The sequence below is a fragment of the Hirundo rustica genome, chromosome 3, assembly GCF_015227805.2.
Source record: "Hirundo rustica isolate bHirRus1 chromosome 3, bHirRus1.pri.v3, whole genome shotgun sequence".
NCBI classification, from domain to species: Eukaryota; Metazoa; Chordata; class Aves; order Passeriformes; family Hirundinidae; genus Hirundo; species Hirundo rustica.
In genome coordinates this window covers 100,302,162-100,446,340 of record NC_053452.1, presented here as the reverse complement: position 1 = coordinate 100,446,340, position 144,179 = coordinate 100,302,162, and the positions used below count along the sequence as shown (strand labels likewise).

The window sequence follows — 144,179 nt, the reverse complement described above, 5'->3', positions numbered from 1 at the left end:
AACAACAATGACTTATGTGAAAAGTGCATATTATACGGCTCCATGCAAGATATTTACTATATGTGTTGTGTTGTGTTAACTGTTGGTGTTGTATTGATATTTTGATAGTATAGTAAATGAAGTTTTGTAGTTAAAATGTAGTTTTTATGTACCAACCACAGGAAAACGTAAATCTTTCAGAGAAAAAAAGAATTTCCTACTTCCTTATCAGAAGAAACCAGCTCCTCTTGCCTCTCTCAGCCTTGAGAATGCCACAGAGATTAAAGGAAAAAAGTGATACTAACCAGAGACGGTTCTTTGTTTAAATAGAGTTTATGCATCATGTATGAAATATATGAATATTCAACAGGCTATTGCTTTTAAGAGATGGTCCTTTGTCAGCAGAGGTCCTTCTCCAGAGCTTGTGGCTCGGGAGAGGCACCCAGACATCTGTAACTTTGTTTTTATTGTCTCGTATTGTCCTAACTCTAAAATTGTTCAAGTTTTTTACTCTAATTCTATTTTTGTAACCATCTTATTTACTATTAAACTTTTAAAATTTTAAAACAAGTGATAGGCGTTTTTCACAACTTATGTCAGACTCAGTTGCAGCTTTCCTTTAGATCCCTTTTCATGTCCCCTGGCAGAAGTTATTGACCTTTTTTTGTTTAGTTTGTGTCATAAAAGGTGCCAACATAGGAGAGTTTTGGTGCTTCCCTCGAGACACTGGAGGGTGGAATGCTGCTGAGCTCAGTAGAGAAGTCAGTTCCAGAAATAAACTGGGCCCTGGTCAACCCATTGTACGTATCACAGAAATTTAGTCCAGCCTGTTGGTCTGGTTGTATCTTGTGGCTCAGAGACAGCAGCTGTGAAGGTTAGCTACCACAGAGAAATGTTGAGTAGTAAATGTGACTAAAAACCTCTTCAGAACATCAGCTGACAGGGGGCCACATTTCGATTCAAATTTCAGTTTCATCTTTGACGTATTAAATCAGGGACTTAATTAGAAGACCCTTTCCCATAGAAAGGTTGGGATCACTTAAATAGCAACACATGGCAGCAAGAGAGAACTTCATAAGGAAATTGGAATAAACCAAGGGTTTACAGAGTGTGGAAAAGAAGGTAATAAGGCCAAGTGATTTCTCCCTGCTAGAGCTGTCTCAGCAGCCAGCTCTTCCTCCACCTGCCCTCAGGGGAACTATGACCTGACAAGGATCTCGACTGTAGATGTTTTTATCTGGGTCACTGTAGCAGTGTGCTTTTGAGATGGTGGAGCTGCTACCTATATCCCCATAAGCACCTCCAGTGGAAAAGCCATTTGTGAGGAATCCAGGCAAAGCAGTCAAGCTCACACATCACACACATCACGGCTAAGCTCAGCAAAGAGAGGCAAGAAGGGACTTTGTATGAAATCAGTTCCAGCGAGGTTTATTCCAGACACCAAAGGGAGGTCAGGAACAAAGACCAGGCCATGTGCTGTGTCCCATTTTAAGTATGGGATCAGCAGCCAATGGTCTGAGGGCAGGGGGGCAGTAAAAGGGGCAGGGCAAGGTCAGTGACCTATAGGGAAAACGGGGCTGGCCACCCGGGGTGCCACCACCAACAGGGAAACAGGGAAAGGTGAAACAGTACAGTTAGAAACACATGGGGAAAGCAAACTGGGGCGGATTGCAGTGTTGCAAGGCACCACGGGGGTGGGTCCTTTCTTTCAGCCCAGATGGGTAAACTCTGTGGTGTTTCTTTCCAGGGGAGGACCCTGGGGATTGCCCCGAGGCGTTCCAGGGACTCTACAGGTTGAAGTCTGGATTTTCAGGGAATGTGGTTTATAGCAGAATCCAGAGAGCCAGGAAGTGCAATTTCCTAGAAATCAAATGGTAGAATTAAAGAAAGAGAGGGTGGGCTGAGAAGTACAAGGGAGTGCAAAAACTTCATAGTTGTACTAGATATGGAGACTCTAAGAACAAAGAAGCTGAAGTCTGCAGAAGCCCCAGCAAAAGAAAAGGAACACATTTCTCCACAGGGAAAAAGTTGGCGGTGACCTACTATTGCTGGCAGATGGAGCTTCAGCCTCAGCTGGCAACCTATTAAGCTTTTAAAAAAGTAGCAAACTGTCTTGGCAATGAGAGGCAAACCAACTGCATTGCTGAAGGAAGAAAAACCGCATGCTCTGACAGCTTAGTGGTTTGTGACCCCGGCTCACAAAAGAAACTGAACGGTGGCAGTGGTTGGTGACTCAGTTCTCTGCGTAACAGAGGCATCCATTTGTTGGTATGACCTAATGCTTATGGAGAGACTTTGCCCAAACCAGAGTTATTGCACAAGTTTGCCAAGGCTCATTCAGCCCTCTGACACATCTTCAACTTGGCTCAGCCACTTGAGAGCTAATGCAACTGCTCTAGGAACAAGCAAGAGAATACCATTAAAAACAGCAGGGATCCTGAAGCCATGGTGAGAGAATTGGAGCCTCAGCTGGTGTTCTTATCAATCCCATCAGAAAGGGTAAAAGCCCAGGCAAGGACAGACACATGCTGGAGATAAATGTATGGCTGTACAGATGGTGAGGCTTAGAATACTTGGGTTTCCTGAAGGGGGAGGCTGTATTCATAATAGGGTCATAAGAGGGATGAGAAGGAAATGACTGAATCGGTTGTAGATATGTGTAAAGTACTTTGCCTTATATGATGCAGGATGCACATGTTCTCTCTGGGATCTGGAAACTGGAGGGAGACAGACCTGTTGAAATTCTCCAGGGTAATAACAGAAGGAGGAAAGGACATCTTTGGAAAAGAAATAAAACAGGATACAGAGAATGCAACCCGGGGTGTGTTTAAATTTATTTTAGTATTTTCATAGTTAGGTATCAAATTTAAACTTGTCATGTAGGCTAATATTGCAATCACACCCTTTCACCTGCCATATACTATTTTATGATGGGAAGAACTGCCTCTGAAGGAATTTGTTACTCTACAAGGACTCTGAAGAAAACCTAGATAATTGAATCCCTAACATAGATTAAAAAACAGAATAAAATATGATGTCTTTTACAGATCTGAGTGGAAGTCAAATCCCTTCTTAACTTGAATCTGATCAAAAAGGAAAACATGATGGAAAATAAGGAGCAGCAGGTAAATTAAGGGAAAATGAGTGGTGAAGTGGTAGAATTAATACATCTTGTAAATGGAGGAGGAGAGAACACTAGAAAAACAGGACAGTAGGCTTCAAAAAAAGAGACTATTGTAACTCAGTGAACTGAACAATAAGATACATTAGGAAACACAACTATAGAAGAAGGGAGTTGCAGCTGGCAGTTTCTTCAATAAGACACAAAAAAGATGAGTGGCAAAGTAAGTATAAGGAAGAGTGGCCACTGTAGATCTTGATTAAACTTTCTTTCAGCAGTATTGGAAACAGAACAGAAGCAAAATCTTTCACTACCTCACAAGTTCCTTTCTCCCTTGACTCTTAAGTTCCCTTAGCTGTAATGAAAAATATTCCTTGTAAGTTCCATCTCAGTTTCTCCTTGAAAGAAAATGAATGAACATAATAGTGAGATGTTTTAGCTACCTCTTCAGTATTTCACTCTCAAGAAAGAAATAATATAAAATACAAAGTGACCAAATTCTTAATGACAAGTATGACAAATGACATAAATGTGAAGAGACAATGGCAGAAAGAACAAAAAGCATAAAAAATTCAGTAATTTCAGTACACTTGTAAAAAAAAAAAAAAAAAAAAAAAGAAAAAAGAAAAGAAAAGAAAAGAAAAGAAAAGAAAAGAAAAGAAAAGAAAAGAAAAGAAAAGAAAAGAAAAGAAAAGAAAAGAAAAGAAAAGAAAAGAAAAGAAAAGAAAAAGAGCAACATTAAAGCATTCCACAATTTTTTAAGTAGTAAGATCTACTCTTCTGCTCAGTGGAAAGGGAAGGCTATTGACAGATGTTGCCAGTGGATCTGAAGAGTTTCATGGGCTTTGGCTTTAGTCTTCACCAACTCTGTTTAGATAGCTAACACAATTAGCATCAATGTCAAAGGAATATGAAGTCCACTGGCATAAAAAAGGAGCATCTTGGAGGCTATCTAAGTAAGTTACCTGATTTCAAATAATTTGATACTCTCTTTAAATTCTCCTCAGAGAAATTAGGGTACTGTCTAGGGCAACGCCAGAAAATGTAGTCATGGAGGATAGCTGGGCTCCAGAAGACGGAAGAGATAAAACTCAGTGTAATGTATATAAAAAGGAGAAAAGGAGTCCTCAGTCATTTACATACCAGTGGAGCATCACTTCTGCTGTATAATGAGCCTGGAATAAATAAATATAAATAAAAAGGCTAAAAGTATTTGAAACATAGATTAATAAAGAAGAAACACTGTTGAATCCATTGAAAGACCTTTGATGGCAGAAGAAAGGGATATGTGGATAGGAAAGAGGACATAACCAAGTGTGACAATTGTGTTTCTTTAAGGTTTGACTGTTCTATCCCAATTCTATAAGCAGGCTGGGAAAGTATGGTTAAAAAACATAAATGCAACATCAAGATGGGAAGATGAATAAAGATGGAATCTACAAGGTTCTGTGGATGGTCTGGTAGTCTCTAGACTAATATTTAAATTATTTAAACATTAAATAATTTGGACAGGAGAATAGAAATACATTTTTGAAATCTGAGGCTGTACAATCCTGTAATTGTAAATACTGTAGACAGCAAGATTAAAACTCAGAATGACTTTGATAAATTGATTGTATTCTTGATGTCAAGAATGACATTGATATATTGAATAAATGACGTGCAATAAATGGGACATAATTCAATAAGGCTGTGTGCAAAACATGGCACTGTGAGAGATAAACAAAAGTGAAGTACAAATACATCACTAAATCAGCCGACTCCAGGTATAGCTCTTGAGGCTACAGTGAATAACACAGCACATAAACTGATGGTTCTAATAAAATGTGACTTCAGCCAGATTTCCATTCTAAATGTATTTCTGAAATATAGACCACTTTTTGAGAGGGTCCGGAGGTCACTGACAACTCTGATCAGAAATCTGAAGACCTAGAAGACCTAGCAAGGAGACAAACTCATTTTGTTGGGATTTTTTTGGGGGGGTTTTCAAAGTGCAAAGAGGGAGTGACTTAAAAGCCGTTTTCAACTACATCAAAGTTTACTGAAAAGAGGGAAGAAAATTTTGGCATTAGTTTTGAATTTTATTTTTATGCACGCTGGAGACAGAACAAGTATTATTTAAATTGCAACAGTAGAAACTTTCACAAAGTTTTCTCACTGTAAGGAGAAGGAAATTCCAGATTGTTTTGTCAAAGATGATTACAGTGTCACCAAAGTTTCTTGACCAAGTTAAGCAAACAGATATTATACACAGTGGCAAGGTGCACAGAGAAGGAGGAATTTTGCATTAGATTTAGGCATTTTGGATTACTTCTTTTAGGCTTTTTCCTACATACTTTCTTTGAATCCATAGTCTTGGAGAATAAAAATTATTCAGAGCAATATTAACCTCTTTTTGGTGCTTCAATCCTGTTGCCAGTTGCTGGAAATGGTACCCATTTTGAGAAAGATAAATGTGGAGAAGAGAATGTAATAGTCATGACATTGGGATTACAAACTGCTCCGGAAAGGTGGATGGTCTGTGATGGGCATCACTGCTACTCCTTTGGGAAACTTCATCTCACTTGCAGATGAGATTCACTGTACAGCATAAAGTTATTCCAGAGGAACTGAGCCATCCCTGGCCCTAGATTTAGTGAATTATTTTTAGATACCCTGTGTTTAGACTACAAAGAATCTCAAAGGCTTGTGCTGCTGACAGATGCATATTCTGGGGTATGGCTCAAAATTAGTCCATCTGAGGGGTGAAAAAGACACAAACCATTCCTTACTACTCAGGTAGAGCATTATTGTTTATCTTTATGTTGTGTGCTAGAAACAAAAAGAATTTGTGTTCTTTCTTGATTTAATAAAGGCTGATATCTTGTTCTGTGTGAGAAGTAAATAAACACAGGTGTCTCCTTTATGATGAAAAACATACTTGAATTTCCATTCTAATTATCCTGGAACTGTCTTATATCTCTCTGGTCTTCAATGGATATCTTAGTCTTACAGTTTAAACCTTACTAAGGCAAATTTTAATTTTTCTTATGTATGTATGGGAAGAATTAGTATTTTGTGGATACGTACTCCAAGAAAATGATATTAAAAAAAAAGGTAGCAGGAAAAAACAACAACAACAACAAACAAACAAACCACCAGGGAGACATTTTATTTTTATAGAGAATCTATCATTTCATAAAAGTCTTTCTAACACCTAGCTGACCTCATCCATTTGTATTTGTTTACTAGCTGAGGAGGAAAACTGAAATAAAAATAAGCCTTCAGCACCTCTGTTAGGCAGTGGATCTTTTTCTGATTTCACATAAAACATAGGAGTTCTAAGCCTTATAGGCTGACTTGGTCAATGCTTGTTATCAATTCTACCTAAAGCAAAATTTAACATTCAGGGACTAATGAAAAAGAAAATCTGATCAATTAAAGTCTGAGGAATTTTTTAACATATAGATTTCATTTTATATTGGAAGTTTAAAGAAACTGATTTTAGAAATTTTAGAAAACTTTTCAGGGGGAAAAGATCCTCATATATTTTTCTTATGAAAACACATATGGCTTAGTCTAGGGGAAGCTGGGAAATTATTGTGTTCATCCAGCTGTCATAAGAATGTCATAAGAAAAAATGGTCCACACCATTGTTGTTCATTGCAGCTGAGAATGTCTTGTTTTTTGCGAGTGGTATGTAAGGAACACTGGTTCACTTAAATGTTGTTTCTTCCTCTGGAGAGCTGAAAAAACAGACCTCAGCTACTCTTCTCCCTGGTAAGGGTTTTGAGTGTGAAGTCAATGCCAGTAAAACCAAGGTAACAGAACTAGTTAAGCTGAAAATTGATTTTGAAATTTTCTTACTCATAGGACCAGCATAATGGATTAGTGTGACTGAGTAAACTGTGTGCAGTTTGCTGTGGATGGTCTGGGAGTCTCTAGACCAATATTTAAGTTATTTAAACATTAAACAATTTGGACAGGAGAATAGAAATACACAAAGGGACTGAAACTGAAAGGAAAACATGAGGATGATACAATCTTTATAATATATCTATTGAATAAAGTTCTCTGTACAAAAAACAAACAAACAAACAAAACAACAACAACAACAACAACAACAACCTCTCTCTCGGGCACTTGAGAGAGTATGTGGAATAACAAGAATGTCCATCCATGCATTGATGTCTCTCAGGCACTCAATGAGTAGTGTCAGTGTTTCTAGAAGTTCAATGCACTTAGGGTAGGTTTCCTCCAGGTTTCTTGTGCATCTGGCCCAAAATTAAGGCCAAATGGTGAGTAAATAAGAAATTCTGGGCAACTCCATCCACAGAATCACAATCCCACAGAATCACAAAACCTCTGGAGTTTGTCTAGTACAACTCCCTGCTGAAAGGGTCAGCTAAGAGCAGGTTTCCCAGGACGGTGTCCTCTCAGGTGTTAGATATCACCAAGACTAGAGATGCCACAACCTCCCAGGGCAATCTATTATGGTGTCAAACCAGTTTCACATTAAACAAAAGCTTTTCCCTGATGTTTAAATACAATAATCAGTGTTTCAACTTGTGACATCACCTCTTGTATTCTCACTAGATACCACTGAGAAGAGTCTGTCTGAATCTTCTGATCAGGTATTTGTACATAGTGACAGATTTCCCCTAAGCTTTCTCTTCTCCAGGATGAATCAACCTTTACTCATATGTCAGATGCTTCACTTCCTTCATCATCTTTGTGGTCCTTCCCTGGATCTGTTCCAGTATGGACATGTCTGTCTTGCTCTGGGTCCAGAGTGTACTTGTGATCTAGAACTGAACCAAGCACTCCAGATACTCAAAGCTGAATAGAGGGGAAGGGTCACTTCCCCCAAACTGCTGGTAATGCAGCCCCTGATTTAGGCCAGGACATTATTGATTTTTACTGTGAGGGCTCATTGCTGGCTTAAGGTCAGCTTGCTGTACAAGGGTACCCCCAGGGCTGCCTCTGCAGAGCTGCTTTCCTGCTGGCTGGCCCCTAGTGTGTCCTGATGCACAGGGTCATGCCTCCCCACTTGCAGGACTTAGCATTTCACTGTATTGAACTTTATAAGATTCTTGCTGGACCATTTCTCGAGCTAGCTGAGGTCCCTCACTGCAGGGCAAGTGCCTGATGTGCTCATGTGTTAACCCTAACCCTAACCCTTCTCCTCACAGTTTGCAATGACATGGATACAAGCTGACACAATGAATTTATGCACAGCATTGATGGTTCTTATTTACAGAGATATACATACAAATATACATAGGGTGCACTGGAGTATATAAACAAGTGTGCAGGCATCGGACCAGATGAACATTGCAGCTTTTATTACTGTTTTATATATATAAATGTGTGTATGTAAGGATATGTGTGTGTGTGTATATATATATATACACACACACACACACGCATACACACACACTGATAGGTATACATCAGGTATAGTAGAAAAATTTGTGAGGTGTGACTAGATTTTAGGTAGATGACTGTTATTTAGAGCACATTCTGGAATGTATCACTCCCATAAGTCACAGACAATAGAGAAGTGTGATGGTGGACAGTGAGCCACCCCAAATCTGATCACCAGAATGTGCCAAGCACAGCACAGGGATGGCACATACCAACACTCTCCTGGATCTGTCAGTTCTTCAGAAGTGTGGAGATTGTTGTACCTACATAATGTCAGGGTTCACTGAAGTAAACATGTACTGTCTGTCATCCAGCTGAACAAAATATGCCTACCTTGGCAGCAAATCATGGAAAAGATGGCATTAAAATGCCTCTTTGTCTCTTTCCAGTGCTATATGGAGGCAAAACTCCTTTTAAATATTCTTTGTGCTGCAAGAACTGTGCTAACTGTTATATTCAAAATTCAGAAATTAGTTGCATTTTGATGAACATTTTAAACAACTTAATTAAATGGTGCCTAAAGGAGAGCTGAAACTCTTGAATGTCCTTTAATAGGACATTCCAACCAATGCCAAATCTAGAAAACAAGCTGTATTTAATGTCTTTAACAAGAGGCTTTGGATCTCATAGCCACAGCAGGAAGTAAAACCTGGATTTAGTGAGAAGCAAGCCGATGTTTAGATTGAAATAGATTTAGAATGAGATTTAGTCAGAGTGGACGGAAAAAGATGTAGATGGGTAGACACAGTGCAGAGATGGAGAGATGAAGAGATAGATACAGCAGATAGATTCTCATGAAAGTCTTTCCGTGTTTGGTGTGCAGCTGCATAGCACCTGCCTGACATTTACAGCAGATAGCTTTTATTCATTTCATGGGATATTCATCAAAATGTGGTTGAGAGATGGAGAAAATTCCAAGTATGTGTCATCACTTTACTGGTTTGTGCAGCTGTTTCCTAAAGCACACAATGATGTTGTGTTGTTAAGGAAATACACTGTCACCCTGCTGAACAAATAAAGCATTTAGTTTATTGAGTAACATTACAATAATGATGGGAGATAATAGTCTAAAAATACTGTTTATTCAGAAAGAACGGACAAAAACTTTACTGTCCATGAAAGAATCACTTCATGTACAGAAAATAAAAATTGTGTTATTTATTTAAGCTACCTTTTTAACAGTACTGATGCAAAATACTTCCTGACATAAGCTTTGATCAAGGATAAGAACAAGCAAACATCCTTAGTGGCAGAACTCATCAGACTAGAGCTCAAACTACTGGAACCAGACAGGGGACTGTATCTATCACATGTAACAGCAAATAGTTATGCTGGCAAATAATGCATAAGCCTAAGATAGATGAGGGGTGGGGAGTGGGGTGGGTGCTGTGCTGTTGTTGAGATACTGAGTTGATAAATTTCTGATCATAACAAAGGCTCATGTTACCCTTTCCTGGGAGTAAGCTTGTCTTGATTTTACAATTCTTTTCATACAATGCTAAATATTTCTCAAAACCTGATGCTTTCAGAAATATTTATTCAAGATATTTCTTATGAGGATGGTATGTCAGCCAAATCATCTGATCTGTTAATTGTATGAGGCTCTTTTACACAGGCAAATCTAGCCCAAAATCATAGCAATTTCTTCTGTCCTGTCTTGTTTCTTTTTTTTTTTTTTTTTTTTCTTCCAACTGTTGCAGGGGTAAAAACAAGAAAAATAAAAAGAAAAAGAAAAAAAAAAATAAAAGAAGAAATAGTGTCATAATATTTCCTTTAGAGAGGTGGGTGGGACCCATTCTCTTGTCACAGTTTCATTTGTAAGATAGTTTTTGTGTGTTTCTTATATTTGAGCTTATGTTTTGGGGTTCTTACTTGATTTAAGCAAACGTTCACAAACGAGTTTAGGGACAAGATACAAGTATTTTGTGTTTTGCATGAAAGGCTGTGTGTTGAGAGGGAGAGAGAGAATACCTTACCCCTCACTGCACCACAGCAGCTCAGCAGTGCTACTGCAGAGCGCAAGGACCAACCCCACCCCCAGGCTGGGGAAAGCTCTCCCGTGAGGGCAGTCCTGGGGTACACACGACCAAACCCATGGCTGTGGGACAAATGCAAAAGCAACGTTTTATGGGCCCAGGATTATCCTGCAAACCAGTATGAACTCCTCTCACACGGCCAAAGGAGATGTGCAAAGACAGGAAGGATACCAACACTGTGCTCTGCTAGACCTGTCTGCTGGAGCAAAGGAATAGTGCTAGGAGCTAGGAGAGGTAAAAGAGAAAAGCTTCTACAAATAGAGTGCAGGAAATAGTGTTCAATAGATTTATGGATATTTTTACTAACTTATTGGAAATCTAAAAAAAACCAAACAAACAACTGTGAACAAGTTGCTGCAGAGGGCCGGATGCTGAACTACTGACGTAAGCCCTCAGGACAATCCCTGCGATCACAGCTATGGTGACACACAGTTACTGAGCTGGTCCAGGCCATCTGTGGTGGCAGCTGAAGCAGAGAGCTGAGATGCACGGTTGTAATTTATGGAGAAAGCTTCAGAGCTCCCTGAGACCCCTCCCTGTTCTAGTGGCAACCCCAACCCCTGCAACCACAAGCTTTTCTGACTTGAGCACTCAGTAGCATCCTCTCAACTAAAAGGAAAGTCAATTCAATTCATAATGCAAACTGTCTACTGAAGCCTCCTGGAATCAAGTAAGGAACTCACAAGTGCTGGAACATTTTAGGCTTTGTCCTTTGGAACAAAGTTGTTAAACTATGACCTCATGGTGACTCTATCTTGGCTTAGATCCAAAGGCAATTGAAGTTAACTCTATTGACTTCAGCAGGCTTTGGAACAAGCCCTCTTCCACTTCAGCACAAGGCTATTTTTAATTAATCAAGATAGACTCATTGGAATCCGTTTTGGCCTTTAAAAATCGAGTGTACTGTTACCCTGGAACTGAAAGACTCATCATGATGCTTGGCTATGATATCAGGATGGAAGGAGAGATAAAAGCCCTTTTCTTGCATCAAGCTGCTCCTGCTGGAGCTGCTCTTTTCTTGTTTCTTGTTGCTAAAATAGCAGTGCTATTGTTTGCTTTATTGGTCTCATCTTTTGGGATTTGCAAATCCCTTCTAGGGCAGGCAGCCTTCACGCACACATGCTCACATGCCCCCGACCCCCCTACCCACACAGACGTACACCAGTCATGTGTGCTCATTGCTGCCTATACTTCTGTAGGTATTTTAATTCATTGTCTACAACTCACTGGTTATCTATTCCTAAGATTTTTTTTTACTTATGTATAATCCAGGAGAGATTTCCCAGAAGAATCCGCCATCCTATTGCTATACACAAGCACTCTTTCCATTTCTTAAGCATGTAGCAGAACAACTTATGTACTATTTTTGTGCTCAAGGGTGATTTTTGACTTTATTTCCTTTTTTTTTTAAATCGTTTCTTGTCCTGCCTTAAATAATCAAACAATTTTGTAGCAACATAAACAGGAGATACTGATTTAGAAAAAGGAAAAAATTAGGGAAAAATTGAGAGATTTTATTTGTTGCTATGCTACTAGAGAGCAGTCATCTCCACAATCTAAAAACCAAAACTAAATCAAAATGGGTTTTTCAACCATATTTCTATGACATTATTATGTGTTACAGGCACTGATAATTTATATTTCAGACTGTAATTAATTATAGAGGTTGACTGTCTATGTATAAGAGAAGAAAATCTATTTTCATAAGTAAAACAAAAAACTGAAGAATGACCTCTGACTTGATATTTCAAAATGTGAATAACTTCTTAGGTTATTATATTTTATAATATTTGTGTCATAAGAAATCAAAGAATTATAGAATATGCTGAGCTGGAAGGGACTCACAAGGATGATCAAGTCCAGCTCCAGTCTCTGCACAGCGCCATCCCCAAGAGTCACACCCTGTGCCTGAGAGCGTTATCCAAACACTCCCTGAGCTCTGTCAGGTTGCTGCTGTGACCACTGCCCTGGGGAGCCTGTTCAGTGCCCAAACACCCTCTGGGAGAAGAAACCTTTCCCTGATATCCAACCTAAACCTCCCTGACACAACTTCACAACATTATACTTTTCTAAATCAGAATAAGAACAATCTTCAACATGTTACAATTTTGTATCAAAATTAATTACAATTTTGAGCTCCCTCTGAACTGTGAGAAGGTCAGAAGATCTGTGTTTCAAGCCAAAAGGTTTTTATCTTGCTTGATATTAATAGAACTCATAAAAGGAAATATTCCAAGCTTTCACTGAGCTTTGTGGATGTAAGTCACCACAGAAATGGAAAGTGTTATTAAAAACTCTGATTTCAGGTTCTGAGCCAAAATGAGCCAGGATATGGAAAGAGCCACATCCAAAGCCCTCAGGAGTTATTCAAAGTCTTTCCATTGCTTTCTGTGGAAATTAATTCAAATTGTGAATTTCTCATGGTGACATCTGTGTGTCCTTCATTGATTGATGTGGTGAAACAGTGCTGGAGACGATCACAGATAGATGCCATTGCTGCTAAATGACAATTTCCTGGCTTTGTGTAGCATTTCTTCAGTTTTTCATGCCATTCTTTGGGTGTCATCATTCATCTGTTTCCCATGGCTCTTTTCTGTTTCCTACTTTGATTTAATTCTCTCTCTCTGTCTTTCTCCGCCCCCCCCCCTTTTTTTTTTTTTTTTTTTTTTTTTTTGTTTTGTTTTGTTTTGTTTTGTTTTGTTTTGTTTTGTTTCACAAGGTAGAGTAATAACATATACAATGGGATGTAAAACTGTAAAACATCATTCTGGAATATGGCAAGTCACACTCCATACTTTCTGTTTTTCTTGATAGTATTTGTTTCCTTCTTTTTTTTCTTCCATAAATACAATACAATACAGGTAAGAGTGGAAATGAAGTACAGTATTGCATTTGTGATTGCCCAAGGAAGAACACCATCACTCCTTTCCCATGTGAGATGAAATTACAACACGTTTTCATGCCACTTCTCCATATGTAAGTTCTGATGTCATCTTAAATTAGAAATATGCAGGAAAAATGAAAGTGCAGTTGTTTCCTTGCTTTCCATTTCATAGGAAAACACACTGATATGATTTTGTTCCATTGCTTTGGGAGCAGGGTAGAGTTTAGGTCTCCTAAATGTGTGCAAAGTGTGAGTTCAGCTTGTGTAAGGCTTGCATGGGTACTGCTGAGCTGGACTACTTCTCCTCAGTGCACGCATTGCTCTGCAATACAATTGTCCAGCTCATAGCTAGCCCAAAGGGACTAAGTGTACATGACACATCTGGAAAACAGTATATTGTCAATATGTGGGGATGTCATCTCCACTTTGATCTACATAAACTGAGAGCAAAAGCTACTTGGGTTTGTGCATTGGGGATGTGTAGATCTAGAAAGGGTCTCTAGGTCCCAGAAACACTGTGATATGGCAGGCTGTTAAAGATGATTTCACTTCAGTAAAACAGTAAGAAAAAAAGAGAGTAGAGATTTAGCCTATTGACTTCCCAAATAAGTCTGACGTGGCAAACATCACTGCCTGCTATTTCTTTCCCTTCATAAAAAGCTTGCTTTAAGCACTGCAGCTGATACCTGCAAAAAAAGCAAGTCTTGTCTCCAACCAAAGTGGTATTTAATTCTATTTTAAATCTAGTCAACCTGGCAGAGCTGGTGTGCCAAACCGTCACACCGTGTGGTTATAAAAAAGAAAATAAGGTTATTGAATGGGTCTGTATCACATCTTACCTTCTGAACAAGCAAACTTCATTTGACATAGGCCTTTGAAACAAGGCTTTCCTTTATCATTGTACTTTCCGAAATACCCTTTTCTCTGTCTTTTGGTTCTTGGGCTCTCTTCACCCCCAAACTTATGTTGAAACTATTTCAAAGTCAGATATTTTTCCATCTTACTACCTTTTCTCAAAGCCTCTATAAAACTGAGGCCATTGGGTAGGGCGGTCTGTCCTTTCATTTTAGGCTGCTGGAAGGCAAAGCAAAAGCCTCTTGCTTTTGTTAAGCAAGACTTCTCCTTTGTTGACAAACAGCCACTAAATGGTGAAATGGATACTTACATACTGGTAATCATGTGAAGCAGCAGCTGGGACAAACTCAAGCTGCCTTCTCCATGTGCTGTCTTGAGTATTTGTTTCCAGGGAGTGAGATTTTAGTAGCATTCCTATGTTATAAAATACCTTAGCAGCCATAGTGACTTGCCCAAGTGTCTGAGCACAGGTCTGAACTTTCCTGAAGATTTGGAGTAGGTACTCCTTGAATTGTTACAGATAACACAAGGTCTTATAGTAGATTTAAAAACGTTGAACAGCAGAGTTTGAGTGTTTCGTGAGGTCCCAATCCATCACGTTAACAACCTTCTTCCTATGAAATATTTCTTTGATCTCTTACTAAAACTTCTATCAAAGAGAAATCTGAAAATCTTTAGCCTGTTCTTGGGCTTCATTGACTCTTCAATTAGTAAACCTTGTGTATTGCATTATGTAACCTAAAAAATGTATACTCTATTTCATCTGTTGAAAGCTGTTTTTTCCTTCTCTTACCCTTCCAAGGGGGAAGGGGGGCGGATGCCTTCTGATAATGGCCCAGCCATTAAAACCAGGTGGGGCAGTATTTCTTATCTCTTTCACCACCCCTCCATCCGCCAGGGGGACATCTTCTGATAATGGGCCATTAGGGCCCACCAATGACATGACACACTCCACCCAGTGGGGGAGGAGCCAGCTGTTCCCAGCTAGATAAAAACTGGGACTGAAGGACACAAGGGATCCAGTTTTTCCACTGAGGAAAACTGGACCCACCTCGTCACCACTGGACCATCTCTACAGGTTCTACAGGACCATCTCTACTCCACAGAACCACATCTGTTACTCCAGGAGGACTTATTTAGACTGCTTCCAACACCAGGGTGCCAGGTCTTATCCCTGACTCTGTCAAGGTTTTTCCAGGATTTTTGTTTGTTTCCTTGTTTGTTTTTTGTATTATTACTTTTTTTTTTTTCTTTTTTCTTTTTTTTTTTCCCCTCTAATATTCCTGGTAAAGAACTGTTACTCTTATTCCTGTATCTTTGCCGGAAAGCCCCTAATTGCAAAATTATAATAATTTGGAGGGAAGGGGGTTTACATTCTCCATTTCAAGGGAGGCTCTAGCTTTCCTTGGCAGACAACTGCCTTTCAAAACTGAAAAGCCAGTATTTACCTATCCACTACAGACAGAACATGCTTCAACCATTCAGCAACTTGCTCTGAGGAAAGCAAAGCAGCTCAGATATTGCAGAATAGCCTGACATAGTGGAAAAAGTTGATAGAAAATTATAACAAACCCCTGGAAGAAGAATTTCAAGACAATCTTTGATTTAGCTTTGTAAGATATCTATTTTAAAATTACTCTACAACTATTGGTTCATAGCTTGGAAAAGTTATAGGTGACTTCCTGTACATGAAGAGGGCCTAGGAGAGAGCTGGAGAGGCACTTTTTACAAGGGCATGTAGTGCCAGGACAAGGAGTAGTGGCTTCAAACCAAGAGTAGGTTTAGATTAGGTGTTAGAAGAAATTCTTTACTGTAAGAGTGGTGAGGCACTGGAACAGGCTGCCCAGAGAAGCTGTGGATGCCCCATCTCTGAAAGTCTTCCAGGCCAGGGTGGGTGGGGTTCTGAGCAACCTGGTCTAGTGCAAGGTGTCCGTGGCAGAGGGGTTGGAACTGGATGATCTTTAAGGTCCTTTCCAACCCAAACCACTCTATGACTCTGTGATTCTGTAAGATTTCTGTTTAGGTTTTCAGCATCTGCGTACCTGCAAAAGAAAATAATTGGCTGAGGGGTGACCAGTCTTCATGTGGAAACTCAACATCTATCTAGATTTTAAATGAAATGTCCAAACAGAAGAGAGCTGAAGAAATCCCTTCCATTTTTCATACAGGCACATATCTTTCCTTTGCAGCCAGGAGCTGGGGGGTATTCTCCAGACAGCTCATTTTCCCAACTCAGATTCTGGTGGGGGATGTTGCAGAACCTCTCTCAAATGCCACATATACTTCAGAAGCCTTGTAGGTCACTAATTGTAGAATTCCCAGACCAAGTGACTAAAATATGCACTATTTTATTTTTCATGCTGATCCCCAGAACCCTGTCACTTTGAGTAAGGAAGGGATATAGAGCACAAAATAGAAAATGAAGAGGGGAAAAAAACCAAACAAACAACCCCCAAACCCTTCCCCCACCCCCCCCCCCAAAAAAAAAAAAATTGATGCTTCATCCAAGTTTTTATTACTCCAGAAATAATATCCATTGATCATGGCCTTCAGATTTAGGAGACTATGCTTTCAAACAAAAGTGAATATAAGACACAAGAAAGACTCCATTTCAGCCAAAAAAACATTAAGAGGTAAGACTTGCCAAAAATATGATAATGGCAACAGTAAGGGAATTTAGTTTGACCTGCATTTTTTGAACTTCATTTTCATTATATAACATTATTTTGGAATATCAAACTACCCAGAAACACATAAATATTTGTGTTAAGCAAGTCTTATAGAGTCACACCATACAAAGAATTATTATTTGGCATTTTTCAATAAGAAAACATCAAAGCATTCATCCTTCATTGGGATTTTTGAATATAACCCAACAACCTATTTTTAAACTGATGAATTACTCTAAAAACAAAGATCAGTCAGAAACAATAAACCAGTGGGGACTATAGACTACATATAAATATTCAAAGTGAAGACATATGGATTCTGGCACCAGTGTTCTGCAGTTATGCTGGAAGAGAGGAGAGAATGGAAAGAAGCAATACTACCCCAAATTATATTGACTTAAAATGTGAACGTCCTGATATATGTCCGTATATATGGGCTACATCTGGATATATGAAACTGTGAACTGCTCTCGGGAAAAGGCACAATTGCAAACCTGGTGGATATGAACAACTATAAAGAGAAGAGTCATCAATATGGCCCCATGTGTTTTAGGTGAGTTTAGACAAGTGTTTCTCAAAGATAACTCAGATGACTGCTTCTAATCACAGTTCAGAAAAGCCACAAAAGCTTACCTATTTGTCATTTTTAATCTTAATCAAATTCACTTTGAGTTTCCCTTGTATGTCTGTATCAAGTTCACTATTTTAATTTCTCCACTATCAGGTACTTCCCTCAGGAATTCAATTGCTGAAATACATAGTGTGTGCAACACACTGTTTGCATTTCCCCAAAAGATTTCTAGACTTTTTTCCCCCACAGAAATAACACTTGAAAACAGCAAGTCTATCCTGTCAGCTCAGAAACTAAAATGAGAACCAACCTCTGCAGCAGGCAGTCAGGAACATAACCCTCTAAACAGTTCCACAAAAACAAATATACAGAACTCCTCAGAAATAAATTTATCTCAGGAAATTTAAGCATCTAAAACTTATTCATCTCAGACTGCAATTTTACAGTGACCACAGTGATACTTCCAAGGGGCTGCTAAATATACATATGGAAAAGTATCCCACAAACACCAGTGTTGGTTCTTGGGAAGAGAAAAACCTGTCCGGCTTCCCTGGACTATGGGAAACCAACCCTATGGTTCTTCAACATCAGTGGAAAGAGGGAATGTTTAAACTCATTTCACTCTTCTTAGATACCAAGCTAGAGACGAGCATAAAACTTGCATAACTTGTGAGATAAGTCTCCTCTGGAGGGAACTGTTTCTTTCTGTTGGATGCAATGGGAGGCTTTGCTGTGTAGCTCCAATTCGTAGACATCCAGTTTGGGTGAGATAAAAAATGTGAGAATCAGTGTGAGAAGCTCAGTTTTGGGCTCCTCATTACAGCTCTGTGAAAGGAATGAATGAATGAATGAATAATTTTGCAGATTATAGTAATTAAGCTCACCAAATGTAAATGGTAGAAATTTGCATGTATGCATCTAAAAGGAAGAGAGTAAAAGATTTTGAAGAAATAAGGCTGTCTTGAAAATCTCTATTTCTTTTGGACACATTTTCACTGTAGCTATTTATATCCTAGTCCCCAGACTAAAGTGGGATGGAAACTTGCTGTGTTACTGCAAGACTTTGTTGCATGTTTTACCACTGCTAGAGCCATCACTGCTGTTTGATGCAGATTCCTTCACTGTTTTGAAAAATCAGAAGTTTCTCCAAGATACCAAATGATTTAGCTGTTTGATAGAAAAGAAAAAGGAAGAGAAGATGCTGAATAATATAAACTAAATTAGTTCTGTGTTTACCTTTTGGGTTGATTTCTCAACTGGTTGCAGCATTTGCTTACAACTCTGAATATAACAAAATGTTCTTAGAAAGAAAGGATGGGAAAATCAGGATCAGAATCTTTGCAAAGGTGGAAGAATACAAGTGCATTTCCTTAGAAAGATATTGGGTTCTATCAGCAAGGCCAGCAAAGGCTACCACTGTAATGGTTTTAATTTAATAAAACTGGGCAGAAACACCAGTTAATGTAAGAGTTTTAGTGTTAATATTTTTGTGGGAGGGAGAGATTAAGAGAAAAACAAACAAAGCAGGCTTAAGCTTAAAAATGAACAAAAATAGTTTTATTAACATATATTAAAATATTGAGAAAAAAAAAGTTGAGAAACAAGAAAAACTTAAACTAAAACAGAATGATACCTTAAAACATGCTTCTTTCCTCTTACAAACTATTAACTTTCTTATAGAACAACATAGAAAGACACAACTTATGATTTTCAGTCAGTTTCACCACTTAGACATAGCTACTCATTACTCGAGGAGAAGAGTCCTTCAAAGATCTTTCTATGAAGATGTTTACTACAAGACGAAATAGTCCAGGGCTCTCAATGTTACACATCTGCTGCCGCCTGGAGTTTTCACAGACTGTGATGTTCTATCCGCAGAACTTCTCAGTGTATCTGGGGTACTATTTACGAATACTTCTGATCTAAAATTATCTTTATCTCAAAGGCTGAGACCTCCTTTTGACCCAGGAGCGTGGGTTTCAACGTTCCCAAATAAATCTCTATTACATCAATCCTTAATTTTGATTAGAATAGCATTCTACCCAGATAATACTAAGATGCTGCAAAGAACAGTTCATCTCTTCATAATTTACCTTAGAAAAGTCCGGTTAAAAATGTCCACTTCTTCATCCTACCCCAATATTATCAGTTCTTTGACTTCTCATCTAACTGACTTCATGCAGTGTCTGTTCCATGTACCCTTATGTTTTCTTTCTTCTTTCTCTCAAGGAAGAATTGTGCTTTAAAAATTCATGTTGCTAGTAAAGGGTTAGATCCGCCCGGGCTTGCAAAGGCCACGTGCACGCGTTGGGCTGCAGAGCTGAAGAAAAAATGCAAGGCCGTGCTGATGGAGGAAGCTGGTAGATGTCCTTTTTTCCACCCCTCAGTCTCATCCAGCGTGGCTCAGCTCAGAGCTGTTATGGAGTTGCAGGCTTGCTCTCTCCGCTGCCAGCGGTGATTAAGCTGGGCCATGTTTTGGCCCCTTCTGCCGTGGTCTGAGCACATGGCCCCGCACTGCCGAGCTGCAGCTGCCCCTCTCCCCTGCCAGCAGCAAGGGAAAGGGGCTCAGCCGGCCCAGGCTCTCCCTGTGCGGGCAGCGGCCCTCAGACACCCGGCTGAGCCCGGCCCGGCCGCCCAAAAGGGCAGCAAAGCCCGACCTGAGGCCTCCCACCACCAACGATGTTACCTCATGGCTGATCCTAAAGCGAGAGAGCCGGCGCTCAGCAGCAGATCAGTTTTAAATGTTCCTTCCAAAGTCACACTGACAGTTCTCATTGGTCAACTTAGCTGCCAATATCCCAGCCTGCTTTTTTGATAGGTCCTTGTCCTCCCTCCCAACCCACGCTATGGTCAGGGCAGGGAAAAACATTTTACATTTCTCTATATCTAGAAAACAAAATTGTGCCGACCTATGATAACCACCTAAACATCTAGTCTACAAAAGGCAGCAGTTTCCAGCCCCGTCTCCTGAGGGGTTTCAACCTTTCATCAGTGGCACATTGTTTGGTTGAAAGTGGTGTCTCTGGCTCCCATCAGCTTCCTACCAGGACGCTTAACCTTTAACTTGGGCAGGAAAAATACTGACTGGAAAAATACCCTTGAAATGGTGCCAGTCCCTAATTTGAGTCCACCTTCTGCCAAGGTGAAATTCCTCTCAATTTTCAAACTCTTTTCACTTAGTTTTATTCCCTGTGGTTGAGACGAATTTCCCATGGACACCTTTGGAACTGTTTCATCATTCTTGATACTGATCTAACTCTCATTAAATGTTAAGCTATAAGATGCTAAAATTACAGTTCAAGGTTTGGCCCTTGAACTTTCCCGGTATGAAGATGAAAAGTGACTCTCTTCAGTGACCCTGGTTGGAGTGCTGAATGAGAGCAAGTCAGTTTGTGCTCAGCCAAACTCACAGGTGGGAATGCTCCTGCCATCAAGGGAAGTGTCCTGCCAGCAGTCCTGGTTTGAGCAGATTTGCATGGCAGAAATAAACTAACCTTGATATGCACTTTTCTACACAGACAGCTTATTAAACACTGTAGAAATGGCTGTAGAAATGGCTTTTTACACAGGTATTCTGTGAAATAAAGTATGTATGTTTTTTCACATAAATGTTTTACACTTGCTTGATTTGCATATGGTGATTTTTTCTCATTCTCTGTGCATGATGGGTTCATGTGGTGGTTTGCTTTTATTTTTAATTACACTGTTGTGTGGTTGTTTTGTTGGTTTTTTTTGTTTGTTTGTGGGGTTTTTTTTGGTTTTTTTTTTTTTTTTTTTGTTGTTGGGTTTTTTTTTTTTTTTTTTTTGTTTGTTTGTTTTTTTTTTTTTTTTAAATACAGCATCCTCTTTCACTCTACTGGACATTTTCACCCCTCACTCTTTAAGCTTTTGTCCTTGCTCCCACATGAATCTGCTTTGCCAAGTTTTTAGCTGACATAACATTGTTCATATCCAGGAAGTTACTGAGCTCCTACTGCTTTCCTGCTTCTGTTTAACTATGGATTAAGCAGACAGCCTCTCTTCAGTTGCCTGCAAGGTCTCACTGTTTTGCTAGCTGGGACCACATTTTTCAGAAGTACAGTTTTGGGAGTATTTTTGGAGAAAGGGTTTACTGGTACACATCAGGACTCTTGATTGCTGCCTGCTTGCCAGTCTATATGGAACAAAACCTGGGTCTCATTATCACCATGCATAAAAGAAACAGAGTAACTTAAAACAATATCCAAAATTGCAATAGTAATTTGTGGAACTATCTGAAAACATGCTAGAGCAATTCAGACGCTAGAAATCCTCTAGTATAATCTATAACCCATGCTGGCAATACAGATTCAAACACTGAAAGAGAGACACAGTAAGAAAACCACAAGGAAGGCACTACTCCTCTGAATAACTGTGGACTAGTAAATCTGGTTATTTCCTTGTCTTTACTTTCTTTAGCCTCACAAATTTCTCCAGAAAGCTGATTCTAAAGTAATATCACATACCAGAGTATCTTCATCCTGCATCTTGGGGAAGTATCTACACCCCCAAATATTTCTGTTGAACTGAGTAACTTTCCATTTTCAAAAAATATGGCTAGCAGAGTTCACCTCTTTGATGCTCCATATGTGGACCTGAGGAATCAGGAAAGGTGCCTGGACTTGTCTCTTACATCTGGTAAGTGGATCAATTCCTCAACACTCTGCATGGAGGACACGTCAAGATGCTGTTCCATTCCTGCTGCCAGTTTTCCCACATGTTCCTTCTCAGTTGTTGCAATGAGTTAGCTGCTGTTCTGACAGAAAATAGTCTCAATATTTAGAGGTTATTTATGCAATACCACTGACCCCTGATGCCAAACTATAGGAGGGCATTAGCTTCCAGAATTTCCAGTCATCGGCACATATTTTGCAATAGCTCTAGAAATTGTATTGAGGCCCCAGAGGTAGATAAGTGTGGAGAAACTTAGGGTCAAAGTGCCCTCCAAGTAGCTCTCACTGCATACAAAGGCTTGAACAACAGCGATGTTCACAAGCTGCAGGACTGCCTAGTGCCTAACTTCTGGGGGATTATCAGCCTAGTTAAAGATCTCTTTCACTCTTCACTAAGTCAAGAATTAAATGCATTGTGATATCTAAGTATATGTTGTTGGGTTTTTTTGCCCTCCAGTTAGATATAGTTTTTCATGTCAATAAAAAAGCATTTCTCTTTCTCATTTGAAAAACACAACAAAACCAGAATATTCTGTTTAGTCAATGGTAGGTTATTTCTGCGTACCTTATACTTGGAACATATAACTCAGACTGACTTGGCATAAAGGAACTAAGCTGCATACAAAATATTTTGATCAAAACAAAGAATAAAATGCAACACCTTGTTGTATCTATTATCTATTCAAAAATCCTACTTTTGGAGCTTGTGCTGTATCTCAGATTTGATTTGTTTTGGGTTTTTTTTAAACATAGTAGTTCTGCTGATCATAATGAATGACAGCTCCCAGACATGGACGTTTATGATTCAAAAGCCAAAAAAGATGGAGATAGAAAATCTAGAACCTTCTTTTTCTGTATGATTAATGCCTTTATAACTCCCATGGTTTCCCAGAAGCTGCCTCATAGATGTGTCACTCACACATCACAAGGGGACTATCTCTGCATTATGCAGAGCAGAAGCTGAAGGAATCTGCTGCTGGGTCTCCCACTCTGCACTTGGTCCTTCACAGGATGCACAGTATGCCTGCAGGTGGAAGTGCAAAATAGTCTTGTTGGCACAGATTTGCAAGGTTTGCCAGAGCTGGCAAACCAGAGTTGGCTTTCCAGGAGTAAGAATTCTGTCTAGTGGTTAAAAACTGAATTTGGTCCTCTTTACATAAAAACTATGCAATATATGACTCTAGCAATGCAGAGTAGAAGAGAAAAAAATAATTTAGTACTTTGACTTTAAATGAGGAAATAAAACACCTGTTAGGCTGGAAAGTCTAACTGAATTTTTATTGAGTTTCCTTTGTGTATCCATCAAGGTATCTTTCAGGCTAAGGCATCACCATATCAAAACAGATACTGAGCATTTCTCAGAGGAAACACATTCTCGTGTCTGATTAATAAGCCATAAATCAAATCTTTTTAGGGAAATTGTTAACAGTAATAGATGTTGAGCTGTTCCTCTTAAAAAGAGCATCCTTTGTTTTACTCATAGAGTTTACTAAAGTTTAACAAGATCTGTTTCACTTAATCACTTACTACCTCTTCCTGCTTTTCCCTTTGAATTTCTTTTTGTCTCATATATCTGTATTAATTGAATTTTCATTGGCAGCTTGCTACATATTCAAATTATTGACCACAAGATCTTTACCAGGCAAAGAAAAATGTTTAGTAGCAAAGAGCACCTCTGATATTGCTTTGTCAAAAATAAATCAGGAGGCTGGGTTAAATCAAACATAATTTAAGTAGAGCCCATCTTGTCTGGATTATATATTAAATTTGAATTCCTCCTGTTGCCATGACACCATGCATGAAAAGAAATAGGCATTGTGCAGTACTCAAGAGCTTGTTGAAATTTTGGGGTTTCTTCTTATGCTTAAAATAGGAAGAAAATAGTGAAACAAAAGCCAGCAGTGACACAAGAGATGTTTTCTTCTCTGTGAGGTGGAAGAGGGGTACATGCCAGATATCTTTTGAAATTTTACTTGTTGAAGGAAATAATAATGAATTGGATATATTTGCTTAAATTTCCTGATTCTACTCCTGACATATCAAGTGATTATCACATTTTCTAATCTTTGTGGACTACCTTAATTTAATATTCCTCTGTGACCACCCCCTCCCAGCTGCTTCAGGGGCAGCAATTAGCCTGAGCACTGCACACAGCCCACACACTCTTCACACAAGCCTTATGTTGAGCCTTCAGTAGCTCTTCAGAGAAGCCGGGAGAGAATGTGTTCAGGTGGAAAAACCTATTGTACACAAAAGACATACAGGATACTCTAGAGAGGAATGAAATTTTTTCTGACATTCATGTTCTAACTACTTCTATGTCTTTTAAAGAGATTATGATACTTTCTTGTTAACAGAAAAAGGTTTTCTTCTCCCAATCGACATGTTGAGTGCTCCTTGTATCCAGGAGCTTTGTTTGTAAGTGCTTCACATGTGGTTGTTGAACACTCAGATACATAAAGCTCTATAAAACCCTTCCATTAGTTGTTTTATTGGCAAATCCCACCTGACACAGCCTCCTGAACAAGACCAGTAACTGCTGCTTGAAGAAACACCAGAATTGTTTCTGTGGGGTTGCTTCCCATGCCTATTTGGAGATGGCCATCTCTGAGCAGAGGCAATCATGACCATTGCTAGAGAGTGCTCCATGGTGCTGTGAACTGCATGAAAAGGGCAGGCAGGCAGCGCTCAGCTGCTTTGCTGGCACTGGATAGCAGCTAGAGCTCCTCTGCAAGCTTCATATTTGAGTTGGAGTAAGGAAAGTCATACTCTCTCCAGCTGAGAGCAGCATTACTTACTGAGATGTGCAGACAGGCTGCACATGTGAGGCTGCCATCAAAGACTTAAAGACTTTAAGTACTGAGTGTCCTGAAGGATCATTAAGGCATCCTGTGATTTAAAACAAACATTGCTGGAACCTCAAGGATTTCTCAGTTTCCTTTCCCTCACAGCCACAACTCTTCCCTGCAGCTTCTGGCCAGATCCTGTGGCTCAGAAGGTGTTTTCTCAGGCTTAATGTTAAAAGCTTTGAAAGAGAGATGGTTGCACCCACAGAACTCTTTAGGTTTAAGAAGCCCTGGGAGATCTCTAGAATGACAAAGGATGTTGCTTGCAGGCACTGTAGCTTTTCACACTCAGTTTATTTCCACAGCACAATGGCAAAGAAAATATCTGGGTTAATTCTCTCAGTCTTAGGGCACAGGAGAAGCTGAGTCAGAGGGTCAGTTCTCACATGAGGCACTTGAACTTTAGCCCAGTCACAACCTTCCTCTGCCTCCCTTACCAAGTCTTACTTGTAAGGAAGTGCTAGTAATTAAATGCAGAACCTGCAATGCAGCATATCTTCATAAGTGAAAAGATAAAAATTGCTGGTAAGGATGATGGCATTGAGCAACAATATGCATTTTAATCACAGCATAGGTAGAGGCAACAGAAAGATGCAATTTCTCAGAGCCTCTCCCTTCTGCTGCTCTAGATGTCTCTGCTTTCTGATTCCAGTTGTGGCAAACAGCAAGATAGCACACACACCCCTCCCCCTGATTTGCATCTTTCAAGGGCTGTTCTTGAATACTCTGCACCTAGAAACATTACCCTGCTCCTGGGAAGTCAGGAAAAGCCACAAGGAATGCTGAAATGCTGGAGGCATCCTGCACTGTGAAGATTCTCAGTCTGTAGCCCCCTGATTGATGTTGAAGGCTGTGAAAATTTACTGAGCAAAAGTCATGGATATGATGGGAGGAAAGTGTTAGTGGTCTGGTAAGAGACACTGTACTACCCCAATCCTCTAATTCCCCTGTTTCACCTGAGAAAATTTCAAGGTTTTGAAAAGGAAGAACAGATTCAGCTCAAAAACATGCTCCAAACGCATTCCTAATAGGCTTTAATTGGCATGAACTAGAAGTTTCCCAGGAGTCCCTGAAATTTTTTCAGGGAGATGGTGGCAGCCAGGACTGCACATTTATTATCTTTTTTTAAAAAAGTTGAAATTTGTGTTACTGTTGGGAGGATCTTGAAACAAACCTCTAGTCCACAAAAAATATGAGAAACCAGCTTTTCACTTTGCTCTACTCAGATGTACTTGATGGCTGGGCAGGGGTAGGAAGATTCATGAACTTTGGAATGTATATAAATAGAGAAGTAAAGGCAGAACAACTCACAGTAACTTCTCCATTGCATCTTGCCTCCCCTGCCAAATATGTTGACTGCTGAATGGATGGCTGGAGTTATTGTTTGGACAGTTGCATTGTTTCTGCTGAACACCTGTTTTAAAGAACAGAGATACAACAGCAGGCGTGGGTAGAAAGAGAGAAAAGAATAATTTGACTGAGCTACAACATCCATTATAAAATACAGAGAAGATGCAGAGTTATTAGTCAAATTTTACGGTTTGTAGCCAACTGATTTTAGTGTTCCCCCCTCTTCTCCCAGTGAAATCAGTGGTTTTTGTACTTGGCATTTTGAAAGAGACTGCTGGTTTGCACCTTTCATTTTACATTTGTAGAGTGAAACGTCTCTATATCAGCTTTTGAAAGTTCAACACTTGGGCTTTTTCCCTCTCAGAAAAGCTTTATACGCCCTCAGAGAACAGGAGTAATAATGTATGTTCATATCAGAGACTAGAGCAGCCCCAGCAGTGTGAGCAAGCCCATCATAACATCGTTATTTTTAGCCTGTCTTTACAATTAGCTCTGCGGAGGCTTTGAAACACAGACTTTACAAGCTCAAGGTAAAAATCTGGTTCCCAGGGATTTCTCCTGTGAGGCAGCCCACGCTGAGCCGTGGTGATCAGCGGCTGCTCCCTGCTGGCTCACAGTAGCACCGCTCACTGCCTGGAACACCCTTCCCGGGGACTTTGCTAAGGCAGCTGTAAGAGTTCATCCCTATTCCAACTCAAAAACCCTTCACTCAACCTGTATCCCTCATAGCAGTTACATGAGACTTCAATAAATTTACTCCACTAATAATTACTAAGGCATGAAAACAAAGAAATGCTGCACTCCACTCATCTGCTGAGGCAATTTTAAATGCTCATGCATTTCTCCTGTGGATAACCCCTAAAATGACAGTGGCATTCTCAAAATACAGTAAGACCTCAGGATTTTGCTGCAGCCTAAGTATTTCTGCCATCCACCAAAACATCATTTTGAGGGAGCAAAGAGGAAAAATAAAATGTGTGCTTGTTTGCAATTGTCCTCGAGAATAACATACAGCAGTGAGATCTCAGGAATGGCTGAGCCAACATCTTTAATTTAGACTGGTATGAGAAGGTCAGGCCTACAGGACCTGCTAAATTATTGCATTTCCTAAAAAGCTATGCAATAGAATTTCTTCTTCCTGTAGTCATATATGAGTACACAGACTAGAAGACACATTTGACATTTAACAAGTTGCTGTGTATAAAAATAAAGTACACGTCAGCTAGACACACATATATATCCAGATTTTAGAGTACTGCACTGAGTTAGGACACCTACAAGTTACTCCCAGAGGTTCTCTTTATTTGGCTTACAGTGTTGATTTCCTTTTTGGCTTTAACACCCAAACCAAATAAACAAGGAACACGGGAATAAATTCACAGAAGCACACACAATTTGACATTGTTCTCTCTGTCACACACCACCAAAGAACAGGACTCTAGTCTTTTAAGTGCATTTCCATTATTTGTATGTGTGAGTTTGTTTGTAAGATTTACAGCATCTAAACATTTTATATATGTGGCACGTGTTGAGTTATAATCATCACGCACAGAGCCATCTGGAAACACAGAGTAACCTGGTTCTTAATTGCATCACCAAGTTCTGCCCTGGCATCTGAAAGCAGTCCTTGTGATAAGGCACTCTATGACTGCTGTCCTCAGTTTTAGCCATGTAAAAGTTATATGCCTGGACAAGGACAGTTTGGACTTCTGTCATCAAAGCATATGGGGAAAAAAACACACCTCAGATGCAGCTTGAGAGGCTAAAAAACCTAATTTGTCTAAACAACAACCTTAGTAAAAGCAACATAGGATGGGGAGATGTCCCAAAAACTCAGGCGATGTGTCTTTGCATCAACTACCACCAGCTGAGGCCAGACATACATATATCAAGATACCTCATACTTAAATGATACTACTAGACTGATTCTTGGTTCCCAGACCACAGAATGTGGGTTACAAAGGCTTCCTTGTACAAAATAGCAGAACCTGTCATTCTCAAAAAGTTTCACTGGTTTCAATATATCCTGTTTGAAATAACCCTTGGTATAGATGCAGTGCTTACAGGTCAAGTACCCATGCTACAAAATCACTTATGAGAACTTTCAAGCTGATCTTCAGTTTAAAAGAAAAAAGAGGAAAGGTGCTTTGTGGATGCTGTGGCTGCAATGTGCTCACAAGTTGGTAGTGGCAATTTCTAGAACCATCCCCCATACATATGGGGGCATATATGTGTATATACAATACCAATTCCATTAGTACCATTGTAACTAGCAGAATGCTAGAACTAGCACAAGGAATTTGTGCTGTGCAATTCTCTCATCTCAGTCTTTCAGTTCTTACAGGACAGTTATTGACATGATTTTGAGCAGAACTCTTCCATCCAATGCCCAGGTACACTTCAGGAGTTATTCCGGGGCTGCAGTCCCTCCTAACAGAACTTACTACTATGGATGTGGTTCAGATCTGGAGACTGAATGATCCTGGACACTGTTTATTAGAACATACATGGGCTATAAGTTTGCCACTTAGGAATTCAACTTAAATTTTCTAATTTTATACAGATAACTGTTACTCCACTTTATTTCTGCAGTGCTTGATTCCCTGATGACAGACTTGTGCAGAAAACCAGTCATACAGTTGAAAGGCACAGGTTAGAAAATCCTTCTACAGCAAGGGAAGTTGAACCTGGTAGAGAAAAAAAACCAGAGGAACTGCCCAGAAGCTAAAGGTCACTAAACTACATGGTTATTGCATGTGACCAAGAAATAATCCTACCCTCCAAGAGAAAACTGCAACACCAAACATCCATTAATTGGAAGCAACACAATGTGGGAGTAGCAGAAGCAAGTAGAAAGATCACTGTGTTAACCATACCTGCTCCTAGAAGAGGTCGAAACGCCTTGTGGCTTTTAGACACTACTTTCTGCCCAATTAATTGAACAAAATATCTAACTTGCTCATACCCTTATAGAGAAAAATTATTATGCTCTATGAAAATGAAAGAAGAAATGAGTTAGTACCAGCTATTATATGGCCTTTTCTAAAGTAGTCAGGTAGAAAGCACATAGATACACATTCTTTATGCACACCATTTTTTTGAAGGAATTGTACCTGTGCATTTTTTAAGGGTCTAGACAAATTGTGTCCTAACAAATGAGAAATAAACCATGAGGACTAAAGGAAAGTCTACATTCTCAGTTGCAGTTTAGGCAAAATGCTTGTTGACGGAGCCAAGAACAAGAGAACTCATTACCACTGTCAGAGAGTTAAATCTTCGGGAGGCTGGGCTTTGCTTTGTCTTCCACACCAAGCTGAGGGAGTACAAGCTGCTTGCAGACACCTGCACCTGACCTAAACCCATGGTGCAAGAACATAAACACACCTCAGAGAGATCCTTGGGGCAGCACGTTCACCTGCCTAGAGCATCCATCCATGGACTACAACAGGAGCTGGATCAAGGATTCAGCTGTGCATCACATTGGTTCTAGAGATATCCAGATTCCCTCTTTTAGCTAAGCTGGGAGATGGTGAGTCAGAAACCACAATCATGTCCAGAATTGTGGCAGGAGGTCTCCAGGCCGCAGGCTGTGCTTTCTCCCTTTAAAGGACTGAGAGGCAGAGAAGCACAGGGGGAAGTCACTATGAAGAATCACAGGAAACACATTCATTTAAAATATCTATTGAAATTACAAATTAAACTCTCCAATATGATTCAAAGTACAAAACACCACATTAAAACGCATTCAACAGCTCCTTTATACATCACAGTGTTAGTGGCACAAAATGCACTTACATTTCAAATACATCAACAAAACTATTTTTACACTGGTCAAATACATTATTTATACATATGCATGACTCCTTCATGCTTATCCCTATACAAGTTTAAAATACATCATGAAAAAATGATGAAGAAAGGTTCAGTTATGTACCATGTACCTGTACCTAATGTTCCTGGAATTCTTATAAGATATACACAAATCAAAGCAATAAAGAAGACCACAGGGCTCTAAACACAAACAGCATGCCTTACTTAGTACAAGTGCATTAGCAATTAAGGGCTGATGCAGGCTTTTTGATGTCCTTAGTATCACTGTCATCAACAACAGTAATTCACTTGTTTTCCTCAGGCTTTTAGATTATGTACATGAAATGTACAAACTTTGGTTTTAAAAAAGCAAACCTGCACAAAGGTTTATGCATGCTGCACCTCACTGGAATGATAATGGCCTGCATTAAAAATATTTATTCCTAAACAGTAAAAAGGCCTACAGATGAAATGTACAAAACTTCATTCTAATCTTCCTGCCTGTAACATTTTTTTTTAAAAAACCCACTTCATATTTTTCTGACCAATGGATATTTTATCCTGTCAGCCCCATGAAAGAGAGCTATTCACTGATTTTGATTGTTTTCTGCATGTCAGGAGCTCAGCTGTAAACTGAGAGTTGATCCAGTCTGCTGTTATTTGGGATTTTGCCTAATTTATGCACCAGAGTATCTGAGGAAATATCATGCTTCTTAGTACATGGGGGAAGGTATCCTAAATTCTTGACAGGCTAAAGTCAGTAGTAGCAGGCTTCAGGATGAATGCCAACATGAAAAAAACTGAAATATTAACATAAAACTACAGTAATCTTTTATATATAGTTGTTCATCACAAACTTTTGAAGAGCTTTAAAACCAATGAATTTGCCCTCACAGCCATCCTGAGGTAAACACTGGTCCATTCTCTTAAAAGATGGTTAAACTGAGATAAAAGGTGGTGACTTGTCCAGTGTCACAGGGGAAAACCCAACACCAGCACCACTGAAGATGAAGTGGGCTGTGCTCCTGATCTTTCAGGACTGGTTTCAGCCCAACTAATGGCAAGCCTAGGGAGGTGCACAGCCTCTGGAGCTGGGACTCCACCCTCCTAGACATGACACCACATGGCACCCCAGAAGAACACGCAGCTGAAGCACTGTCACCAACTCCATTTAACAGCATTTACGAACAGACCATTCACTCATGAGCTGGACTTGATCCTTGTGGGTCCTTTCAAATCAGAATATTCTATGATTCTGTGTGAATATAAACCCCTAAATAATAGCATAAGCATAAAAATGCAGCAGAAATCATGCTGTGATACTTATCTGGTGCAAATCCAAAAAGCCATAGCTGTTGTAACAGATTTTAATTTGAAAAGATGAAGAAACAAACATTCCCTTTTCCATAGCAGGGGGTTTAAATGTCAAAGTTTAAAATTATGTATTTACAATTCAGTTTTGGGGTATTAAATGTCACAGTATCAACATAAGCTGTAACATAAAAGCACCCTGAACTTAATACATCATCTCCAAAAGTTACTACTTTGGAACAAAATCAGCATTAAAAATAATAATATTATTAATAATAAAAATAATATTAACAATAATAAAAACAAAAACAAAATCCCCGAGAATACAGATGGAATGACATTTAGCAAAGTCTGAAAAGACTGGGTAGGTATTTGGTAAATATATGTAGGTATATAGTCTGTTCCAACAGCCAGGATGTGAAAGAAGAGCTGTGTCAAAAAAAATCACCAGTAGCAATTCAAGTATGTTGAGATCAGAGATATACTGACACAGTTTTCTGATTATATATAATGTTACCTGGGAGTATCAATTATAAATTATAATTTTAAAATTTCTGTGTTTGCAAAGAACTTATTTCTCTTTTTTCTTTTAAATCTGGAAATGCATTAATTCTGACTTTGATTACTAACTGGCCACACAGCACTTTGGAAAAGTCAAGTTTTGCTGTATTTCGGCATAAATTCTCTAAGAAAGGCACAGAGAAAATAAACCTCCTCATACCAGGACACTCAATAATATTCACAAGCCAGTGAATCTCTCCTGTTTACTATGATCCCAGTAGGAGAACTGGTCATCAGTCACAGCCCCAGTATGGCAAACCCCTCAGTGCCCCAGCTAGAAAATCAACAACCCATAAATTCTTTACATCCTATTGTCCAGGGCTTTTTTTTTTTTCTCCAGTTAAACAGAATTACAGGGCCAAGGAGGAAAGGCCATAGTTCAACCTAACCTTCAGGAAGCTGTCCTTTGCAGAAGGGTTTCCACTAATTCTGGACCATGAAGCTATGACTCAGGACACCTCAGGTGCATGGCTTGGGATCCCTCTGGGAGATGGACTGAGCTGATGCCAGAGCCAGAGGGAGAGAAGCACTTCCCTGCCTGCTGAATTCAGCAATGCTTCACACACCCCTGGGAGCTGGCAAACAGGGATCAAATGCACTACCCACACTTCTCTACGGATGTTTTTGAACAACTAAGCAATTTTTAATAACAAAGATAGCTAAAATACTAAAGATACTCAGTTAACAAAAGATCTGAACTGTGTATTGCCATAAACAATCTGAAGATATCACAAGTTCGGATTTGCTGGAAATCAGCTATTCTTTTTTTCACATTACACAGGCTGAACTCATTAAAATCAAGCATAGTAAGTGAATTGCAGATAATCTCTAGCTCCCAGGGCTAAAATCTCTGGTTAGATACAGTTTGAATTTGGATAGCACTAAGCTTGGAAGATAAGGGAGGAGAATAGTTTTTTAAAATAAATTGGCCCTTTTCAAAACTGTGCCCTACAATATTTTTATTTAACGGACAGGCAATGTGAACCAACCAAAAGCCAATAAAGAGTAATTTTTTTTAATGGTTGAGCTATGAAAACATATTCTCAGCCTGCAACAGCAGCCAGAAGCAATTAAGATGCAATTAAGGATCTTAAGACATTTTCAGTGTAAAGTTATCCTGTTTTCAAGATATTCATCCATCTCAGTACATTGCTGATGACAGAAATAAGTGATGAAGAAAAAATATAGTAAAACTTCAGTCCACAAGCCATTCAAAAGAATTACGGACATACACATTGTTTCAGGTGCTTCATATTTCATGGCAAGAAGTTATTAGTCAAATTCTTGTTAGCTTTGAAATCAGAGCAAAATGGTTTTCAAAAAATATTTCTAAAGAGAAACCTCAATTATGTAATATGTTGAATAGCACACTTTACTACCCTGAAAACACAGCACTGAATTCTGCAAAACTATGAAGTGATTAGTTTTCAAATAAAAACAACAATACTGTGACAAGATAAGTTAACACAATACATCACGTATCATACAATATTATCTCTGAAAATGGGCTAAGTAGTTTAAATGCAAAGCACAACTTCCACAAATATCCCAGGCATTTTCATATTAACTACAGGGATAACCATGATGTATTTTTGTATTTAAAAGGAAAGACTCATTGATAACCCAAGAGTCTGCTAAACAGTAAAGTTAGTCCTGTATTTTTTAATAATTGTCCTAAAGACAGAAGCAAGCTATCCTGAATTTCCAAAATATTTCAATAGCCCAGCTATTTACACATTTGGTTTAAATAGGATTATATATATATATATTTATGTATCTATAAAAAGATTAAGATACCTGGTTTAGAAGTTACATAGCCCTATAAGTGTAGCAGAACCTTAAACAATAGCAAAAAATAACAATTCAGAGAAACACCAGTGGTCCAGGGGTAATCAATACCATCAATGATTTTTTTTAAATAAACTGGATTAAATAGTAGGTTTGTATCACCACTCAATCTTTCAGCTTCATCAATTTGTTTTAAAATGTAGCTTTTAATCAAACAGATTTCTTGTAAGACTTAATAAAAATTGTGGAAGGCAGCAGGACCAACTTTGTTCCTCTGATCCTCCCCAAACTTCAAGAAAGGCATAGGATGGCCTATATGCACCTTACTAATTTTGTTACACTTGGAAAAAAAGATACTAAAAAGGACATTGTGATGGCTTTAACAAAAACACATGTGTAGTAAATTCACACAAAGCTGACTATCTCATTTAAATGATAGGCAACTTAAACATATGCAGGAATAAGACACCAAATTTGGAAGCAGATATGTCGAAGTTTGTAGGCTTTTTCAGCTTGGTTTGCTGATGTCATTCAGTAGTTCCCAGTCCACCAGCAGGGCAGCACCAACCTTTTGCACTATTTTTATCAGTATCACCTCTTAATTTCAGATACCTACCCAGGTCTGTGGTCTCCCTTTAGCACCAAACTTGCCTTCTATTACCCTCCTTGTCTGTTATCAAGTGATCTGTACAACAGTAATAATAACAGTTCCTGGAATCAAGACCATGTCAACGAAAAGCAGAATAGGGCAAGTAAGGCTACAGCAATGTAAGTGCAAGAGGGAAACATGACAGCAACAGTAAAATCAAAACATGTTGTGATGAGTCCAATCTTCTCTCAGTCTAGGTAGGTAGAGGATCGTCATCTCCCTTATTACATTTGCACTTGCAGCACAGAACAAATGGTGTAGCAAGTAGAAGGAAAGGGGAGGCCACCAAAAGTAGAAGACCAAATCCTGCAAAAATGCCTACCACCTGTAAGAGAAAGGGATAGCATTGAGTCAGGGATAGCATTGTCTAGATTCTGTATCTGCTACACCATTGCATCATCTGTGTCCATCAGAAAGACCTCAGCAAACACCACTGACCTTATCAGAGCCAGGACTCCGCCATGTGTATACTACAGTCAGCTCCTGTGTCTAGTAAATGTGAGTGAAAGTAGTGTGAATATTCATATTTTATGGCTGCAGTCAGAACTGTGCAACAGAACTCTTTTATCACACAAAGCGATGCAGATGGCGTTTTGCCTTTTTGAGTTTTCTGGTATCTCAAACAACTAACAAAGCAAATCACTACTTTTTTCTTGATCAAACCTAAATACTAAAGATTGAAATCAAAGCTACAAGAAAGACTTCCACTTTCAGGCACTCCATTTTTTTCTGGAGAAAGCTTCAAGAAAAATTACTCAAGCTGTTGGTGGTGTTCAGAGAATCTGGGAAGAATCCCACAATGTCCCACCAGCATGCTTGGGAATTTCAATCACAGAATACCAACACCATGGACTATAAGAGGACTTTGCATATGCAACGGCTTTTTGCAGTCAGACCCGAGATCATGCTGCTGCTTCAGAGGACAAGATCTAATTCTAAGCGCATCTTGTTCATTGACATTTATCGATCACCTCCCCAGCATGAGCAGAGGACCATAGACTTCCCTACCTGGTCAATGTGACGAAGTATTAATTTCTACAGAGATTAAATTTAGAAAATTATTTAAAAAATATTCAAGTTGAGTTTCATTGCTTGAGAAAGTTTCCATTTGCCATAGGCAACTGTAAGAGTGATGCCACAACGATATGCCCACAACTTATTTGAGAGAATAATTTAGATTTATTCACATGAGAGCATCTGTGAATAATTTTAAATAATGATGGCAAGAGCGGAATGCTAATGCGATAGCAAAACCTCACAGCAGAAGGCAAAATGAAATTAGAGCGCAGCACTCGTTAAGGATTCTTCTGGTCAGGGCTAGATATGCCACTTCAATTAGCTGTCAAATATTAAATTAGCCATGGTATAGATGGGACGATGCAGGAGCACTTTCGCTGGCCACGGGTAGTTTGGCGTTGATGATCTCGCAGACGGTTCTGGGGCTGTGCTGGCGCTGTGAGCGCCGGGCAGCCGCGGGAGGTGGCGCTGTGGGACAGCGCTCCGGGCGCACGCTGACCCGCCGAACCACCGACCGGCCAAGACACCGAACCACCGACCCGCCGAACCACCGACCGGCCAAGACACCGAACCACCGACCCGCCGAACCACCGACCGGCCAAGACACCGAACCACCGACCCGCCGAACCACCGACCGGCCAAGACACCGAACCACCGACCCGCCGAACCACCGACCGGCCAAGACACCGAACCACCGACCGGCCAAGACACCGAACCACCGACCCGCCGAACCACCGACCGGCCAAGACACCAAACCACCGACCGGCCATCCCACCGAACCACCGACCCACCGACCGGGCCATCCCACCGAACCACCGAACCCACCGACCCGCCGAACCACCGACCGGCCAAGACACCGAACCACCGACCGGCCAAGACACCGAACCACCGACCCGCCGAACCACCGACCGGCCAAGACACCGAACCACCGGCCCGCCGAACCACCGACCGGCCAAGACACCGAACCACCCACCCGCCGAACCACCGACCGGCCATCCCACCGAACCACCGACAGGCCATCCCACCGAACCACCGACAGGCCATCCCACCGAACCACTGACCCACCGACCGGCCATCCTACCGAACCACCCACCCGCTGAACCACCGACCGGCCATCCCACCGAACCACCGACCCACCGACCGGCCATCCCACCGAACCACCGACCCACCGACCGGGCCATCCCACCGAACCACCGAACCCACCGACCCGCCGAACCACCGACCGGCCAAGCCACCGAACCACCCACCCGCCGAACCACTGACCCGCTGACAGGCCAAGCCACCGACCCGCCGGATCAGCCTTCTGCTCCCTGGCCACAGGAGCCACACCTGCCTCGCCCTAACCACTGCATTTCTTTCTTCTCAGCAGCAATTTCTTTTTCAGCTTCAGAGATGGGCACGTTTCATAACTTATTCTCTTTTTTTTTTGGTGCTGCTGACAATCTGATGCATCTTCTACTGATCTTTACGTTTATTTCCCAGAAACCAAAGGTGAATTCTCATCTTTAAAAAACATGAGCTGCAACTATTGCCATGCTGCTCTTTGCAGCCCAGGCTGAGTGCACTGGGAAGACAGAGCCAAGCTAAAAGCTGGCAATTTAGTAGACCAAACTGACTACTAGTAATTAATATAAAACATCTATTTACACCTTCCTTTCAGCCTCAGTATGTCATCAAATAAATCACCAAGTTTCGGGGGTTTTTTGTTTTGCTGTTTTGGGGTTTTTTTGGTGTGGTTTTGTGTGTGTGTTGGGGGCAGGGGGAGTGTTGTTTATTTTTAAGTGAAACTGCCAGCTGAGTATTGCTTATTTACTTTTTCCGTGGTTCTTTTTCTTCTGAAGAAATTGCTTCCCTACTAGGCATCAAGCCATTTTCTCTGGCCAAAACAAATATTTTTTTAAACCCACAACCAACAAACCAAAGACTCACCTCAATTTGCTTTGGTTAAATGTTGGTTAAATCTAAGAAGAACCTTAACAACTTACTCAAAGTTAACATAAGGAAACAATTGGAGTGTTGATTTGGCTTCAGCGGGTTTAGCAGAATTATATCCTGACTAGTAGTGAATTACCACCTTCTTTCTCAACAATGACTAGATCAAACATTCCATATATCAGACATACTTGCACAAACTGCAGTGGCTTAGAACAGATTCCAAATAGCAGATTGATTACCTCATACTGCAGGTTTACCAAGTAAACTTAAGGTACCCACAGACTTCCTGAGATACCGTTGGCTAATCCAAACAAAACCCAGTCCACAGCTCAGACAGACAGTGGTATGGGTGGAAGGATGGGAGTGAGATCCTTCTCCTTTTATTTCACTTTAGGTGCTTATCCAGACTTGATGATTATTCTATAGACTTGGGGTTTATGCTCACATGGAAAGAAATCTGTACCCCAAGAAAAGTGCCTCATGTCAAGCTAAGGTAGTTTTTTCCAGGCACACGGGTTATTTAGGAAGAGATGACTCAGATATGCAGAGGTCCCCATATCTTTGAAGTGACTGTAAAGGCGGTAGTTTGGACCAAGTCATACATTAGCATTTATACTGCGTGCATCAAAGCGCTGCAGAGAGCTCTTTTATTACCAGCATTCTTGCTGAGTCTAGCAACACTGAGTCTAGACTACAAGAGGTAGTCCCACAGTCTCTGCAATTTGAATCTTTGTTTGAAACTACTGATAAACCTTCAGGCTTACCTTCTATCTAACCAATAGGAAGCAGTCAGATAGTGTCCATAGCAAGATAGTGTCTGTATTCAGATTAATTCCTCTCCAGTCCTGAATGCAGAGCTAAAAATGCTTTGCAGGAAAAGCTTCCTTGTAAATAATACTGAGGGTGGCAACCTAGCTCATCCACCAAGTTCAGTGACAACCTACCTGGACTAGCACTGAACTGGCTCTGCAAACACACCTTTTCTGGTTGTCAGTGGCATTTTACCAAGGAGGGTCTTCTCTAGGAGAGCTAATTGTTCCACTCCAAGCTACTGCCCTCTTTTTATCTGCTACAAAAATCAGTTACCATTTGACACAGAATTTTACCCTAAGATGTTAAAATGAGGCACTATGACAGTAGTAAACCTGCAGAGAGCTTTCAAAGATCTGAGCTTTACCTGCGTCCTGTGCCAGATAACAGATGCCCTGGAGTGACCCAGCTTGTTTCGACAAGGTCCTTTGTCGTAATGTATAAGGAGAAAATCATCCTACAAATAATGAAATGAGAAGGCAGGCAATAAACAGAAGGTCAAGTTACAAAAAACTATATCCTGAGAACTTAAACCCAGGAATCACACAGAAAGATAAAATCAAATGGATATGCCCATGTCCAACCTTTCCAAAGTGCTTTGTTTACAGTTAGGTGTCTTCACAAACAGATTTGTTTGGTGTGTGTTATAGATATGTAACAGATTCTTCTCCCAAAGGGTCTCATGCTGTATATTTAAATGCTAGCATGAAGTTTAGCAAGAGAACCCAAGAGGATAAGCTGACACTGCATATGCTTTACACACACACAGGAAGAGCAAAGGAAAATCAATACTTGTGCTGCAGACTTCCCGAAGTTGGTTCCTTTATCTAGCTGAAGAACAGAAAGACAAAACAGATTTTTGAGATATTACATCCCTATCAATCCTGTCAGCCCCTCACAAACCAGATAAGATTGCAAGTCTAGTTCTAAGGCAACACTGCTCTTTTATCTCTGAGAACATGTGAGAAGTCCGTAACTTCAGGATTGTTAGTAAAGTATTCAAATGGGACAACCACAGGATTTGAATAGTTGGAGTAGCTTTCAGGAACCTAATTTCCTTTGCTATTGTTAACAATGTTATAAAGTAAAACTGATGACATGGAAACAGATGTTGTGCATTATATATACTCTGATCCGTGGGCATGATAACAAGCTGATTTTAAAAAAATGTAAACATATGACAGCAGCAGCTTATAGACCAATAAACTCCTGCTGTTGGGAGAACATTGTATTCTTTCTCCTATGTCAGATCTACTTATTGTCCCACAGAATACAATGAATGGTAAACAAATTTGACTGCTAGTGACATACCAAATCTAGTTTGTTAAACATCCTCAGACCAAAAGCATTATTAGTCTCATACCATAACGGCTTCAAGAAAGGCAACACTGAAAAGTCAGCACGAAGGAAAAAAAAAAGCAACACCCTTCCCCATGTTAGGTGCCATGTAAAGATTGTAAACAGATTATTGTCATAAAATTTAACTTTTTAATAATTATTTACTGACTCAGACCAAATGCTCAATTAACACAAGTCAGACAAGTAAAACAGAGGATACAAATACTATCAAATTCCCAGCACCAACTCTGGTGAGTTGCAGCCAGAAGCTAGTGAGCTATTTATTTAATTGATTAAAGAGATAGCTGGATGGCAAAGCAATGCATTTCTTCTGGGAGCTGGAGTGTACGACATGTACTCACATCAAGAGATTCCAGACAGTACCAGCAAAAGGCATGTTTGCAATTCTTACACATCATTTGGGCACAGCCTTCATCTCGTTCAATGTAAACTTTACACTTTGGACAGCGTTTGATTGGAGCATCATCATCTTCCATTTTGAAAACTGAACTGTGGGAGAAAGTGAGAAATTAGTAAAATGTGTGACCATGTCAGTTTAGAGAGGACTGTCTAAGAACTGTGCTCAGAAGGCAAGCCTGCTTTTTTTTGCTTTAAAAAAGAGAAGTTACTAGAGACTCAGGCATTCAAGTGAATTTATTATTCAGATATTATGCTTGTACACTACTTTACAAACATATCTCTATAAAAAGATGTTTAATCACCACATAAAAGTTAGGATATTTTCTTTATCATGTAAAAACTAGCTGTTTCTATTATCAAGTGATACTAATAGATATTAAACAGTTTTCTCCTGTAACGTACCAGATGAGCAGCAGGCAGCTCACACCTAAATATTTTGTATATCTAGATTATTTTCCTTTTCTGTCCTCCTTTTTTCCTATGAAGAAACAATCCCTTGACTGCACAATAACCGCAGACAACATTCCTCTGGACTGGGGCACCAGGAATAGATTACTTGTCTGTGCCCTCCTTGAGGATCCCCCCTAGGAGTTTACCTCAAAATCAAGAACAATGAGGTTTTGGTGCACATCATTCTTCCAGTTAAACTTTGCCTCTGTTGACAGAGTCTTAACAAGTCACTCTCCATAAGTTAGGGTCAGCACTGACTGTTCTCACACAAGTGTGCAAAACCACAGGTATCCTCTCATAGGAGGTGCACAACACGGAGGAATGTTGAAACAGTGAAACAACTTTTACTTCCCTTGTATAACTTTCTACTGTATGCAGGTTTTATGCTCACTAACAACTAAAATGTAGCTCAAATGAGGATTCCTGCAGCTATTGCCAGTGTGTGATACAAGAATGACTGATGGGGAATCAACAACTTGCTGGAAAACAGGACTCATGATTGAGTGACTGATTTGACAAACAGCAGGATAAAAGGACACACACTAATTACTAACACTAGGGGTGACTGTACTAGAAAAAAATGCTTTGTATACATAAAATGTATATGGAAACTCCACATGCTATAGGCACATTATGCTTCAGAATAATGAAAAAAACTTTTACTCAGTGGAGTAAAAAAATTAAGCATGGGAAAAAACACTAGAAGCAACCAAAACACTAAGCATAAGCAGATAAAGTTTGTTACCTTGCCATGAAGTTTTTGCCAAGCAACCTTCAGTTCTTGTCAAGCACACACAAAAGCATGTGCAAAAGTCAGTGTATTTGATCAGGAACTGAACATGACAGCATCCTAGCTATCCTAGTCATCTATTACAGCAAAACTTGAAAGATGACAAAGTATGACTAAGTCCAAGGCTGGGCAGGGCTTTAATGATGCCTTGGAGTGCAACACAATCTTTGAAAAAGCCCAGACATGAAGTGGAACACATGCACAATGGCCTTTCTTATTCAGTGGCTGCAGTTTGCCACCAGAGACCACTTGAAACAGAACTTAAGATCATAGGCCAAGTGTGCAACAGAGGGGATGATTGACAGGGTGTTCTAAAAATCACTGTCTGGCATGATGTTACCAACTCTCACATTGTCCAGGAGAGCAGCAGTTACAAGATCATCCCTCAAGGGAAGCTGATGAGCTGCCTGGATGTCATATTTTCCCACTGGGGCAAAAGACTAAAGGCTCAAGCAGCTCGTTTGTGCTTTGCTGGGAATGCTGGCAAAGAGTGAGGCTGCCAAGAGCTGTTCAGTTTTAGAATACAGCATTAAAAGAAAAAGAATGACTAAGTGAAGGAAACAGCTTTAGAACAAAACATCAGAAAAATGCCTCTTTGAGTATTTATCTTCTAAATACTTAATCTTTTGCAGTATCTTACCTTGTTTCTCCTGGAAGAAAAGAGATTGGCATGTTCTCTTGACAGCCTTGACCTGGATGCCAATTAGATTTGCAAGCAGAGCAGAACTCAATGTCGCACACTTTGCACTGGACCAGCTGAGGGTCCTGTGGGCTTGGTTCCTGGAGCTGGCAAACAGCCTGGCAAGTAGAGGATGGACACCAAGTCCGGCATGGATCCAAAAGCACTTCTGCAAAGGGACATAAAAGAACCAAATTCAAAGGCGGATACAAGATCAGCCTTCCATAACAATGCATTTCAGCTGAGGTTGACTGGCAGGGCATTTGAAGACACAAATTTTAAAAAGAAGCTTTTTAATTTATGCGACACACATTGACATAAATCTTGGCCTGCTTTGCAGACAGGCACCAAACCAAAGTGAGTTTCATGAGTCTCAATTAATTGCCCACTTTCATTCACTAAACAAAACTTGTTCTGAGAATGAGATGTATTTTTTCAGTTGTACTTGAAGCTAAATACAGCATATACTATACAGTAAAGCACATCAGAAAGTGTTTTTACAACGCCTTTCCCAGTAGGAACTTATTTCAAGTCGACCTCTACTCTAATGTAACCACATGATTAACAACAGCATAAGATACAGGTTCATCACTTTCATGGAGGCTCCTTACAGATAAGTCATTTCATGTTTCAAAGCCCACTGAATCACCAATGACTGCAGTGGTTTCTAGGCAGCAAAGCCCATAGCAAAACTTTAAGTTCTCTATGGCAACACCATTCGACATGTCCATAGGCAGTCAGCTTATATTCTTAATGTGTTTGTATCATTACACACAGAACCGCTCATTAATTCTGTACCAAATGCTAACCCAGGAGATAATCTTGGCTCTGTGAAAGACATCAGTATTCCTCCAGCCCCTACAATACTAGTAGTCAAACAGCAAAGCTCAAAATAGAAGTCAATCCCTCCCTTAGTTATTTAGGAATATAATACATAGCAATTTTCTTTCGTTAGTTTATTCCCAGAGTGCTGCAGTTCTGGGAATCATGCAGACAAGAACAGAAGCAATTATTTTTTATGTTTTGGGGTTTTCCTTTCTGATGACCAAGCAATTAACGCACAATGCTACATCAAGAACATGTGCAGAGATTCTGGTCTGTAGGATTGCTCTGGAACAAACCCATTCCCACAGCCTTCAATGGGTAGTATTACACGTGTTACCTCTTTCAAACTGTAGCTTCTTATACCTTTGCATGATTTCTGATGCAACCATGCACTCAATCTGTTGAAAGAAGGAAAAGAAGAAAATATTCCAGTTAGGAACAGTAATAATCTAAGTAATTTTAAACAAGAGTATTTGACCTCTGAAGAATTAATAGAACATATGCTGTCAAAAATGGAAGTTGTAACATAAAAAACCAAGATGTATTTAAACATCCTGTAAGGAAAACACCCTTTTGCAGGAAGAGCGTACCTCATTTTCTTGCAGATGACCTCTCTTTGGGCAGGCAGCATCAGGGCAGCTGATTGCTGTTTCTAGACCTTCTTTGATCAGAAGTTCCACATACTGTTTTAGGCACTGAAAGAGAGCCAAACACTGAGATAACTATTCTGCCAAGGATAAATCACTCAGTATTTTAACAGCTTTCATCTGAAACTCTGAAGAACTCAAACTTTGAAAAAACAGGTACTACTGTGTCCTTTTTATGGCCATGAGCCACATTCGTAGCTTTTGACAGAGTTATACTTCTAAGTAGAAAACAGCAAGCTCATTTTCCCATCAAACCATAGACTCATTCGGGTTGGAAAAAAACCTCTAAGATAACTTAAACCAAAATTAACCAAATAGCTCTTCATCAATTTAAAATATCCAGCAAATTAAAAAGTAACAATGGGGGAAAGAACAAATAAAACAGGAAGAAGCAGAGAAAATAATAAAACACCTCCATGATACAATTAGATTAACCACACTATAATGATCTTTGTGTGACTGGAAGCCACAACATAGCTTAGTAAGCAGTAATTTCCCATAGACAGACATCTGTCAAGCAACACAAAGGGAGTTGTGTATCTTGCCATTTATTCTTGGAAAGTAACTATCTGAATTTCATGGTTAAAGAAGTAACTTTTCCATAAAAAGAAAAAACATGAGAATTAGGACTTCCTGAAGAACTATAGTTTCCATGGGGACCAAATAATAAATATTGGTAGTACTAATACTTTTCTCCCCTAGTAACCACAGCATCTTACCCATGTACATGTAGCCTCTAACACACAAGAGTGCACAGCATGGCTATTAACAAAGCAGAGAAGAAAAGTTGATATTTTTGAGCAAGGGAAAATTAAGATTAAAACTTGTTATTCTTGATGAGCAACAACTCCCCTCCACCTCCATCCTTCCTACATCAAGCTGAGAGCTAATGCACAGGTGTCTGTTGGGAAGACAAGAGAGTGATGAAGAGACCCTGCTCTCTGCTGCTACCATGCAGCTTCCACCAGCCCAACACTACACAGAGCAGATGAGGGTCTGCTTCCCAGTGGATGGGGTGCCCTGTGATGTTCTCACCCTGCCTGTGTGCTCAGCTGGCATAAGCAAACAGGAGACAATTACAGAACAAGGTCCCTCACTCTCTGTTTGCAGATGTGTGAATAAAGAGTGAAGGCTAGACCAACAGCAGAGTGAAACAAAGACAGAAAGCAGCTCAGCATACACCTGTGTAGGAGGCAAGAAGGATTATACGCTCTCCAGCAAACTGGCAAAACAAGATTTCAGCTACCATTTCCAGACATTTGCAAAGGTATGCAGCTGCTGACTCACCACCAGCCTGGGAAGGCAAAGGGTGCATTGACTGTGCCAAGGCTGGTGTGCCTAACTTCAGGTCAGAGCACAAAACTGCTTCTCCCAACCTGCTTCTTCCTTCACCCTGTGAAATCAAATAGCCCATGAACAAGCACCTTCCAGTCTAACCCTCAGGCATGTGGGATTGTAACTGTTATAGCTCAGACTTCAAACCCCCTCTCTCTTCTGCCTCTTGATTTGTTTATTCAGCTCCTTTCAGACACCTCTATTAACAAATCATTCTAGATTTTACTTATCTTAGCTTGATTGCAGCAAAGACTCTACTTCTTACCCACACAATCTCTGCTGCTCTGGTCCATGGCATTTCTGATGGCAAGTTGCAACCACCTTGATTGCACAACAAATTATTTCTGTTAGAGCTCCATTTCTCTGTGTCCCCCAAGCATTAGAGAAAGCAGATCAATTTTTTGGAAAACAAAACAAAACAGAGATGAGATAATTGATATTTATAAAAATTTCAATTGTGCAAAGAAATCCATCCAGAGACTACAAATAGTCTCTGTCTTCCTCAACAGGGATTTAATGAGGACAACTGTTCATTTAGTAGATGTCTGACTTGCAGAAGGTTTCCAAGCCTTTACTTGGAGTTCTGCAGGGCAGGTGCTGGAGTATTTCAAGAGAACCCATATCACTAACCACAGCAGGCTGAGCTCTACAAGACCCAGACCCTAGGCTGTGTGCCTTGGAAAGCTGTGATTTCAGCTGTAGTGAGGTATTAGTGCTACTATAATGACACTGCTGGCTCTTCCCTTTCCTCTCCATTTGCAGACGCCAAGTGTGGATTAAAATGAAAACGCATACATTTTTAATGCCAGCACTTAGCACTTATAGAAAGTACTTTTCAAGCTGAATGAGCTTTGCTATCATAAATCATTAATGTGGCTAATTCTCCTCCTCAACCTGTTTAGGACTATTGCCAAAGCCTATTCAATTTGCTTCCCTTTCCTCTCATTTTCCAAGAAACGACACAGTTCATCCCTGTAAGCAGTGTCCATGGCCTTTCCCTTCCCCTGATGGGGCATTGAGTGCTGCCTTCTCAAAATCTGCACAGCCAAGTGCACTTCTCATGCTTCACCTTCTGAGAAATGCCTCAAGGTTACAATATATTGCTGGAAAATAGGCAGAGGATAAAACACGCTATGCACTCAAGACTCCTGAGACTTCTTGGGTGGAGAAAGAGGAACCCAAAGCAGTTGCAAGAGAATTTGAGGTACAGGGTACCTGTGGCTTCTCTTGAGAGCAGACACAAGATGTGCAACTTGTATAAGACTGGCTACAATACCAGAAATGCAGCAGCATGCAACCAACACAGCAAAGCAGGATTAGGTATTCAATCATATACTAAGAAAAATTCATTGTAAAACTATTACAAAAAGATGACAATTTTTTGCAAATTTTCTATGCAACTTGATCCAATGCTGTAAGAAAGTATCTTCATAGTCCTTCCATTAAGGCAATAAAGTACTCAGTAGCATGAACAAAAAATGTAAGAGTGTAGGTCACCCCAAAGAACATTCAAAATGAAGTGTATTATATAACTTTTCTCAGAGAAAACAGGAGCTGAACTTAGATAGCCAAGGCGTGAGATTGGAGTAAGGTCAAGAGTACAATGACCCGTATAAAACTAATATGCTGAAGAACATCTTTATTATTCCTCTAATGGATGCATGTCAAAAGATCATAACTAAAGGGAGTTATGTCAGTTAGCTCCCCTGAGAACTACTCCTGTATTGTTCCCTCTGCATGCATACTCCTTGTGCATCCCTGCTCTGTCCTCTTTCCATCGCTGTTATCCTTTCTGATGTGTGCGTAACTTTTTCTGTCACCTGGTAATCCATGAATCCTACAGGCATTTACTGTCCCCATGACAAAGAGCAGAGCACATCCATTTTTAGGCATTTTGGCCCAGATCCATTCCCTCACAAAGATCAACTGAGAGCCCAATTCAGCAACAGTTTTACTATAAGCCTATATAAATTGGGAACACTTTTTTTCTGTTGCCTCAGAGACAGATGACTAATAAAGGGATGACTTCCTTTCTGAAGCTGCCAAGCACAGTATTTAAAGCTCGGAAAGATGTGTCGTACTTCTAACTTCAATACATCATGGTTTGTGCCACACAGAAAGGTATGTACAGTGACCAGTGATGTGCCATGGCTTTAGAGCTGCATATCTTTTTGTTTAATGTTATAAAGATCAACATACCCTATACAGGAATCAAAATGCTATTTTTTTGCCTAATTTCAAAACCATAACACATAATCTTGCTCTGCTGCATTTAGCTCTAAACAAACCTGCACAGACCACAGCAAAATTTTTGGTTTGTCCTCTTCTCTTAAAAGAATTCCAGGAATAATCATGCTTACTTCTAATGTTGGTGCTTTGATTTATTTCTCCTGACATCAAACCTCAAATAAACCCCATCATAATTCCAAAAAAGGAATCTTGACTTTCACTGTTTACATGGTGTTGCCCCCCAACACTTATCTACCACCTATTTTGACAGAAAAAATGTGTTCACTTGGTGCCTGAGGTCATTTTACAATACAAAATGCAAGTAATTAAAAACACTTGGAGTTACTTTGAGAAAGTTATAAATTTATTTTTAAGAACATGTTATTGCTACTACTGCAGCAAACAAGAAATGGTTTTTCAAGATGCCACCTTTTATTTGAGTTAGGCAGACAAATGATTATGCTGCATTATTTTCTTAACCAGTGATAAGTTCTGATTATACTAACGCTGCAGATGCAAGTACCAAATCATATAGGAAATTTTTAAATAAGTCCATGGATTTGGAAAGGCCAAAAACACATGACAAGAGCCATGTATATCATCACCACATCACTTGATTTATTTCTTAGAACATCAAATGTATTTTAGTGCTGGCACTAGGCCACAGCCATCACCAAATGAAGTGTGCACTACATGCAGAATCATCACATGCTGGTATTGGAAAACAATTTTTAAAAAACCAAACCACATGCACTGATAAAATTGAAAGCAGGGGGAAATAAAAAGAAGAAATCTAGCATTTTACTGAGTTTGAAGAAAGAAAGGGAATTAGTTTTTTACAATGCATTTAGTAGCAATAAATATTGAAGGTAGGCAAAGGCAGTTGCTATTGTGCCCAAATGTTAACCTTCAAGATAACCCTGCACTTTGGGCGGACAATCACTAGGAGTTGACACCGCACTTCAGAAACACAAGGAAGGGCTGACATGCTTTTCAACAAGGGAGATTTTTTAAAGCCCAAGCTGAAAATGTTTTCAAATAGGTTAATTATTAACATGTAGACTAAATTGCCAGTCTCAAATTCTATATCATCTGCTTACCAGGACTAGATGAACATCTAAAAATATAAACACATAATTACACACACATATATAATTACATAAAGTTGCATTCAAGCACATGAAGACTCAGAAAAAGCTGTTTGGTATTTTGTGATCCATGTTCCAAGTGACATCAGAGTAGGTTCATGCAAAGACTACTCTGGGCATTACATTCTGGGATTAGAAGATTCTTCTGGATGAAGAATATGAAAGGATATTGAGTGAGAAGCACTTCTTTCATGTCTTATAGCTAAAAATCTACAGTTTTGTCTACAGGTTGCTTTTATGCTAACAGGATACTAAGCCAAAGCTCAAAATGCATGTGATGGGGCTATAGAGATGACCAAAACTACTACAGTATCAACTACATTTGGTAGTATTTCATAGTATTTTTATGCTCTGCATACCGGGAATTTTTCTTTACATTGCTTTAAAATGAATTCTAAGAAGGTGATATCTTTTCCTTCCATAAGTGCAATACCAAGGTTATTCTAGTGCTCTGTGCTAATTCCCCTAAGGCAATTCTGCAGTCAGTCTGGTGAATATGTAGAATTTATACTCGCAGAAAAACAGCCTGTCAATCTTTCAGGTAACATGATGTAATGTCCTATTTTAGCTTCAGATTAGAACAGTACAGTGATGCAGTGTGCAATACTCACTGGGGCAGGGGGAGACAGCCTGTGTGAGACTGAGTGAATTTATTTCACTACAAAAAAATCTGAGTGTCTATGTCTCACGTGAAGATTAATGCTCTTGGAATAATAGCTCCCTTTCATTTTGTCCAAACAGCAAATTCGCTCTGGTAGAGGGCTTTTACCTGAATGTTATTTTCTAAAAATATTTTCTATTTAGACGAACCTGAACAATTTCAATAAGAAAAACTCCCCTAAAACAAGCAGCCTGCATCTGGAGTGTTCTCTGAAGAAAGAGTGACACAACAAGGTTGGAGACTTCCCTATTCCTGAAAGAGATTGTTGTAGCCATATATAACTACCATATGCTACTCTTTTAAAATATTTTGGTGCATCCTTCTTAAAGCAACAGGAATAGCTTATCCGGTAATAGGACAAATCACAGAATGGCTTAGGTTGGGACAGATCTTAAAGATCATCCAGCTCCAACTCTTTTGCCATAGCAGGGACACTTTCTACTAGAACAGGTTGCTCAGAGCTCTATCCAAATTGGCCTTGAACACTTCCAGGGATGGGGCATTCACAACTTCTCTGGGCAACCTGTCCAGGGCCTCACCACCATCATAGTAAAGAATTCCATCCTAGTATCTAAACAGTTTGAAGCCATTCCCACTCGTCCAATCACTACATGCCTTTATAACTAAAGTTCCTCCAATTTTCTTGTACAGCCTCCTGATTGGACCCCCTGTAGCAACAAATCCCATCAAAGTTACCTGTCCCTGCCCTCCCTTCATCCTGACCCATAAGCTTTTGATCATCCCCAAGTCATCCTCCTGCTCATTACTGACATATAGGGTGACACCTCTGCTTCATTTCTTCTGCCTGTCCTTCCTAAAGAGCCTGTATCCTTCCATTCCAACACTCCAGTCATAAGAGCAATATTATTTTAAAGTTAGTGTTTTATAGAAAAAGAAAACTACTTTCTGAGAAACTACCATGGTGTACTTACAGCATTCAAGAAAACATGTACAAGAATAGAAAAAGAATGGTAGGTTCCTCAGAGAGGTTTTAAGCTTCTTTCAAATTTAGTACATGACTTTTTGTGTAAAGTAGTTATAATCCTGCCTCAAATCTATAATTTTTTAATAACAGGCTCAACTTGGAACCACTCTTGCACTGCTGTTCCAGTGTGCCCAATTCACTACAGTAGATCTACAATCTAGCTTTTTAATATCACCCTAATCCTACCTAGCTGACAAGTGACTTACTGGAAAATATCTATGCACACTTAATCACAGATCTGTTTGAGGCATATGCATGACTATGGGAGTGATTTTTTTTTTTTTTTACTAGATAAACTGTCAGCTATAGTGACCACAACCCCAAGCATGAGCTATATTCAACTTAACAAATCACCTAGATCTGAGACAGATATACAGCAGAAATGTTTAATGTTTGTGGTAATACTTTGAAATTAAATAATTTCCACTTCTATAGACATCCTTTCAGAAAGAATTATCTACTTGCAAAGAAATCTTTACTATTAGAACTCAATTTTTTATTAATACTAATTTATCATCCTAAGAACAAATCACAGGAAGAAAAAAATCACTTATCTTGACATGCAGCACTTAAAATCTGAAAGCAGTAATAGAAACTGTCTTGCATGTTTATCCTTTACATCCTTAGTTTTGCTACAGAGACAAAAATTCTGCTACACAGACATACCAACCCTTGACACCAAGACAAGCACTGCAAGGCACTCCAGAGCTCCAAAACAGGGAAATATCTAGAGCCTTATGCTGTAAACAAGAACAACACACTGAGAGAGAAACTTTGGCCAGAACCAGAGATAGATAGCATCACAGCTGATAACAATGTTTTACCCAAAGTGGCAAGCAATTCAGACCTCTTTTTGACAGGTTTTCTGTCTCTATCTTCACAAAACTCGACCTATTTTTAAGATTTTTTTGTTGTTGTTGGAAATTGTCAAGAGCAAATGTCTCTTTTCCCCCACCATGCTGTCAATGTTTAAAGACTCCATCAGCTGTTCTGTAGCCCTGTTATGGACTATATTGTCAGTCTAAATGCAACCGCATCATCTTGCCTGTGGATGATGGCCAAACAGGATGAGGGCTGGGAAAGATAAACACAACCCATGTGTTTCCATGTTTGAGGACAAACCATCTGAGCATTTTTTCCCCAAGCTGTAGAAAATCATTGTTGCCCAAGAGTCCTTGCGCTCCCAGCAGCTGTGGTAACCGTACTAGGGGGACTGGCTGCATCCTGGCAGGAGCAGGCACCCACCCATTGCAAATGCTGCTGTACTTAGTGCAGCCGTGGTTGTTAATTCATCCTATGGACAGCAGAGCAGAATTTGCTGTGTTGGTTCTATCTCTGTCCAAATGCCTTCTGACAGTACAACCCAACCATCACCCAAGCAGTCCCTGGTACATGCTTCTTAACGAATGCAAACAACAATGCACAGACAAGATGTTCATATCAGGGATGAGGAGCACCACTCCTCTAAGTTTAGCCTCCAAATCCTCCATATGAGTCTGTGCCAGTTTGAGTACAGGGAACAGCACCATCAGGCCATCAGTCAATAAATGATGAAATAAGGCAAGAAGAAATGTATTATCAAAAATGCAGAAAGAAGAGCCCTGATGACTATTTCAGCTTGAGAAATGTCAGGACATGGCAAACAGCCTTAGAGACACAGCAATCAATGGCTGCAGAAACCACAAGCAAGACCAAGTATCCAGAACTAAAAGTACTGGAAAAACAAGTGCCTTTTTCCAGCTGAGTATCTTGAAAGAGAAAGAAAAGGCAACACAGACTTATAGCACCATTTGAAGTGGTGGGCTTGGGTTTTTTTATATACACACTTATTTATGGCTGTGTACTATAAAATTTATAGAAGTTGAACAATTTTTCTTCAGAGGAATCAATCAAAGCAGTAGACAGCAGAAAATGGCCAAATGAGACAAGGATAATACTTTGTGATACCTCTTCATCTTTGAATAGGTATTTCAAGTGGATGTACATGTAAACTTTTTCTTATTATGGATTTTTATCCCTCCATTACCTCACATAAACTTTTTGTTCTCACCTATTTAGGGCTGCAATTGGTAAAAACACGCAGAGTAGACTTTACAAAAATAAATATATTTTCAAATGCTAACATATGTGGGATGAAAATCAAATATTCAGAAGGCCAAAACACCACAAAAAAAAAATCAGCTTGAGAAAAGTTTATTCTATTTCAGAACCAAAATAGCAACTCTGGGAGGAAAACACACCTGCAGCAAACTAAGGGCTTTCCCTTTTCACGTGCAAAACCCTACACAAATCAAAATGAGCTAGTTTTCCCAATACCCTGATGAAGACAGATAACATTAACCTTATTTAGTGACATTACACAGTAGAGAAGAGCTGAAGGCTCTGGATCAAGTTGAGTTTTCACCCAGAGTTCTGTGGTTCCTGCTTATTAAAGCAGGGAGTTCTGGCATCCGACCAACTATAAGACCAAGACTTGCAGCAGCCATGTGAACTGCTATGCGCACACACACAGTGACCTCTAACCATGAAGCCTCTACTGACACATCATGTGTCAAGATTAGTGTCAGTTCTCTCCTAAGGCTGGGGTATGGGAGCTCAAGCAGCAAGCTCTAAGCTTTGGTGGTGGGAAACAGGCAAACATTACAGCTCCTAAGAAGGACCTTGAACCTCACAAGCAAAGAGGTGTCCCTCTCTCCTGTCTCCAAGCGAGTACGGCATCTCCTTTGGCAGAGGTGAGGAACAGCCTGGTGTCAGCACAGTGCTGCCCTGCCAAGGTAGGCTTCTTTTGGCAAGCAGAGACAAACTACACGGTCAGGAAGGCAGCCAAGGCCACCCCTTTCCATCCACACTGCTCTTGGTGTCTGCCTTGCCCTGGGGGAAGGAGAGGCTGATGCTGCCTCTGCCTCATTTGGAGTGAGGGTTAACACTAAGTAAATCACTTGTTTTTCTGTTCTTCAGGCTCCATGCACTTCTGGTCAAATGTGGCAACAGGGGAAAAAAAAAAAAAAACAAAACCAAAAACGTGCCTGATACCAGTTATAGGCAGGAAAATATTTGCCTTGCTGATCACCAGCCTATAAGGAAGCTCAAATAGCAGAATGATTAGAATTAAGCAGATCTATATAACAAGTCATGATTAGGCAAATCCAGTAATCCTATTTTAAAAAGGCTAGTGATAACAGAATTCTGTCACCATCCTACTGTCAAACTACTTGGGATAGAATAAAAAAAAACTTAGGGGGACACCTAAAAGTCCAGGTAAGATTAGTCAGCTGGCTCAACTGCTTAAGCTAGAGCTTAGAGGCAAAATCTATGAAGCAGTGTTAGTTTCAAACACCAAAGTTGATCCACATGTGCATATCTGACCAAAAAGAAAAGTACAAATATGAAGCAAAAAGCTTAGTTTTGTTATTTTCTAACTATTGGTGACCCTCTATTTCATATACCTGACTACAGTTTCTCCTTCGATCAGTAACAAGGTAGACTACAGAGAAGTAACCAAAATTTTTCATCAAAGACAAGTTTTCTATCCTGTTTCATATTTCTTCTAGACATTTGCTTGCTTGGACTGCCTTTGTGACAGACTTTTATTTTAACTTTGAGAAAAGTAAGCAATGAATCCATTGGTACCAGAATGATCAGTAGTGCCTAACAGCATTAAGGGAACTGAATAATCTGAAGTCAAAAGGAGCTTAGCCTGTCTTGAGTAACAGAGGCCTCACTGCACTTGGAACACATTGACACATATATCTATATAACACACACATAGATAAGTTATACAGTGTTTATGTACACAGATGTACATGTAAAGCCTGAACCAGAAAACATTCAAGCAACTAACTGCTTGACTTCCATACAAGCATATCAACTGCAAAAAAACGTGTTGCAACTTCAGCACATATACAATTGGTAACACATCAAAGAAACATCCTGCCCATTAAGATGCAGGTGAATTTCATCACAGATTACAAAATCAGAATTTCAGACATGAATTGGATAAAATTGCTCCCTTCTTATCTCCCATAATCCCCTTAAAAAAAGCAAAGGCTAAGTAGTAAGTGAAAAAATTTAGTGCAGCAAATGATACCAAAATAATTAAAGAAAAGAGTGTTGTTCTCTTCTTTACTTTCTTTTTCGTTCTCTAAGTGTAAAGCTTTCTGAAGAAAACATGCAAAATCAATTACTTCTTCTGAGGCAAGCAACTCTAAGTGACTATCTTAAAATTTAAGATAATTAGCTATGTACTGTGTGCTATATAAGTGGGGAAAATTTTAACAAAAAGATATTTAGGTGTTTTGGTCCAAAATTACACAAGAACACTTAAGATTGTTCCTACTGTTAACATGTTTCAAAGAAGACAGATGCTGGTTTGCTCCTTGATAATACCCAGAAAAACAATCAAAAAGCTAACAGTAGGTATCTTGTTTTTCTCTCTATTCTTTAAACTTTTGTTTCTCTGGTACCTCAAGCAATCCAACAATGGATTTGCTTGAGGTACTAGAGAAAATGCATTCTTATAACATTCTTAATGGATGAGATATACAGAACTTGAGAGCTCACAGCATTCTCTGGGCATTAATGATCACAATGATAAAAACAATAATGCAGTATTGTACTAATTGGCAAAATAATACTATGGGAAATTGTAGTGCCTGGGTCTTATCAGCAGAGGAGTGGCAGTCTGCTCTATTTAATCCATGCAGAGCTCTGCCAGAAAGCAAGTGGAAACAGTGTCCCCATTCTATCTTTCTGAATAGAAATGCTGTGCTACTGTACAAGTGTCAGGAAGAGACAATCCTTCATGGTATCTTTACTACAGCATTTCTATGATCATAAACAGTCAAGACTTGCAGACAGAAATATAGGATTGAGAGACCTGTATGCTGATCCAAATGCTGCCAACATATCAGTAGTACTGCACTTGAAAGATCTCTTTGTAATACACATTCATGTTGTTTCTGCTTGCTGTGATTTAAACAGAAGGGCTAGAGCTAGTGGTAAAAGCTGTAGCAAAAGTAGTCCTCACACTTACATGGACATTCCTTTTTCTTTTTGCTCATATTCCTGGAAAGACCATCAGTTATCTCTGTTCATTTACAAAAAAGAAGTTTGAACAAAACTACATATTGGTCAAACAAGAACAAAGCAGAGATGAGCTACACCTACTGTACACAGACTTCATGCAAAATCTTGAGTAAAAAGGCTACTCATTTTGATTGTTTACAAAAGCACAATTCATATGCAGTGTCCCCGGTGTTTCTGGAAATCTTTTCTGAAAGAACACCAGTGGAAGATTCTGTGTACATCTATCACACTCTTCCCTAATGACTGTCAATAGGCCAAACAATCTTGTCAGACTCATGGGAGTATTTTCTTCAGCAACTTATCAACCTTCAAGCTGGCCCAAAGGTAGAGATGGAGACCTTGGGTTTCAGATGAAGGCCTGGGCTGTAACAGGTTTACAGATTTATTGGGATTGATTCTTAATACTTCTCTCACCATCATCAAGGAAAGCAAGGGTAGTAACTACCTTTTAATTCATGGGAAAGCTTTAGGATAAATAATTTTTTCAGGGCACTCAAATGTCACTGTATAAAGCTTATAACTGGTAAAAAAGAGGCAGACAAACTACAAAAGCTTCTTGTAAACAGGAGAAAGCTGAATAAACTATTCAAGACAATCAAATGCAAGCAGTGAAAAGTGGCTGATGATTCCACCTGAACGGAGTTCAAAACACAAATTCCATGTCACAAGTCAGATTACTATATCAGCTGCTAGAACAGCTTATCAGTAAAGGTCACATATCTGGTGTCTGTAACTGGTTATATCTTCAAACCAGCATAAGAGTCAGCAACCACATTCTAACCAAAAAACAGAAGATCAGAGATGGCAGTAAACATCAGAAGGAACAAGGTGAAGATAAAAAAAATGTATTTGGTAACCCAGTATTTCTGCTGCCAAGGAAATATTACTGAAAACTGACATTTAAATATTCTCTGCATTCAAGCACCAGGGAGAAACATGCCACTGAGCTGTAAGTACTAGAACAGAAGAGAACAGTTTTCACGAAGCCTATTACTCTTTTTCACGAAACCTAGTATTTTATGTGCTTTTGCACACTTGAGCAAGCATTTCTTTTGCAGTAGATCTACCTGTTCCATTGGCTGCCTCCTATATCTTTAATAACCATCAGGAAAAATGAAATCTACTATTTAAAAAATGGTAGTATTTCCAAGAAGAAAAATAAAATAAAATAAAACCCTTGATCTTAAATATTAAAAACACCAAAAAAACTTTGCTGGAAAGGACTTGCAAAATGAAAAAAAAAAAAGTCACCCAATGCCATGTCTGAGTCTATAATACTATATCATTAAGTCTTGTGAAATTAAAGTCTGAGCATTGTGTATCCCAAAAGTTATATTCTTACTCATAATACTCCAATTTTTCATCTGGTGAACCATCATTACAAGGTTTTTGGTGTAATTGCACCCATTGAAAAATTTAATGAACTAAAATTTTAATTTAAATTCAGTATTAGGCATGAAAAATGACTAGTAGTTTCCTGTTCCTAAACTAGCAATATCCATTAATTGTGATGATGAGGTTATTTGTCAAATACTATACATGCTCCCCAGTGTTTAGTATTAAACTGACAAGATTCTTGTTATTCTCAGTAAGCATTTGTACAATATGGTAATAGAAACCTGTTATGAATCCATGAACTTAAAATCTGTAATACATTAAATACTTTTGTAGTTACAAGTGTGTGCATGGCTATGCTGGGTATTACTAAAAGGCATTTAAAGAACAATGCTATCATCAGGTGCCATCAACATGGGATGAAAAAGAGAGACTGTTTAACTAAATTGATAACCTATGACAAGGTTACCTTTCTGGAATTAAGGATTAGGCAGTGGATGTAGTTTCTCTGATTTTTAGCAAGGCTTTTGATACTGTCCCTCTCAGCACCCTTCCGCACAAGCTGTCCAGCTGTGAGATGAGCTCTGAGTGAAAAACTGGGCTCCAAGGGTTGTAGTGAATGAGACTGCATTTGTTTGGCAAGCAGTCACCAGCACTGTTCCTCAGAGCTCAGGTCTAGTGTCAGTTGTGTTCAATATGTTTATCGACTGTTTGGAGCCAAGAATCAAAATAACCATTAGCATGTGTGATGATGATACAAAACTGGGAACTGCTGCTGATTCTGTTGAGGGGCAAAATGCCTTGCAGAGAGATCTAGATAAATTGGAGCAGGGAAATGATTAATGAAATTTAACAAGTTAAATTTTAACACCTTGAATTACCAGATTCTGCACCTGGGATAGAGTTAACACCAGGCACAAGTATGAATTAGGAGGGGAGTGGCTGGAGAGGAGAAGGGGATCTGGGGTGCTGGGTGACAGCAGGCTCCATGTGAGTCAGCAGTGCCCAGCAGCCAACCGGGCAAAGCTCATCCTGGGATCACCAAACCCAGCATCACCAGCTGGTCAAAAGAGGTGATTGTCCTGCTGTGTTCAGAGTTGGTGCAGCCTCACCTTCAGCACTGAGTGGAGTTCTGGGCCCCACCATTTAAGGATGGATGTGGAGGTCTTTGGAGGCATCTCCAGAGGACAACAAAGCTAGTGAAAGGGCTGGAAGGAGTGTCCTGTAGGGAGTGGCAGAGAACCTTAGGTTTGTCTAATTTGGAGAGAATGAGATTGAGGGGTGACCTCACTGCTCTCTAAAGCTTCTTGAGGAAGGAATGTAGAAAGGGAGCTGCTGAGCTCTTCTCCCTAGTATCCATTGGCAAGACACATGGGAATGGTTCAAAGCTGCACCAGGGAAGGTTCAGACTGGACATAAGGAAGCATTTCTTTACAGAGAGGCTGACCAAACATTGGAACCAGCTTCCTAGAGCAGCGTTTATGAGGTTTTTGGACAAAATGCCTACGCTTTTGATTTGAGCCATGACATGACTAGGCAGTTGGACTAGGCATTTTGTTGAAGTGATCCCTTTCAACTGAAAGACACTATTCTGTTCTAATGTTTAAAAAAAGAAAAAGTTCAAAAACCCAACTGGGAAAAAAACCAATCAAACCACAAACACCTCAGCACCCAACAAGAAATCAATCATAGAACCACCCCCAATAGTCTTTGATATTCAAGTAATTGTGGGCATGACTCCACCAAGGTCCCTAACATTTCTTAAAGATTTTTTCAGCCCTCCCATTCAGTCCAACTCATGAGAAGATGTTTTTATAAGGTATATAAGGGGCCCCAAAACCACCCCCAGATCCAAGCCATTGAGAGATAAAAGAGAAAGTGTGAATAAACTTGGTAAGGTGATAACTATACAGTATATTGAAGTGCTGAATAATTTATTTTCTTTTTATTACAGGAAAACAAAGGTTTACTTCCTAGCTTTTGTGTCAAGTACACAGCAACAGTATTTATTTCCACCGTAAGGTAAATACTTCAGGGTGAGTCACACCCAGCAGAAACACACTATTTCTGCAATTAAACATAGTCTTGTATTTTTATGTCTAATAAAGAACACATACTCACCAGGGTACAGAAGATGCATTGGCATTGTGCTATTGTTGTCATCTGCTCCACGGGGTATTCACCAAGGCAGAGCTTACAGGACACTAATGGGTCAAGAACCAAGTCCCAGGTAGGCCTGTATCTTGCTGTAGTCATTGCAGAGCAGTCTGAAGAACATCACAAAAAGTAAAGAGACTCCATTATTTCCTTATATTGATACTCAGTACATTTCTGCCATTGGAAATCACATTGTCAGCTATTGCTTGTTGTGTTTGTTTTTCCCAACGACCTAACTAACCAACAATAGTTAAATTGACAGTGCCAGTACTTGCATTCCCTTTTATATCACCTGCCAGATAGAACTTGCATACAGAAAGCAGAAGGGAAAATGACCCCACACATAATACACTAAACATATGAAGACAAGCAGAAACACCCTTAGGTCACAGGCTTTTGTAGCACATTACAAATGCAAAAATCTTGTTTCCAGTTCCTGTGATTTTCATCACTAGTTACAAGCTTTCTCTCGCCAACATTAAAATTTACTCATGACATTCCTTAACCTCAGCTACCCAGGCAAGACTCAAAAAGTCTTTCATAAGCCAGGCACTTCTTACGCCCTTTTCCAGCATGATATTTCAGCTCACAGAGCCAGATACTTTTGTTCCCAGGAGCATGACAGATCAATCACTTTGCTCTTAATTTTAGCAAGAAAAATAAATATTTTGAGTACACTGCATTTAGCCTGCATTTTCCTCCAACCCTTTTGATATGCTGAGAGCACAACTTTCTTGTAGCAACAACAAACTGGGGCAAATAAGACCACAAAGTGAGCTATAAGAAGTGGCTATAATAACCTATATATCACCCTCAAAACAGTGATAGGATAGGATCATGTAGAGCATCTTTATCCTAGGCTTCAGGGCCCAGATGGTGTGCTATCAACTCACTAAGCAAAAAGAAAACCTTGCACATAAGAAATGTATTCCCACAAAGAAGAAAGCTAATTTATGAATATTACATGAAGAAAAACAAAACACCCCCCCCCCCCCCACCCCCAAAACCTCCAAAGTAACTTATGGAATACATCAAATCTTACCAACATATTTACTAGCAATGTTTTATCACTGTGACATTGACCTTCCAGGCATAGAAAATTCACATCCCGAGGTGCTGCGAAGTTCACATTATCATGCCTTCTTTCCCAAAATTGGGTGGTTCCTTACCGTAGTCACACCAGCAGTTACGTTCTCAAATCATTCAAATCATGTTTACAGTTTCTTCGGGTTTTGTTTCCTTTTTTTAAATTTTTTTTCTCCTTTTGTCCCCCAAGAAATCACATGCAGACTTCACATGCATTTCTTTGAAGTCCCAAGTCTCTGATATTCAATTAATTGTGAGCATGACTCCACCAAGGTCCCTAACATTGCTGAAAGAAAGTGAAGTTTTTGTCAGCCCTCCCATTCAGTCCAACTCATTAGAAGATGCTTTTTATGATGTACTTAAGTACCACCAAAAGATTTTTTCCTAGTGCAGTCAACAGGGACAAAAAGGGAGGAGAGAATAAAGGTGGCGCAACCCCATTTCCAGGGCTGCTCTAGAGCACTTCCTCTCAAAGCCCCCATACAAACTTCACACTGTTTCAAAGGAAACAGATGGAAAAGCCCCACAGAACACCACATGAATAATGGCTGCACCTCAGAAAATACAACTTGTGCTGTGCAGTCTTTTCAGAGACTTCAACATGAAAGTCCGACATGGTGATATGAACAAAACCCAGGATTTCTAAGACTACAAGGCTGCTTCTTTACTTCACCACTTCACCAATTTTGTTTCATGCAAATTACTAGCAAAACCAATTTTCTTCTTCCAAACTTTGGTATATCTGACATTGACAGACAGATTCATAAGGTATTTGAGAAGTAGTGACCAAACATCTGAACTGACTGCTATTACTTATTTGCTTGTCCTGCCTAGTTTATTGCATATCTGATACTTATGGTTTCAAGTAGATGAAACCAGGGAGTGAACAGAGGAGGACAGATTTATGTTAAGGATGCACTTACATACATCAGGCAGACCAAAACTGTAGCAAATTTTATGGCTAAGATGTAGAATCTGAGACAATTCAGACTAAAGCTCACCAAATAAATGACATAGTTCAATTCAGGAAATAAATAAATAAATACATACATACATACATACATACATACATATATCTATATATATTCAGTGTGGGTCAATAAGTGACAACAAAGGGAAAATATCAAACTTTCAGCCCCAAGGCTTAGCCTTGTTTTCTAGGATATTCAACAGAGGCTCACTGGCATCACTGTGGTAATTCCACTTTTGCAGAACAACTATACTGCAATAACACCTCGCTGGGAACTATTTCTCCTCTTTGTCTTCTGCAAAGCAAGACTCAAATTAAAATGCCTTTCAAGCTGGCTTTGAACAGTCTAGCAGAAATTAGCTGGCCCATACAGCTGGCATGTAATTGATGCTGAATTTAGCCATGGTGATAACTGAGCAAACTCTGAATTCAGCCTCAAATGATAGCTGAGCCATTCTTGCTCTCCCCTCCTTGCTAAACATCTTCTTTTAACAAAAAATTTTTACATTCAATATAGGGCAAGAGGAGGACACAATGTCACTGGTGCCGTTAAAGCAAGGACCAAGAAATTTGCCACCTAGCCTAAAAAAGCTTGTACAAAAAGCCTCCACACCCTACTGGATCATCTCTCCTGGGTACCCGTGTAAAGGAACAGAGAATGAAGCTTTTCAAAGCATGGACTAGGTCTTGTTTCATGATCATCCAGCACACTGCTGCAGCTAAATAATAAGCTTCTGTGTTTACATCCTGACACTTAAAAAAAAAAAAAAGTCATAAAACCAAACAACAAACTTGTAAGAGAAAAGTAAAAAACATCTGTCAAAACCAGATTACAAATCCTACTGTTTTACAACTGTGGCCTCTTACAGCTTCAGATTGTATTCTCATGCTTTCTATGTGCAATACTTCAGGGAGAATGGTAAGTAACTGCAAGAAAGACAAAGTAACTAGAAGGATTTCTAGAGGATATATCTAGGAGATACATCTAGAAGATATTGAAAAACATCTTGGTGTGTCACTGTGCTGAATGACAGCACTAGTTGCACATACAGCCAGTGGAAAATTTCGCTCCATGGTTTGGCTATTTACTAGGCAGTCCCAAGAAATACAGCTAGTGAAGGTACCAAATACATAGTTCACTGGAGATTGTGTTGCTTGCCAAACTCAGTCCAAACATCAATATTGACAGCAGATACACCAAATCAGAGGCACAGAAAATCAGAAGAGAAGTTGGTCATCCGTTCAGACTCCCAGTTCTACTGCAGTCAAGGTCAGTCTCATTTACTTATTTTTGCTGACTGTGGTCCATATCTGGTGATATTGAATTTGTAAGATACATTGTAAGACACCACATGATTTTCTGGAACAGCATCCCAAAGCAAAATGGAAATAGCTTTAGTGAGAGTTTGTTCAGAGCAGTCTTGTCATAAATAATTAACAACCTGACTAATGACTGTTTAATTCTTCAGTCATGTGCATGTCCACACTGAAAGGGAACATCTGCATAGAGAGAAGTGGCTGAAGTCTTCTTACTGTAATAACACATTAATATATGAACGTGACTCTTAGGCATTCCCAGAGATGTGTATGGAATGAAAAGGAAACATTCATTATTTCTGAAGAACAGCTAATGAATTAAGCAAACATGAATTGTATTTCTGAACAGCAATCCCTCAGTTCTTGGTCCACCTACACAGACTACATTTTCTAGTGAGAACAAGTGGCTGATGACCTCTAGTAAGTCAAGAATAGAACAATTCTTTTGAGGCCTCAGAGTTGCAGAAAACAGTGAAGCAGAAATACTGTGAAAACTTCTATGAAAGCAGGAAATAATGTAACTTTCTTACATACAAGTCATTCAAGAAATCATAAAAAAAAATATTTTTTCTATTGCATGCCAGTCAAGTATTTCACAGCATTGTACATTTAAACTGCAATTGCATTGTCCACACTTAGGATACATGACCGCCTATGTGAGAAGAGTGACTAGAAAATAGGATTAAATAGAAGTCATATTCAGCACACTAGCCAGTGGGGTTTTTTTCTACCAAGGAAGACTCAAAACAGATTTCAGCAGAATCTCAATTTCAGCTTTAGGTCAGGGATGAGTTTAATTTCTAAATTAAGGGGTTCAGTCCCCACTTCTACCAGTCAGATTGTTAATCAGGTACACTTAAATAATCTGCCTCAAGGAGTTAACCTAATCTGAATTTATTGACATGATGAAAAGCAGCTCTTTTAAAAAAATCAAAGGAAGAGACTTAAATGGGATTTAAAATTTCATCTCAATCTTCTTGTCCTTCTTTATCAAAATAACTCTAATTAAAGTAATACAGGCTACTAGATGAAACCAGACATCTGCTATAGTACGGTTTTACTATTGTGTATATGTATTTATAGATTTAAAAAGTATACAATACAGACTACATTTCCTCCTATATAAAGTAAAACACTTGTCTGTAAAATTGTATGTATTTAATATATGAAGTTGGTTTCTATACTAGATATTTATACAACTAATACTTATAAAAATATAAATCTATACAAAAACCTACAGATTTTTACTTATATGGAAGAAGCCCACAGATGTCTTAAGTGCAGTCATCTGTAGAAAGGCTACTACACTGCACTTTGGAACTGGCACTGTCTGCCACATCTTTTAAGTCAATGTTTTTGACTTTGAGCCTTCCTCTGAAGCCACAGCTGTGGCTCATAACACATGATCCCATAGCTGTGGGCCATACCCTCACAGCAGCAGGGACTACCCCCCATGATCCAGGCTGGTAGCTAAGAGCATTCAGCAACCGTCCTGGAGCTTGCATTATTTGCTACTCCTCTGTCAGAGCTGGAACTTGATGCCATTTTTCATTGTTTCTAGGCTTTTCCAAAGATCCTCTGAAGGATCATATGAAAGAAGCCTACATGACATAATTGACCACTTTGCAACTGTTTTGTGTTGGTGGCACCAGTTTTCATTATGCAACTATATCACATATAAGGTAATTTTAAAATTGCTTTATAAAACAATTTAATTATTACATCAACCCACCAGGTAGATTTTACAATAACAAACTGGCAGGCAGACTTAATATCTTTCACTTACCAATCACAGTTAGTTACTAGCATCTATCACTGCAGTAGCTGTGTCTCCAAGTCTTCATCTTCACAAAACTAACTGCCTGGTAAAGCAGAAACACTCTCTTATAGGTGTCAGTCACACTAACACAAGACTGATTTACATGGATGTTTGGAGATGACTAACTTCAGAGTTTTGATGCCTGCCTTCCTTAGGTTCTTAGATCCTGTCAACCTGTCAAATGCCTACCTAAGTCTCCAGGCTCACTCATAAATCTGATCCACAATCAACTGCACAAGTCTAGCAGATAGGTACCATCCTTTGAATTCCAGACAATCCCAACCACTAAAGCCACATTCTTTATTCCAGCAGTATAACAGGCTACTGTTTATAGGCATAACTTTTTTCAACAAGTAGGAAGCTTCAACTTCAGGTAGTGCAGAAAGTCATGTCAACACATTATCTATTATGAACTCTCCAGGCCTAGCCTTTAAGTCCCTACACAGACTAACCATCAACTTCAACCTCTCCAGGTTCCTATCTTCAAGCTATTCCAGGGCCCAAGCCCAGACGAGATAAAAGACCATGTATAAGCTATAAAACACTGTCAGCAACTTCAGTCTCCTGAACAATAAAGCACATGGGAAACAAACTCTTCCTTTGAGTTGAAACAATTGTTCCAGGGACTTCGGTCCACTCATAAATAGCTACTATGTTACTTTGCTTTACCTCCCTGACTGATGAAATCCTATATTTTAAATATATATAATGTATATATAAGCACACATATATGTGTATACATACAGATGTATGAATATATACATGTAAAAAGATTACACTGAAACATTCCAATGGCAAGAAAAAAAAACAAAGAATGTGTCTTTTCACTGATAAAAGGTATCTGAACAGTAACATTGAGTGCAAAACAAAATAAATGTAGTGGATTTCTCCAGGGACAAATCACCATTAGGGCATGTTAAAAGAAAAAACACCAATTTCTTTGTTAAATACCTGGGTAAATGTTTTTCTTGTTTCTTGCCTAGAGAAGTTAGTGTATTATATACAGCAACCACTCCCACCAAAATCTTGTACAATGTGGTTTGATTACTGCACAGACCATAAAAGATTTTAAACATTTTAAAAAAGCAATGGAGAGTTTCTAGATCTACGGATGTGAAAATACTGCCTATAAAATATATGGGTGGGTAGAAAGGTAAAGATATTATGGCAAGAAACACACAAACCAAAAGACTGTTTAAACTCCTTCTTCAAAAGAATACTACAAATAGACATGCCATAAACTGTCCATGCAGAAATGCCCCAGAGAGCTATATCCTTGCACATAATCCAAAAAATACAGCCACTGAATGTGACAGAGCCAAAGACTTTCCTGACCTTGCATTTTCCTATGTTTGTCACCAGCACTGGTGCCACTGTGGCTTCTTGTAACACTGCCAAACAGCAGCAACCTGAAATAAACTCGGTGAGGCTGTTAGTTAGATCCTGTAGGCAAGGGTGAAAACATTTCAAAGAAAGAAAGAAAATTACTTAACTTCATCTGAAAAAAAACTGCAGATGGGAAAGGCAAACAGGCAGAAGGGAAAGAACTGGAAGAGTCAAAAGCAAGAAAAAAGAAATTCAATAAAAAGAAAAATGGTGCAATAACTAAGACAACAAAAAACATAGGAAAGATGGGAGAAATCTGGAGAAAACAGCTGAAATAGATCAACTTTCATCTCTTCCCATAACTAGTGTACTTTGTTATACAGAGTAAAATAACAATTGAAGTGGAATCCCACTGCAATATGATCCAAACATTCAATATTCCCACAAGATGACATGAACAAAAGAACAGGTGTGCAACTACTAAAGAACACTGCTCAGAATTCACATGTCTAATCAATGTTTGCAATCCAAGAGATTAAAAAAGCATTGGAGCGGCAGATGACCTCAGGCAAAAGCTGGGAAGTCCTTGTACTATGCCATTTCCCAGTACTGCAGTCCCAGATCCTCTGCACACCTCAGAGCACTCTCAGCAGCCAGAGGCACAAGGCTTAAGATAATCTGAAGCACCAAGGTCAAGATAATACACATTTTAAAAGCATGCTCATCTCCGCTGGATGGGAAAGCTCCATCCCACATGATATGGGAGAAAAGCCAGGACACTGTAGAACTGGTTTATCAACTGGACCTAAAACTGGCAGGAGTGCAACACATTTTGGTCTGGAGAGAATAAGCCTGCCTGTCTCATTTTCTTGCTTTAAGAGTCATGACCCCTATTAGACCCTTATTAAACCCTTATTAGAAACTTCCATTAACTTTACTGCAGTCAACTACTGCCTAGGAATACTGGGGCCAATACCAATGAGACATTGAATTACGAAGGCACTATCTGTGAATTACTGTGGCAAAAACTAAACCTATATAAAATTGTGGGAGGCCACAGGTAAAATCACTAACAGTAAAAATGTTTAAGCTCTGAGTATTTTAGAGAAGGGAATATCAGCTGCACACAGAAGAGGTCTTAAAGTAAGGCAAGATGAAGCCAACCCAAAACAGACTGATCTTGAAGTCAGTTGTAACCTAAGCACAACTGCAAAAATGCCTCAACACTATCTGGCAGTCAGAAGTGACTCAAGACCAAAGTGTCCTAGCTTGTAAAGACCACAGTAATAAGGTCACAGATGATTCCACTGCTCTCTAGGTAAGCACCTTATTATTTTCCAGAAATTCCTAAACCACCCACTCAAAAACAATTGCTTTGTTTTTGAGTGGGTGTTCTAGGAATTTCTGGGGAAAAAAAAAATCTCTTTCTTCCCATCCCTTATATTGCTCAGTATTTTTTTCTCTTTCCCAACTCTTTTCCCCTCCACCCCCTTTCTTGTTTCCTCCTATTCTTTCCCTCCTCTCTGCTTACAAGAACTGACGAATTAATGCACTCTGCACTGTCTCCACACTAGCAATAAATTAGTACGGAGCAGTTTGAAGCTTTGATATACCACAAGCTTTTTCCTTCTCCACAGGTGACTCTCTCAGAAAAGTAAGTGCTATGTTTACACAAAGTCTAAACAACACCAAGTTTGAGCTCTGTAAGAGCTTTCTTTCTGGAAGAAAACTGAAAAGCCTTAGAAGCTTAAAGCTAGAAACCACATTTAAAGCTATGCAAAGTTATTGTGAAACTGAAGACATAAGCAAGGGGAATGGAGCCCTAATTCTGACTGAGACACCTGGACCAGCTCTCAAAAGGAAATCAAAACTGTTTTTTTACTTGCAACTATGACAAAGTGCATGCTTAGGGCATGCTGTATTTCCATTGTGCTTTGCAAGTCTCAGATGAAGAACAGAGTACATGGGATTGAAAAACCCACCACAAACCCTCTCAGGGTGGCACTTGCATACTAACAGTGGAGCTCAGGTTTGAACAACAGCTCCCAGGTTAGTTGTAAGACATCCCTTCCTCTGCTAGATCTGAAATGCAAAGCAGATATGCTGCTGATTGAAAGCAGCATTTAGAGTGGGGTGAAGTCTGGTTAACTTCCCTGTTGCTCTTAGTTCTTATGACTCAGTAACAATCACGAAATTCCAGGTAGATATTGGTAAGAGACAGCATTTTTCACAGCTCTCAGTGTGGACAAGTTCCAGGTCTCTTGTCCCAGATCTATCCCTCAGAGATTAGAGTGAAGGTTTCCCTTGCTCTGAATGGTTATCTTCCACAAACAGTAGTAAGAGGAAGAACAAAGAGAGCACATTTTATCAATAGGAGTAGAAAGAATGTATTGACAGAACACACAAAAAAAGATTCCTCATAGAGTAAATCTTTATAGATGTGTTTTGTGTACTCATTACAATCACATGGGAAGTTACTTTTACTTTTTCCAAAACTATGCCTAAACCCAGCAACTCTAGCAAAAAGTCAGACAGCTTCTCTCCCAAACCACCAGCTTCTGTTATACCATTCCACCCTGTAAATTAGATGACATGGTATACACACTCATTAACCACGCTGGTGTGACACACTGGACTAAACATAAGGAAAAACTTAGGATGGGATTTAGATTGCCCAAGATAGTTATGCTACTGCTGGTGTCTAAAGATTTTCAGATAACAGCCTACAGTACTTATTCAGGGAGAGGAAGGAAAGTGATTCTGAAGACCTTCAGAGGAAGACAGTGTTTCTAATACCAGGCACCTCAGCCAAAGAGAAAACACACCACCCAAATAGGAAAAAAAAAATCTCCACACATGTTTCAGTAAGAATTCTGTCCCCTAATAATAAACCAAAGCTTGAGCTATGTAGTGAGGTGAATTATATATCAGTACATTTCCCCCTCCCTCCAAACACTGAAAAAACTGATACAGCCTGCTCAGTACATCCTGCAGACAGGATCTAGTCTGATCAACACTAGCTGCTACTCACTATTTTTCTTACTAGTAGTCCTAAATTTAAAAGTAGATAAGAGAACAAAAGATTTTTATCATTAGTCGTATCATTTGATGTTTTACATGATAAAAATTACAACTATCAGCTAGGTCATTTTACAACAAATCTCCTGCCTGACAAACTTGATGACTCTGGATTCAAATCTCTCTTCTTGTACAGTTCAAATCCAATTGATTTGAATTCATGCTTCCCCAGCATCCCCCTAGAAGTTTCATCTTTTTCTCTCCTCTAATTTCCTTCTGCTTGAAGCAGCCTGCCCTCTTCCCATCATATCTTCTATAGCACAATCCAGTTCTTCACTCTCATTGTCCTACTGGGCAACTGTCTGCTTCTTTCCTCTCTGGGAAAGGGGCAAAATGCCTCTAACCACAGTGTTACAGAATTTCATTATATTTTGGTCTATGTTAATATCTCAACCATTCTAGCTTGATGAATAAAGGTGGTGTTTGTTTCCGAGTTTCATTTCGTACATCCAAAATTCCATGTTCCAACTATGTATCTCCATGTCTTTGTGTGACAGCCAGCACATGCATGTGCACGGGTATTGTACATTATGCAGCTTTGCTAATGGATGGCAACACTGTATTTTGAAGGGAGGATTTTTTGTTTGTTTGTTTTTAATGGAATGGTTAAAAGTAGCTTTTTTTAAAAAAAGTAGCCTTAAAAAAAAAAAGATGTTAACCAATAATATATTACAATTTTAAAAGGAGGTCCTAATTTGTCGAGGCAACACCCTTTGCAGGGTGTTGATGGAAAAGAAACTAGGAGAGTCTTTCTTTAAGGTATTATCACCTCAGGTACTGGCTAATTGAGAAGTGAAATTTGAAAGAAGGCAGCTGCACATACCATCTTGCAATGCAGCTGAACTTCCTCATGAGCTGTGGAATTTAAATTTGATCACAAAGCATTTTTAGGTCACTCACATGGGCCAGGGAACTATAAGACAGGCATTTAATATACAACAGTGCTTGGATAAGGACAAATGCTTATTTTCTCTCTCTTCTAAGTGATGATCTGGTCAAGTCATTTAGCACAGGCCCTGCAAGACCTTCAACAAACACAATCAAGGGAAAGTTCCTATGCCAGTGTGAACCACTAAGATTGCATGCAACAACAACCAAAAAGAATAATCTGATGATTAGAACATCACCTGAGTTATAAGGAACAACTGATAACCTCTTCTGTCCCAAGCTTACTGCATAAGTGAACACCTCAAGCAGCTTAGTCAGACAGACACATCAGCTGCTACATACCACACCACATGGGCTGAACATAGGATGGGGGAATGAGTAGTGCATTGGCTGCCTGAGTACATTTTTTCCTGCACTTCTCCCTCTGCAGAGAATCAGCATATAATAGAGTATTTTCAGCGTTATAAAATATTAGCCTCAACACCAGCCCCAGCTCTAATCCTTCACAGTAATATTACTCACACAGTAATGCTTCTAGCTTTGTTGCTGTTCTTTCCTCCCTCCTCATCTTAAAACAACATTTGCAGTACAATACATATATAACCCTTGTTTACTGCAGAAAGCAGCAGCACATGGCAGAGACTGTGCCTAACATGACCACACAGGCAGAGATACCGAGGGCACATAGAGATAACTGAAAGAATAACAGGAAAGGAACAAAGAGCACAGAATCACCACAGGGATGGAAATGCTCCCTTCGGGGCTCCCCTTGTCTAGCTAACAAATACAGAAATACAGTAAGTTACAGACCACTTGATTTTGGGAACACATGCAGAGAAATGCTTTTGGGATTTCCTCTGTATCACTTCATACGCTTGAGAACAGCTCAAAAATCAGTAGGTGTTTGTCTCTGGTTTATCACTTCTAGTGTACGTTTAGTTTTCTCCTTTTACTCATGAATAATTGTAGTAAATTAAGATCAAAAATAAAATCTTGGCACCTGAAGTATAGTTCCCTCATTTATAACAAAATGTTAAGAACAAGCTACTGGAAGTTCTACAGTGGCAAATCACTTTCCCTACCAATTAATTAATTTAGTAAGGACAAGAGCCAGAAGGTTCCAGCTGAATACGAGGAAGAACTTCTTTACTGTAGAGGTAACTGCACAGGAACACGTTTCCCAGAGAGGTTGTGGTGTCTCCCTCACTGGAGAAATTCAGTAAATGGTTTTTTTTCAGACATAACTGATGACCAAAGTAAAAGGTTTGACACAGATATTTTACATAGGCAGAAGCATGTTTTCAAAGAACTATTAGCCTTTTCCTGGATCTTGTTTTTGTGGGACAAGCTTTAGTTTCCTTTTTAGCTACCTTTTAGGTAATGGACATAGGGTGATCATTTGTTCCTGTGGAAGGAGCTCATTTTATGAAGTGGCTTAGGAAATATATTGTGTATATAAATGCTTTAGCTAGAAGTGCTGTAGATTTGGCATGCAGTTGATATGACAGGCTGCTCAAAAGAGGAGTTGCCTGCTACCATTTTGCATCATCTCCTAGCACTCCTAGACTATATTAACCCCTTCCCCAAATTAACACAGATGTTGCAACTAGTCCTGGTGTTCACGATACACCCCATGCCGAACATCCATTGGAGCACTTTTGGGTTTTGTACCTGTAAAAGCCACCTGCATCCTGCTCAGTCTGTAACTTTCATGTGCTCATGCAAATGGGCAGGAAGGATGCTGAAACACAGCCCTCACTGCACATCTTGTAGTTCATAGTGCTGACCTGCTTACTAGCAGAAAGCATGCTGGGCCCAGGCATAGGAAACACCTACTTACTCTTCAGTTTCCTAGGGGAGAGATCTGGTTTGCTGCATAAAGTGACTGAAATTTGCATAGACTTATTCTGGCAAGGACAAAAGCATTTTTAGGGCAGCTTAAGCTTGTGGCTATTATTCTAGGGGGTTATAAAGAAAAGCCTAAAAATAAAAAAATCAAAGAGCTTTTTCAGTGAGTCCGGATGATTGTTAGAAGAAGCGAAAAATATCAGAATTCAGTAATTTTATTTCCTAAAGAAGGAAATAAAATAAAGCAGTGATACTTATATTTAAAGCACTTACATACACATATTCCCTAAGCCACTCCATAAAATGAGCTCCTTCTACAGGTACAAATGATCAGCCTATGTCCATTACCTAAAGGTAACTAAAAAGGTAACTAAAGCTTGTCACACAAAAACAAGATCCAAGAAAAGGCTAATAGTTCTTTGAAAACATGTTTCTGCCTATGTAAAATATCTATTGGTCATCAGTTATGTCTGAAAAAAATCTTTTCAGGAGCTTGTCATATACTCATATGGGTACTCAGAACAACCCCAAACAGTTTATTAACAGAAATCAACTGCAAATTCTTCTGTAGGAAAAAGATTCTCTTTGCACGGTGCACACTGCAGTGGACCAGGGGTTACAGAAGTTTACATTAATACAAACAAGCTGTAAGACAATGCAACTAATATCAATAGCCTTGGTACTAAATTCTCTGCCTCAGAAAACATGAGTAGCTGAATTTAGTGAGCTACCATTTTCTGCAGAGCCATTTGGGAGTCAGGAAATATCCTTATACAGTATTTGTCTGAGCAGTTCTGATTCCTGTAGCTTCCATCCCTTTGTATGCAGCCCAAAAAAAGCAGACCAATCAAGTCAAGTCAACACTGAAATAAGTAATAAAGAAAAGAAAAAGCCTTTTTTCTTGAAAAAGTTATGCCTAAGAAGCTGAATTTAAATATAGTAGGCAAAGATACTCTACACTTCGCAGAGGTCAAGTGTACATTTCAGATAGTAGGAAACTTCCCAAGTTCAACTCATGCTTTCCCAAACCAAACAAGACACAAACCACAGAAGCCTGCCCTCTTTCCAGCTGCTGGGAAGATCACAGATGAGGTTGTTCATTATGGTACCAACCAAGTAACACGGTACACACACCACCACCCACCTCTTCAAACATACCACTCTATTTAAAGGGAATCCACTGTACTATTTTATTTTTTTTTAAAGTTCTGTAGTTGTTACTTTTTCCTATTTACTTTAATGGTCATCATAGTGTTTTATGTGTGGGACATTGTGGAAAAAAAAAAAAAAAAAGCCAGAGGTCTGACATACTGGTTTTAAATAGACATTTGGAAAGGAATTGCTGCAGGGGTTCTAAACCAAACAGCATGGATTACAATGCACTGTTTAAAATTAGGTTTTGTGGCTGGTTTTTATATATTCCTAGTAACAAACTCAATCTGATTGCTCTTTCTTGGCTGAAGTTACTGCACCTAGCAATCAAGGAGGCCAACAATAGAAATTTCATTTTAAATATGGCTATTAATATTCTTAAATGTAGTCTACTATATGACTGAGCTGTGTCACAGGCCTCAAGTAATTCTCTAGGTTTTTTGGGGGTTTGTTTGTTTTGGTTTTTTTTCCATCAAAGGACAGTAGACACTTGACTAGGACTTAAGTTTGACAAGTTATTGGTATTAAATAGTTTGTCAATATTAACACTACGCAGAAAAAAAAAGCTTTCAGGAAGGAACTAAACTTGGAACATCTTTGAATTCTTATTGCACATTTAATGACAAGAGCCCACCACCAAAAGACAACTGTTTAACCATCAAAGGTATCCCATATTTCTTTTCTGAAATCCTTGGGTAACCTACATTGTCTACTAACAGAGTATTTTGTCCTGGTTAATTGGCAAAGGCAGCCCTTGAGTTTCTTCCAGCAGGAAACCAATTAAATAGATTCAAGAGCAAAGCAGTGCTACTTTAAAAAACAAACAAGAGGAGCCCAGGAACTGGCTGCTGCTTCTTCAAAAGAGTTGGAACAAGCCATTCCATTAAAAACTGGAGACACAAAGCAGTGTATCTCCTTTATACAGGTGAGCACAGATGGGAGAAAGAGCATCTCAACTTGAACGAAGGTGCTGGGTAGGCTTCAGAGCTCACTTAGCTGGGAAAGGCTAGAGCAGAGCAGTGTAGGAAAACTCCATAATGCAACAGAATAAATTCAGGGCTTTTTTCAGCCACACCAAACTCTGTTCTAGATAGAGAATAGGGAGGACTTAGCATCAGACATAGCGGACCAGCTGTAAGCCAAGGCAGTGCTATATAAACACCAAACCTGTGAAGTCTAATAGCTGAAGTCATGCAGTTGAGTTAATGAGGTGTTTGGGAATACAACTGACAAAACTATTAAGCCAGTAACTACCAGCACATTCATAATCTATCTGTACTTGAAAAGAACAAAAAACCCCAAACCCCACTAAAGAAGGCCCATGGGAAACGGTGAAAATGAGAAGGCTATGCAAACCAGGAATCATCCAAATATTAGATTTAAAAACATATAAAGCAAAAGCTGACCACATGGGGCTTCTAACCATGTGGTTGTCAGAAATTAATAAAAGTAACCAACCATTTGTGAAAATAGCTAATTAAGACTTAAAAAGTAAACAAATAATTGAAGCACTATAAAAGGAACCAATTATGGACACAGATAAATGGCACTAGAGTAAGAATTCAGACTGCTGAGCAGAGACCTCTTCACCAAGGTGCTGAACAGCAATACAGGTTCTCACACTTGGGCATAACTCTTTAATACTGAGCAACAAACGGAGTTTAACTTCTAATCACAGATCCGAATCACCTGAGCTGGCTTGAAGAGGATGCTACAATACCTGCTAGTGACCTGAAATAACCAGCAGGTCTGGGTTCTTGCAAAGACAGCAGTGGTCAGAGTGCTAGCAGACGAAAAAAGCAGGCAAAGTGGTATGTAGTGCATAAGACAATATAATTATCCTGTGACACAGTTTGTGCTCTCTCCTGCCTTCCCAACTAATACTCAAAATGAAATGTTTTCTTCTGTGAAGACTGGTTTTGCTGTTTGGTTAAAGAAAGCGGTGTTGAAAAGTAGCTGTTGGGCTTGGAACAGCGAGCACTGAGGTTTGAGAGGGCTCCCAAGCGCTTGGAGAAGTTCTTTCCATAGTCTCTGTGAAAACCAGCTTGCTTGTACAGCTCCGCTTATGCCTGCCAGACCAGCCACCAACCTGCTTCCTCCCCAGCCCTGAGCTCAAGGCTTGACAGAAATGGGAACCAGCACCTCAGTTTATAACAGAGACATTAAAAGGACTGCTAAATAATATGGCAAGCTGTAGTAGAGAGGGATGAAGTGGGCAGTTTCCCTAAGATCCAGATCTCTCTAGCACCTTCAATTCCCATTGACAGTTCTTATTCTGCAGTGTTACTTCAAGCGAACCTGCAAATTTTATAGAAAAGTGGAACTGGATTGAGACACACAAAATGCAAGCCAGAAGAAAGCAGGAAGAGCTGAATTTGTAACTGCTGGGGATGGGAGGAAGATTTAGTAATACTGCCATGACAGGAAACACAGAAAGTGCTATCAATCCTTGTTACGATCAATAATGAAAAGGAGAATGGAAAACTGATCAGAGAAAATTAGAGGCTCCACTTTAATGTCTGAATCTAGGGACAAGAAATTTTCTCAAGTACTGCTGTAATGGAGTTGTGTATATTGCATTAAAAAAATAGAAAACGTGGAAGAAAGCTTGCGAAAGGTTAGGAACTGACTGTTATGCAGCAATGAGATTTTTTTTGCACAAGACAAAGAATTGCTGCATGGTGTGCAGTGGTTGCTTAACTTTATAAAGGTCAAAATACACAAGAGCAGACAAGTGTCTTGACTTGTGCCTCTTTCCCTGCTTTATACATTGCCAGTACATTCCAGCACATTTAATACTTTGTACATTTGCTGTAGTCAGTGTCCTCTATTTCCTTTCTCACACACTGAGCTGGAGAAAACTAACCATTCCCAACTTCACTAACTCTTGCAATCCCCTCCTAACAGAAAAGTGATTAATTTTACAGAGCCTGGAACAAACTACAAAAAGCCAGTATTATGTATACATAGCATCCATATAAAAAGTAAACATTCACAGCCAGACTTAGTTCTACAAACTTCAAAAGAGGTGAGAAATAACTCCTAATCAGGTTTTGGTATATGGTACAACCCAAAAATGTTCCTAGGTTAGAAGCTAATACTGGTTTTTAAAAAAGCCAGCCTGTCACAACAAAATGACAAAAATATAGAAAAAACAAAAAACCTTCAACATTTTAAACAAAGCCTCAGAAATGTAATTACAGCTGTTTATTTCAATAGGATGCTAACTTCCCCTGCAGCACCAGAGGGGCACTCAAAACTAAGAATTAAAAACCATGAAGGCTGAGAAAGCCGTGCCTGGTCAGAACCACTTCCATGTTGATCTGAGCTAGCCCCAGACCCAGACACATAAACAACCAGGTAAACAAAGAAATGCAGATGGTTTTAGAATGAGCAGAGATAATTTACTTTTAAAAATTTTCCTTACTGATAAATATTTCCCATCTTCAAACCCTTCTTTATTAGTGGGGAAGATTTTTTGTGACTAAAGCCAATAAATATATTTAGGTTTTCATCTTGTTTCATGAAGTATAATTAAAAATAAATTTTACTTTGTGACTGACATCACAGAGTGAGTTTGTCACCTCCACAACGCAATACTTTCTTCGTGTCACAGGCAGAAAAAACACTGACTTTTGTGGACAGATATTTACATCTTTATTAAATTTTATTTCAGTTACCAGTTTCCTATGTTGGACTGAGCCAAGTTGTGCCTTTGGCTACTACTATAAGACCTAACATGATGATTATGATAATAATAACAATTCAAATTATTACTGTATCACTAGATCTTGATCACCCACTTGTCACTAAATTATGGTACAATGATTTAGTTTATATAGGTCTCAACTGCCATTAAGGTTACAGACAACTACTCGGAAAACATCTTTATCTGAAGCAAAGCCAAAATATTGTGATTGCTTAGTTCCACCGTGAAACGAAACATTAGAACTATTTTAAGCTTATAAACAATGAGACAGAAATTATCAACTCTAATAGAAAATCTGACAATTTCAAGCCAACACTAGATCATTAGAGAAGAATTTTGCATTTTACTGGCAAACTCTGACTCTCCCCATCTGCTCCCTTGTCTCCCTACTAATGAGCAGGAGCAAGTTATGAAAACATGTCTAAAGATGACAAGAGCACAAGCCTCTCTAGATGCTTAGGAAAGATCTATGAGCCATCCCCCTATGTTCACTATTACACAGACAGGAGTGGCAGGGTCTTGCCTAAAATCAGAGGGCAATGCTACTCTGCTTTGTATTAATCATCTCAGCTATGTATGGTATGTTCTTATTCTTTACACAAATACCTCATGATCATCTGTATGCCACAAATATTTTCCAACACAGATCTCTGCCAGGACATGCCCCGTTTCAGTAATCCCTTAGAGCCATTTCAGTGAAACAGGGTAGGAAGGCAGCACAAAGATTCAACACCTCAAGGCACATTTTAACTGTGTTATATTCACAAGATGTCAGAGCTGCCCTCACACTGATCGAAGGCCAGGAAAGATCATAGAAGTTCACAGTTGTTCAACTTTTGCCAGAACATATCACACTCAACTTAGGTTTCTACTTGTTAGACAAAGTGAAAAAAGGACTGACCAGTTATGCATGCTTTTCCAAGACAGTGGACACAGCTCCCGAGAGTACATTACACACATTTTCCCCCTCATGTTTCAGAAAATGGGATATGGTGCCTAGAGAAGTTTGAGGATCTCTAGAGGCACCTCAGCAGAAAACTAAACAGCAAGGCGATACCAGAAGGAGCTGCACTGCTGAAAGAACACAGTGGTGAATGGGTGCAGAGGCAGACCACTATGCCTGAAGGCATGGGACTCCAGGAGAGGGATGGAGAGCTGAAGGAAGGAAGAGAGAGGCTGAGGGACCTTGGCTCATTTAGCATCCCACATGGAAATCAAGAAGAGGTCACTCCCTGAATATCCAGGATGCAGGGTAAAGTACATCACTAAACGGGAAAAGAACTGTTTCAAGAAATTACTGACCCCAAATACTGACACACATAAACTCGCCATTTCCCACTTCTTATAAGGATTTTCAAGTTTCTAAGCATCAGGAATGAGTGATATGTTCCTAGCATAGCTTTCTAGAAGTAGGAAAAATGCTGATTAGTTGTAAGCTGAAAGTTTATAAAAGGAATTAATTATAGCACTGTGAGACAAAAAAATTAAAATCTTTCTGCTTCTTTCTTTTTAAATTTTTAATCAAATAGTTAAAGAAGAAAACAATAAAACTAGGTTTATTTTTTTTAACCTCAATTTTTTTTTAAAGCAAGGGGTATGAAAGACAGTATCAGACATTTTGGTTTTAAAATAAATGTTATCTCTCTTCTTTCCCCCTCCCATTCTGATTTTTGCTTGTAAAAAAGATGCGAAAATATAGACTTTTCCACTTAGTACTAAAAAATGGAGCAGAAGAAAAAGAGGCATATGAAAAATATTTCAACTAGCTATATAATTAAGAAGAACTTCTTTATATTAAGATATGTTACTCAAGCAGAGCATACACATTGTTACATAAAATCTTCAATACTTAAATATAAGCCAATGAGGATATGATTATGTTTTCACAGGAGGTTTTTCCTGTAATCAAAAGCAGTCAAGTAAGAACACCACTACACTTCAATAACTAAGCCAAGAACATGACTTTCAAAGAAAAGGAGGGAAAAAAATTGTACAGTCTGCTAGTCAGTAAGTATATGACTTCTTAGTACAATTTCCAGAAAATGAATGTGAGCAAAAGCAGCAGTGCTTGCAAAACTGGAAAACTACCAACAGCAAGTCACAAGCTCAGGAAAATTAAAAAATCTAAAAATGCCATTATTTCTGCATTTCTGCATTAGAGCAAGCATAATGCAGAACTTGCAGCTCTAGTGATATTCACAGGATGACCTTTTCCAAACCACAGAGAAATAGATAGGTGTCATTATTTAAACACAAGTTCTGCTGCCTTCTAAAAGATCTTATGATAAAGATAAATATGTGCTATGCTTTTTGTTTGACTGGAGATACATTTACCAATTATATCAATAATTTCCTATAGAGTACATATAGAACTGTAGCTATCACAAAAAGGAAATCACTTTATTTTCTCACTCCCTTATTTGGAGTAGGATCATATGGCTACATGGGAACCGGAATTATTACATCAAAAGTCATACATGAAAGCACAGATTCTGTTACAGAGATGAAGATATATTTTTATATGTGTTTTATACATGTATATATATATGCACATATATGTGTTATGTAGAGACCTAAAAATGAAAGCCTAGTAAGCCCATTTTAGGTGGTACCATTAAACCGTGCTTTGAGGATTGCTATCAAACAAGTCCGTGACTTGGATTTTGCTAGAAAGCTAATTAGAATGCAGATTCAGATGTTTTCTTACATTTCTTTGGTAAATTAATCAACCCTTTTCCTGTTAGAGCCCCATAATTAAAAGCAAACTTTGACAAATTCCCTCCTCCTACATGACCCCAGGCTATGTGGCTTCCACTTTTAGGGGGAACCACAAGAGAAATTCCAAAGACTGTAAACCCCCTCTCTCAGGCGGATTTTTCCCCTCCCATGGCTTCTGTTGGCACCAGAGTCCTCTGAAAGCGTGGCTGCATTGAGAATTGCACCTGTCTGTGCCCTGGCCAAGTGTTATCAAGACAGTCAAAGCAAACACCTACCACAGCAATCTCTCCTTTGTCAGTCACAGGGATCCCATGAGAAAGCACCAGCCAGTCTGTGATTCTGGTAGCGTTAGACAAGTCTGAAAGACAAAATATAAGGGTCACACTTTATTTCAACTGACTGTATAAAACCAGAACTAAGAGTTCCATTCTGTCGCGCAGCTTTTAAAATTCTATGACAGCATAGTCTTAGCAGACAAAATTTCATGGTGGACTTGACAGTGCAGGGTTTACAGTTGGACTTGAGGATCTTAGAGGTCTTTTTCAACTACATTTTATGATTCTATGAATTCAGAAAACAGCAGTTGGCAGAGTCCTACTCTCACTGCAAGCTATTTCCAATTTTTCAGATTTATCCAATAGTGTTTTTTCTCAGAAATAAACCGTCAGCTGAGTTCTTTTCCAACAAATACTCATAAAACTTATTTACCCAAACTTAGTATGCAGATTTTAAACATAAAACCTGACTTTTGTTACCAAATATATTAAAAAAAAAGCAGCTAGGAAAGAGTTTATGGCCAAACAAAAAAATCTCATCTTCCTTATTCATCTTAAGTTTTAAACAACACGCTATTTAAAAATATTTGTAATTATTGAAGTATGCCTTAACACTTAAAATTCCTAAAAGTAAGCATTTAATTCCTGCAACATTCTCATCCTCCACAGATTTCCATTTAGAGGGAGATGTGATATGGGAAAAATATCTACCATACTTCTAGAAAAAACAAACAGTAATTACTGTTACTCAGGCAACCAATGCTCGAAAAAAGCTCAGATATATGTACTCCAAAATTCTAGGCTACTGATCAGTTTTTCAGCCAACAGCTGTATCGCCAAAACAAGGTTCACCCCCACACTTCTTCCACATCCTACTCACTTCAACCTTCCTCTCCTACATCTTTAAAGCAAATCTTGCTTGAAAATTAGGAAACTTACAAAAATTGTTTATTGTCCCCTTCCTAAATTATCTTGACCTTTCAGGAGAAAAAAATCAAAATCTATTTTCATTATGGTGTCATATCTACTTGTAAAATAAGAAAACTGTTTCCCGTACTTTGGGGTCATGGGATGTATGTCAGATTGCTAACCTGAACACTACAGATTATTACACATTTCCCAAGTACCCCAACAGCAAGATAAGTAGCTTTTACATGGATAACAAGTACTGCCTGGGCATACTACCTGCCTTGGGCTGGAAACCTCAAGAGATTCACCACTTTCTCTAATGGCAGGAAGGGCAATTTACTGGTTTGAAGAGATACAGCTGTTCACCTTTCCATTTAGCTCTTGAGAATGTTTCTAGTTATGCTTATCACTTTCTAAATGGAAGGAGGAAAATCAATTTTAACAGGAAAGTAAAGGAATTGAGCACAACACACTTTCTTGTCAAGGTAGCTAAGACGGTCAGTCTCTTGTACAGTTAGGCTATGGTTAGTGTTAAAGCTGCTTTCAAACTCATTTCCTAAAGCTCTACCATGGATGTTTTTCATCTGTTCTGCCAGCTCTCCTTCACTTTAGCATGCAACTTGTCCTAGGCCAGCACTCTTAGTCATTGCATCAGCTTCATCTGACGTTCATCTCCTAATCTCTTTCTTCCTCTTAAAACCTTGCCCTTGCCAGCACCTTGCTCAGCACTTCACAAACCGCTCTACCAGCACCGCCTTCCTGGGGCCCTCTCTCTCACTTCTATCTTGGAAAGGTGGGAGGGATCATGAGGAAACAAATAGTTCTTTATCAGCAGTGTTTGTCACTCCTCCTGTTTGCTCCTGGGCAATCTCTTCCAACCACAAACATTCAGTTTATCCTCTCTACAGAAGGACCTCACAGATTTACCTCCTACTCCAAGTCTCTCTCTCCTTATCCAGATGGGAAATTTCAGCCCTTCTCTCTGACATTTCTTTGGAGCTTTCCAGCTACTTGGTTAAGCTCTATACAGGTGGACAAACTGCTTATCTCCCCTCCCACACAAACTTTCCCAAGAGGCTCTTATTAAATAGCCAGCACCCCATCCATCCCCCAGCCTGCAGACTGATCATTATACTCAACAAGAAATTGTATGACTAAATCCTGTAGAAAGAACATGCATATAATGTACATAAAACAGAGTCTTTTTTCCTGATCTTTAAGACAACTAAAATGTTATCCTGGAGTATAAAATGGTACCCTTTTATCCTGAAAAATCTTCATCCTTTTCTCAGGCTTCAAGCAAGTGAAATCCTACTTCAAGAATGTCTGAAAGGACATAAGCGATGGTCATATTCTGCACATGCCGCTGGGCTATTTTAACTCTTTTGTTGCTATTTAATTCATGTAAACTTCCCCCCTAAATGCTTATCCCATAATTTTAACAACCTTCTCAGTCTTAGCCTTTTCTCTTGATCATCTTTTGCTAGTATTTTATCATCCATCAGCAACAAAGCAATTTATCTCACAAAGATGACCTGACTAATCAATCCGTTCAACATTTTTTCAGACATTTGTCTTTGGATGACATGAAGTCTGTATTAGAATTATCTGGACAGGAATCCAGTGACTACTAATAAAAATGCAGGTGGGAAAAAAAAAAAAAAAGCAGCTGCTCACAGTCGACCCTTTCCATATTACATCACTTCCAGGAATTTTTTTCACTACTAATAATTATTGTGGCTCTTTCTACACCACACAAAGGTTTTCAAAAGACCTTTTAAAGATGCAAAAACTAGGATCAGATACAGAATTTGAGTGTTATTGTCATTAATAATACCTCTAGCATGCCAGGAAAAAAGTGCTCATTTTATAAATCACATCAACCAAGGATTAAATTAGCCTCCTCTTCTTTCCTATAACAGTGCACTGATACCTTAAGAGTTCTGTACCCAGCTTGATCCCTACACTTTTGCAGAGCTGCTGTTTTCCAGGATGCAGTCCCTCATGCTTCATGTCTGGAAAACTTTTCACCAAGAAACCTGAATAGCTACATCCCGTATACATACCTTTGGTTTTACTCATCAAAAAGAAATAAATCATTCTTTGTGGCTACTTACTATTACAATCTGGTAAACAGCATGATTGGATGTTTGATTTTTTTAAGCTTCTGTCTTAGAAATGAAAATGTTAAATGGTGTCTTGACTAGGCCCAGTCCTGGGATATCTTGATTCTCAGTTTATTTCCCACAGATACCTATCTACTTGTTTATATTTTACAGTTGGTTGCTGCACCATTCACATAGCAGGCTTTTGCTGATGTGCTGTAATGGTTTCCCTGACAAGACAGCTCTACTGTACAGAGCCACAAGCTGACAGGCAGAAGAATTAAGACACCTGCGTCAGTGTCCGCACAGGACCAGTGGCAGATGTGGAAAGAAAGGCTGTGGGATCTACTCTGTGTTTGTGTAACAGCCCATCGTCTGTTTTTTGTGTCAGCCAAGAGTAGCCAGGAGGCACAAATGGCCATGAACTCATCTCTGTCCACTTCATCCTGTCAGAGCCCAGCGGCCACAGGGTCCAAGGACAATTGCTAAAGGCCACATAGGAAAGAGGATGAGGTTTGACAGGTTATATGCACAAGAAGGAGTTTCGGCTATGGATTCTCACTTTACTTACAGTCCTGACTACTTGTGATTATGCAAAACATGTCCAAAACCAGCCTCCTTAGCTTTGTCAGCAGATAGCATTTCATACAGTCCCACACTGTCAGCCCTTCTCACAGGGGGACGGGACGGGGATGAAAGATGAGATCCCTCAGCAGTGCCAGCTCCCGCAGCAGCCAGGCGCACAACACATTGGTCAAAGGGAAATTCTGCTGTGCCACGTACTTACAGGCCACAAACAAATTAAGCCCTGTGCCAAGGAGACGCAGAGTCAAAAACAGGAAACTTAGGCAAAATTTAAGTGTACAGCTTAGAGCAGAGAGAAGCACTTATGAACTCTGGGTAAAGCTCCTTGATGCACAGTGCCAGCTTAAGTATGCTGCTGTAAGCCAGGAGATGACATTCCCATGGATTCCCTGAAGCAGAGTAGGAAGCTGCCCACCTGCAACAGTCCTTCCCCTCCTTCCTTCTGGTCTACATATCCCACACAATTTTCTCTTGGCAAGTGCTATTCAGGTTACCATGGCTGAACAGCTATTTGACTGGCTGGTTCCCAGCTGAGGTGCTTTTCATCAGATCAGATGTGGGAAGCTCTTTAAAGGCTTTTTAGAGAAAGCAGCTACATGATTTCATAAAGACAGAAAAAGCTCAAAGCACAGTGATAAAAGGCATTTTAATAGATCCATTCATACTAATACAGGAGATAATGCGTGCTGAAAACAGGGAAATATAATACATTTCTAGCATGATAGGCCAGAAGATTTAATTGCTAGCTTTGCTTTGAACCTGACAGCTATTACTACTCTACTAACTCTTGGATGCACTTCTAAAGAAGCTTTGTCATTTTAGATTTTTAGGAAGAGATGGCTGGATTTAATTATCAGGTTTATTACAACATATATAATAGAAATGCACACAGAATTAAGCCTTGGTGAGAAGACAACTCCCTGCCACATACACACCTGCTTATTAAAAAGCTGGAATGAAAAATGTCTTCCCTGTATTTATTTTTCCTTCCAATGAAGAACAAACAATCAAAACCTTCAGTTAAAATAATGAAATCATGATTTCATATTCATTTTACTGGACAAGCTTTTCTAAGCCTCCAGAAGGTCCCCAAATGCAGTAAAGTTGACTAAATATTATATATTTTCCTGTAAAAAGGTAGAGGTAGGCATATCACACCATTTTAAAAAATAATATAATTGTGTAGGGGAAAAAAAATGCTTTTCCCACACGGCAAGTCTAATTTCCAAGGGAAAAATATTAAAATAATTTGACCACAACTGGGACCTGAGTGTGGTGTAAAAACAGTCTAACTTTTGCAACTTTCTTATAATTGTATGAGAACATAAACCCATTTTTAATTCCTTCATTTGCAAATATTTTTAAAGTTATTGTTCACTTACAAGTACTAGAGATAAATTAAACTAAAAAGGGATCTAAGGTTCAGGCTGACCTAGAAATCAACACAGACTTAACCTGACCTCATTTTGTCAGTCAGTCACAAATGGACCAAAGTAGATGCCCACAATCTCAGATACATTGAAACACACGAGGTATTTGACTGAGAGAAATAAAGTAAACATTCTCTTCCATGCTGAAGACCCTAGATTCACATTCCTTCCCTCTTGGAACTGGACCACACAGGAGATGGCCAGGGTGAAAAGAAACACACCCAGCAACTCCTTTCAGGCTACAGAGTGGCCACACAACACACCAAGAGGCATGGATGTGAACAGAGGTACAAATGCATTTTGCATAGGCTAAGCCAGATGGACTGACTTGGAAATGGCTCCAATCACTGTGACTGGCAGTGAGCTGCACAGCCAAAATAAAGGCAAAACAGGAGGCAAGAAGAAACTTATAAAATGGCATTATCCCAAAGCATATGCTCCCTGTAACCCTGAAACTTCTGGGGTACTCTCCCTATGTCTGTTGGATGAGAGCTGTCTCAAGGTGACTGTCAGTACTCTATCTTGTGCCATATCAGACATTTCCCAAAGACACTATCAGTTAAGAGAAGACTATGGTTCTTGGATGGAAAAGGGAATTACATTCAAATTATCATCTTCAGTTTTCTGCCTCAAGTGTCCCATGGAGTCTCAAAACTAAGTCAACTAAACAACACCCCCCTCCTAACACACAGGAGAACACAGGGACAGCATGTGAAAAGAAGGAAAAGATCCAAATAGGAATTGTCATGAAGGAAAATACAGCCCCACATACAGAGTACACAGCCCTTTCCCTGTATGTTCATTTATGACAAGGCATGCAATGCTGCAATTCATAACACCACAGCAGCCAAAGGCCCATTCAACCTAGCTGCTTCATGGCTAACACCAGACAGTCCTCTGAGAAGGTTCCCAAATAATTCACATCTTTCCCATCACACAGCACTGCTCAGTCATTGGTGGGCACATCAAACCTTCACATATTAAAAATTCATACAGTTTAAGATGTACCATCAGAGGCCCAACATTTGTTTATTTTGGGACAGACTGCCCCAAAGCCACTCTTTGCATATGTGGTACTTCCCTGGAATAGATAACATCTACCAAAATATACTGAATTGAGAGGAAAACCACTGTATTTACATTATTGTTTTCTGAGTTCACTTTTTTTTTCTTTGACAGTTTCATTATACTGATTATTTGTTAACATCCACAGAAGACATCTACATTCAAATCTGGCAAATATTTTTGGAAATAATTTATGCAAAGTATCTCTACTTCAAAATATCCTCATTTCCATGTACTGAATGGCTGCTGAGTAGGAAGAAGAATATGGAGGTGAAAAAACTGGAGGAGGGCTTTTTGTATTATTATTATGAAAAGTAACTTGTTTTAAAGAAATATGAAAACAGTATGTTTAGGAAAAAATGTTCTCTGCTAAATGAGGGAATCTTTTCTGATCCCTGCAGACTTTCCATCACTGTTGGTATGTAATAGTTTTGAATGTCAGGAGCCACCTCAATTAAAGAGAAAGTCAATTTGGCACTTAGACTCCCTAAGAACATAATGCTGCAATCACAGAAGGTTCTGTTACAAAGCCCTTTTGAGCATTCAATAAATGCATTAAAACATGATGTGCTTTATCTGATGCACATATTCAAAAATGAAGTGCCTGTATATAATAGGAACACAAGTCTTCAAAATTATTCTTTATTTCCTTGTTACAGCATTTACTGTTTTCAGGTAGTGGAGTTGTACATATTTCCACTGAATGAAAAAAATCAAAGCCTGATGAATGTCTGGGAACAATCTCCTTGAGTAACCTCAGTTTTCTCCCACTCAAGCACTGAAACAGTTGAAGAGCAAACACAGACTTTAGCTAATATGAAATATCTCAACTCAGGTCTACAGCTCCCACAAAGAGCATTTCCTACATATTTCTAGGAAGATTTATTTGCTGATGGTCAGATACTAACTTTCTGCAGCCTTTCGGCAATTTCCAAGAGCTCAGACACATACCGTCTTTCATTTCAGCCTGCTTGTTTTAAGTTTCTTTGACCGTAAAGATTTTTTTTTTTTTTAAAGAGAATTATTTCCTCTCTTTCCTCTAAAGCTCTAGATGCTGTGAATTCTTCATAACCACCAGGGCTGGATAAGTCCCATGTTAAGGCAATCACATAGAAACTCCCTTATTATTGAGAAAACAAGTGGATTTTCACATTAATTGAGATGATTTTGAAAGGACATCCTTATGTGCACATATTGTTTTGCTCTGGAACTCTCCAGGTTATAGTTTTATTAGCAACCTGTCCAGCACAGAACAAAAAACATTCTGTTTTCCAGGTTTTTTTGTGGGTCTTTTTCCCCTCCAAAAATAGCACCATCTTTGCCGTTCCACAGTTCAAGATAAGAATTATTTGACAGCACAGTGAAAATACACTGTTATTTCAATGAAAAAGGACGGATTCAGTTTCATGGGGTGAGAAACGAAGCTGCACGAGAAAAGATACTAAGGTGGAAGGGAAAAAAAGCAGAGATCCTCACTGCCCTTGCAGCAACCCCTCCTGAAGCTGCCACTAACAGCAGTGTTGCCAGCCAGCAAAATGGTACATCACTATTATTAGCACAATGAAGGGGCACGATGGTTTGACTCTTCCTTATATTGGCAGCTGTGGTGAATCATCCCATCCAAAAGCAACTACTCCTGTTAATAAAAGTTACAAGGACATGCCTGTGTTGGTCTGAAGTCCAATACAGTAGAATCATGGAAGACAGGAAACAAAGTCAAACCAAAGAAAACCCCCCAAAACCCCATGCAGACCTTTCAGAGAAGACAGAGCAAAATGGCAAACTTTCCAAAAAAGAGCAGCCCCTGAAAACACATTTATCTGTAACTATAAAAAAGCTTCACAGCAGTAGTCTAAATTGAAAAGCAGGGAACACAGTCAAACATTATATTTCATTCAAATCTGTGAACTTCAGCTTTCTAAGGAGCTAATGGAAATGTGAAGTGACTGATGCAAATATTTAGCACTAACTGACAGTTTGCTAAAAAGACTATCATATTTTTAGGATTCATGGGTTGTCTATGAATTTGTCATATTTTGATTTTTGACTAAATATGTAACATGAACTACCCTGTTGCTCCCTCTGAAGCAAGATTTTAAGACAATGACAGCTAGAACAAAAGAAAAGCCAGACAAGTGGCTTATCACACTCCTAAGTGACTCTAGAGATGCAAAGGGGTTAAGACGGTAAAACCATTAAGAACTATTATGTTTCACCCTCAATAAAAGCCAGTGGTAAAACCTTTAAGAATGGATTTTCAGACATTAATCCATGCAAAGAGCCAGTGCTGCTTCTCCAGTGGGACATCCCATCATACAAGAAAGCAGATAGGTGACGTGAGGTTACATATTCTGAACACCACCACATGTGATGCCCAGTGACAGCAGCAGTTTGATGGAGCCAAGCTGTTTGCTTCAACAAGCAGCAGAGGTGGAAAAACTACAGTGGGGAGAAGGATGAACTCACACTGCAGAGAATGGCTCCCTCAGAGCCACGAGGATCCAAAGTACAGGGCACAACCAAATACACAGAGCAGAGCCAACAACAGCATGGAGAGGTGCCAGGGTCAGCAGCACTGCTCTGAGCATTCCAATTCTTCCAGCACAACCTTCCCCAAGGCCAGGGACTGTCACATCATATTATAAAGAGAAACAAACAAGCTTGTAGCCTTGAGATAAACTTACACTCTGCAGATGAGTGTGAATGGACAAGCATCTATAAACTTCAAAGGTTGGTGGTTTGTGGTTTTGGTTCTTTTTTTTGTTGTTGTTTTGTTTGTTTGGGTTTTTCCTGTTGTTGTTTTGATGGGGGTTTTTTTGGTTTTTTTTGGTTGTTGTTGTGGTTTGTTTTTTTTTTTTTTTTTTGCTTACCATCAGATCTACAGAAAATACATCCTCCACCCTTAGGACGTGGTTGGCTTCAGCTCCTGTAGCAGCTACGAGGTTCACCACCATGTTGTGCTTAACCTGTATCGGTTTCACTTCTCAGTAATTAACAGGAAGAGACAACTGCTTTGTTCTGCCTGAGGCACAAAGCTGAGGACCTCAGCTGAGTCTTTGGAGCAAGACAGAGCCCAGCACGCTCCAAGTGTGGTCCTGAGGATCAATGAGACCGAACAAGATGGAATAACCATCAACAGCCCACTTGAGCTGGCACATGAATCCTACAGCTGTGACTGTGGTTATCCGACCTCTCACAGCTTTCCTGCAACAGTGAGACCTAACGAATATTGTCACAACTTTGCTAGAAAGTTAAACACACACACACCCCTAAGAGTAACTGACACCAGCAAAACCTGGTGATTTAAAGTAGAGAGAAATCACCAGAAAACCTTTCAAAATGTAAGATTTCAATAAATATCAGAAGTATAAAGAAAAAAACCTGAAAGCTCTAATAAAAGTTGGGGCTTGGTTTGGTGGTTTGTTTTTAAATTTAAATACAATCTGCCTTTCCACAAAACTAACACACCTCAACATATATCTTTTGGTCAGCACTTTTTCCACCAAAGTAAGGACAGTACACATCAAAGGTAAAAGTAATGCATAATTAATCTAAGAAAGGAGGTGTAGGTGTTTTCTCCTCTAGGCTCCAACTGCATGACAGGAAATACATTATTCATGAAGGAAGATGATGGTACAACATTAATCAAGTCAGCATGACAAGACAAACAAAGACCACAAGATGTATTCAACAGATAGCAGTGTGCAAAAGTGATCAGCTAACTGAAAGGTTCACACAGAGTCTGTTTACAGAAAACAAATACTGAGGAGAAATACAGAATTAAGACTGAACTGTTTCAGTTTGCATGCCATTAAGTCCTGTTCCATTTGGGGAATAATCTTCATACAACTACAAAAAAAAAAAGTTCCTGGTTGTCTAAAGAATTGCTATTACAAAGCAAAATTAATAAAAGACAAGAGATAAAATAATTATTTTAACAAACAAGAATTCACATAAGCAAGACATATGAAGAACAATAATAAAATAAAACCTTTTAAAAACCAATAAATCTTTCTTTTCTCATCATGCAAGTTTTGCCATATTATAAAGCTGCTTGTGTCTAAAAATTAAACATTTGCTCTTCCTCATATTCAAAACTGTTGTAAAAGTATTCAGAAATGAAGGAATGGCATAATTTGAAACAGTGTCAAAAAATAGGAACACAATGTAAGTTGATTTGTAAGCAACTGAGCCAGTAAAACCCAGTTTCTTAGGAATGTGTATCAAAGTTGCAGGAAGAGTTCAGACTTCAATATATCCTTCAGCAGGCATCTTTCCATCTGCCAAGGCTACCTACTGCCAGAAAAAGTGTAGGTTTATTGGAAATAAGATACCACTCTCTCACAAATGCAACTGGAATTGTTCAAAAGGTTTAGAAATTAAGAGCAAGAATGAAAGTCAGACACTCACAGAGAGTTGCACGCAATCTCTATTTTCTCAGAAAACCTGGCTAAAAATATATATACTGACTGTGCATAGCTTTGTCTTGAACTTGCATTTTCTGTTACCAGACTGCACTGGAGACATGAGCCTGACCACACAAGTCACAGAGCATTGCTCTCATTCTGTCTGGAAGGATGTATTTCTTAATATGGGAATAGAGAGATGAAGGGAAAACTGTTTCCCTTACGCAGTAATAGAAGGAAACCCAGACTTAAAAACCATTCATTTTCTTCCTAAAAGGACAAACACTGTTTGAAGCATCAGACCCAGAAAAATACAGTAGCTTTACAGAATGCAGCAAGACTCTTCTTGCCACCCCAGGGAGGGGGCATTTGGGCAAGGAACAGACTCTGCTCACCCATATCACCACAACCATCCTGTGTGGTCACTGCAGGGAGGCAGGTCTGACTGAAAACACTGTGTAGGAGGACAAAATGCAAACCACTCCTGATGCTTCTGTCCTACCTGCCCCCATCACATGCCATTTACAGAAACAAAAAGTAAAAAATATATCTTTATAAACATACATTGCATAAAATGTTGTAGATAGCATATGTTTTATATACATACACATAAAAATGTATATATAGAAGGCAATTAATATTTGTGAGAATATAAAATCCATACACAGATCCTCATCAGCAATCAAACATGAAGCAAATCAACTGCTGAACAGCAATGACATAAATAATAAGCACATAAGAAGCTGATCATGTACCAGACTATCAAAGGCTAATAATGGATTTTTGCCTCAATATATTTTCCTAATTCATTTTCATGTTCCCCATATTTCATATTCCTGGCTAAATATAAGAATCCCCTGCAAGGACTGGACGTGTAGAACAGTGTACAATTCTTATCCTATATATGTTCTATTTATTAGAGAGTAGAGTTGGGACAAAGGCTGGTCAGCTGAAACTGTCTCCAAAAACCATAGTGATAACTTTCATAGCTTGGAGTTCATATTGGAGTTTTATGGTTACAGGAAATAACCCAAATACTCCAGAAACAGAACAGTCAGTAAAACTTCCAAGTGAAATTCAAAAATAAAGACTCCAAAATTATGGAGTCTGGCTGGTCACAAGCAAAGCAGTGATCAGTGAAAACAAAGCTGAACATTTGTATGTAATGAAAAAAATTACGCCTGAACCTGGTAAGCTAGAACTTTATTTTCCAGACAACCTGCCAGACCCATCCACATTCTGAAGTGAAGTATTTCAGATGATCCATCAGACATCAAGAAGAATAAAAAGGTTATATTTAATAAGCTTTAGTGCATTTTTTCAATCACAAGTAATTTCCATTCAATATAAACAGGATGAAGTTGTATTAAACTGTCATAGTGGTACCTGGAACATAACAGCAAGGTGTTTCAATGCAAAAAGCTACCACTCACTTGATATTCTTCGAATAAAAAGGTAAAAATGCTGCTGTAAAAAGGAAATAACATAGTCATGCCAAGTCTAGAACCATCTTACAAGTTATTCTGTCTTCACAGAAAATAAAAAAATTACCACACATACTGATTCACTTTCTCTGTTCCTCATTTTCTTCAGCCTTTTTGAGAAAAGACACTTAATGGTGTTATCACTATAAATGGTACCATCAGCAAACATTTGAAAATCCATATTATACTATCACTGCCAACTCCAGAATTTGCTGACTGCATATGCAGAAAAACTGTAAGCATTTCTGATCCCAGCTGATTAGGAAATACAAAAAACCATTCCTATCACTTTGCAGCAAGCATCCAAAAGAGTTTATTTTCAACAGTTCCTCCCAGCCATCAGAAGCGAAAAACAGACATTATCATTACGATCTTTTTGTCTGATCCCCTTCAAAAGGTCAGGGAAAGATGAATTTTATGAGCTTGTTTCTGCAAAGCAATACAGAAAGGGATATTGCCTTATAAAAAGAACAGCTGACCACAGCCCAAGTTAGACACAGCAGAATCACTACACCATTCAAAACAAATGGTGGGTTAGTTTGCAATTGTTTTCCATTTCCCTTTTGTAAATCAAGATGTGAAAAGGAACACGATGAAAAGCAAGTCTTCTAATCAAACCACAGGCTACAACTCAACTGCGTAACTAACCCACAGGAAATATGGTGGTAAGCATAACAGGTTCCAGTTCCCCTGCTGCATCAAGTCTCTAGGATAGAAAAGGTCTGTGCTTGCCGACCAGGCTTGCAGGATGATCAGAGCCATTATTTTTCCCTGATTCAGCACTGTGAGAGCAAATAAGAGTTTTCTGCCAGCCTATGAGAGCATTCTTGAAAATACAGCAGATACACAGAAGCCATTCATACCCACTATATGACACTGCAGGCAGCCAAAACTCATGTTTAAGACAGCAGCTTTGTCCTTTGGCTTAACTGAAAGAAAAGTTGTCAGAAGTTTAAAAAAGACCCAAAAAACCCAAACAAACAAACAAACAAAAAAAAACAAAAAAAACCCCAACAACAAAAAAAACCCCCACACCCCAACCATACTTAAAACCAAAAAAGTTAAGCAACTATTTAGTCTTTTTTCCCCTACAAATTATTGCCTTAAAATGCTGAATTAGGGAAAAAAAAAAAAAAAAAAGTCGGTAAGTGTTACTTTTAATAGTGTAAAAGTGTAACATTTAATACTGTGCTTCAAGGGCAAAAATCTACAATAACTAGAGACAAACTCATGATTTGATCTAGCAGCTCCTAGAATATGAATCAACCCCCTGTTTTATGTAAAGGATGGCTTATTGAAAGTAGTTATATCAAATTAAAACACCTATCATTGTAGTATTATCTCAGTCACAGATGGTTTCTCCCCATCATAATACACAGACTGCACAAGAGGATAATGAGACATGATGGCCAGGGAAAAGGGGGGAGTAAAGAAATAAAACTTCATCCCAGGGGGCAAGGATGGTGGTGGGGGAAATCCTGTCTTTTTCAAGACACTCCTTAAGCAAAAGGAACTATTTTTCCCTCCTACCACCACTTTTCTCCCTTGATCTTGCCTCTCTTGGGTACTTAACAAACTTTATGTCAGGACACTTTGATACCTCACTGCAAGGAAAAAATATTCTAAGTTTTCCCACACTGTAAAGTCCCATTAAAGTATAAACTAAGCATATTCATTAACGGCACAAATCTTCCCCTCATCATACTACAACCCCACACACTCTTTTACCACGACAATCACCCATTCAGTAGCCTCTGATGCCTGTGAGAGAAGCACACACAAGCAGACAGGCCAGCCACCAGAAGTTTAAACTACTGATGTAATCTCTCCAGTAGCACTGTGCCCAAGAACACGTAACTTCAGTTTAGCCACTCCTGGGCCAGCACTGATAAGCTAATGTGAAATGAAGCAATCTATTTCCCAATGTAAACAGTTGTTTGGCTACACGGGGAGCAATATAAACAAATGAATCTATTTATAAAGCATCATTTATGCTTGTTGTAGAACAGGAATGCTATGTTCCAGGGCAGAAGTGACAGTATTTCCAAGAATACAGCAAAAATTCAAACAGCTGCTATCTTCTTCCATCAGCCTGCTCTGCTGACACTCTCTGTTCCAGTTCTATAGAAGCAATAAACACATGATGCAGGGCCTGATCTGTTTAGGAACAAGATAACCTTGATCCAGCGGGTGAGGAGACAACCTCATCATCGTACCTAAGGGTTCTTCCAAGAGCTCAAAAAAAGGCAACGGTAACATCACTTCAGCTCAGGGAAGGAAAACGCAAACCTTACTCCTACTCCTTCCAGCCCTGCAACCCAAACGATCTGGTTTCTCCTTAGGCTGCACACTCCGCTTGTACTGAGAACACCGGCTGAGGATAGCACTCCACAGACCCCTATACTCACTATTTCGCCCTCCCCAAAAAAGGGCTACTGCACTCCAGGGCACTAGGCTCTTCCGACACGTTTTCGCTCGTTTATGGAAACCCCAAGACGGAGCACACGCGGGGTCGGGGAGCCGCTGTCATTACGGCCCCAGCGCTGCGCTCCGCCGGCGGCAGCGCTTCCCGCCGGCAGCCTGCGCCCCGCCGTGCCCGCCCCGCAGCCCGGCACCGCTCCCGACACAGCGCCCTGCCGGCCGGGGGCTCCGGCGGGCAGCAGCGCCGGGGACACCGCCGCCGCGGAGAACGCCCGGCAGAGCCCCACACGTAATGGGGTCGTGGGTGCCCCCGCGCTCCGGCGCCGCCTCCCGCTGCCCCGCCGCGGGGACCATCGGGGTCCCACCGCCCCGGGAGGCGTCCCCGCCGCCGCCGGCCGCTCCGCCCGCCGTCCCGGGCGCTTACCGTGCGGCCGCAGCCCCTGCCGGCGCGGGGCGGCCCGCGGCGCTGTCCCGCGCTATCCCGCGGAGCCGCGGCAGGACGCCGCCGCCCCAGGCATGGTCTCCACCCCCCGCGGAGCCGGAGTGTGCGCGGCGGGCGCCGCTCCCGGTCTTTTCTCCGGCGCTGGAGGAGGAGGGTGGGGTGAGGGCGGGCGGGGGCGGGCGCGCCCCCGGCGGGCGGGCGCCATTAACGGCCGCGCTCGCGCCGCCGCCCACTTTAAAGCGGCCGCGCCGCGCTGGGCCCAGCGGCGCCCCCTGGCGGCGGCGGGAGGCGCGGCCCGGCCCCGGGCGCGGGGATCCCGGGATTCCCTCTTGGCAGCGCCGCGGACACGAGAGTGCCGAGCCGAGCCGAGCCGAGCCGAGCCGAGCCGAGCCGAGCCGAGCCGAGCCGAGCCGAGCCGCCGGTTTTACTGTGGGGCTTTTCATCTGCTTGAAGCAATAGCACCTCGGGTTGGCTGAGCGTGATGGGCCGGGCCCAGCAGGTCCGTCAGCGGCAGAGAGAACAACGGAGCTGGTTGTGCAGAAGAGGCGGGGGGTTTGTCCTGCCTGCCGGGGGAGGAGGGAGGGCAAGGCACGGGAACCATGGCGGGCACGGCTGTTCTGCGGGAGCTGTTCGAGCTTGGTGTTGGTGTGCGTGCGGAGCAAGGGCCGATCCTCCTGCGGCAGGCAGGAGGCACGGCAGGAACCGCAGGCGATGGGAGCTGCCTGGCGGATCCAACCGGGGCAGCTCAGCCCTCGCCCGCGCCGCTGAGGGCGTGACACGGCCCGGCAGCCAGCCCGGGGTGAAACACACACACACACACACACACACACACACACACACACACAGCCCAGCAGCCAGCCTGGGGTGACACACGCACACATACACACACACACAGAGCCCAGCAGCCAGCCTGGGGTGACGCACGCACACACACACACACACACACACACACACACACAGCCCAGCAGCCAGCCTGGGGTCACACACACACACACACACACACAGAGCCCAGCAGCCAGCCTGGGGTGACACACGCACACACACACACACACACAGAGCCCAGCAGCCAGCCTGGGGTCACACACACACACACACACACACAGAGCCCAGCAGCCAGCCTGGGGTGACACACGCACACACACACACACACACAGAGCCCAGCAGCCAGCCTGGGGTCACACACACACACACACACACACAGAGCCCAGCAGCCAGCCTGGGGTGACACACGCACACACACACACACACACAGAGCCCAGCAGCCAGCCTGGGGTGACGCACGCACACACACACACACACACACACACACACAGCCCAGCAGCCAGCCTGGGGTGACACACACACACACACACACACACACACACACACACACACAGCCCAGCAGCCAGCCTGGGGTCACACACACACACACACACACACAGAGCCCAGCAGCCAGCCTGGGGTGACACACGCACACGCACACACACACACACACACTCAGAGCCCAGCAGCCAGCCTGGGGTGACACACGCACACGCACGCACACACACACACACACAGAGCCCAGCAGCCAGCCTGGGGTCACACACACACACACACACACACACAGACCAGCAGCCAGCCTGGAGTGACACACAACAGCACAGCAGCCCCGGGCACGGGGTACACAGCATCTCACTGCGGCACTGCTGCTGGGCACCCTCACACCACCGCAATGTGCGGGGGTGGTGGCAAAGCGGGGGTAAAAAAGCTAAGCATCCTCTCACACACAGCCATATACTGTGAAAAGCTCAATTTGACGTTGTCTAGTGCAAGAGTTTACACTGAGCCTGAAGATGGAAGATAAGCTTTAGAGGCTGCTTGTCTTCAGTCTTCTAAATAGACTGGCTTTTCTCTCTCCTTTACTACAACAAAAGATAATCTTATTTTTGTCCTCGGATATTTATGGATTGCTGCGCCTTTCGTGTCGGCTGTCATCTGAACAGCACAAGGTATTTGAGCTGTCTTCTCCCAGCACAGACCAGTCCACTCAGGCTTGTAACAAGTCCCTTTCATCAGGAGGAGAATCACCACCATTGTTCTCCATTTCGGCCTAGATGCTGCCCTTGGCACCGTGCAAGCCCCCTCTCCCCCCGCTAAATACAGACTAAATGCATCCAGAATTACAGATCTCTTGTAAATCTCTCTACTAGCAGCCACACATTCTGCTAGTATGACTTCTATTAAAAAAAAAAAAAAATATAAAATTACGGACAAACTTAGGAAAATAGAAATATTTATTGAAAGGTGCAATACTCATGAAATACTTAGCACTAATTATTTGACACTATTACTCCAAAATTCACCATTTGTAACATTCAGATATATCAATATCCTTCACACTGAAAGAGGGCATCCTAAAGTGCATCTTAAGTGACAATTCTACTCATTAACCAAGGTATAGCCACAATTTTATCAGAAGTCATCTTCCCAAACACTCATTCTCTAAATATTTTACAAATAGAAACAATTGTATGATGTTAGTAGAATGCAGTGTCAGTTTCTTCTCAATCCAGCTTTTTTAACAGGTGCATAGCTGCAATAATATGATACTATACACAAACATACAATTAAGCATATCTGTGCTTATAAGACAAATTTAATCCTGACTTTTCAGAATCACAACATACCTGTAATCACTAAGCCGGGGAATAACCCTGTTGAAATCACTTTTACTTTTCTAGTCCCATACTGAAAGGTAGCCCCTACTATATAATGAAAGCCTAAAGTCCACTTTTGGTCCAATATGAATTTTTTTAATAATTATTTTTTTTAAATAAACTAGATTAATCAACTGGAGCCAAATTTTTGTTGTTTTAACACAACAATACATTTTGCATATAGAAATGCCAATAGCTGTTCATTAATTTAAATTACTCTCAAACTGTAATGTGAGATTCTTCATTTCCACTGTACACAACTCATATTTCCTTTGAAAAAGGGTATCACACAGAGCAGAAGCTTTTTACTAATCATGTATGGTAACAAGAGGTGTGTGAAATCCCTAACATTTTGAGAAGGTAAGAACACAGAACCTTCTAACAAAAGCCATCTTAAATGTATGTGCATTATTTACTGGATTTTTTGACATTTTCAGCTCCTTCTTGTTTCTCCTGCAGCTTCCTCTGTAGGCACAGAAGAAGCAAAAAAAATAGCAATTTTCAGGGTAAAATGCAAAGCAAGAATGGCAGGATTTCTGGATCTGAGCAGGAGTTTGTGTACGTCATATCTGTGCACTGTGCTACAGCTGGCATTTTCTGCAGAAGCTGCAGGGTGGTAGATTTTTTGGTACATTGATGCACTAAATCTTTTCCCATGCTGGGACTGAGCCAGCAGCAAAGGAAAATGCTTCTTTTCTATCAGTGTGGTGTAGGTACTGAGGAAGAGACTAGATTTAATATTTTCACTGCCCATAGAGCCAGGGAGAACTCCAGCCAAGGTCAGTGAAATAGCTGCCAAAGGACTGTGGGGTTACTGTGTGTGGGCTACATTTTAAATGTCACTTACTGTTAATACAAGAAAAGAAAATACTGAAATGTCAGCGTCTAGGAAATGTTGTGATTGCAAAATGCAAAATACAAAGGGACAAAAGAGCACCGAGTATATTTACAGTTAGGACAGTAAAAATAGAAACTGAAGGAATTATAAATGGAAATATTTTCACAGTGTATTCAGAAGTGCACTTTCCTTTACACAGAAGTAACAGTTCCTACTTAAGCATTTTCCCCCTTCAACTTTGAAGATGCAAAACATTTCTTTCAAAAACGTCTTAAAAAAACCAACTAGCATTTCCAAAAAAATGAAGGAAGGTGTAATTTTCTCTATGTGGTACATTTAATGCATGCTGGCTCCCAACTGCTGCAAATATTTAAATGTGTGAGACAGTGCAGACATTGAGTTCAGTGGACAGGATGAATGAGGACTGTCGTCTCACTTCTGCTCTGTGCAATGTCCCCATGTCCTTCAGACAGAGGGAGGATGGGATTAGTTGAATTTGAAAACCTGCAATTATAAAGCCATAAAAATTGCCACAAAAACAAGAAAGAGGGCAGTACATAAGATTATTTTTCAGGTTTTGAGGATTTTTTTTTTTTTAATTATTTGTATTTTATATTGATGCTACCTGCTCTTAAAAGCCATTCTCACACAAAAACAGATTATTGTCATTTAATGTCTTCAGGTTAAAATAAGGGTATATATCAAGGGTGCTTGATATATGAACTTTGTTGTTTGTAGTTCCATGGCTTAGCAAAATAAAGAGCTAGTATGCAACAGAAGATATATGTTAGGTTGTTCTAGATGGTATTAATTAATTTGAGAAGGAATCTTCATCAGAACTGTATGCCCACAGTTCAGTAATAGTTTAAAATAATCAATATTTGCAGATGAAAGGAAAATGGAGATATTAACAAAAATAAAACAATGTCTCACTGTAAATATTTGTTAAAACTAAGGACATTGCAAATGTGAAATATAATGTTGTTTATCATTAGGTAAAATGTACCTCTAGGTTTTAGGAATGGATACAATATATTTTCATGACAAAAAATGTTTTCACGGAAAATTACATCCCCAAACATTTTTTGCAAATCTTGTGCATGTATACAGAGGAGAGGGAGAAGATGCTGTTACAATTAAGTCTAAAACAATAAAAATTGCCAGTTTTTCACCTTATTTTCCTTTAAAATACATTATTACTTAATGATACCTAGATTCTGACCCTCTATTACCGCTGAAAAAAGCAGAGGGTGCTTCCAGAGGCCTGCCAGCTGGCCCTCCAGTGATCTACCCAGGAATTGCAATTCCTCTTTCCCTGGGAAACAGGCAGAATGCATTTCCTGGTAAGAATCTTGACTTCTCCATCATTACAGCTGTTTAGAGTGATTGGGGTGTTTTTTGGTTTGTTATCTGGCATGCACACTCATGTAGTATTTTATAAAAACAGTTTTCCTTTAAGTCCTTGGTGCAATGGACTAGAAAGTTTATTTCAGAGATCTGTTCCTGTGAAAGCTCTGAAAGTATTTGGTCATGCTCTAGAAAATAATAGTGTAATCTGCATTTTAAAAAAAAGTAAATTATTCTAATATAGGGAGTTATACTGAATATCAGGCTGTGTAAAATACCAAGTGTTTTTAAAAGCATTGGATACAAGTATACACTCACCTATAAATATACACCTATTTTTACAGAATGCACTGCCTAACTCAGTATATTGAGTCACCAGTCCAGTTTCATATCGGCTTTACTCCACACATACTTTCCTCCTCTTCTTAGGAACATCTTTTCATCAAATCCACTGAATTTTATAGCTGCTTCTACACCAACATCCAGAATAGACTTGGAAGGTTCTTTCCGTCCATTTCTACAGTTTAGAAAACGCATCTGGAACGTAAGATAGATAAGATGATAAGATGTTAGAAAGTCAATTTGCAAAAGCTTAATTTTTCTACAGACTTAAGCAAGTTACACTGCAATTCCACAAAAGCTTATGTAAGTGCATGAAGAGGTTCACTAGTCCTTAGAAAGCTCGGAAACTCATGGTTAGACATGTGACATATCTTAGCAGGAACAAAGCAATTCTTGGAGATTAAACATTGGCTTTTCAGTTACATGTAAATTAAGTGGGCACTCTGAAACTTAAGTTTCAGGGTGAATTCTATATTTTTATATTAAAAAAAAAAACAAAACCAAAAAACAACAAAGATGTCTCGCAAAAATATGCATCTACACTTTAAGATTTGTGATGCAAGGATTGTGCATGCAGGCTGATGGCAAATTCTCCTTAGGTCATACTAAATTATATATGTCTGATGGGAATAAATCACATCTGTTCCTTGTACTACATAGTAAAAATGTTTTATAGGATGCAGAGTAAATTTAACTGGTTATCACTGTTGTATACATACATGTATTAGCATACAAATACCATGTATCAAAAAGAGACTTACATATTCATCCAGAATGAGGTATGAATCCCTCATCTGTAATAGATCAAAAGAAAAAATTAAATTACTATACAAATCAAAATTCCATTCTATGGAAAAATAAGGGACAAAACAAACAACTATTCATTCAAACAGTTGTTGTATCACCACTGTTTCAGGGAGCTTGGATGAAATTTATAGAAATAAATGACAAAATTACTAGAATAATTTTATGTGTGAATAAACTAGTAATTCCTGGAATATGACCTTTACAGTGTCTAATTGAAATGTGGGTCCCCAACTGGATAAAGGTGTTTTAAATAATATCCAAGCTTTCTATTAACTTCTAACCAGAAGAACCTAGAGTTTTGTATGATGGAATGATTATGCCATTTTCTAAACAAATGACATGGCCATTTAAACTAGGGTGTTTAATTATTACCCCGCCAAACAAAGGTGTAGTCCCAGCTCAAAGGTGAAAAAGCTCTCGGGTCTATACAAAGAAATACGCCAACAGCTTAAATAAGACAGGCTTGCTTAGCTAAATGGGCATGTTCTAAACTCTCCCTACAATTCTCCAGTTCTCTGCATAGCTGGAGCTTGCTACTGTGTCGGATCAATTTGGTGCCTGCCTTTCACACAAGTTTACCAGAAATCAGAAACAGTCTTCTGGAACCAAACCTACCATGGAAAGCCTTTTTTGTAGGACTTCTAGTATGGAGAAGAGGAAAAAGAAAAAGAAAAAAAAAAAATAGAAGAAAAAAAAAAAAAAGAAAAAAAAAAAAGTAGAAATACTTCTGGGTTCTCATCTTAATCCTTTCTCTGATGAGTGCTCCCTCCTACCAAATGCCTTACATGCTAACTGCACAGCCCCACTTTTATGTCTTACATTGCAAAGGCAACCCAGTCTGCTCACTTCACCTCTATGTACATTAAGAAGTGAACTGTAAATGGAGTCTTAATCTATGGAGAGGAAAAGAAACACAAGATGGGAGATTTAAGGCATTCCTGAACTTGGTTCAACTTCTTATTTCTTCACTTAGTTCATAAATTTTCCTAACAGTGAGTCTTCTAGCTCTCCCCATCCCTTGTTTAGGGTCTGTAGGCATTTACAAAATGGCCTGAGGTCAACCTTTAGGCACCAAAGTTCTTTAGTGTGGTTAATGCAAGCTGGATGGCAGTTGATCAAGTTAACTGGCCGGCTTTGCAGGAGCACAAGGAGTCTTCTCATGAATAAAGAGCCTGAGTGTACAATCCCAAAGAGTTCAGACAAAGAATGTTAAAATTGTAACTTTATTGTGAGAGGGATTACCCAAAAGTACTATTAGATGGGCAGTTCCTCAGTACCCAGTACAACGCTGGTTGGGATGCTGTCTTATTCATGTAGGTTGATGACACTGGCATAATGTGACATCACAGCCAACCTCTATTAGGAGACTGTACTTAGACTATAAAGTGTATTTACATTAACTTTTAACCTTTTCAGGATCTTGTGCCCAAGCCAGGAAGAGTACTCCCACTGGTGTCCACAGGCCTGGGAACAATGGGTTTTTACTCTTCTGCTAATAACTTTGTTGTCAATGAAAAGGCTTTTTCTTTAGAAAATTAAAAAATCTTGACTTCCACCATAACAAAGCCATTGCTGTCGAAGTCGTGCTGCGCCTCTTCTAAGACACTATTAATAGGGAAAGTATTAATTGCCATGAAAATTTCTTGTTTCTTTCAAATATTCTAGCACTATTTAAAAATAAAGTTACAAAGGGACAGTTTAATTTTTACCTTCTGATTAGATTCAGGTACCAAACAGGAGACACCTTTGTGGCGATCCAGGAACCGATCAAAGTCTTCATCACTGATAACAAACTTTTCTGCTTCTCTTAGAGCATCCTCACCACTGTTCTCCCCTTCAATAAGCAGGCACTGGAATACCTGAACAAAGAAAGCACCTGGTTAAGACTTTATGTTTTCACTTGCCTTGAGGATAAGAGAATTCAGTCTCAGTAGCAAGTCTTTATTTTTTCTGTCAGTGGAGCCAAAATGACACAACTTATGATAACTGAATATTCCACAAAAGACATGGTGCAGGTTTATTTTTCGTAAATTAACATTACAGAGCTCTAAATGTTATAAATGATGATTTTCCTTATTAACTGTTATTTTCTGAGTAATTCCATGTGTATAACAATATCCATGAGGCAAATGATGAGAAATTATTCCACAAGTTCTCCCATATTTATTTCACATTATCTCTACCCATTTTCAAACTAATTTCTAATAAAAACACCATAATATGTGCACACCAACTCTAATACTCTATAAGAGAAAATTAATATACACTTATATCTTGAAAAGTCAATATATTGACTTTAATGTATCATTATTCAGTAATTTTTCCTCATTTTCTCTACATCATAACATATTTTCACATGTCAAAGGCTTTCTGTGTTAATTTTAATATACTAAAATAACCTAGATCTGAAATAGTATTTTCTGTACATAACACAACCAAAAAAGATTCTTGACCTACTGGGCTCCATTTAAGTGCAGAATGAGATAGAACCTATCCCAGCACCATGCAACACTGACAAGAAGGCTCCTAACACCAGCCCAGGCTGCATCTGGAGATAAGACTCAGGTCAACAGAAGTTCAGACAACTTCAGGACTTCACTACATTTTTACTTTTCTTTGAACAGGAAATGTGTTATATACTGCTTTCTTACCTTCCAGCGCACAGGGTTGAGCACCTTGATCTGCTCATTCATATCTTCCTCAACATTAAATCTGTTGATGACTGAATTTATTTTAAAAGCAACAGCATACTCTCGGCACCACTGTCTCAGTTTAAGTAGATTTTCCACATGGTTCTTCTTTCCTTGACGACGACCGATTAAAACATTGACATCCTCATCAAAACTATCACATGAAATTGCCAGAATATCTAAATATTCACCTGAAAAAAAAATTAAAATTTGATTAATATCCAGTCCATCAGCTAAAAGCTGTCAGGACTCTGCTCACTTTCACTTCCTTGTCATCTGTCACAAAATGTCATGTAAATGCAGTTCTGTGGAGTCATCCCATCAACCGCAAAAGCCACGTCAACAGCAGCATCAAAATACGTAGTTTGTGTGTGTGTGTCCCCAGCATTATGGAGACAGGCAGAACTATTTTTTTATTACACCATTAAACAAAAAAAGCTTTTGTGGTATAATGCCTATGTTTGCAACAGATAATCAACACTGTTTCCCCTGTATTTACATTTGGTTTGCATTTACTATAAGTGAGCCACTATGAAACCATGTCCCATTCGCCCCCAAGCCCATCTGTGGGTGAGGCTGCCCCGTGGAGGCTCCCCCACCCTGCCAGTGCAGCTGTGCCCAGTGATCTCTCCTTACCGTACTTCTCGAACCACTGCTTTCTGATCAGGCTGCCATTGCTAACGATGCTCACACTTGGGAGCTCCAACTCCTGCTTGCAAAACTGGACCATTTTGCCTACAAATTCGCCTCTGTCCTGAATAAACGGTTCTCCTCCCGAAAAATTGATTTTCTCCATCCCTAGAGAAGGACCAAAGAAAGATGCTGTGAACCTCTGCTGCTCATTGCCTGCTCCTCCTGCTCAGTGCTATCAACGCCTCACGGCAGCGAGACAAGGGACGTCCCCGGGATAACTTTTTCCACGGCACTTGGTCCTGCGGGGTCCCCCCTCCCCGGTTGCCTCCGGCCCCACCTTCCCTGGACTCACCTGCTTCCTTGAGCATCGCCAGCCCCCGCTTGGCCTCCTCCAGGGGCAGCACGAAGGAGGTCTTGGCCGTGTGGAAGCAGAAGCCGCACTTGTAGTTGCATTGCCGGGTGAAGTGGTAGTTGACGCTGGTGGGTGTCGGGGTCGTGTTGTCCCATTCCTGCTCCCGCTGCGGCCGGGGGGCCGAGTCCCGCCAGCGGGGCAGGGGCAGGGACAGGGGTAGGGGCAGGGGCAGGGGAGCCAGGCTCCAGCACAGCGCGCACAGGCGCCCTCGCAGCGCCGCCAGCGCCGCCCGCCCGACGGACAGCAGCCGGGCCAGCAGGGCCAGTTGCATGGCTCGGCTCGGCTCGGCTCGGCTCGGCTCGGCTCGGCTCGGCTCGGCTCGGCCCCGGCGGGATGCGCTGCGGTTGTGGACCCGCCTGGGCACGGTTCGACTGGACTTGGTTAGGCTAGGGTCGGTTCGGCTGATCTCGATTCAGTTCAATCCGACCTGACCCAGCCCAGCTCAGCTCAACTCGGCTCGGCTCGGCTCGGCTCGGCTCGGCTCGCAGGCTGCAGAGGGGTGTCCGGCGCTCCGCACTTAAATGCGAGCGGTGATCGCCTCCCCTCCCCGCCCGTCCCATCCCTCCCTGCCGTGCCTGACCGCGGGGAACAGCTCGGTTTCGTTTTCCCTTCTTCCAAAACCGAAACTTGGCACGGAGACGCGGTGTTTTCCTTCTCCCGCCCCACCCCACTCGTGAACCTAGTGTCCCGTGAACCTAGTGTCCCCACGCCCCAGAGGCGCTTCTCGGCCACGGCCACCGTAGAACCGGGCGACTGCCCGGGGCTGGGAGCAGGTTTGAGCAAGCACCTCTGGGTTTGAGCGGGTCTAGCACTTAGGACCCCTTTCGGTGTGTGAGATCTCAGTGACTTTGGCTCTTGTTATTAAAGTCATGAAATGGGGGGAAACTGAGCTTATATAACTACAATGCACCTTTGTCAGGCATTCAAGAGCTCCTGTAAGGTTAAACAGTTTTGCATAAAGAGCAACCCAAGCTAGGAAGCCTTATGATTTCAGATACATGAAAAGAAAATAATTGCAGGTTCTTTAATTCTTGGTCTCCAATGATGCACCTCAAGCAAAGCTACTGCACCAAGCTGAACACGGTTAGCCTTCACAGCAGGAATGGTTGGCAGCCAGATGTGGGACACTGGTGGCTACCCACTCATGGTAACACCATGGGAGACTAGGACCAAGCTTCCAGTTTCCATATGCCTCAATTCCTTGGTAGTACAACAGGTATCACTGGAGAAAGAGGCCCTCCATCGTAACACTGGTTGCTACCTTCAGTCTTCCAGTCTGTGTGTCTGGTGTGTCTGTGTCCAGGCACACCAACAGGTTTGTCACAAATTTCAGCCTCCTTATGCCTTCAGTCAGCCTGTCCTCACTCCTGTGTGTGCTGTTTAACGTTGCCACTACTGCCAAGCTAGAGTCATACCCAAATCTTAACACCTTCCAACTTCGTGTTGTCAATGGCGTAAAATGGAGCTTTGCTCACTTCCATTGACCAGTCAGAAGTGCTGATGTAGCCAAGCAGTCTTGCCCTCATGTTCTCTTCTTTATATTTCTCTTTCTATTCCTTTGAAAAAAAAGGGTAGAACTATCTCCATCCTGTGCAATTTTCATGGGAAACAAAACCTGCTCATGAATAAGAAGTGTTAATTCGGCCTGTCAGTGGCTATTGTCAAATTCCCATCTTCCTTCACTTTCCTGGAGGTCATCTGATGGCTGAGTAATGCCTGGATCAGCAAAAAACATTTTGAACAGTTTTTATTGTTTGAATGGTTTTTATTGTTGTCTCTATCACATGTTTCTTGCTGGAGCAGGTTCATGCTAGTAGGGCAGGATGGGAGATTTCTTGCTGTGTGTGGCTCCAGTAATGCCACCTCACAAAGGTGTTGCTGCAGCATGATGGGAAACATCTCACTTCTGAGGCTTTCCATGGTCTCAGAGGCTGTCAGCGAAGATTATTCCAGCAGGAGTTAACCATGTGCCCTTCCAGTTCCTTGAGAGTGCATTAGTCTGCATTACTGTAAAGTTTTACAAAGTAAACCCAGACCAGGATGTGCTCCCTACATATGTACAAGTCCCAGCAGCATCAAAAAAGACATATTCACATTTTACATCCCAAACTGTCTTAGCTCACAGTCTCTATGGTGAGACCTTCAAGAAAACAAATGTGTATTTTTACATACAAGCTTTGAATCTACCAGAAATATTGCAAGCAAGAACTGTAATGCAATTTTCTGTCCTGATACCTTCTGGAAGAATCTCAGAAAAGCAAGCATAAATGTTCTTTGAAAATTGTAGGAAGTATGACTCCTTCCTCTAGCTTCCTACAGAAGCCTTCTTACTGTGGCACAATGGGATCCCAGTAATAAAAATGTTTCCGTTCTCCAACTCTGAATCTAAAAACAGTTTAAAGATTAATATAATTTTTCAAAAATTATTGAATAATGTTTTTAATGGTGCACTAGATAATAAGTACACAACTAGCATGGAAGAATCCAAATGGATAAACATAAATAATGCTCTTGTGCCTAGTTTCTAGGAAAGCAAAACTATATTATATTTATCTAATTAATGTAATTTTATATTTTAAATAAATATATTGCTTTTTCCAGAGTGGCTATTTGGCAGTTCCAGTCAAACAGTATCTTGCTAGGCAAACCAAACTACTGATAACAAACCAGTAACATAAAACAGGTAAAGGAGGAGTCATATCACATCACCTGGGAGGACCAGAAATGGTCTAAGGACAGCCAGGCAAATCATGCAAATCATACAATGGCAGATGCAATTTAATCATTTGATAAATGTATTACTTATTGCTCTAGTCTCACCTGAAAATTATCCCTTTCTCAATGCATGTGCTCCACTATAAATGCAAAACTGTCAAGGACCCTGTACTTAGAGTGACTCTCCTTGGGATGCAGAAATCCAAGGGGAAATTACCAAACAGAAAGCTTAAACCCACATGCAATTAAGTTATGAAGGACATATGAAACATGCACTATAACTATAACTATAAATTAGGCACTTCTGAAAGAAGTCCACCATGGGGCTTTAATAGTATATATGTGATTTCCCATTCAGAAAGTCTTTAAAAAGATGGTTTCTACGATCGAGGAAAAGATCATAGAATTGTAGAATGACAGAAGACCCGGTTGGAAGGGGCCTCAAGGATCGTAAGAGCCTTTCTCGACAAAAATAAGAGAAGAATCCTTTCTGTAGCCTTTCCCCAAACACCTGGTGGTGGCGACTGTCGTGGGCAGAAGAGACATCTTTCTTGGCCTGACACTATACTGATTTCCTATGGCCTTATCCCTAGATCTTTTTCTTTACTGGAGGTCTCTTTACTGATATTCTTTAAAGTTTATTCTACATCAAAAGGCCAGTTTTATTTTAATGTATTCAACCTATACATTTTATGGGCCTTCAACATAAGTTTTTTCCTGCCTGTGTATCTGACAGCTATTTACAGGACTGTACACTTAGATACATTTTTAAGTTACAGGCTAATAAATTTCTGTGGGGTTTTTTTTTCACTTTTTCTACTTTGTGTGGATCAAAATTTTTTGAATATCCTTATGGCCTCTTGTTGTCTCTGTAGCTCATCCTTATAGCACAGTGGACACTCAAAGATGTGAAAATGCTTCTGAAGAATGTTTTGTACATAATTAGTATGTTTGTTCTTCAACATTGCTTCATAATATACAGAGGACAAAATTATAGAGGTCCTTGTAAAGAGGCTGAAAAATGCTTAATGGGTTCATATCAAAACTGAGTATGCTGTCTCCACTGATTTTAAATACAACAAAACATCTTGGGCATGAAAGACAACTTGGGCAAAAAGATAGTCAATATTTTTACTTGAATCCTGCAAGAAGGTACGTTTAAGTAATTAGGCAGGAGAACAGGCATCACATGCCTTTTATGAATGCTCTCATAAGCTTATTATAAATGAAAAGAATCACCACCAGCTTGGCTCAGGAATGGTTGTAACAAGGTTGTATCAAGGCAGTGGGATGAGAAAAGGGAAAAGGGAAAATGAAAGTAACTGCTTTCCATTTGCTCAGCAGAGAGGGGAAAGGCAGGAATAGCATTGGGAAAAAAACCACAAACAAACCAACAACAGCAAAAAACAACAAAAACCACCCAGAAGAGAAAGAAGCAGAGAGGTCAGTGAGGGAAATGGCCAGCTTTACAGGTGCTTTTGAAACGAAACTTGGCTGCAGGTCAGTTGGACCTCAAGCAAACAAATGAACAGAAAAGTGGCAGATAAGTTTCAGTCTAGATAAAGGTGAGGCAGCAAAGAGCCAAAAGTCGTTGAAACCTTGTATACCTGGTGCTGAGCTCAGCAGTGGCACTTGTGCTCAGGAAGGAGATCTTAGTCACTGTTGTTTCTCCTCTGAAATCAATGGTTCTGGGGGATGCAGCAGAGAAAAATGTCAACTTAAAGCTTAGTATCACCCAGAAACAAGGTAGATTACATTTCTCTGCTGGTCTGTGAAACTTTGCTAAGTGTAACCAAACCCTGGCTAGTGGTCCAGTTCAGGTCTCCACATCTCGTCAGGACCTTACAGTTAAACAAGATATTCTTGTTACTAATTGATTAAGGGGATGAAGCAGCTGTCTTACCAAGGAATGCAGGCTGTCATTTCTGACATGAAAAAGTTGAAGGGGAAATCTGAGTGACCTTGAAAAAAAAATGTAGGTAATAAAGAAACTGAATGTTGAACTGCTACTCACCAAAGGTGGTAATATTAGAAGGGGCCATTGTTGAGATAAGTAGGATGTGAGTTTAAAACTTAGAAAATTGTTATGCAACAGTAGCATTGCTGGAATTTGAGACCACAGGGGTTTGTGGAGGTGGATTATATCAGAGTCAGATTTAGGCAACTCCATGAGCAAGGGTCCACAACAGGTGCTGAAAGGGAAAGATGAGGATGTACTGTTTAACATTCCTAATTTGGTGACTGTGGAGGCTGGAGGAGCACAAGGACTAGGAGAAGGGACCCTGGATAAGCCAGGCATATGTACAGCATGTCATTCTGCCAGACATTGGCTGAGAAGAGCCTCTATCCTAGTCAGTGCATATTGTTATGGTCTTAAAACTATTTGCTTTCCGTATAATGAACCATGTTTTACCCTGTGTCTTCTGGCATCCATACCCAGATGCCATAGCCATGTGTTTGATTGATATGGAAATGTGCTGGAGTTCTCAGGTATGAAACAGCCTTAAAAACAAACAAACAAACAAACAAACAAATTAATTTCGGTTCATGATTCTGGGAAGAGCTTCCAAGGCTATGTTCCCAGTTTGGGCTCTGGCCCAGGCTTCCATCAGCTTCTTTGGGATGGGCAGTTTCCAACTAGTACCAGATGCTTTGCAACTGGTACTGCCTACCAGCTGCTCCCCTCTCCCCTCCCCTCTCCCTGCAGTAACACTAAGTAAAAGGTATTTGTGCAGGTGTTTGAGATGACCAGAGGAAGACAACTTTCAAAATAATTTCTTGTAGAGTATATTAGAGATATCTAAAGTTAAACTTCTGATGTTTTTTGAACTAAGTGGCAGTTCTCCAACTATTGAAAAAGAGAAGTTTTCTATAGAGATGTAGGTTCTCCCATATTTTAGGTTACATCTTCTGAAAACTCAAAATCTACATTTTGGGCAATGTTACTCATAGCAGCTGCCATGAGACTAAGTCAGTGCTATTGCTATTTGCAGTGCTTCTGGTTCCTACATCTGAGCTGATGAAAGCCGAAATTGGCCATTGCAAAATTATGAAAACAGGCTTGGTAAAGTCCAGTTTCCTCCTAAAATTATTTGTGTCTGCTAGTCTTGTTATCAAGGCACTGAATAACCAAATAATGGGGTCAAGTTACTGATATGCCTTACAGCCCAGTGCTGCTTGGGCACTGCAACTCAACAAAGTAGTTCAGTTTGGGTTAGGACTTGTGATTTTGGGCCTAAGCAGTGGAGCTTATTTGCACTTTTTGTAAATTTATTTATTTATTTATTCTGTTTTAGAAGATTACCAGGATTCAGCCACGAGAGCCCGTGGGAATGTGACCCTTTGCTGCTGGCGGGCGGACGGGCAGACCGGATCCCGAGGCCGGGACCTTACACCCCGTGATTGCTGGCGCCCTTCCGCGCACAGGGCCGTTCCCGGGGGACCGAACCCTTCACCCCGGGGTCACTGACGCGGGGCGGGGAGGGCAGAAGCTCCGAGGAGCTGCCCTTTCCTCGGGGCTGGTCCCCACAGGACGGCGCTTTCCCGGCCGGCCGGGCCAGTTTCGATTCCCGCTGGCTCCTCCTTCGCCCGCCCTCCTCCACTCTGCCGCTGGCCCGGCTCTCCGCTCCCGGCTCTCCGCTCCCGGTTCTCCGCTCCCGGTTCTCCGCTCCCGGTTCTCCGCTCCCGGCTCTCCGCTCCCGGCTCTCCGCTCCCGGTTCTCTGCTCCCGGCTCTCCGCTCCCGGCTCTCCGCTCCCGGCTCTCCGCTCCCGGTTCTCCGCTCCCGGTTCTCCGCTCCCGGTTCTCCGCTCCCGGCTCTCCGCTCCCGGCTCTCCGCTCCCGGTTCTCTGCTCCCGGCTCTCTGCTCCCGGCTCTCTGCTCCCGGTTCTCCGCTCCCGGTTCTCCGCTCCCGGTTCTCCGCTCCCGGCTCTCCGCTCCCGGTTCTCCGCTCCCGGCTCTCTGCTCCCGGCTCTCTGCTCCCGGCTCTCCGCTCCCGGTTCCCTGCTCCCGGCTCTCCGCTCCCGGCTCTCCGCTCCCGGTTCTCCGCTCCCGGCTCTCTGCTCCCGGCTCTCTGCTCCCGGTTCTCCGCTCCCGGTTCTCCGCTCCCGGTTCTCCGCTCCCGGCTCTCCGCTCCCGGTTCTCCGCTCCCGGCTCTCTGCTCCCGGCTCTCTGCTCCCGGCTCTCCGCTCCCGGTTCCCTGCTCCCGGCTCTCCGCTCCCGGCTCTCCGCTCCCGGTTCTCCGCTCCCGGCTCTCTGCTCCCGGCTCTCCGCTCCCGGCTCTCTGCTCCCGGCTCTCTGCTCCCGGTTCTCTGCTCCCGTCTCCAGGTTCCCGACTCTCTGCTCCACGCTCCCGGTTCTCTGCTTCAGGCTCCCGACTCCCGACTCCCGGCTCCGGGCCCGGCGATGCTGGGGCGCTGTGCCCCGGGCTCACCGCGCCCCCGGGCCGTCGTCCGCGCCCTGCCGCCCTCCGCCAGCGCCCTCCGCCAGCGCCTGCGCCAGGTCAGCACCGCGGGCGCGGAGCCCACGTTCCGCTCTTCAGCGCCGTGGGGCGGGCGGGTGCCGAGGGGTCGAGGGGTAATCGTTCTAAACGAAGGAAGAAGTTTTTTACGATGGGGATGCTGAAACACTGGCGTAGGTTGCCCAGAGGTGATGGATGTCCCATCTCTTGAAACATTTCAGGTCAGGTCGGACAGGGCTCTAAGAGACCTGATCTAGTTTAGGATGGTTCAGTGCACTGTATGAGAGTTGGACTAGATGGTCTTTAAAAGCCCCTTCCGACCCAACACATTCTGTGATTCTATGATCTCTCCTTGCAGTGTGCAGAACGGATCCCAGAGGCTGAAGCAGTACTCGACCTGCTGGACAAATGTCCAGAGCATCAAAAAAAGGGAGATTTTCCCGTCATAGTTTTCGAGGGGCTGGATGCCACAGGTAAGAGCAGTGTGTGGTTGAACAACCACAGATGAGAAATTGTTGAAAGGAGCAACAATTTTTTTATTAGCTATGTTTTTTATTCGGCATAAGGCTTTAAAATAAAATAATCTGTGACAGATAAGGAATTAATAATTACAAATGCCGATCTGTCTTCTCTTACTTGTAAAAGATTAATGTGTGTTAATTCAGTGGTTTAATTCCTTACCTATGCAAATGAAAGAATACAGAGTGGAGAACTGAAAATTAAATTTCTTGTCCAGATGAAGAAACATACTTTTACTGGAGAGTTTTCAAATAAATGAACTAAAATAGTGGTAGTCTGGGAAACTGCCAGCAGCTTGTCTAAGAGAGAAATATTACTTGCTTCTGATTAGCTTTGTTTTCTGAATCGTCAGGTAAAGAGAACTGAAAATCCCCATAAAAAGAAGGAATTAGATTACCAACATGGCAACATTCACATAAATTGCAACCTTGAAAAATATTATTAACTAATATATAGGAAATTGCCATGAATACATAGAGAAATTGCCATGCACCTAATGCATTTAAGAGAGTGAAGACTTGAAAGCTGGCTAAAGGAAGGGCTGGAAGGCCCAGGGAACAGGAAGGGGAGTAATAATTCCTGCAACCAGACTCAGAATAATTTTCTGCTGGAAACCTTATGACAGGATGCTCGGGTTACATATTCGGATGTCAGAACCTGTGCTCCACATGAACAGACAGGAGCATTTCTCAGTTTTTAAAACTCACATGTATCTGGTAAATAATATAACAAATGTTTCCTTCTGTAAATGAAATGTAGGCAAAACCACGGTGACCCAGGCTGTTAAGGACACCCTGAATGGCGTTCTGCTGCGGTCCCCACCAGCTTGCATCAGCCAGTGGAGGACTGTATTTGATGATGAGCCAACACCCATTAAAAGAGCATTTTATGCTGCAGGCAACTACATTCTGGCTTCAGAGATAGCGAAAGCATCCACTCAGGCACCTGTGATCATAGACAGGTTTGTATATTTAAGAAGCCTTCTTATATCAGTCCCATCATACAGTTGCTCAGTGTTATAAGCAGTCAGTGATGGTCTCTGTGTTTCTTACAGGGTTTCGTTTTGGGGTTTTTTTTATAGTTTGTTTAGGGGTTTTTTGGAAGCACTCTGCAGAGTCAGATACATATTGTATTTTCTAAAGAGTAACACTTATGATAACAGTAAAATAGGGAACTTAAGACACATGAAAATTGTTACATCTTCAGTTAGGAAAGTGGAGGCACAGATTGTGCATCCTGAGCTAAACCAGTGTTTTGTGACAAACCAGAGGAGACTGTGGGCTGCTGGTCAAGGTTTTCTCTAATATGTGTCTGAGATATGGGTGGATTGGAATGACTGAGTTTTAGGTAGACTTACTCTTTGTGAATTTAGAGCCAGAGATATGCTTCCCACTTTTTTGGGTTTGTTTGTGTTATTTCTGGTTTTCACTAACTGTGTAGGCAGCTTAAAGTATTACTGTTAATAAAAAAGTCTAGATGTACTTTGAACCCTCTGCCTTATTTCAGTACATGTACTGTAATCTCCTGCTACAACACACACACACACACACACACATATGTTGTGTGCATGTAAGTGCTATTTTCAGCCAGCCTCAAATCCACTGAGATCCATCAAACACAGTGCCTTGTAGTGGGGAGAATGTTAAATGCAAGTGAAATTGATAACATCAATAATGCCTGTATTCATTCACATGTTTGTGAAGACTGCGTGTTCTCTACCAAATCTATTGCATTAATTAGGATGGGAAACACAAAAAAAGGGGACTCAGAGTAAAGGATTTTAGATATATTGTAACTCTTCTTTGACCTGTCTCAAGATATGAAGAGAGTTTCTTTTGATAGGAGTATCTGAAAGTCTATATATAATTTTTTAATTAATAGTTCACATTAACTCTGAATAATGCACTGGTATCATTGTTAAGAAATGACGGATAGCACAGAACTGTTATTTGGATTTCCCTTCAAAGCCATGGTGTCACCTATCTCATCACTACTAGCTTGTTGTTATAATGCTAACTGTGTCCTATATTACTGAAGATTTAATGTTCTCTGTTAAAATTTCTCTCTCTCCATTTTTTATTTTCCTGACAGATACTGGCACAGCACAGCTGCCTACACAATTGCCACTGAAACAAGTGGGAAAGTCCAGAATCTTCCACCAGCTCAAGATGAGGCGTATCAGTGGCCTGAAGATCTGCTTAAACCTGATCTTGTTCTTCTCCTGACTGTTGACCCTGAAGAACGAGTCCGGAGGCTTCAGCATCGGGGGCTGGAGAAAACAAAGGAGGAAGCTGAGTTGGAAGCTAACAGCTTGTTTCGCCAAAGGTGCCCTTTAATGGGGAATAAGAGGCTGGAGGCAATCCTGGCTCCCGTGGGATCAATAACAAATGTGCCCCTCACATTATTGGGACAAGAATTTCCTTTGTATAAGTTTTGTTTTTGGTTTTGTTTTTTTTTGGAAAGAATGCGTGGTTATCAGGGAGGGTAAATTCTGTCACTTCTAATTGAAAGTATTTGAAAGATGCAGATGTAGTGTCCTGTAAAGGATCTTTGAGTTAAAATACTCCTATTTTGCTTTACTGCTTTTATTTTAGCATCTTTCTTAGTGAGGTCATGAAGGAGATGGACTTAAGGGGTCCAGGACTGGCGGGCAAGAAGTTGAAACACACAGTTTCCCCAGGAAATTCTGGACTTGAGCTCCAGATTAAGAGAATAAAATTTAAACATTCTCTTGCAGATGTTTTTAGTTGTGCAAAGGGTCTCAAGTACGAGTATAGTCAATGCTTTCAAAGGGCTCTTCAAAGTGATTCATCTCACCACTCCTTTGGAGCTCATTGATCTAAACTTAAGTATTAAGTTTTATCTTTTGATATGATATGTGATGCAGAACCTGAGGACACTTTCTGGGCTAGAAACTGGAAGCTAAATGAGATAGTCCATAGCATCTCAAGCAGTACAAGGTACATTAACTTAAGCAACTGAATGGCATCCTAGGTATCCTGCTTTGGGATATGCTGAGCTGTTGTCTAGGCTCTGCCAAATGTATTGATTAGATCATCTTTGTCTGAGGTGGAAACTGAAATACATAGTGCTTGTGTAGATACCTCAGCAGAGACACCCGAATATTGGTTTCCATATCTACAAGCAAAACTGAAATCTCCCTTTAAGCTTTAAGATTTCTGGTGATGATATACCTTAAAAATAGTCACTGGCAGCAGCCAAAGTGGCTTTACAAAGGGGAGATTTTGGCTGACAAATTCAACATTGGTGGATGGGGCAGAGAACTGATGACATCTGCCTGGACTTCTGCAAAGTGTTTGACAGTGTTCCATGTGACATCCTCATCTTCAGATTGGAGAGACATGGATTTGATCCATGGATCATTCAGTGAATGAAGAATTGGCTGGACGGCAGCACACAAAGAGCTGTGCTCAGCAGCTTATTGTCCCCATGGGAACCGGTGACAAGTGGTGTCCCCTGGGGTCGCTACTGGGGCTGATACTCTTCAGCATCTTTTGGGTGACATGGACAGTGGAAGCGAGTGCACCCTCAGCAGATTTGCTGACAAGACCAAGTTGTGTGGTGTGGTGGACATACTGGAGGGAAGGGACCCATTCAGAGGAACCTGGACAGGCTTGAGAGGTGGGCCTGTGCAAACCTCATGAAACTCAAAAAAGGGAAGTACAGTGTCCTATACCTGGGTCTTGGCAATCCCAAGCACATCTGCAGGTTGGATGGAGAAGTGATTGAGAGTGCCCTGCAGAGAAAGACTTGAAAGTGATGGTTGATGAAAAACTCATCATGAGCTGGCAATGCGCAGTTGCAGCCCAGAATGCCAACTGTGCCCTGGGCTGCATCAAAAGCACCACGGCTAGCAGGATGAAGGAGGGGATTCTCCCCCTACACTTTGCTCTTGTGAGACCCCACTTGGAGTGCTGAGTCCAGTTTTGGTGTCCCCAACATAAGGAGTACATGGCACTGTTGGAGCCAGCTCAGAGGAAGGTCACAAAGTTGATCAGAGAACTGGAGTACCTTCCCTATGAAGACAGATGAAGAAAGCTGGGGCTGTTCAGCTTGAAAAAGAAAAGGTTGAGTGGACACCTCATAGCAACCTTCCAGTATCTGAAGGGGCCTGCAGGGAAGCCAGAGAGGGACTCTTCATCAGGAACTGCAGAGGCAGAACAAGGATTAATGAATACATATAGAAAGAGGAGAAATTTATGTTAGCTCTTAGGAAGAAATTTTTAATTGTGAGGGTGGTGAGATATACTGAAACAGGTTGCCCAGAGATGCTGTGGATGCCCCAGCTGTTCAAAATCAGGTTAGATAAGGCCTTAAGCAACCTGAACTGGTGGGAGGTGTCCCTGCCCATGGCTGGGGGATTGAGACTAGATGATCTTTAAGGTTCATTGCAGACCCTTAACATTCTATGATTCTGTGATTCTCTGGTTGCTTAATTTTGACAGAAACTCTGTGTGGACACACAGCTCATATAGTGGGACCTGCAGAGGGATGAGTTAGCAAGGGAACATACTGCCATTTAAGATTTTATATTTTAATACTGTTACTTCACATATTCGTGTCAAAAAGCTTTTAGTTATTTCTACCTTTTAATTATGTCAATCTGAATATGAGATCATCCAAAATCTTCCTTGACTTGTCTTGTGACTTCTGTCCTGAATGGCATTATGAGAATATAGAAAATAATATTCACATCTTCATTCACACCCCCAAAGAACTAAATGTGGGATAGTTCTGCATTATGCTTATAGCCTAAGTGAAGGGGTTTTCATCCTGTATTTTATCCTGTTATTCATCTGTTTAGTTGATCAGAGGAAGGGATTGAATTATATGTCTACTCTGTAATCCAGTGAGTCAAAGCTGAGATCAGTCAACGAGCACAACTACACAATGCAATGCCATAAAGTTCAGAGATACCTTAGCAGAAACTGAAAAAAAAATTAACCCAGGTGCTAGAAGCAAACTAACCACTCTACTGCAATACCAGACTGTATCCAGTGATAAACTGTAACGAAAGAAATACGTTATGCCATGCCATGTTAATATGACTGGAGCTCTGGGAATCAATGTCAAGGAAATTATGTGCTTTGAGATTTACGTTGGAATAGTTACTAACAGTTTATTACTCTTTGCAGTAGATTTCATTCTTAGCTTCGTATTAGATTTTCTGTCCTCTGTCTCTGCAGTGCGAACTCTGTCTTCTGAGACTAATGACTAATTTAATTTCATATCCCGGCATTTTGAAGTTTCATTTCTCTTGTTTTGTTTTTAGAGTTGAAGAGTCATACAGAAGGATGGTGAATCCTGCATGCCAAGAGGTTGATGCCAGCCCCTCCAAGGAAGAGGTTCTCAAGACTGTTCTTCAACTAATTAAGAAGCACTGTGCTTTTTGAAAGCAACTTTTCTGCTACTGCACAAATGTTTTTTAAGTAGCACTTAAAGGATACTTTTTATTGCCCCAATGGTTTTGGTACCTGAAAATGCGCAGTGATGTGTTTTGTCTCACAGAAATAATGAATACGGTTTTATTCTGTCAACAGTAATCTCTTCAGGTTATCTGCTTTGTGGCTGCTACTGTACTTTTCTGCATAAGGCAAAATGCTACTCATGTCACTCAGCATTCTTAGTAAAGAAACAAACACACTACATACTACATACATGAGGTACCTCAGAGTGCTCTCTGACACCAGGACATTTTGAGATGCCATCATGTTGCGTCTTCATCACCAGGACAACATGTTCCCCAATCCATGGTGTACCAAAATTTGCTGCACTGCATCAGGAGCATTAGATGCTCAAGGAAAGGTTGAAATATCATCAGCACTAAGCCAGTAAAATGATCATAACATTTAGGAACAGAAAATCCAGTGCCCAGTACTGTTTTTATTTTGAATAGAGGAAGAGCAGCTGTTGCTGTGATGGGCATTCTGGAAAAAACGTGTTGTAAATGAGTGCCAGTAAACACTAAGGGCTCTAAGTAATAAAGTCAAAACTTGTTTATATATGCAACTGCAATATCAATTCTTTTCAGAGAGAAACCAGACAATGCCAGCAAATGAGAAACAGAGACCTGAGGAGAACCTGAAATGAAAAACTTATAAATGATCACTAAAATATTTTTTTACAAAACTTTTTCTCTATCCTATTAATATTTGTTAGTGAGAACTAGTATTCTTTTGAGAGAATGCAAAATGAAAACCATAGAGATTCTGAGCAATGGGAATGATTGCACCTTTTCAGTTCACCTTTTCTTTCTTGTGTGGGTGTTTGAACAGGTTGAATGTGAAAGCAGGCTACATCAAGACTTCAGGTCTGCAAAGGCTTATTTTCATGTATTTTAATTTAATTATTGTTACTCCTAAGTGTAGAACTAAACATATGGATAAGCCTTTGTGAGGTCAGAAATAAAGCTGCAGTTCCAGGAAAAAAAATCTTAAAATGTAAATTTGATTTTAAACACTTTTTCTTACTTTTCTGTTTTAAGCAAGTGCAATTATCAATGAATCTGTCCTCTAAATAAAAAAATGTACACAGTACTGTAGTTCCTATATCCAGTCTGTATATATGAGGTGATAGAAAGAACTTATAAAAATACATTTTATTCATGCACAGTTTAATGATTTTGAGTATGTTATTAATATATCATTTATACATTCTAGAAATTTATAAATTCTAGAAATAGATGCTGTTTTGTTTGGTATATTATTTGTATTTCAGCAGCCTTTGGATTTGCCCTACATGCAGACTGAAAAGGCAGACTTGTATGTGCTGCAATTATTTTAGAAGTTATAAAGCATTCAGGTATTCAGTCCTGGATAGAGGAAATTCTTGTATAGGAGACAGTACTACATATGAATGATCAGGGTGCAAATATGTGCCTGTCCTAAATATTGTGTAGCCTTAGCTTGTCCAGGTAAAATATCACTCAGCTTGAGAAACTCCACTTGCCCTTTCTCCTTATGCAAACCTGCACATGAAGCCAGACTTTCTGGCTTTTGATGCTGGCTTCTTAGAAGTGTAAGTTTATATTCGAAATGGTGCTGATAATATATATCTGCAAAAATTGACATCGGACATTATTAATTACACACATACAGAATATATTCATGGTCTAAATTTTTTTATAACCCAGAGTTACTGATGCAGACTAGGAGAACAGCAAAGCAAGGTAGACAAAACAAACATTCCCTTTCTCATGTCTTTGTTAGAACTAAAGATCTGCAAGAAGCTGTGTGCCACATGCAAGATGTTAATGTGCAGAACTACTCCCATACTTCCCAGTTCTATGGCATTTCTGCCAGATTTTGGTCCACAGTGTCTAAGAAGACTGCACTTCACTTACATTTAGGACAAATCACAGAATCAAAAAAATAGCTTAGTTTAGAAGGGACCTCAAGGACCATCTCATTCCACGCCCCTGCTGTGGGCTGGGATACTGCCCACTAGATCAGGTTTCTCAGAGGCCCATTGTGGTGGTGCAGAACTGTTTTATTAGATTTTTGTAAGAAGTTTATGTTATGGTTCGTTTCACTGTATCCCCAATTCTGTATCCCTTTTGTGTTGTCTGTATATTAAGGTATTTTGTGTCAATCATCCCATACCTCACATGACATGTAACATCCCCTCTGCCCCAACCCCCCTCTCTGGGGCAGCTTGTCTATCACTCCCGGGGTCCCTCCCAGATTGTGAAATCTCCGGGAGAGGGCTTCAGGTGATAGGTAGCCTGGGGGAAATTCCTTTGGCTCTGGATTTTAGTGGTCTGAAGCTTGGGGGTGGGCACACCTTGTTACCCCCTGAAATCCCTGATTTGTTGTCTTTTTGTATCCTCCCTGGGACCCTCCCCCGCTTACAGGGGGTGGGAGGGAGGAGCAAACTCTCTCAGCCGCTGGGTTCTCCACCTAGAATCTCTCAGCCGCTGGGTTCTCAGCCTGGAAGCTCCGAGCCGCTCGCCTCGGAGCTTGGAGATCTCTGCTAATAAACATCTTTTAACCTGCTAAGCTGAGAGCCAGCCTTTTCTCTTCTGCTGCTGTTGACTGTCACCTTTGGGTCCAGCTGCCAAGCCGAGAAGCCAAAACGAACTGGAAACTTTGTGTCTGTGTTGACCCGAGCTAGCTGGGGGTCAGCTCCCACCCGGAGCGGGGACACAACCAGACGCAGCCCATTAAATCTGGACTTGAACACTTCCAGGGATGAGGCATCCTCAACTCCTCTGGGCAACCTGTTTCAGTGCCTCAACAGCCTCACAGTAAAGAATTTCTTCCGATTATCTAAATCTCTCTTCTTTTAGTTTAGAACTATTACACCTCATCCTGTCACTATCTGCCCATGTGAAGTCACTCTCCCTCTTGTTTATAAGACCCTTTTAGATACTGGAAGGCTGTTTTAAGGTCTCCCCAAAGCATTCACTTCTCCAGGCTGAATAGCCCCAGGTCTCTCAGCCTGCCTTTGTAGGAGAGATGCTGCAGCCCTCTGATCACATTTGTGGCTTCCTCGAGCCACAGATATGTTCAAATGAGAGGTTTGTCAATGACTCCTGGCACACGGGCAGGTCTGGGAGAGGAGCAGCAAGAATACACAAATGGCCTTCCTGCACCCAGCAAGAGCATCACCTGGGTTAGAACCTGACAGAAACTTGGCTGGACCGTTTGCTGGCCACACGAGGACAGGATTTTTGTTTAAGTGTCTGAAAGGCCTGTAACCTCCAAGAATTTCCATGCAGATTGAGAAATTTAGGATGTTCCTTGGCAGGTAAAAGTGTGGGGTTTTTTCTGCAGCTTTGGAGGGTGCTTTCTGTGTAAAACCTCCAGTGTGAGAGAGGTTAAGCCATGACACAGTGCTGTCCTGTGGCCACCAGCTTCTGCCAGGCAGTCCTGAGTGTGGTCAGCCCAGAGAGCATCCCTGCTTTCCTGCAGCCAGCCCATGCTGGACACCGCGTCTGCTGGTAACAGAGAAGGGCTGCTCTCTGTCAGTCACCCTCAGGACAGAAAACATGCCAAAGCCTGTTCCCTTTATTACTATCCCAGCAAAAATAGCAGTTTGATTATTTATTTATTTATTTATTGGCTTTGGGATATGGTCCTGCAAAGACTCTGATGATGCAGTCCTCAGAACATCTGGGCCACTAGGTTAATAAATTGCACAAACAGAAACTGAATCTCAAGCTTTGCAATTATTCTGTTAAAGCCAGTGAATTCAGCCCTTACTGAATAATAAAAGCAATTGGTAAAATTCAGCTGTTTCTTGAAGGACAAAACAATATTTCTGTTGTTGTCAGATCAGGTTTTGTATACTTTCTAGCTTATTAAAAAAAAAGAGTTTTAAATGAAGTTTTCAAGAAATTCTATTTTTATTATTTGATTTATTCTATATTGTGTATTTTATTTCACAGAACACATCATAGTGTTTCAAGCATCTCCTTTCTCATTTTTAATCTCATTTTCTTCAATTTTTTTGGTCTAGAGGGGAATAGATGCTAAAATAAAAAGGTATTCAGTTGTCTAAACATAGACATCCGCAGCAGTTAGTCTCCCTAAGGTATCTGAGATGTCTGCATGAGGCTGCCAGATATGACACGAGACATTTGGTTGAGCTGTTGATCTGCAGAGTGGCATCTGGAGGCCTGCAGGGATACCATATGGTGCCTAAAATGGCACTATTCACCCATTTAAACAGTGAGAGGGTTACACAGCAGCAGTGCAGCCTCTTTGGGTTGTGTCTACATTAGCAGGTGGCCTGGAACAAGTAGGGATGATCTGTAGCACAGAGGAGCTGGCACAGGGGACCCAGTGTGTGCCCTCTGTGTATTTCAGAGATTTAATGTTGACTGGCTTCATGTGAGCTGCTGTAGTGCAGTAAGTGCACTCCTACACCAGATCTTTTTTGTTTAGCTTTGTCTGGATGCAGTCCAGTTGATAGATGCCACGACTGTTTCAGCACATGAAGCAAAGCATGGCAAGGATGGGTGGTCAGGAGAAAAGCTGCCACAGCACTCTCCTGATTCAAGCCGAAGTGCAAATGTGGATGTATTGTGTAGAAGGAATGTAGAAGCAACATAGATCTCTTGAAAATGTTTCCTTGGAATCAAAACAGACTTTGGGGCCAGTTTCATCAGTCTCCTAACTGAGGGTGAAGTTGGAACATGCTACAGCTCCTTTTGGTCCGTGTTCCTGGGCTGCCTGCCAAATATAACCTCAGGACAGGTGCAAAGAGTGAATTTTGGTGTGTGTTTGACCCCATTCTGCCATAGCATGAGGTGTAGCCATGGGGCTCACCCAGTGTAGCAGTAGTGAGTGCTGCTGTAATTCTGGGAGGTGAGGAAGCTACTTGCAAGCTGAAATGGTTTTAATTTAATAAAACCGGGCAGAAATACCAATTAATGTAGGGGTTTTAGTATTAATTTTCTTTTTGTGGGAGGGAGAGATTAGGAGAAAAAAAACAAAGCAGGCTTAAGCTTAAAAATGAACAAAAATAGTTTTATGAACATATATTAAAAGAATGAGGGAAAAAAAGGGTCGAGAAAAAGAAAAACTTAAACTAAAACAGAATGATACCTTAAAACACGCTTCTTTCCTCTTACAAACTATTAACTTTCTTATTGAACTACATAGAAAGACATAATTTAGGATTTTCAGTCAGTTTCACTATTTAGACATAACCACTCATTACTTTAGAAGAAGAGTCTTTCTAAGATCTTTTATGAAGACATTTGCTGCAAGACAAAATAGTCCAGTGCTCTCAGTGTCACACATCTGCTGCCGCCTGGAGTTTTTGCAGACTGTGATGTTCTATCAGCAGAGCTTCTCAGTGTATCTGGGGTACTATTTACAAATACTTCTTCTAGTCTAAAATCATCTTTGTCTCAAAGGCTGAGACCTCCTTTTAACCCAGGAGTGGGGGCTTTAAAGTTCCCAAATAAATCTCAATTATATCAGTCCTCAATTTTGATTAGAAATAACATTCTACCCAAATAATACTAAGATGCTGCAAAGGACAGTTCATTTCTCCATAATTTACCTTAGAAAAGTCAGGGATGGTGACTCCACCACCTCCCCAGGCAAGCCATTCCAGTACTTTATCACTCTTTCCATGAAAAACTTTTTCCTGATATCCAAGCTATATTTCCCTTGGCACAACTTACAACTATGTCCTCTTGTTCTGTCTGTTGCTGCCTGGAGAAAGAGACCAACCCCCAGCTGACCACAGCCACCTTTCAGGAAGTTGTAGAGAATGATAAGGTCACCTCTGAGTCTCCTTTTCTCCAGGCTAAACAACCCCAGCTCCCTCAGTCGTTCCTCACAGGGTTTGTGTTCCGAGCCCCTCACCAGCCTCATTGCCTCCTCTGGACACGCTCAAGCATCTCAACGTCCTTCCTAAACTGAGGGGCCCGGAACTGGACACAGCACTCAAGGTGTGGCCTCACCAGTGCTGAGTACAGGGGAAGAATGACCTCCCTGCTCCTGCTGGCCACACCATTCCTGATCCAGGCCAGGATGCCATTGGCCCTCTTGGCCACCTGGGCACACTGCTGGCTCATGTTCAGCTGCTGGCACTAGCACCCCCAGGTCCCTTTCCTCCTGGGCACTGTCCAGCCACACCAACCCCAGCTTATAACGCTGCAGGGGGTTATTGCGGCCAAAGTGCAGGACTCAGCACTTGGACTTATTAAACTTCATCTTGTTAGACTCTGCCCATCTGTCCAACCGTTCCAGGTCTCTCTGCAGACCCATCCTATCTTCCAACAGATCGACACACACTCCCAGCTTAGTGTCATCTGCAAATTTACTAATCAAAGATTCAATACCCATATCCATGTCGTCAATAAAAATATTGATCAGAACTGGCCCCAGCACAGACCCCTGAGGGACACCACTGGTGACTGGCCCCAGCTGGATGCAGCATCGTTCACCATCACTCTCTGGGCCCGGCCATCCAGCCAGTTCCTAACCCAGCGAAGAGTGTTCCTGTCCAAGCTTCCCGCTGGTCATCTCCTCACCCCTTCTTATGTCAATACATCCAATTCTGCTGCTATTTTCTGCTCCTTAATCTGGCAATGGGAAATGCTAAAATCACTTACGTCTTCAATTTTTCCTGCAGGAATATGAATCAACACTATCTACAATATATTCATGTCTCTCTCAGTAAGTACAGCTGTGAGGAAGAGAACAAAACATAAAAGACAAACCCTCAAACAGAGGTGAAACAACAGAGGGAACAAGCCTCCTGCAAAGCTTTCAAGCTTGCTGCTTTTTTATTGACATATACCCCTCTGTGAGCAGGATATCTTACTGCTTCAGCATTTATAGTACTGGGTGAAGACAAGGAGAGAGATGAGAGAAATTTAGCTTCAGAAGCATCTTGATCAGTTTCTTGGGCTACAATTTTGGTTTAAGAGTTTTAATTTTGTCCAGAATACATCTCCCATGCCTACTGCTGATGTTCCCTAAAATCTAATAAACACATCTTTTTTTTTTTTTTTTTTTTTTTTTTTTTTTTTTTTTTTTTTTTTTTTTCTGTCTTCCAAAGATGAAGTCAGAAATTGGAATAGGTATCTGCATTTTACATGCAGAGTGTAGACTTTGATCAAGGAACTCATTACAGAAATTATGCACAGCTGAAAGGTCTCCAAAAATATCAAAGTGGAAAGACCGAGAAGAAGGCCTGCATTAGATCCTCCTCATCATCAGATGCACCACTCACGTCTGCCCAGGAGTACAACCTTACTTTGGTGTTACCCTTCCAGTGAAAAGCCTGTCCAGCGCTCACCCACCCATCTTGAAGTAAAAGGGACAGAAATGCTTTGCCTGTATACAACAGATTGACAAAATACACTCCAAGAAGACATAAAACACAGGTTATGTGCCTTCAAATGTTCAATCCTTTGTCTCTTCTCTCTGGTAAGAGTCAGGCTGAAATTGCTTTGGGAATAAGAGAGTTTTTGCTCATGTAACCCTGTGGGGAAAAGATTAGGAAATCACAAGCTTCGTCTTTCGTATCTGAAAGTCATGCTTTTTCTAATGGATCACAGTGCTTTCTGAGGAAGATATGCAGTGGTTTTAGAAGTGTGCTCTAGATGGCATTGAGGGCTAGAGAGCCAACACTATGTATGCAGATCATTGCACCCACTGGAGCATCCCTTGCACGGATCAGGTTATGCATGGATCATGAGCTACACAGGGGGAGGCAGCCCAGAGAAACTTCTGAGATCCACTGACCTACAGTTGCCATTTCTTAGGGATGTAAATTAAACTTCCAGGCAGGAGACTCCTGAAACAAAATGCCCATCAAATAACAAAGCCGTGTATTAGAGAGAGATGTAATTCTCTATGCCTCCCCACAGCATGTGTGCACACATACTCACATACTGTGCACACATGTGCACAGTACAGGAGGGTGCGCATTCAATTCAGCCTTGCATCTTTACATTATTTCAATTTTACATGAGTGCAATTCTGTCCTAAATGTTAAGATTTTGAAAGAAAAATGCCTCTACTTTTACAATTTCTTAATATTTTTCCCATTACTGATTTTTTATGGGATATTTGTTTGGCATGGCCTTTCAGGAGGGATATGCATGTTCCTTTGAGCCTGCCTTTTGTTAGAATATTGCTCATTTTTCCTGTCCCATTCTTTTTCCTCTCTCATTCTTTTTCCTCTCTCATTCTTTATAATGGCGTAGGCTGAGCACAGTGCTTGCTGGTTCCCCTGTAACTCAGATCTCCCCTCTGCCTGGTGGGCTGTGAACTTGGAGCAGGTCCCAGATTGTTTTGTTTCTGTTGGAAGACTTTTCCTGTTTGCCTTTTTCCACCTCAAGGGGCTTTCTGCACCCTCCTGCAATCTTGTTTGATTTGGTTTCTAAGGCAGTGCCCCAGGGTTTTGTGGGCAGGCTGGTGAATTTATGTGTACAATTGGCTGCAGACCATTATGCTCCATTCTCTGGGACAGTTCTACAGCTGCTCTTTTGTTTTGCCCCAAAATAATTAGAGTAACAACATCTGTCTCTTCTGATAATTGTGAAATTGTCCTGAAAATCCACCCTGTGAATCCACTGCTTCTGGAGACTTACAGGAACAACATGTTTTCTCCCAACAGAATTAGATTTATAGGAAAACCTTTATAAAAAACCAAGAAATTTCTTCCTAAGGTCAAACACATTGAGAAGGTAAATCTATTTTGGGGGATTGCTGGCAAAGCTATATATAAGTGCTTCCTTTAAATTGCAGCTGTAGATAACTTATAAAGAGCCCACATTTAGATAATTTCTGAGCTGTCTGCTCAGTGAAACTCCCACACAGAAAGAGGAGAGGCTTTTCACAGTACCTTGAGAACAGTTGTTGCACAGATGATGCATCCTCCAAGGAGGTAGCTGTAATTGTAAAGTAGATGAACTCTAGAGCTGAACTCTGCTGTGTTACCAGAGTTATATGGGAATGATGCTTGGAGCTGAGCTGCGCTGTCACGGGGGAGCAGAGTCACACCCACTTCAAGGCTTCTGTTCTTAGATATCACAGTTAAACATAACAGCAGTTCAGAAGCTGTGAACTGCTAAATGAAAGCTAACTGTAAGTACTCTCCCTTTAACCTATGTTCGATTTACCAAATAAATCTCATGTGGAAATGGGAAAAGCAGAGCAAATCCCATATTGTTTGGGCAATACATATAGATAGTACACAAACATGATGCGCAAACTACATTACCAAGGAATACCTATATGGCTCATTTGACACTTAGACAATCAACTCTAGTAAAATATTGTTGTAGACTGAATCAATTTTTCAAATTAAAATATGAGTGCAGATATTTTTGCCAACCTGACGCAGAAACATTGTGTTCCGTTTTGGAAGAAAACAATAGTCTTAAGATGTTTAAGGATTTCTGTTTTGGACGGACAAGATTGGTATCAGGCATGTCTGAAGCTTGGGCTACCGCCACTTTGGAATACAGGAGGGAAAGGCAAGTTTCTGGTAGCTGCTGTAATGAACTGAAGTATTCACCCCAAAAGCGTGCTGGCTGGAAACAAGGACTACATGGAGCTGGATATAGACCAAATTTCAGAGACAGCAGCAGCACATTGTCATCTGAGCGTCAATATCATGAAATCTGCTTCCATCAGCTGATGAGACTCCTTAGCCTGGTGCATTGTTACCACTCCAAACTCCTCCAAGTCTGACCAACACCAGAGTCAAGGAAGATTTACTTGGAAATGGTCAAAGACCCACAGAATCATAGGATCATTTAGGTTGGAAAAGAACGCTAAGATCATTGAGTCCAACTGTTAACCCAGCACTGCCAATCCCACCACCAAATGCCAGATCTACACATTTTTTAAGTACTTCCAGGGATGCTCACCACTTCCCTGAGCAGCCTGTTACAATGCTGGACAAACGTTCCCATTAGGAATTTTTTCCCTAATATCAAATCTAAACATTTCCTGGCACAACTTGAAGCCATTTTCTCTAGTCCTATTGCTTTATTATCGGAAGAAAAGACCAACCGCCAGCTCACTACAACCTCCTCTCAGGCAGTTGTATATAGTGATAAGATCTTCATTAAGCTTCCTTTTCTCCTTCTCCTCATAGGATTTTTGGTCTAGACCTTTCACCAGCTTTGTTGCTCTTCTTTGGACACACTCTGGCACCTCAATGCCTTCTTGTTGTGAGGGTCTCTCGAGCACAGTACTCGAGGTGTGGCATTCGTATCACCCACAAAAGCCTCAGCACCAGCTCAGGAGACTTACAGATGTGAGATGTGGTCTGGAACACCTGCAAAATTAGTGTCTTCTGTCCTCTCAAGGAAAGCTGTGCCTACTTGGTTACAACATCTTTCATGGAAATAAAACTGAAAGCCCAAGCAATTCTGCAGCCTGCACTAAGCTTTACCCAGTGCAGCTGCCTCCAGGGAGGGGGAGAGCAGCAGAAAAACAAATTATCCTACTGGAACTCATTCTGTGCTTGCCACATGCTTAAAGTGCAGCTTTTCTGTCTGGGTATTTTCATAAGCAATAAGGTTGCAGACATAGCATTTTTCATTATATTTCCCCTGCTTTGGAGTACACGACATGCACTGTCTTTATGGCTGAATAAAAGGTCATGACTGGCCAGCTGGTAACACAAAATGCATTTTTACACTAATGACAAGGTATTCTAGCTTTTATTTCATATTGCACTGATTGCATATTTACATAAACCTTACATCTGTTTGGTTAAGGTAAGCCAGAGGGTGATTCTTTGTCTTTACAAAAGAGCTGATTTAATTTTATTGAACAAAGCTTTCTACTTAAAATATCAAAGCCAGTGCAGCCCCCTGCAGCAACAACTTAAAAGTTTCTTCAACTATTCAAATTAATAAAATATGATAACTGGGACTGGACAAACAAGAAAAAGAAAAAACTCCTTGGGGGCTTTGTTTATCCTGAACTTTGAGAGAGACATTTTTCCTTTCATCAAAGTCGCATTGAGTGTCCTGACTCTCCTGCCTCTGAAAAGGCAGGAACTGATAGCAGAGGCAGCATGCACAGTTTTGGACAAATTTCTAGGAGCTGTTAATGCTGTGGGGAAAGACACAGTACAGTGAAGAAAACCTAGTGAACTGGCCCCTCTAGCTTCCATGTGCTAGTTCCAGGCACTAATGAACTCCTAGTTGATAAAATATCAGTTTATATGTAAAAGTGCTTGGTAATTCTACAGAAAATAATGGTAAAAATCATGAGTTTGAAACTGTAGCTGTAAGTGGCGATGGACATTTCATGTCTTCTGAGAGAGCCTGCATGTCACCTCCTGGCATCTGACTTTGGGGAAATTGTCTTGCAAACCTATTTTTGGGAGGGGAATGACTTGCCTTACATTTCACTGCTGAAGTTTGGTATTTGCTTGTATCATAGGTTAGCACAATTTTGTTTTCTAGTTATAGAAAGATGAGAGATATTTTTCCCTGCCCTAACCGTGGAGTGGTTTGGGGAGGAGAACAGGGTCCTATCAAAAAGCTGGCCGGGATATTGGCAGCTAAGTTAACCAATGGGAAATGTCAATGCGACTTTGGAGGGGACATTTAACACTAATTGCTGGAGATCAGTCTCTCTCTTGCTTTGGAAATCAGCAATGAGGTAACATCGTGGGTGGCGGGCGGCCTCGGGTCGGGCTCTGCTGCCCTTTTGGGCGGCCGGGCCGGGCCTGGCCGGGTGTCTGAGGGCCGCTGCCCGCACAGGGAGAGCCTGGGCCGGCTGAGCCCCTTTCCCCAGCTGCCGGCAGAGGAGAGGGGCAGCTGCAGCTCGGCAGTGCGGGGCCGTGTGCTCAGACCACGGCAGAAAGGGCCAAAACATGGCCCAGCTTAATCACCGCTGGCAGCGGAGAGAGCAAGCCTGCAGCTCCATAACAGCTCTGAGCTGAGCCACGCTGGATGAGACTGAGGGGTGGAAAAAAGGACATCTACCAGCTTCCTCCATTAGCACGGCCTTGCATTTTCTTCAGCTCCTGCAGACTCTCGTGGTTTTTTGCAAGTCTGAACAGATTTAACCCTTTTCTAGCAACATGGAACTTTTAAAGCACAATTCTTCCTTAAAAGAAAGAAGAAAGAAAACAAAGAGTACTAGAACAGACACTGAATGAAGTCAGTTAGATTAGAAGTGAAAGAACTAATAATATTGGAATAGGATTGAAGAAGTGGACATTTTTAACACCATGGTTAAGTCGAGGTGTTAGGGCATGGATTGGACTCAATGATCTTGAAGGTCTCTTCCAACCTAGACATTCTGTGATTCTGTGAAGGAGGAGTTGAAAGATTTCTGTAATCAAGCTCTTAGTTCTCATTGCCACTCTGCAGAGAAACAGCTTTTGCATAAATATCAGACATTGCTTCGCTTTTGTTTACAGTATCGAAAATAAGCAGGAACATACTAGCACATTGCAGGAGAAAACAATTGTGTCCTTTGCTTCCAGCTATGCCAGCAGTACGGCCAGTTGTGACAGAGAAAGCCTGTAATCCAGTCTCAGTAAATCAAGCACAGCTGGGGCATCAGCAAGTCTGTGGTTTCCTTTTGTCCCCTGGGACTGGAGTTGTGTTAATGTTGCATGCACAGCCCATGGAGCTGCAGTAAGTCACAGAAGTCTGGATCTGGGTCTGAGCTCCTTCAGAGGTCACAGCTGCTTTGGCTGGGGATTTTGGGTTAGGCTCATTACAGATTATCACTCTGAGCTCTGGTATTCTTTCTCAGTGTGGAGTTAACAGGATCCACATGGTGGATTTGGAATCTAATATTCAGATGTGGAGAGGCCTGGGCACTAAGCCCCGATCTTTAACAGGAGCTGTGCACATGCTGAGACTTGGGCTAGCAGGTCCTGCATGCTGGTCAGCGGTGAGAAAGTGTCCCACTCTGTTTCAGACAGTGGAAGGGGTGTAGAGCCTCAAGATACACTCCTTTTAAAACACTTAAATAAGAAGAATCAAATGCATGAATAAACAGAGCCGTATGGGATATACTTAAAAGAGTTTCGAAGGACTTCCTCTCCCCATAATTTTTCTGTTCTATAGCATAAAAGGGCATGGAAGGAACAGCATTTTGTTTAAACAACTTATTTATTTTGTCAAACATTGTTCTTTTTAAGGGCTATCTGCCCATCACAGACAGACGCAGAGATCTCAGATTGCATGCTTTTTCCGTCACTGGCTCTCTGTCTACGTGCCTGACCTATTGATGTCCATGGTGATCTGTGTAGACACTTGCACAGAAAGGAACAGTGCCTCTTGACATTAGGATCCTCTGTTTTGACTTCTGGGAAAAGGTATTTTAGTGCAAATTTTGCCTGAGGCAGGCTCTGTACTACGAAAACTTCTCCTTGCAGGACCATGGGTGCCCAAAGGGAGATGCAGGGAACTGGATTCTGCTCCACAAAGTCTGTGAGGAGGTGGGGAGGGAGGGGAGAGCCCCGGCGACACACAGGAGGTGACCAGGTCTTGGCAGGTGCCCTCAGAGATCTACAGAGCCTGAGGCTTTATTTGCAGGGTGGCCGACATCTGATAAAACAATCTGCTGGAAGGCTCATGGAGGGAACCTTGCAGACTTTCCTGATGCTTGCCCAGATTTCCCCACACAGGGAGCAGATCTGGCAGGAGCTGTGTGAGCAGTTTGATTTCCAAATGCACTGTGCCATAAATTCCGTCAAAATGGGGAAACTGCAGATCAGACGGTGGGCTGCAACCCACCTATCTCACTCCATTTGTGTGCCTAAACCAATTGGGATGCCAGTTCCCGTTCTTGAAGTTTCTTTTCTTTAGCTCCTTCTTTAATCCAGTGTATCAAGGACGCTTGTGCATAAAGGGAAATCCGCAGCACATTGGATGAATGCTCTCTCTCTCTCTGAAGTGTTTGTGTGGGAGCTGTTTCAGAGTCTGTGTGCGGAGAGCAAGAGCCACCAGAGGGAGCGAGAGTACTGAAAAAGGCAGTTTGGGATTTAAGCTTGAGTGACAGAAACATAGAAATCAAAAAGTGCCAGAAGGAGGAGAGGGGTGCCTCGGAAGGTATGTGGTTGCATTGATATGTAGAAATCCCAAAGAGATTTTAAAGCCCATTTTGATGCATGTGGTAGGTGTTGTTCTTCTGGTTGTTTTGGTTTTGTTGGTTGGGTTTGTTTGATTTTTTTCCCAATTCTTGATTTTTTTTATAATCAACACTGGCTAAACTGTATGCCAAATGGCATAAAGATGTAGCTATTACAAGTACTTTATACTATTCCTCTAAGAGAAAGGCAAAAGTAAAGTGATTAAATAAAGTGATTAAAATGACCCTCAGTTGCACAGACTTTAAGCACACTGTATCTTTCTGAAGGAAGGTTTGCTTTTCTGTCACTTTTCCCTTGTGTGGCCGTGTGCAAATCACCCAAACCCAGTTCCTCATTGATAATAGGGAAACTTAACACTCTGAAAAATAGCATAACTCAAGTACCTAAATAACACTGTAGTCCTATTTCCCCTATGCCCCATTTTCTCTGTGTCTGAACTGCAGATTCCCTCGCAGAGGAACAGACCACACTCTAAAGAGTGCACTGAAGAGTGTAAGCTTTTATGTTTCAAGGACCTGGGGCTTGGGGACTTTGATTGTTACAACTAGCATACGATAACTGGGACTTTTTATGACATTACTTTTTGTTCAAGGACATCCTGGGCTGGTTTTCCATGCAGCCATGCAGAAGGCATGCTGCTAAAGGTACAAGCCAGGCATTCTGATGAAAAAAAATCAAGATCTCCAGACCTCTGCTGCATAGCACGCACAGCATTGGTCTGTCTTGCTGTTACAGACGTGACTTTTGTGTCTCCCAAATTTTAACAGTTTCTTTTATTGTACTGTGTTCATTCAGGATGCAATAATTAAGGGTGTGTCAGATTTTTCCATCGCAGATCTTATTTTTCAACGAGTTATAGAATTTCATTATTGGCTGCAACCTGACATATGTAGTTGAGAACCGGCTGCTTTTAAAGCATGCCTTGAAGCATTCTTTGAACCAAATTGGGCTATTAAGGAAAAGGGGCTGCACTCCATAGAAAATTTGTTCTAAAATATGAATTCATCCCCATCCTTCTGATATCTCTTACTGGTGTTAAATAACATAGCATCACTTAGGTTGGAAAAGACTTCTAAGACCTTTGAGCCCAACCTTTAATCTAAAACATACAAGACCACCACTGGACTATATCCCCAAGTGTCACATCTACACATCTTTTAAATACCTCCAGAGGAGGTGACTCAACTTCCATGTCATGTTCCAATGCTGAAAAAACCCCTTTCTGTGAAGAATTTTTTCCTAATAACCAATCTAAACCTTTCCTGGCACAACATGAAGCCATTTCCTCTTGCCTATCACTTGTTAACTGTCAGAAAAGGTCAACCCCCACCTGGCTACAACCTCATTTCAGGTAGTTGTAGACAGCAATAAGGTCATCCCTGAACCTCCTTTTAGTCCAGGCTGAACACCCTCTGCTTCCTTAGCTGCGCCTCATATGACTTACTCTCCAGGCCCTTCAGCAGCTCTGTTGCCCTTCTCTGGACTCCCTTCATCCCCTCAATGTAGTGAGGGCCCCAGAGCTGAACACAGCACTCGAGGAGCAGTCTCATCAGTGCTGAGTACAGTGGGACAATCTCTGCCCTGGTCCTGCTGGCCACAGTTTCTGATACAATCCAGGGTTGACTTTCTTGGCCATATTCAAGCTGGTTCTCAGTCCCCCCAGACCCTTTTCCACCAACCAGCTTTCCAGCCACTTTGCCCCAAGCCTGCAGCTGTTGTGATCTAAGGACAGGACCCAGCATTTGGCCTTGTTGAATTTCTTACCATTGGCCTTGGCCCACCACCACTGTGCAGCTTTCCTACTCTCAAGCAGATCGACACACCTGCACAACTTGGTGTCATCTGCTAACTGACTGAGTGTGCTTTCTATCCCCTTGTCAGGGCATTGACAAAGCTTTTAAACAGGACTGTCCTCAAAAGTGGGCCCTGGGGAACATCACTAGTGACTAGCTACCAGCTGAATGTACTCTATGCACCACCACGCTCTAAGCCTGGGCATCTGTGATGTTTTTATCTTTTTTCCTTTGTGTTAGAGCCAGGATTAATACATGGGAGTCACAGTTTTGTGTTCAAACTCAGTGTTTATTAATTCTTATCTATATTATAGCCTCATAAGTCATGAGCTCTAACTAGCAAGGTAGAAAATGGAGGTAAAATGGATGCCTCTAACTCTTTCCAAGATTATTTAAGCACCAATCACCCAATAACGAGATGACACCTATATTATTTATACTTTTGACCCAATAATCAGCCACACAATGTCAGCAATGTGGGCCTTTTTCACCCAGTTAGGGAAAAAACACCCAAAACCAAGAAGAAGAAGGTGAAGTAGGAGGACTTAGACAATGCCTTAAATCCTCCATATTGCCCCATATATATATCATTATATACCAAAATCTCAAAATCTAAGTTTCCTGAATTCCAACAGACATACAGACAGTTCTATTTCATTGTGGACATAACATGTAAGCTCCATTGGTAAGGCTGTATTGAATTTTGATTTTAAAGCAAGGAAATGATTTACTGCTGAAAAATTAGTTGTAGTGCTTCAAAAATTACAGATACTGTGAAAGTCCATGCCTTTTCTAAACTGTATAAATAGAGGTATTTATGGTGAATGTTGTTTAAAATGTGTTCTTTTAAGACATTCTTTTTAGTTTCTAATAACTTTGCCAGTTTTTCTGAGCTGAAATATTGCCTGCCTGGTGCTCGCCACAGAGTCAATGCTTTTTGGTAAAGTGTTCTCAAAACATTCATGAGAAACATTGCAAAACCAGTACACTAACTTCCCAGCATGGCACGTAGGAAAGGACAAGCTGCTTCGCCCATTTTAGAAAGCTTTGGTCACCATTTGATTGAAGGACTCTCATCTCTGCGTTTGCACTGCAGCAGAAAACTGGGTTATGTGTCACTCCTGACTAGGTACCAGAAACATGGGGGCAGCACTCACAAAAAAACTTAACCCAAAGCCTACCAGCATCAGGGCAAGTCGTAAGCCTCTGCATTGCAGTGACAGCAGAGTTGTTAAAGAAACCTGACACTCCTGTTGGTGACCATGGTCTGGCAAAGATGAGCAGAGCTCACCTGCAGCCTCATCACCCACATCCAGCACTGGGCATCAGGCACCATGGCACAGGGCTGCTTCCACCATCTCTCTCAGGTCACTAGGAAGAAGAGCTCCATTATATCAACCTAAGGATCAAAAAGTTTTGGGATGACCAAAAAGCAAGGAGCTATGCACTTGAATGTGCACAACGGAGGACCACTCTGTGTATGCAGCCAAAGGGCAGATTGCACTGTTTGAGGCTCATGTGCTGGTGAATGAGACAGGATTCACCAGAGTCAGTATGACAAAATGTTTTCTTCTTTATTTCCACTTCACACACTACAGGAGGTGGATGGGATTCAGGAAATGACTCAGGACAGGGTTTTAGTGATGCCTTGTTAAAAAGGACCTTCATATCACCATAAAAATAGAAAGCAGTGAAGATCTTGCAGCTACAGGAAGGTCAGACGGGTCATTGAAGTAGCATGTCCTCTGACTGTGAAGCCCTTTGCCATCCTCAGTGGGGGCACAATTTCCCTACCAGCCCTCTAAGAAAACAGTCTAACAGCAGATGCAGTGTGGGACTGATTTTTTCAAGTATATATAAAATTCAAAGTGATCTGCCTAGATAACACAGAGTCCCCAGAGCTGTCCCCTGAGGTGTTACTGCACCTCCTTCCTGCAACACACATGCCTTGTCCCCTGCCAGTCACCTCCATCCTTCTCTTTGTACAGGCAGATGGGCCAAGGCTGGGGCAGGTCCAGTCGAGCACCAGTGCCCTTGCAGGGTCAGGTCACCCTGTGTCCCCCAGCAAGTGGCATAGGTCACGTTTTTTACACAAGTGATAACTAAGCGTGTCTGTGTGTGTGTGTGTTCCTCACTGCAGTGCCACCAGGGGACACCTGGTGCCTGGTTGGCAGCAAGGCTGGGCTTTCAGGGAGAGTCCCAGTTAGTGGGAATTATACTTGGGGTAAATGAAATGCTCTGCCATAAATAAAGCACATTTTAACAACACAGTTTGAAAAATCTGGGGCTTGGCATTTAAAATCAGGATTTAACAAATGAGGAGGAGGTTTTGATGCACATTTTGCATCATCTGTAGCAGAGAATGGGAAGAACTATTAATGTCATAAGGATGTTATGAGGACAAATCCATTTGGGAAGCATTTATATACTGCTGTGATGGGCCTATAGACAAATTTGTCATGAAATGACTAAATTGTCTCCCATGACTGCGGTTTTCTTCAGGAATATTCCACTGAATTTTTATTTTCAGCACAAAACATACACAGTTTTTGCAACAAACTGTAAAAAAAGAAAAAAAATTAAAAAGGCAACTTTGCTCTATACAAGGTTTTTTTTTCTCAGATTTTTTTTTTTTTTTTCCTTCAACTCAGGTAGAAACAATTTGAAATGTCAAAAGCTTTTTCTTTCTTTCTTTCTTTTTTTTTTTTCTTTTTTTTTTTTTTAATTGGAAAAAAACCCCACCAAAATGACCAGCCAAATAATTCTCTAAGAGATCTGTTTTTTTGAGAAAAATCTAGGAGCTCTTTTTGTCAATGGCTTCAGATGACTACAGCAGGACTAGAATTTTGTTCTTTGATCTTGTAAATGCATCCCTGTCATCAAAGTATGTGGAGTCCTTAGTAGCAGCATTTCTGCATTCAGATTTGCATAAATCCAGGAAAGAGCATAACCTTACAGCTCAGTGTCAGAGATTAACAAGGTACCACGTTCAAGCAAAGTGTGATTATTGCTGACCGAAGTGGATAAAGGAATACATGTGAAAAAATCAAAGGGGTATATATAAAAGTACAGCATAATTCTGACAGTTTCTGAGGAATGAGGATCTATGGTTCTGCTTTAGATGAAAATAAGGATTAAGTCAAGTAAATTAAAATGGTATGGATGACAAGAGAATGAGATGCAGGTTTCTTCAGACAGCCTAGAAACAGCTTGTAGTAGGTTTCATTTCAGTCAGTACTTCAAAATGGTGCAACAAATTTCAGTTAATTCTTATATGAAAAAAAATGTTAATCTAAGCAGTAAGAATGAAAACAGCTTAGAATGGACAGTAATTTGGACAGGGTGATTTTCTTCAGTTATCTTGTTCCAGCATACATTGTTGCTTTATTCGGCATGTATTGTTGTATTATTGAAAAGAATACACATAGTTTGAAATCATTGTATTTCCCATTGAAGACAGATCAGACAAAATTCCTTACAAAAATATTTCATATATTTTTTTCTGAGCGCTTTATTGCTGCCAGAATCGTCAAGGGCGCATTATCTAGAGTGCAATCAAATGTCACGCTAGAAAAGCACTAAAGCCTTTTTAATTAAAAACGTCATAAAGGATTAAGTGAAATTATAACCGCTGGTTACTGTAACCTTCTCAGAGGGGCACTCGTGTGCGTGTGTGTGTGCCCGTGCCTGCGGGGCTGCACGGCTGTGCTGGGCGCAGCGGACAATGAGCGCCGCAGGGCGCCGGGGCTGCCGGGCTCCCTCTGGGCACAGCTCCGGCCGGACACAGCCCTGCCACGCTGCCCGGCCTCCCGGGCTGGCGGGAACAGCGAGCGTGCGGAGCGCAAGATGTGAGTTTTGCACGGAAGCTGTGGCTGAACAGCTCCCGGGGGCCGCTGGCAGCGCGCTCCGTGCGCCCCTGCTCTGTGCCGCCTGCGCTGCCGCAAGGGAGGCGAAGGCGCTGCCGAGTCAGCGGAGCTCCGGCGGGCTGTGAGAGACGGGACGCCAGGCAGGGCATCTGCAAATCGCCCGAGGCGAGGTCAGAGCAGGCAGCTGCCCTGAGACGGAGTGTTCCACCTGGCACTCTGCTCAGCTCCAGCCTGCTCAGCAGGGTACGGCGCAGTTGCGACTGCACGGCGTGCACCGCTCCCCGCCGCGTGAAGCTGCTGCCTCTATTCCCACCTCTGCAGCGTCAGGAAAGGAAAGCATCTCCACGTATAGCCTTCTGCCGCTTTTCCTTTCTGCCACAGTTTTTTGCTTCAATACCCTCTTTCTTAAACTCCCAAAAATTGAAATTTTTTTCCCCTTAAACCTTCCTTTCTCATTTTTCACTTCCTCCACACAGCCCCAAGACAGACTCTGCAGCCACTCAGAAACCAATAGCAATACTGAATACTGCCTTGAAAAACTTAAATTATAAATATTCTGCTGCAATATTCTGATTTCCCACTTTACATACACTTGGCCATTGTAATTATCAGCAGTACCACGCAACCTCCAAAAGTAGCCATTTTGTATGTTAATGCTGCAGTGACAGTGCTGACAATTTAGGCATCATGTAAGCATGAAGATTTATTATTTCGAGGCCAAACTGTGGGTTTTCTTTGAAAACCATGCAAACGGCTGGATAGTATTCCAATGCCCCAGCAGCAGGCTGCAAGGCAAGCTGAGTCACTCACAGTGTAATTTCTTTATGGAGTGTCTGAATCCTATTGTTCCCTTGCATGGCTCTGGAAGTTGTGCCTCAATTTAGCCTCAAGGAAGTTTACATATTTTGAGAAGCATATCGCTGGAGTAGCCTGTAGTTTTGTTGCAAATTCATTGAAACATGCGTTAAATGTGTCAATACACAACTAATCACACAGAGACTGGTACTCTCTCCTGACTGTTTATTCTGGATAGAAAATGTGCACCTTGTCATCCTTCTGCTATTGCACTTATTTGTATAACCTTTTATTTTTCTCAGTTTAATAAAATCTTGGCCAGGCTGACTTCATCCAGGTGCCTCATCAGCATGTTCTCTCACTGCATTCTCATCTGCATTATATCAGATGTTCAGTGTAGAAGATTTAAATTTAAAAACTTAACGATCTTTTCCCAACTGTACATTTTACATTGCTCCATTACAAAAAAACACTGATGGCTGAAATGAGTAAATTGGACAAATTTCACCTATTACTGTGAGACAAATACTGGTTTTTAAGCAGTAGTATCTTCCCTTCTACAGTAAAGTGGTGGGTTTTTTTTTTGTTTTTTTTTTTTTTTTTTTTTTTTTTTTTTTTTTTTTTTTTTTTTTGCCACTGAATAAAATTAAATCATTTTGATTTGCTAGAGGTAAGAGTATAATGGACATAAAAACTGCTTGACACTTACGTTCAGGTTCATCACCTATAACAGGCCTGTTTATTTGCAATTAATTAATTTAAAATTATGAACCCCTTGTACCAAATGCTTGCAATGAAACTTTTACTTCATTTTTTCCTGTTTATTGAAGGTAAGCAGGAGATGCCACAATGCTTGGGTTCAACGCATAAATTAGCAACATTTTAATAGTCCTTACAGGGTAATACAACACCAAGATTATATTCAAACTAGAAAAAAAAAAATTGTGCTTTGATGAGAAGAACAAACTTTTCTCTGGGACAAACTCTGCACAGGAAGATTTGTGAATTCCAAGCTGATCCAGTCTAGCTTGCAGAGAATAGACACAGCTGTTGGAGGAAGTGAGGCAGAGACTTTGTCTGGGTGTTGCAGTGGTTGAAAGATCTGTCTATAACTTGCACCATTCAAACAGTTACAGTTTAGGAACATTTGCAAAGCCCCAGAGTTAATGGTTAAAATATCAAATACTGGTTTTTGGCATGGCAAACAGTGTCTGAACAGCCAGGGGAGGGGTCTCTACAGCTACTTGAGTCGTCTCTCTCCTCCTGGAAAGAGAATTATTTTGTTTTAGTCCATTACATTCTCAGGACTGTGATAAGAATTTAAGAGCAGCTCAGCAAGCAGATGTAGCTCAGACCCATACCCTATTCTGGGGTAGTGGTCTCTGCTTTCCCAAAAGGTAGGTGAAAAATATCTGAATTCAGCATTTTGGGACACAAAGCATCTGCTGGTCAAACTAAGAATATGCTTTGGATTATCCAAAGTAATATAAATTACTTAATTTAAAATCCAGGTTTATAAATCTTACATCACCATCAGGTCTTTCAGTTAATGAAAGGACCTTTGAATTTTACAGGAAATGCAAGGAAACTAGAACAAAAAGCTGCAAAATTTTTCTGTACATGATTAGTTGAAACATCTCTGTGGTCTCTGTCATCAGAGCACTTCTTAGTCACTGCAGCATTGAGAGCCAACCCCATTCCACAGCGTGGAAGCAAATGTCTTGTGTAGATCCGGTTTTCTCATTTAAAAAATATTTTAAGAAATCAACCGTATTTGAAGTCTTAACTATCTTAGTAAATGAAGATAATTTCTGTTTCCTGCTCTAGTGAGATTACTGCTGATATTGCACTCTTTCATTACAGTAAACTGTCACAAAATCATAAATAAAACAACAAACCTTTGGCATATGGAAAACTCTTTTCAGTTTGACAGGACTGAAACAAGTTCAGTGTTATGGGTAGCTGCCCTTCCAAAGATGAAGACCACCCCCACACTGCTGTGGCTGAAGCATGAAAAAAGGCAGCATCATGTCTGAGCATCCACAGGCTGATAGACTTCCTCACTTGCCAGCTGCCTCCTTGGAAATCTCCTGATAGCAGGTGAAATTCACGTGCTGGTTGTAGTCTAGACTTTTCCTGAGCATCTGAACCACTCCCATAACAGTTTACCTAGACCTTGGATTTCTGCCAACAGCAGACAATCCAATGTAGACACATACCTTGGCACAGTCTTTGTGCATTTTTTTCATGTCTTCTCTGGTGAACGATTGGCTTTTGTAGTACAAAGGCTTTTGAGGAGCTGCATCAGCAGAACCCAGAAGTAGTAAATACAATACAACCATGACATTTCATACCTGCTGTTGAAATAGAGGCACAAAGATATGATGGAGGGACTGTCTGATATATGGGGACATACTGGGTGCACTTTAGTGATAAATTGCTTCCCTGTTTTACCTGGGAGACAGAAGTGATGCTCAGGCAGCATTCTGGCATACTGTCACTTCTGTTCTCAATGCAGTAGGAATCTGTGAAGCTAACAACTCTTCTTATTCGGTTATGCCAGTGTTGGTCAATATTAAAATGACAATGAGAAATAATGCCTTTGCTCTTCATTTTCAGTGTTTTATTTAGATAGGACCTTATTTCATTTTATGACTTTCTCTTTGAACCATCTTTAAACTTTCTAATCATAGGTAACTCAGAATGAATTTCTAGATGTTATACATAGTGAAAATACATAATCTGATTAGAAACTGCTACTGCAGGGAGTCTGCAGGCAAAATGCAATGACCATTTTGTAAGTATCTGTAAATTTGAGGTTTGCTTAGGCTGAAAGAGTAAAATGCCCCTTCCATCTTACATCAAGAGTGTATGAACACTGAAGGTTATTAGGTGGGTAAGACTGTGTTTGACTGCTCTAACTTCACACTCTCAATCACAGTGTAGCATTGGATTAGTCTTTAATGTGAGACTTGGAATATATTGAACCATCATTATCTTCCCTGGTGTGTCAGTGCTGAATATTAACAATATTCTTTTTTTTGAATGGTAATTCAGCGCAGAGCATGGATGAATTTCTGAATAAATAATTTTATGTTTAGAAGCTGCCTTCCAGTTACATGATTAGACTACACCCAGTATTGCTATCTATACTTAATACCCCGGATCCCATCTGATTATGGAACAAATAACAGCAGTGCTAAGAGTAAAAAACAATGTCACTGCCTCCTGGCTCAGTGCTGACTCATCAACCAAGATGTGTTACCACTCCTTTACCATAACTCACCTTTGAGCTTCACAACACTGATCAAAAAAAGCTTTGGTGCTTCATATTCACTTTCTGAATGAATTAATAATGCCTTTTTTTTTTTTTTCCCTCCCATCTTCCCTCTCCCACATTCCAATGCAGTAGCAACCAGGCAGAAATATTTAGCACATTTTCAGCACTAGGCTGAAATTTTAATTTTTGTGCTGCATGCACGTCTCTAGACAGGTGTTTTGAAATGTAAATAGAAAGCAGTGTAGTGTGGGACTCAGTACACAAACTGCTGCAGAACACTCTAGCAGAATGAGAAGCACAACATCTATCTGTTTAATAGGGCAGCAAGCTTGTGTAATGAGCAGAAACCACTCATTTAAAATCTTTACTACAGCTCCCTGGCTAAAATATAAAACACATTCCGAGGGAGCAGGAGGTGGAACAGCAGAGCTCCAGCATAATGTGAAGGGTAGTGCACAGCAGGTCGGTATAACCCCCTCCGTAGGTGATGTATAGAGGAAGGGAGTGACAGGCTCTTCAGCAAGGCAGGAGCCAGCAGAGAGCAGCGGGCAGTGTCTGCTCTAAGAGCCGTGATACCGAGCAGCCAAAGGCTCTGGACGTGTCTTAAACTGTGTGCGCTCTGAGCAGGTTTCTAAACAAGTTATCCATTTCCAGCATTATGTGCCTGTGGTTAAAGGGATTAGTCGGTGGTAATCCAGTTCTGGAGGAGATTAACTTTTGAAAATAAGAGAAAGCTTCAGTGGTGGACACATTTTTGGCTCTGCTAACTTGGTGGAGGGTTAGGCTGGGTGGGGGAGGGACAAGGATGAATAACCTCCTCTCTGTTTATCTCCCCACTAGAGGCCTCTACACAACTGTCAAAAAAAGCTTTTATTGTCAGCATATTTTTAGGCCACTTAGATGACAAAGTGCAGAAACCAGTTAGGCAGCCTTCTATAGAAGGTGAAGCCCTATGCAAACAGAGCTCCAGGCACAAAACTGCCCCGTAGGTAATGAGGATTTGCACCATTGTCTGGTTGCAGTCCTAGAATTAGTAATATATTTGTATTTAAAGCTTGATCATGACTTCACATCAGATGGGTTTATGCAATGTGATCCCACTGCCTTCAGTTATGCTATTAGTGCAGTTCATATTGGTGCAGATAAGGTGAAAAACAAGGAGATACCATGCTAAAATATATAATGCAAATAGCACATTAGATTTCTCTGTATATTTTTATATCTTTTACCTATTGTTATTTTGAAAGATACATTGAGCTATGCTACATGAGCTCTTCATCTTCCCATTAAAACAATATTTCAAATGGCTCTTACTTTCACAAGATGCTTTTCAGTGCCTCAGCCTTTTCAGGCAGAACCAGAGCTGATGCTAATCACATCAGCATTGATGTCTATCCCACAGACCATAGAAAGTCTCTAATTCCATCAAGAGAAAGAGTTGAGGAGTTGGCTAATGTCACCAGAAAACCTCAATGGAATTACTGCTGCAATTGTGGGGGTCTGGAGTATTTCACTTGCTGCAGGATGGGAATGAAGTGCTATCACTCAGCTGCCTCTCTGCTGTTCTCTGAAGCATGATCTTATTGAACTGTACAGAGCAGTGTGGAGGGATGAGGAGGGGATATGTCTGTTACCCCTCAGAGTCAGTGGAGGTGTCTCCTCAGGTTCTGTAAGCTCAAGAGAATTAGAGGACCCCCACCCACCAGCCTATAGCCTGGGCAAGCCATGGTTTGGTTGTGAAGGACTGGCTTCCAGTCAACTGCAGAGAGTCGTGGTTACAGGAACTTTGTGTTGGGAACAGGAGGTTAAATTCATTCCACTGCCTCGGACATTGGGTTTAACCCTGCATGTGCCTCTATTTGTTTTGTATATACTGGCAATATTTTTTCAAGATTTTTTTCAGCTGAGGTTGGTCTGTGTTTCAGCCTCTCACTTGCTGTGAATGAACTTACTTTTTCTCTCCCCATCCACAGTAGGAAATTTCTGTACACTCCTGTTCAGATAGCTAAAGACTTTACTGTCCTTTTTCTACTTCTTTCTCCTTGGAAGCTAAAAAACTTATTTCAGATCAAACCTGAACATATGTGTATATGTACTCTGCCATGTGACAGCTGCAGCTATATTCACCTATGCAAGCCCTGCCAAAAAACGTAATGAAACAAAAAACCCCAAGCCCAGTAACAGCGACAACCACAAACCCCAAACAAAAGAGTATGTTAAATAAAAAGGCATCAGTGTTACATAGTTTCATTAAAATTGGAATAAAAAGACATGTGGGCTGCATCTGCATCTGTAGATGTGACCCCATTCTGCCCCCAGGAACATACAGCTTTCTCTTCCTGCTGTAGGCAGAGGTCAGTTATCATAGTCTACTTATGATTTCTGAAGGTTACTTTTGTGTAAAACCTGATTTCTTCTTTCAGATTCTAAACACATGTTGCCCAAAATGTTCTCAGCAATGCTACCTTTTGAGGAGTATTATAATACCTCCTCTGGCCTCCTCCTAGCCCCAAGCATCCCATTCCATTCAGACTGGCAGAGATGTTATCATGCTTGCTTTCCTCTTTAATTGTAGGCTCTTTCAGAAACTACTCTTGAAGATGAGTTATGTACCCAGGTTCCTTAAAATATCACATATTTTCAGCACAAACTGAATCCTAATAACACTAATGAACAGAGAGCTTTTACCTTGCTTTTTTTGCCAAGTTCAAGTATTATTTCTTAAACCTTCATAATTACCCCATCATTTTATCTGAGATTGCTTAGAGTGATGATTTCATGAGCTTTGCTGGGGAAGAGGTATTCTAGCCAAGGAACATTTTCAGGCTATCTGGCAGCCTTTCTTTTCAAAAGATGTATTGTTCCTGTTGGGGTTTACTATTTCATCCAATTCATCTTGACATTTTGCTGGTTGCATGGTGAACTCTTAAGGAAGAAGATGGTTTAGTCTTTGTCCTCTTATCTCTACCCTTATCTTATTTGTTGTTAGCTTTGAAAGCAGAGCAATGGCTATCTATATGCCAAAAGAAAAGACAACTGACTTCCTTCTGGGTTTATCTGGCCTGCTTCAAGCTAATTTAAAGAAGTAGCCCTGGCAGGCCATATAAATGAGGATATAAATGGTCATAACCTGTCTAGGGAGACTTTTAAATGAACCTAGCAGGTTTAAGAGCACATATATAATTGTGCCTAAATCACTTATGTTCTTTTATGAAATTCCTTATCTCCAGTGCTCTCCTGCAGTAAAATAATGAGTCTGCATGGACAAAAGGAGGCAGAGGGGTCTTGGACTCTGAGACTATTCAATTTCTTTTAATTTTCCTTAAATTAAGAAAGGAAAATTAAGGTTTGAAAAAGAATAGAATATCACAAAAAAAAAATCTTTAGTTATAAAGATATCCTCTTCTAAGATGTACTTTAGGTTTTATTTTTTCCATAATCTTTTTCTTGCAAACAAAGCATAAATCTTAAGTTTAATATATCTTTTCCAGAGTGATCATGTGTATTACTTTAACAAAATATATGGAAGGCATTATATTCCCATGAGAAGCTGCATCATTTCCCATCTGGAAAACTCTTGCAGCTAAACTTGAGAAGACAGAACTGTTTTCCCCTTATATTTTCTTTTAGAACATCTCATGCCAACCTAAAATGGAAATTTTGGATTTTATGACTGACTGAATCTTTTATTTTTAATTATTTCCCTCAGTTTGGAAACATCAGAGCACTTATTGCATTTTATTTTGAGAATGTCAGAAAGTTTCAGTTCAGTAATATTAGAGGATTTCATTTAGACCAAGGCAAATCACTGTATAAAATATTAAATACTCTAGATATGTTATATAGAGGATAATATTAATATTTAATCCTTAGGTCAGAGGAAAATACATGAAAACAATAAATCCAAATCAATTTATTTTAATACCAGCAAAGATCTTTATGTTATTTAAATGAAAGAAAAATCTATTAGTAATTTTGAGTTTATTTTATTGAGAGTGAAAGTTTCAGCTTTGCCAAAAATGCCATCTT

General features: G+C 40.7%; 3 protein-coding genes across 4 annotated transcripts; 1 reads left to right on the top strand and 2 right to left on the bottom strand.

Moving 5' to 3' along the window:
• Nucleotides 1-30,073: 30,073 nt before the first annotated feature.
• On the bottom strand, nucleotides 30,074-93,468 carry RNF144A (ring finger protein 144A). Of its 2 annotated transcripts, XM_040058359.2 has the most exons (10): nucleotides 93,389-93,468; nucleotides 78,560-78,642; nucleotides 59,543-59,745; nucleotides 58,338-58,483; nucleotides 43,382-43,486; nucleotides 43,129-43,189; nucleotides 41,928-42,135; nucleotides 39,990-40,137; nucleotides 38,657-38,746; nucleotides 30,074-34,852 (listed from the first exon to the last, which is right to left on the bottom strand). In XM_040058359.2, the coding sequence occupies exons 4-10, from the start codon at nucleotides 58,470-58,472 to the stop codon at nucleotides 34,721-34,723; spliced, it is 879 nt and encodes a 292-aa protein (XP_039914293.1). In that variant the 5' UTR covers nucleotides 58,473-58,483; nucleotides 59,543-59,745; nucleotides 78,560-78,642; nucleotides 93,389-93,468; the 3' UTR covers nucleotides 30,074-34,720. The 2 variants fall into 2 exon arrangements, with proteins under 2 accessions (XP_039914293.1, XP_039914291.1); XM_040058357.2 differs by lacking the exon at nucleotides 59,543-59,745.
• A 4,422-nt stretch (nucleotides 93,469-97,890) lies between these two features.
• RSAD2 (radical S-adenosyl methionine domain containing 2) lies at nucleotides 97,891-103,575 on the bottom strand. Its single transcript, XM_040059182.2, has 6 exons — nucleotides 103,094-103,575; nucleotides 102,745-102,906; nucleotides 102,070-102,299; nucleotides 101,128-101,277; nucleotides 99,373-99,405; nucleotides 97,891-98,806 (listed from the first exon to the last, which is right to left on the bottom strand). The coding sequence occupies exons 1-6, from the start codon at nucleotides 103,422-103,424 to the stop codon at nucleotides 98,642-98,644; spliced, it is 1,071 nt and encodes a 356-aa protein (XP_039915116.1). The 5' UTR covers nucleotides 103,425-103,575; the 3' UTR covers nucleotides 97,891-98,641.
• A 3,749-nt stretch (nucleotides 103,576-107,324) lies between these two features.
• Nucleotides 107,325-117,394, top strand: CMPK2 (cytidine/uridine monophosphate kinase 2). The gene is made up of 7 exons (XM_040058175.1): nucleotides 107,325-107,368; nucleotides 109,165-109,266; nucleotides 109,400-110,366; nucleotides 110,684-110,798; nucleotides 111,604-111,805; nucleotides 112,936-113,169; nucleotides 116,138-117,394. The coding sequence occupies exons 1-7, from the start codon at nucleotides 107,325-107,327 to the stop codon at nucleotides 116,256-116,258; spliced, it is 1,785 nt and encodes a 594-aa protein (XP_039914109.1). The 3' UTR covers nucleotides 116,259-117,394.
• Nucleotides 117,395-144,179: the final 26,785 nt, after the last annotated feature.

Coding starts and splice junctions, on each gene's coding strand:
- RNF144A (XM_040058359.2), bottom strand. CDS start 58,472: ATGACTACAGCAAGATACAGGCCTACCTGGGACTTGGTTCTTGACCCA. Junction 42,136..43,128: donor GAAGCTACAGTTTGAAAGAG/GTAACACGTGTA, acceptor GTCCCTTTGCAG/AAGTGCTTTTGGATCCATGC. Junction 38,747..39,989: donor ACTGTCTGGAATCTCTTGAT/GTGAGTACATGT, acceptor CATTATTTGTAG/GATGATTTTCTCCTTATACA.
- RSAD2 (XM_040059182.2), bottom strand. CDS start 103,424: ATGCAACTGGCCCTGCTGGCCCGGCTGCTGTCCGTCGGGCGGGCGGCG. Junction 101,278..102,069: donor TCAACCCTGTGCGCTGGAAG/GTAAGAAAGCAG, acceptor TTCTTTGTTCAG/GTATTCCAGTGCCTGCTTAT. Junction 99,406..101,127: donor TACCTGAATCTAATCAGAAG/GTAAAAATTAAA, acceptor GATCTATTACAG/ATGAGGGATTCATACCTCAT.
- CMPK2 (XM_040058175.1), top strand. CDS start 107,325: ATGGCCAGCTTTACAGGTGCTTTTGAAACGAAACTTGGCTGCAG. Junction 110,367..110,683: donor TCCGCCAGCGCCTGCGCCAG/GTCAGCACCGCG, acceptor CTCTCCTTGCAG/TGTGCAGAACGGATCCCAGA. Junction 111,806..112,935: donor GCACCTGTGATCATAGACAG/GTTTGTATATTT, acceptor TTTTCCTGACAG/ATACTGGCACAGCACAGCTG.